At 44.5% G+C, this 144179-nt stretch overlaps 1 long non-coding RNA gene across 2 annotated transcripts; it reads left to right on the top strand.

The window, feature by feature from the left end:
* Window positions 1-47442: 47442 nt before the first annotated feature.
* On the top strand, window positions 47443-49300 carry LOC115080155. Of its 2 annotated transcripts, XR_003853530.1 has the most exons (4): window positions 47443-47576; window positions 47704-47861; window positions 47960-48128; window positions 48789-49300. It is a non-coding gene; the product is annotated as an uncharacterized LOC115080155 (long non-coding RNA). The 2 variants fall into 2 exon arrangements; XR_003853529.1 differs by lacking the exon at window positions 48789-49300 and having other exon boundaries at window positions 47960-48538.
* The last annotated feature ends 94879 nt before the right edge of the window (window positions 49301-144179 follow it).

The raw sequence follows: 144179 nt of genomic DNA, 5'->3' as shown, positions 1-144179 counted from the left end.
GGCTATTTTCTAAGTCAACTTAATTAATAGCAGGTAATGGACTTCTCCTCCAAGAACTTATCTAATCCTTTATTAAACACAGCTATACTGACTGCACTAACCACATCCTCTGGCAATAAATTCCAGAGTTTAATTGTGCATTGATTGAAAAAGAACTTTTTCAGATTAGTTTTAAATGTGCAACATGCTAACTTCATGGAGTGCCCCCTAGTCTTTCTATTATCTGAAAGAGTAAATAACCGATTCACATCTACCTGTTCTAGACCTCTCATGATTTTAAACACCTCTATCATATCCCCCCTCAGCTGTCTCTTCTCCAAGCTGAAAACTCCTAACCTCTTTAGTCTTTCCTCATCGGGGAGCTGTTCCATTCCCCTTATCATTTTGGTCACCCTTCTCTGTACCTTCTCCATCGCAACTATATCTTTTTTGAGATGCGGCGACCAGAATTGTACACAGTTTTCAATGTGTGGTCTTACCATGGAGTGATACAGAGGCATTATGATATTTTCCGTTTTATTCACCATTACCTTTCTAATAATTCCCAACATTTTGTTTGCTTTTTTGACTGCCGCAGCACACTGAACAGACAATTTCAATGTGTTATCCACTATGACGCCTAGATCTCTTTCTTGGGTGGTAGCATCTAATATGGAACCTAACATTGTGTAACTATAGCATGGGTTATTTTTCCCTATATGCATCACCTTACACTTATCTGCTTCCTTTTGGTGCCTTCTAGTACTTTTCCTCTCCCAAGTGGGAGCCTTTAATAGAAAGAAGAATGTCAGCACCAAGTGAGAGTTGCAGGGACAGAAGGGGCACACTAACATCTTCAAAACCCTAAAATGTGCACTACACACTTTTACTTCTTCTTGACCATCTTAATGATTACTTCCAAATCTTGTAGTTCTGAACTTTTAGTTATTCCTACATTTTTGAAGGTTTTGCTATGATAATTGAATAGCATGTTTTTTCAATAATTGAATACATAAAATTCACTTGAATGAACAGTGTTCATTTCTCTTTGTAATTTTGAAGGAACATATTTTGTCTGCCCCTTGAGTGTAATTGTTGCATTAATAGCATCATTATCATGCATATATTTTCTTTTCTTTTCAGCAGCAGCTAATATGCCTCAAATACATATCTCTAGGATTTAGATTCTTTATATTCACACTTTCATACCTGAGAAAGCAATCGCACAATTTCATTGAAGAAAGTTCATTGCCAGATTGCTAATAGTAGCAACTATTCTATACTTTGGTCAACATAGTGTAGTTTCCATATCTATTAATGAATGATTAAGAAGGAAACATGAATACTCCAGACCTTTGGGGATAATTTTATAATAGCTTTCCTAAATTAGGTGGCAAATTTGTACATAATTTACATCAATTATCAAAGTGGACTTTGAAAATTATCCCACCAACTTTACCTGCACACAATTACATCTGCTATTATGTGTGCAGAATAGTTTTGGTAAAATTTAAGCCCATACTTTTGAAAATGCAAAACATTGCATGCATGTAAATCCAATCCTCTCCCACTCATCCACACCCCCTATGAATACCTCCATTTACTCTAAGTAAACTTAAGTGTGAACAGGACATATATGCCTAAGTTTAAATGTACATTGGGCAGACAATTTTGTAAAAGCCCATTTCTGTGGATTAAAATACTGTTTTAGCTACAGCAATGCCTTTGAAAATTGTCATTTTAGAATCTGATTTTATAACTGTACATGTTCAAGTAAAGTATGTATGTAGTTTTTACATGCAGATTTTACCCTCCATTTTCAAACTGAATTTATAAGCATAAGTTTGCTTTAAACATTTGCAGATAAATGGCCTGGTATGCACACAAAATAACTCACACAAATTTGCACCTATTCTATGGAGGTATGCATGCAAGTCCCAGCTCCAGCCCCCATTATGTATTTCCCCAGTTCACACAAACATTGTAATGAAACCAGGTTATACACATACATTTACATTCTCTGATCTCAAGGCTATTTTATAATAGCCATTTATGTGCATAAAACCAGGTCTGATGCACACAAATGGCTTTGAAAAGTAGGCCCTTAAAGTCATCAAATTGTAGCAAACTGGTAACCTATATCATCTAATTCTAAAGCAATAAATGCATACAAGGAAAAAAAGAGTACATTTCTTTAAGTTTTTCTGTTTCCATCAGGGAAATATCTTTGCATCAACAAATAGCAGTACTACATGAACATCAGTTTCACCTATTTTAACAAAACAACAAAAAGGTATGATTTGTATCCTTAACAACTGGGATTTAAATAATGATCAGGATAAGATGTTTTGAACAGACCAACAAAAACAGTGTTTTATCTCAGAAGCAAATGGACTGAGACAGATGGAAGGAGAAAAAAAGAGAACTTTCCTAGAGGCACAATGTCTACATGTCACCAGCTGTTACTGGGAGACAATGTGCAATGACAAGTGATATTTAGGAGAAAATCTACAAGCCTGAAGTCTGTTGCATTTGGAATTTCAAAGCATATATCACTGGATTATTGTAAAGTGCTGAAATAAAGTTCATTACCATGGAGCTCAGGGCAAGGACCATTTGCTGAAGGGGACTGCCACAAAGAGAAGAATGGAGGAAAATGCACCTGACAGCTGAGGTCCCACATTTTGTCTCCTGGCTTCTGACACAAGTTACTCTTGTAGGCTCAGTACAGAAGAGAAGGAAGATCAGTGCAGCATGGGAATCGTCAGGGGGAGATTGGACTAGCGGGGGACTGGGCTTGCCCTTATAGGCTGATCTAGCTGGTCATGTGGTCTCCTTCCAGCTCCTCCTTTGCATTGCTGCACTGTGTCCCTGTGCTGCAGTGATAAGCAGCAGCAGCATTGCTGCAGTTGCATGTTACTAATAACTGACTGCTTCCTGCCTTCCTCAAAAGCTGGTGGCTGGCTTGGATGGTACCAGAACAGGCTTGGCCACTTATTCGCCTGCATATTTATTTATTTATTTAGACATTTTATATACCATTGTTCCATATGAAGATCACAACAGTTTACAAGATGACATTCATAATTATAACTCAACCAACAAACAAACATAGATCGTTACAGAAATTTACTAGTACATATTAAAATTGATCTAGTGCAAGAAGCAAAGAGTAAGAATAATTACAAGCAAAATGGTGGTTTTCATGTCTTAGTCAGTGTGTTGTTTTGAGAGTCTTCCATTCTGTCATTTGATTAATTTATTCTTCATGATTCTATTATCATTTTGTCCTTCTTATTTTTGTTATTCAGTATATTGTGATGTTTTTAAGTTAAATTATATGTATTTTTCAATAGCTATGTTTTTAGTCCACATTTAAATCTTTTTCTTTGTGATAGAATTCATAGCACCTCGGGCAGGGAATTCCAGAGCTTTAGACCCGCTATTGAAAATACTCAATCTTTTATTTGCATCAGATGTGTGTGCCTTATTGTGAGATCTTAGTGTTCATTCAGGGTTGCAAGGCTGCAGTGTCACTCCTAATAAGCCGATATTATTGTAGTGAATGATGTTGAATATTATCATTATTACTTTGCAGTAGATTCTGGATTTACTGGTAACCAATGTAGTGTTATCAGCGAGGGTGCAATGTGATCATATTTCCTAGATCCTAATAATAGTCTTGTTGCTGCATTTTGTAGTAGCTGTAGTGATTAAGTGACTTGCTGGAAGACCTAGTAGTAAGGAGTTACAGTGGTCAAGGTTTGAGAAGATTAGAGTTTTCAAAACAGTATGGAAGTCTGCAAAAGTTAAGAACATAAGAACATAAGAAATTGCCATGCTGGGACAGACCAAGGGTCCATCAAGCCCAGCATCCTGTTTCCAACAGAGGCCAAAAACCAGGCCACAAGAACCTGGCAATTACCCAAACACTAAGAAGAACCCATGCTACTGATGCAATTAATAGCAGTGGCTATTCCCTAAGTATAATTGATTGGTTTCAGCCGATGTAGTATATGTAACTTGGCGTAACCTGTCTTAATTTACTGATGTGCATTTTCATTGAGAGGTTCTCATCAAGCTGTATGCCTAGATCTCGTACTTGATTTGAGGGGGTAATTTGAAAATTATCCAGGTCAAGGGCATATGACATACAAAAATGTTTTGTTGGTCCTGCATCATGGTAAACTGTATTAAAGGCTTTTCCAACTGCCAGTCAATGAAATTGGTGCAGATTCACATCCTCTTAAAATTAAAAGTGTTGCTGCTGTGCTGTGAACTCTACGGTGGCACGGTTGCAGGCTCACCATCTTTCCACCTTCTTTGGTCCCCATATCTCTCTTGGTTAATCATCAGAGAGGAAGGCAACGCCTAAAGAAGGTGGGAAGAAGGTGGACCCTGCACTACAACTGCACCACTGCAAGACTGGGTACCAGCCATGCGCTGAATCATCAGTGTCATGCAATGGATTCTTCTTGTGTGACAAAAGCAGGTCAGCAGCAATATTTGTTTAGCTCGTTGCCTTGGCAATAACTCATTAAAGGTCTCCTTTAAAAAAAGAAAAAGATTGTTGCTGCTGTTCTGCAGACCATGCACTGATGGCACAAGGTTAGGGGAGAACAACTGTTTTTTTTTACCACTCCTGTAGACTCCAGTGTTTGCTACTGTGGCTGGGAGGCCATCCAAGGAGGCATGACAATGTCCTTGCAAACCTGATAGGCACACGAGTGTGCTAAATATGCATGGGGGAGAGAGGCTAGTTATAGTTATGTGTGCTTGTGTATGTGTGAATAAAAAGGGGTTGGGGTTGGTGCAGGGCTGTCTTCTGCTCTCACCCCTACCTCCCGGTGTACAGGAAGTGAAGCATCTTCCCAGGCCCTCTTTTAGGTGTGGTCTCAAACCTTTTTTTTTTTTTTGAAAGAGGCAACTTTGGGCATTTTACTTTTTAAAAAAATTGCCTGTATTTCTTTCTTTTGTGATCACTTAGGTATATTAATTCAAAGGTCAGATCTTGAGTCTTTAGCTCCTCCCTTCTGCACTGCTTCTCTTCCATCTTTAGAAACTACCACCCAAGAAAGAGAACTAGGCGTCATAGTGGATAACACATTGAAATCATCGGTTCAGTGTGCTGCGGCAGTCAAAAAAGCAAACAGAATGTTGGGAATTATTAGGAAGGGAATAGTTAATAAAAATGGAAAATGTCATAATGCCTCTCTGTCTCTCCATGGTGAGACCACACCTTGAATACTGCGTACAATTCTGGTCGCCACATCTCAAAAAAGATATAGTTGCAATGGAGAAGGTACAGAGAAGGGCAACCAAAATGATAAAGGGAATGGAACAGCTCCCCTATGAGGAAAGACTAAAGAGGTTAGGACTTTTCAGCTTGGAGAAGAGACAGCTGAGGGGGGATATGAGAGGTGTTTAAAATCATGAGAGGTCTAGAACAGGTAAATGTGAATTGGTTATTTACTCTTTCAGATAATAGAAAGACTAGGGGGCACTCCATGAAGTTAGCATGTGGCACATTTAAAAGTAATCGGAGAAAATTATTTTTCACTCAATGTACAATTAAACTTTGGAATTTGTTGCCAGAGGATGTGGTTAGTGCAGTTAGTGTAGCTGTGTTTAAAAAAGGACTGGATAAGTTCTTGGAGGAGAACAATAATTAATAGCAGGTAATTATGGTTTATGGTTTTATTGTTTTTTTATATACTGTTGTCTTGGCATAACCTTCACAACGGTTTACAATTAGATAAAAGTAGAGAAATTACAATCATACAATGAACAATATTAACAGCTAAAATAATTAAAAAGAATCAGAAAAGTACAAAAAATTACACCTTAGCTGTTAAAAACAAAATTAAAATACAAGAAATAAAATATTACAAAAATATTTCTATTCATAGACATAAGAAAAAATTAAGAACGCATAAAGTATTAGGATCATATATTAAATAACTTTAATGATCCAAAGACAACGACAAACCTTTTCCGAAGGAAAAAAATCAGCAGAACCAGAGGTCACGAGCTGAGGCTCCGGGGAGGAAGACTAAGAACCAATGTCAGGAAGTATTTCTTCACGGAAAGGGTGGTGGATGCCTGGAATGCCCTTCCGGAGGAAGTGGTGAAGTCTAAAACTGTGAAGGACTTCAGAGGGGTGTGGGATAAACACTGTGGATCCATCAAGTCTAGTGGGCATAAATAGAGAGGAGGCAGCAAACACTGCACAGAGCGGCAGTAGCCTCTGAGGCATTCACGGAGCGGGATGCCAGTGGTCAGTAGTTGGTGTTCCACCTTCAGGCAGCAAAACACTGCACGGAGCGGCAGTAGCCACTGAGGCATTCATGGAGCGGGATGCCAGTGGCCAGTAGTTGGTGTTCCACTTTCATGCAACAAAACACTGCACGGAGCGGCAGTAGCCATAGAAGCATTCACGGAGCGGGATGCCAGTGGCCAGTGGTTGGTGTTCCACCTTCACGGAGTGGAAGGATGGAGGGCTGTCATCTCAAAAAACAAAAAAAAAGAGAACAAAACAGGGGTGGGTAAGGGGCAGGGGTGTGGCCTGCTGGTTGCGGCGGTTGCTACCCCTGATTGAGCTGGATGTTCACTAGGATGGCGCTGCTCTCTGCATTGGTGGAGGGGTGGAAGGGAATTGGGGCCGGAGGGTGCTGGAAGCCAATAGAGATAGGTGGGAGGGAGAAAAAGGGGGGGGGGAGAAAAATGGATAAACTGCGAGGCTTGGTGGGCAGACTGGATGGGCCGTTGGTCTTCTTTTGCCGTCATTTCTGTTTCTATGTTTCTATTACAATGTAATTATCGTATCTCTTTACTTAAACATAATAAAACAAAAAAAAAACATGGAAGCAAATGTTATTGTGCCTGTATGCATGCCTATTTCTCATTTTCAATGTATGCACAGTTGAAAAGCCAAGTTTTAAGTTCTGCCTTAAATTTCTTTTTATCATGTTGAATTATAATTGGGTTGGAAGAGTATTCCAAAGCTTTGGTCCTGCCATTGACAATGCTCTCTCTCTTACTTGACTAAGGGCCTCATTTTCTAAAGTATCGCAGGCCTGCGATACTTTAGAAGATGAGGGGCGGGGGCCGAAACGGGGGGAGGGCCTGCGCTAGCCGGCAGCGATCGCACCATCATGGTGCGATCGCTGCCGGTTTAGCACCCAATAGCGCCACCATAGGAGGTGAAGCTATTGGGAGCGAAAGCTGCCGCGAAAAGGCACTTACCTTTTCGCTGTCTGCGGCGTCAGCACAGAGTCGGCCCCGGTAATGCCCCGACTCCTCCTCTTCCGGGGCTGACTCCACCCCGACTCCACTCTCATCCTGGTATCGCATGCGAGCGGCGTGGAAAATGAGGCCCTAAGTCTCGCAGATTTTATTGTTGGGATTGTTAAAAGACCTTTATTGGCTGATCTCAGGGTTTTTTTGGCGGAAAATGCAGCTATTTTCTAAGTTTACTTAGAAAATAGCCACTGCTATTACTAGCAACAATAACATGGAATAGACGTTTTGGGTACTTGCCAGGTTCTTATGGCCTGGATTGGCCACTGTTGGAAACAGGATGCTGGGCTTGATGGATCTTTGGTCTGACCCAGTATGGCATGTTCTTATATTCTTATGTTTACCTGCCCAATCCATCCCATCCATCCCCTTCCCTCTTTCCATTCATCATGTCCCAGAATAGCAGTGCATACTAGGGATGTGAATCGTTTTTCAACGATTAAAATTATCGTTCGATAATTTTAATATCGTCTTAAATCGTTATAGAACACAATACAATAGAAATTCTAATGATTTATCGTTAAAAATCGTTAAATCGTGTTAGTGCGCACTAACTCCCAGTTAGTGCGCACTAACAGAAAATGATACAAATTGACACTTTCCAGGTCAGTGAAGGTCAGTTAGGAATGAATATGTATTCCTATTGGCTGGCTGCCCTCTTATCTATTGATGTTACCAAGGTTCCCACTGAGGTGATGGTTGGGGGGATGGGTAATGGAACTGGAAACTCACGAACACCAACAGAAAATGATACAAATTGTTGACACTTCCCAGGTCAGTAAAGGTCACTTAGGAATGAATATGTATTCCTATTGGCTGGCTGTGCTCTTATCTATTGATGTTACCAAGGTTCCCACTGAGGTAATGGTTGGGGGGATGTGAAATGGAAACAGTTGGAAGCTTGACAAAAAAAGTAATGTGATGATCATCACTCATGTGACTAGAACTTGTTTGCCACTAGCCTCACCAGTGACACTACTAGCCTAGTGTCACTGGTGAGGCTAGTGGCATTTTAGCAGAATTATAATTTATTTTTATTAGTACTGCAGCATTAATATATTCAAGCCTAGGTAGGCAGGCAGTGCACCACTCCAGCAGTCACATCATTGCTTCCTGTGCATTGCATTATGTGCACACATTGACTCCAGCTTGGGTACAAGGCAGGTCTCCTTTACTGCACACATTGACTCCAGCTTGGGGATAAAGCAGGTCTCCTTTACTGCACACATTGACTCCAGCTTGTGGAAAAGGCAGGTCTCCTTTACAGCACACTGACTCCAGATTGGGGACAAGGCAGGTCTCCTTTACTGCACCCATTGACTCCAGCTTGGGTACAAGGCAGGTCTCCTTTCCTGCACACATTGACTCCAGCTTGGAGAAAAGGCAGGTCTGCTTTACAGCACATTGACTCCAGCTTGGGGACAAGGTAGATCTCCTTTACTGCACACACTGACTCCAGCTTGGGGACAAGGCAGGTCTCCTTTACTGCACACACTGACTCCAGCTGTGGAAAAGGCAGGTCTCCTTTACTCCACAAATTGACTCCAGCTTGTGGAAAAGGCAGGTCTCCTTTACTGCACACATTGATTCCAGCTTGGGGAAAAGGCAGGTCACCTTTTCTGCACACACTGACTCCAGCCTGGGGATAAGACAGGTCTCCTTTACAGCACATTGACTCCAGCTTGGGGAAAAGGCAGGTCTCCTTTACTGCACACATTGATTCCAGCTTGGGGATAAGGCAGGTCTCCTTTACTGCACACATTGACTCCAGCTTGTGGAAAAGGCAGGTCTCCTTTACTGCACACATTGATTCCAGCTTGGGGAAAAGGCAGGTCACCTTTTCTGCACACACTGACTCCAGCCTGGGGATAAGACAGGTCTCCTTTACAGCACATTGACTCCAGCTTGGGGAAAAGGCAGGTCTCCTTTCCTGCACACATTGACTCCAGCTTGTGGACAAGGCAGATCTCCTTTACTGCACACACTGACTCCAGCTGGGGAAAAGGCAGGTCTCCTTTCCTGCACACATTGACTCCAGCTTGTGGACAAGGCAGATCTCCTTTACTGCACACACTGACTCCAGCTGGGGAAAAGGCAGGTCTCCTTTCCTGCACACATTGACTCCAGCTTGGGGAAAAGGCAGGTCTCCTTTCCTGCACACATTGACTCCAGCTTGTGGACAAGGCAGATCTCCTTTACTGCACACACTGACTCCAGCTGGGGAAAAGGCAGGTCTCCTTTCCTGCACACATTGACTCCAGGTTGGTGAGGGGGAACAGCACTGAGCATGTGCGACTGGCTGGGACATGGGGGAGGGGAGGAGTGAGGGTCAGGCAGCTCCCCCCTGTCTGTGAAGCCAGCCTCTCACTAGTAATGCAGGGAAGGAGCTGTTTCAGCCTCACCATCCTCCCCCCCCCCTCACCCACACACCATTCACTGGCTGGGACATGGGGGAGGGGAGGAGTGAGGGTCAGGAAGCTCCGCCTGTCTGTGAAGCCAGCCTCTCACTAGTAATGCAGGCGGGATAGGGCACTGCATGCAGGAAGATCACAACACCCCTGGTGTCAGGGTTAGGGCACTGTGTGCAGGAAGATCACAACACTCCTGGTATTAATAGGATAGGGCACTGTGTGCAGGAAGATCACAACACTCCTGGTATTAATAGGGATAGGGCACTGTGTGCAGGAAGATCACAACACTCCTGGTATTAATAGGGATAGGGCACTATGTGCAGGAAGATCACAACACCTCTGGTGTCAGGGTTAGGGCACTGTGTGCAGGAAGATCACAACACTCCTGGTATTAATAGGGATAGGGCACTGTGTGAAGGAAGATCACAACACTCCTGGTATTAATAGGGATAGGGCACTGTGTACATGAAGATCACAACACCCCTGGTGCCAGGGTTAGGGCACTGTGTGCAGGAAGATCACAACACCCCTGGTGTCAGGGTTAGGGCACTGTGTGCAGGAAGATCACAACACCCCTGGTATCAGGGATAGGGCACTGGGTGCAGGAAGATCACAACACTCCTGGTATTAATAGGGATAGGGCACTGTGTACATGAAGATCACAACACCCCTGGTGCCAGGGTTAGGGCACTGTGTGCAGGAAGATCACAACACCCCTGGTGTCAGGGTTAGGGCACTGTGTGCAGGAAGATCACAACACTCCTGGTATTAATAGGGCATAGGGCACTGTGTGCAGGAACATCACAACACTCCTGGTATTAATAGGGATAGGGCACTGTGTACATGAAGATCACAACCCCCCTGGTGCCAGGGTTAGGGCACTGTGTACATGAAGATCACAACACCCCTGGTGCCAGGGTTAGGGCACTGTGTGCAGGAAGATCACAACACCCCTGGTATCAGGGTTAGGGCACAGGTTCTAGTCACATTGACTGATCACATTACTTTTATTGTCAAGCTACCAACTGTTTCCATTTCCCATCCCCCATATACTGTCAGTGGGAACCTTGGTAACATGAATAAATAAGAGGGCAGCCAATAGGAATACATATTCATTCCTAAACTGACCTTAACTGACCTAACGGGAGTTAGTGCGCACTAACTCCCGTTAGTGCGCACTAATCGGAAAAAACAATTTTTTAACTAAAAAATCGTGCCAAACACGATTTTCTTCTCCTGACAAATGATTTCGATCGTTAAGACGATAGGGCACACGATTCACATCCCTAGTGCATACATGTCTATAACTATGAGGTGTGATCCTGATGTGGTATAATATAAGAGATGTCATCTTGTGCTGGTTGTGCCTAAGGATTGTAAAATTGAGCTCTAAGAAGTGGCCATTGCAACAGCTATTACTATGTGACCAGTCTAGGAAGATATTCGATGTAGCACATGATATCCACGCACAAGCCTGAAGACTGGATCTGATGAATTAGGCTGCTCCTTCCAAGGCAGATTTGTTTATCAGTTATATAACAATTGTGCAATTTCTATCTAAAATGAATTTCATGGATGTGCTGCATAACAACAAACAGACGCAAATGTTGTCCAAGAGCATGTATAGCCTATGCAAAAGAGAATGGTGAAAACTAGGAAGGGTGAAAATAGAGATTTCAATTTTTTCCAGCCCATAAATGCTGCACATCTTACTCACTTCATGTGCCTTTATAGCCCATTCTGCCTCACTCCATCACTCCAAATATTTAAAACAGTGGCATAGTCGAGATTCGTTTTTTGAAAGGGCCCACGATTAACATGGGTGGGAACTCGGCATACAGCAACAGCAGTAATCAGAGAAGAAGCATATCTCACACAGTCTCAGTTCTCAGTCAGTGCTGGTGCCAATACCAGTGCCAGCACGTGATCAAAGATAAACTTGTCACAGTTCAGCCAGGTTCAGATTGATCTATTGGGGCTTCGGGCATGCATCAGTGGGCTGGTCAGGTCAATCACGTGATTGGTGTTGGTCACCTCAGTCCTGTGCCTGCAGGTGACCAACACCAGTCCTGTAGCAACAGCTTTTACAGAGTGGTATCCTCCCGTGAGGCTCTCTGCTTACTGCTGTTTCTGTTTCCCATATGGTGGTGGCCTAAGTCAGAGTTCCATGGACTGCTCCCTGCACCCCCTTCACCTCTTCCACCATTACCATGGCAGCGGGAAACAGTTCTGCCACCTCCCTTCACACCCATCTTGCCTCTGTCTTTAATAGTGGGAAGTAGCCAGAAGACCTTCCACCACTACCTCACTGCTGCCTGAATGCCTCCTGGCTTCCACTACTCTCCTGTGCAGCAGGATCCCCTCATTTTCTGGCTGTGGCAAAATAATAATAAAAAAAACAAAAAAACAGCACTGGGGCCTTCCAGGCCATGGACCTTCCCAAACCAAAGACCCACCTCTCAAAAGCCCACTCAGGCCCTGCTCTCCTGGGGCCCTGCCTTGATTCCCCCTGACCACCAATGTAATTTTGAACTTTTGTTTTATTTATTCACAGGCAAAGGGAGAGAATAGTGAGCATGTGAGTCAGTGAAAGTGGGAATGTGTCAGTGAGCATGTGTATGAGAGTCAGAAAGATGGAATGAATCAGCATTTGTGAGGGCCCGTAAGTCTGAGCATGTGAGTGAGAGTGTATATGTTAGTGTGAGAGAAAGTATATGCGAGAGAACATGAAAGCACCTTAGTGAGTGTGTCATAGAGAAAGAGTGCGTGTATGAGTGAGCATATGAGAGAGTGTGTGTGATAAGGGATGTGCATCCGTTTTCCACGTATTTGAAATCCGCAACTTATTTTTTGCTATCTGTTAAATACGTGGGGAGGCGAAACGCATCGCGACTCCCCACGTATTAAACAGATTTCTGTTTAATTCGGCCTAAATAAAAATTTAAACCCCCCCCCCGCCCTCCTGACCCCCCCAAGACTCACCAAAACTCCCTGGTGGTCCAGCGGTGGGGTCTGGGAACTCACTCAGACCCTCGGTGCTAGTTTCATCATGGCGCCGATAGCCTTTGTCACAGGGGCTACCGGTGCCATTGGTCAGCCCCTGTCACATGGCCATCGGTGCCATTTTGTGCTCCTACCATGTGACAGGGACTGACCAATGGCACCGGTAGCCCCTGTGACATAGTATGGGCAAAGGCTATCGGCGCCATTTTGAGACTCAAAATCGCCGTCCCGCCAATACTCAAAATGGCGCCGATCGCCGTCATAGTGAGGGCAAAGGCGATCGGCGCCATTTTGAGACTCAAAATCGTCATCCCGCCAATACTCAAAATGGCGCCGACGCCGTCATAGTGAGGGCAAAGGCGATCGGCGCCATTTTGAGTATTGGCAGGACAGCGATTTTGAGTATTGGGATCGAGCGGCCGGCGTGAAAGGAGGTCGCTCCCGGAACCCCGCTGGACTTTTGGCAAGTCTTGAGGGGGTCAGGAGGCCCCCCCAAGCTGGCCTAAAGTCCCTGTGGGTCCAACGGGGGTCCCGGAGCGACCTGCCATCCGACGCCAGGCCAGGACTCAAAATGGCGCCGATAGCCTTTGCCCATACTATGTCACAGGGGCTACAGGTGCCATTGGTCAGCCCCTGTCACATGGTAGGAGCACAAGATGGCGCCGATGGCCATGTGACAGGAGCTGACCAATGGCACCGGTAGCCCCTGTGACAAAGGCTATCGGCGCCACGATGAAACTAGCACCGAGGGTGTGAGTGAGTTCCCGGACCCCACCGCTGGACCACCAGGGAGTTTTGGTAAGTCCTGGGGGGGGGGGGGGTCAGGAGGGTGGGGGGTTGTAGTTAATTTAGTAGTAACGTATTTACAGATCGACAACTTATTGAATTCTCCATACTTCCGCATGAAACGGAATTGACCCCCCATGAATACGAATCTCGTACGCAATGAAAACTTTTTGCCTGCACACCTCTAATGAACATGTGTATTAGATAATGTGTGAATATGAGAGAGAGGAGAACATTTATATGCAACCCACACCCCAATATAATTCACTACAATTTCAGGGTGACTGGAATCAAAATTATTTCAGGTATGGAGAGTGGGTTATTTTTTTCCTTATTAATTTGAATTATTGGGCATTATTTGATATTTCTGCTGCTTTGAAATATTTTATTGGCATTTGGGAAATTTTTAAAACTTTGTACATGAGTTTAATTTTTGGGTGTTCTATTCATCAGTTGTTTTGAAACATTTTTTTCTTCTTATTATCACAATTTTCCTATTTAGATTGATGTTCTATAGTTTTTTATTTTATTGTTTGATATTTTATGAGGAATGGTGATGTTTCTGTTGTTCCATTGTTGTCGTGAATACAGAGTTTGGCTTGTTGTGGTTTCCAGTTCAGTTTTTGTATGTTTCTAATAATGCTTTATCCTTCCTCTGTTCTATTTTTAGTGAGGGTTTGTATTCTGCACTTGTGATTGAGAAGAAGTTTTCTGCTAATGAGTACTTACTGTGTAGGGATCTATAGCAGCATGGCTTGTTCTGTTTTCCTAATAGGAGGTGTAATGCATTTTAAGGCTTGGTGTAATAGTCTTGGTGTCTTTTCATAGGGAGGCAGTGCTGTTTTCATATGGGAGGTTTGCTATATTCAGACAGACTGTACATTTGTGTCTGTGTGTATGTGCCAATAAAGTTTATTCAATCTGAAAATTTATCTAAGTGACTAAGTGTGTGTCTGTGTCCAAGCATATGTGTCTGAGAGAGAGTCTGAGACAGAGTGTGTGCATGTGCCTGACACTAGTTGGCAATTGGTTGTCTAATTACTTGGCAATTGGTTCAAGAGCTGATTGATTGGCTACAGACTTTAGCACCAGACCAGGAATCAAGGATATATATATATATATATATATATATATATTAGGGATGTGAATCGTTTTTTGACGATTTAAAATATCGTCCGATATATTTTAAATCGTCAAAAATCGTTAGAGGCGATATACAATAGGAATTCCCCCGATTTATCGTCAAAAATCGTAAATCGGGGGAAGGGGGAGGGGAAGGGGGAGGGCGGGAAAACCGGCACACTAAAACAACCCTAAAACCTACACCGACCCTTTAAAATAAATCCCCCACCCTCCCGAACCCCCCCAAAATGTCTTAAATTACCTGGGGTCCAGTGGGGGGGTCCCGGTGTGATCTTCCACTCTCGGGCCATGTGGTTCCTGTCCCCCGACGTCACGAGCGCAGGAGATCGCTCCCGGACCCCCGCTGGACCCCCAGGGACTTTTGGCCAGCTTGGGGGGGCCTCCTGACCCCCACAAGACTTGCCAAAAGTCCAGCGGGGGTCCAGGAGCGACCTCCTGCACTCAAATCTTATTGCCGTATTGCAAAATGGTGCCGGCCATACGGCCATACGGCCGGTGCCATTTTGCAATACGGCAATATGGCCATACGGCCGGCGCCATTTTGCAATACAAAAGGTAATTTAAGACATTTTGGGGGGGTTCGGGAGGGTGGGGGATTTATTTTAAAGGGTCAGGGTGGGTTTTAGGGTTGTTTTAGTGTGCCGGTTTACGATTTACACGATTTACACGATTTAAAAAAAACCAAAACCGCGACAATCCGATTCCCTCCCCCCCAAAAAATCGATTGTTAAGACGATCGATCACACGATTCACATCTCTAATATATATATATATTAGATGTAACCAAATTTGTGGGGGAACCATCCAATTGTATGGATGAAAAAGGGACTTCAGCTGTATTTGCTCATCACTGCTCTAGGATATGCTCTATTCCTTAGTTAATTAGAAAAATGTGAAATTTTATTTTGGAGATGTTTATGGCTCAGTTCTTCCAGGTTCTAGGTCACATGATTAACTTCTAAAATGTCTATAACGATCATGGACCCTTGGGCCGGTTGGGACAGTGGATGGTATGCTATGGAAGACCACAGCAGGTGTCCCAGCCAGGAGGCGGCTCGGCAGAGACTCAGAAGAGGCTTCACCATTGGACGACCGAGGTCCCCCCAGGAGGAGCCCGTAGGGACCCGGACCTCTTGGACTTAGGTGGTTATAATTGAGAGTGCAAGGTCTACTTCGGTGTTTGTGTGAAGAGGTTAGCCAGTTCTGGCGCAGAAGGTAGCTTGGCGAAAGGCACAAAGTGGGCCATTTTTGAGTAATGGTCGACCGTGACCCAGATCACGGTCTTCCCGTTGGAAATCGGTAGATCCACAATGAAATATGTGGATAAGTGAGTCCAGGGCTCAGTGGGAATAGGTAGTGGTTTCAGGAGGCCCCAGGGGTGTCCATACAGAGGTTTCTGGCAAGCACAGGTAGGACACGACTGGACATACTGTTGTACATCCTTCTTGACTTGTGGCCACCAATAGAACTCGGTCAGGAGTTCTAGAGTCCTGGCCCTTCCTGGGTGCCCGGCCATCAGTGAATCGTGGGCCCACTCTAAGACCCTCCTGCGGGAACGAGAGGGCACCACAGTCTTACCCGCAGGGGCCACCTCGGAGGCTGCTAGCAGAACTTTGGCTGGGTCCAGAATATACTGAGGCGGGTTGCAGGCATCTTCAGACTCCGTTATACGGGAGAGCGCGTCCGCCCTTACATTTTTAGATGCTGGTCGGTGGCGGAGAGAAAAGTTAAACTGAATAAAAAAGAGGGACCAGCGCGCCTTCCGTGGATTCAGGCACTGGGCCCGGCACAGATATTCAAGGTTCTTATGGTGGGTGTAGACAATTATAGGATGTTGGGCCCCCTCCAACCATTGGCGCCATTCCTTGAAAGCGAGCTTGATAACCAGTAGCTCCTTATCCCCGATGCCGTAGTTTCTCTCTGCAGGCGTAAACTTTCGGGAGTAGTAAGAGCATGGCAGAGATTTGCCTCCAGCAGACAGTTGGCTTAGGACCACCCCAACAGCTATGTCCGAGGTGTCTACCTCTACGAGGAACTGGCGTTGGGGGTCTGGGTGGCGCAGGCAGGTGTCCTGGAGGAACGCATCTTTCAACTCGTGGAAGGCCCGCGTGGCCGTAGCTGGCCAATTCTTCACATCGGCCCCCTTCCTGGTGAGGGCTGTCAGTGGAGCCACCATCTGGGAGTAGTGGGGAATAAATTGCCGATAAAAATTGCCAAAGCCAAGGAACCATTGGAGTGCCTTAACTCCCACTGGTTGGGGCCAATCCTTAATGGCAACAACCATGTCCAGATCCATATGGAACCCTATAGAGGATACAAAATACCCCAAGAAGTGAGGTGATTCTCATTCGAATTGGCATTTTCTAGTTTAGCGTAAAGCTGGTTCTCTCGCAATTTCTGCAGTACTTGGCGGACATGTTGACGATCCCACCACCCTCTCATTCACATATACACACACTCCCCATCCCACCACCCTCTTATAAACACACACACACAAACCACCCCCATCACCCTCTCAGACACACACACACATACATACACACACCACCCCACCACCCTCTCATTCATACACACGCACTCCATCCCCACCACTCTCTCATACACACACAGGCACACAATCAACCCCCACACCCTCTCATACACACACACTCAGACTGCCTTCACCCTTTCATACACAAACACACACACACACACCACCCTCCACCCTCTCATACTTACATATACAAATACACACACAACACCACTACCACCCTGTCATATACACATATATCACCCCACCAACCTCTCATACACACACATATACCACCTCTACCACCCTCTCATAAACACACACACACACACTACCCTCACTACCCCCTCATACACACACACACCATCATATACACAGTAACACTCACACCACCCCACCACCCAATCATAAACACACACACATACACCGAGGAAGCGTTGGCCTTTCCAGGAGATGTGACTCTCAGCCCCCCAGTCCCTCGGAGGCCCGAAATTGCTTTTTCCCCCTCTCGTCCGGAGGCCGCTGAGATGCAGACACAGGAAGTGTCTTTGCCGGGCTCGGCGCAGGGAGGTCAGAGGGCGCTGGTTGCCGAAGCGCCGAATCAACCTCCAGAGATCCCCGGAATAGCAGGGGCGGAAGAATCGGAGGAGCCCCCCGTATCCACCCCGATTCGGAGTGAGGACGATGGAAGCATGAGGGGTGCGCTCTCGACAATACAGAGGGGGAACCAACTGGTCGGAATATCGCCGGTGTTAAAAACGGGTGAGTCATTGCTGAAACCCCGTTTTTTAATGCCTCCCAAGCCAGATAATATAACACTAGAAGCAATCTGGGATCTAATGGCAGCGTTGGTGAACTCGATTGGAAACTACCAGGACAATTTGGAAATCATAGAGCATAAGGTGGAGTTATGTGAAAAACAGATTGAGGAAATAAAACCAAGAATACAAGTAATGGAGACTGATATAAAGAAATCACAGGATTGTAATGTGAAGATTATAAAAGATATCACTATGGTTTCAAGGAGGTTAGAATTTATGGAAAATTACTCCAGACACCTAAACCTAAGATTCTTGAACTTCCCGAAAATCATTGGTGAATTGCCGTATACCACACTAAAAAAATATTTCATAGAAAATTTGAAATTTCAAGAGGGAGAAATTCCTCTAGTTAATAAATTGTATTATTTACCAAAGTCGAATAAAAATAAGAATGTATTACAATCGAATCTTAATGTGACTGAAGGGAATCTAACAAGATTCCTGGAGGATTCTGCTTTGGAATATTATGAAATTGCAACTTTAATGGTTTCTTTTATATCAGAAAAAGATATAAATGAAGTAATGAAACGTTATTTCAAAAATATACTGATTCAATTCCGGGGGACTCCAATACGTGTGTTCCCGGATTATGCTCCCATTACTCAAAGCAGGAGACGTGAGTTTCTTGCAATGAGACCGCAAGTAATTGCACTTGGTTTTTCTTACAAGTTAAAATATCCATGTAAGTGTGTTGTTAAGTCTGTAAAAGATATTTTTGCTTTCCAATACCCTGAACAGTTGAAATCCTTTCTCAACGCTAGGAGGGTAATAACTCCTTCCGTAGTAGTGCCATAGATGAGGAACAGAATGTATATGGGTACCTTCGGCTACGCTAGGCTGATTTCTTGCAAAATTATGTTGTTTGTTTGTTTTTTTCACTTCCTATGATTTCTGTCCCCACTGGTATAGATTTCTTTCTTTGTAATGCAATTTGTAATTATGATGGTGTAAGAAAAATATCCTGCATAATATTGATGTAATTATACACATTGTATTCTTTTTCTGTAAGTTAACACTTGCTGTAATTATGAAAATTAGAAAAATAAAATTAAAAAAAAAATAAACACACACACATACAACACATACTACCCCAACACCCTCTCATACACACACACACACACACATACACATACACACTACCCCACCACTCTCTCATATACACACACACACACACACCACCCTCTCAAACACACACACACACCCTACACACACTACCCTCTCATAAACACATACACAACCCCACCACACTCTCATACATACATACACACACACACACACACACAGACCCCACCACCCTCTCATACAAACACACACACACACACAACCTCTCATACATAAATACACACAAACACACGCACCACCCAACACCCTCTCATACATACACACACACACATACACATACACACTACCCCAACACTCTCTCATATATACACACACACACCATCCCACCACCCTCTCAAACATACACACACACACACACACACATACTACACCCACTACCCTCTCATAAACACATACACACACCCCACCACCCTCTCATACATACACACACAAACTACCCCACCACTCTCTCATAACACACACACACCACCCCACCACCCTCTCAAACAAACACACACATACACACACACACAAACTACACCCACTACCCTCTCATAAACACATACACACACCCCACCACCCTCTCATACATACACACACACACACACACACACACCAACCTCTCATACATACATACACACACACACACACACCATCCAACACCCTCTCATACACACACACACAGACCCCAACACCCTCTCATACACACATACACACACACACACCCCAACCTCTCATACATACATAGAAACACACACACGCACCACCCAACACCCTCTCATACATAAACACACACACACATACACACTACCCTCACCACTCTCTCATATATACACACACACAGCACCTCACCACCCTCTCAAACACACACACACACACACACACACACACACTACACCCACTACCCTCTCATAAACACATACAAACACCCCACCACCCTCTCATACATACACACACACACACACACACACAACCTCTCATACATACATACACACACACACACACACCATCCCTCTCATACATACATACACACACAACAACCTCTCATACATACATACACACACACACATGCACCACCCAACACCCTCTCATATACATACACACACACATACATACTACCCCACCACTCTCTCTTATATATACACACACACACCACCCCACCACCCTCTCATACATACACACACACACACACACAAACCCCACCACCCTCTCATACACACACACACACACACACACACACAACCTCTCATACATACATACACACAAACATACGCACCACCCAACACCCTCTCATACATACACACACACACATACACATACACACTACCCCACCACTCTCTCATATATACACACACCACCCCACCACCCTCTCAAACACACACACACACTACACACACTACCCTCTCATAAACACATACACACCCCAACACCCTCTCATACACACACACACACACACACACACCAACCTCTCATACATACATACACACACATACACCATCCAATACCCTCTCATACATACACACACACACAGACCCCACCACCCTCTCATACACACACACACACACACACACAACAACCTCTCATACATACATACACACACGCACCACCCAACACCCTCTCATACATACACACACACATACACACTACCCCACCACTCTCTCATATATACACACACACACCACCCCACCCACCCTCTCAAACACACACACACACACACACACACTACACCCACTACCCTCTCATAAACACATACACACACCCCAACACCCTCTCATACATACACACACAAACACTACACCCACTACCCTCTCATACATACACACACACACACACACACCATCCAACACCCTCTCATACACACACACACCAACACCCTCTCATACACACACACACACACACACACCCACCCACACCCTCTCATACATACACACACACATCCCACTCCCACCACCCTCTCAGACACACACACTACCACTCTCATAAACACATACACACATACCCCCCACCACCCTCTCATACACACACCAACCTCTCATACATACACACACACCACCCCAACACCCTCTCATTCATACACACACACATCCCACTCCCACCACCTCTTATACGCACAAACACACACACACTACCCCCAGCACCCTCTCATACACACATGCAAACACATCCCAGCACCCTCTCATTCACATACACATACACACACACATGGTTATACACTCTACCCCACCACTCTCTCATACACACACACACACACACACACACACACAAAACCCACCACCTTCTCATAAACACACACACACACCATCCCCACCACCCTCTCATACACACACACACACACACACACATACACATAAACACACACACACACACCTCTCCCACCATCCTCTCATATACACACACACACCACCACCACCCTCTCATACACACACACACACACACACACACACCCTCACCACCCCACCACCCTCTCATACACACACACACACACACACACACACACACTCATGCACACACACCATCCTCTCATACACACACATACACACACACACACACACACACACACACCACCACCCTCCACCCTCTCATACATACATACACAAACACACACACACATACCCACCCTCACCACCCTCTCATACAGAAACATACAAACCACCTCCACCACCCTCTCATAAACTCACACCACTCCCACTACCCTCTCATACACACACACATGCACTTATTCACCACTCCCACCACCCTCTAGCCATCTACTCTCTCATACACATACACTGCATCACCCTCTCATATACACACACACACACACCCCACCTCAATCCCCGGGACTCTGGGCTTCAGCCACCGCAATTTACCACTCTCTCTCGGCCATGCTGCACTCTCTGCTGGCACCACCGCAGGTCCTTTTTTGGACATCACAAAGCCGCACCACCGCAGGATGCTGGGACCTATCTTGTGCTGTCAGAGAGACACCCTGTCAGAATGCTTTAAAGCCACACCACTGTGGGACCTATCTTTTGCGGGGAGGAAGAAATCCTGCCAGTACGTTACAATTCTCACTGCTGCAGGATGCCAGGACCTTTTTATTGCTGGCGGGGAGTGGAAAACCTGACAGCAAGTTGCTGCTCCATGCCACCAGAGTTTGCCTGCATGAAGGTGAGATGGCTATGGCAGTAAGGTTTCAGGGGGTAATTTTGTCACCTTGAAATCTTGCTGCCTGAAGTGGCTGTCTCACCCTGTCTCATTATAGATCCGTCCCTACACACAACACAGAACAGAGAATGTAGTTCAGGAGTATATAAGACAGGGTAATTATCAAACTGATATTGACAAGTCAGCTCAGCCAATCAGCATCCACTTCCAGGATTTGCCCCACCACTTGACTCACCTTAGTCCAGCACACTCTGTCATTTAGATGATGTCACAGGAAGTAGCCATAGGCACATCCCCTAAACCAGAGCTTTCCAAAGTGTGTGTCGCGACACTTTAGTGCAGAGCTTTCCAAAGTGTGTGTCGCGACACTGCAGTGTGCTGGTGTGTCGCGCAAGCCCGGTGCACGTGACACACCGGCAAGTGGGAGCCAATGCGGCCGCCGGTGGACCTCATCCCACTGGCGGCTTAGTATTGAAGTATCGCTGGGCTGTGTGCCGGAGACACGCAGCAGGAAGATCGGCAAGGCCGTGGTGGAGCTCACGTCACCACGGCCCGAAGAAAAAGGTGGCGTCTAAACATGCAGGTGCTCTTCATCCTTCCTGCCCATGCGGCCCCGGAAGAAAAATGTTGAAGGAGCCGCACGGGCAGGAAGGGGGAGGAGCGTCGGCCACGTGCAGAAGAGGAGCAGCGTTGTTGCTGCCAGCTGAGAAGAGGAGGAGGCCCGGTAGCAGGGTCCCCACCACGGATCGTCCCGAGAAGATCAGGGCCGCCGCTGCCGTGGATTGTCCCGAGAAGATCAGGGCCGCCGCTGCCGCGGATCGGCCCGAGAAGATAAGGGCGGCCGCTGCAGAGCCCATCCTGCAGCGACCCGTGAAGAGGAGGCCCAGAGGTAAGAGAGAAGCTGAGGGCCCGTAGAGTGCTTGTATGCGATGAGTTGAGAGATTGTGTGCGTGTATGAGATGAGTTGAGAGATTGTGTGGGAGTGAGGACCTGAATGTTTGCAGAGACAGCATGTGAGAGCCTGTGTGTGTGTGAGAGACAGCATGTGATAGTGAGAGCCTGTGCTTGAGCAAGACAGCATGTGGGAGTGAGAGAGAGCCTGGGTGTGTGAGTCTGACAGCATGTGCAAGAGAGAGACTGTGTATGAATAATTGTATGAGAGAGAGCATGTGACAGTGAGAGCCTGTGTGTGTGTGTGAGAGAGATAAAGCATGTGAGAATGAAAACCTGACTGTATGTTTGAGGGAAGAAGATAGATGGAGAGAAAAGAAATAGAAAAAAAGACAATATGAAAGGAATTGGCAAAAAAATAATAAAGGGGAGGTGGAACAAAAAAGCCTGGGACCAACCGATTAGAAAACTAAGATCAGACAGCAAAGGTAAAAAAAAAAAAAAAATTACATTTTACTGATTGGCACATGTAATCTTTGGTAATGTGCAAGAGTAGCACTTTCTCTATGCGGATCTCACAATGTACCAGATCAACATGGAGGAAGTGGAAACCCACCGGGCCTGCACAGAGGAGGCAGCAGAATGGGCTTCAGTGCCAATAGCAGCAATCAGCACCTCCCCAATAGCCATGCGGCATCAGTGACAGTGGCAACAGAGGAATGAGAGAGGCTCCGAGGTTGCTGGCAAAAGAAAGAGAGGGCGTCTGCCTTTAGTGTGCATGTGTATGAATGGGTGTCTGCCTGGGGGTGTATGTGTGTGAATGCATGGGTGCCTGCCTGAGGGTGTGTCTGTGTATGAGAATGTATGGGTGTCTTCCTGGGGTTTGTATGTGTGAGAAGAGGTGCCTGCCTGTGTGTGGTGTATGTGTGTGTGAGAATGAATTGGTGCCTGCCTGGGGGTCTGTGTGTGTGTGAGAATGAATTGGTGCCTGCCTGGGGGTCTGTGTGAGAATGAATGTGTGCATCCCTGGGGGATGGTGAGGGAGTGGTGTGAAAATGAATGGGAGCCTGCCTGGGGGTCAGTTTCAGTGTGTGAGAATGACTGGGAGCTTGCCTGGGTGTGTGTGTTTGTATGAGAATGATTGGGAACTTGCCTGGGTATGTGTGTGTGTGTATGCGAGGGAGCCAGAGAGAGTGAGAACATGAGTGTGTATGAGAAAATCCAGGGGAGTAAGAGTTTGTGTGGGGGGTGTGTGTGGAGGGGAAGAGAGTGTCTTAGAGCCTGAGAGTGTGTCAGTGTCTATGAGAGCGAGAGGTTATGGTGGATATAAGAGCATGAATGTGTAAGTATGTGACAGTGTATGTGTGAGTGAGAATGGACATGTGAGTATGTGTGTGAGAGAGAGAGGATAACCTCCTAATCCTTGACAATATCAGGGTGACTGGAAATCAAGAGTTCCAACGTATGGACAGCAGGGGCTTTTTAAAATCCTTATTAGTTTTAATTATTGGATGTTATTTGATAAATGTGCTGTTTTGAAATATTTTATTGGTGTTTGGGAAATTGTAAAAAAATGTATATGATTTTAATTAATAGAAATTCTATTTATTAGTAGTTTTAAAATATTCTTTTATTAGTATGGTTTTACTGTTATAACTGATGCTTTATGTTTCTTGATTTTATTTGTTTTATGAGGAATGGTGGTTCTGTTTTTCCATTGTTAATACACAGAGTCTGGCTTCTTGGGGTTTCCATTTCAGTTTTTGTCTAATTTGTGCTCCTTTATTTTGTAGTCTGTATTTGGTGAGGGTCTATCTCTGCTCTGTGTGTGTGACCATGATGAGAGATTCTGCTAGCATAGGAATCTATAGCAATCTGGTTTGTTTTGTTTCCTCAGTAGGTGGTATATTGGTATTCTAGGACCCAGTGTAATATTTACCCTTGCTTTTTCACAGGTAGGGTTGTTGTTGTTTGAGTCCTTGGTGTTATTACTGTTACATTATGATGGGATTGCAGTATAGATTTTGAGTGTCTTTTTTGCGGGGTTTTGTGTTAGTTCACAATGTGCCTGGCAGTGGAAGGTGTTTGTGCTGCTGTTACTGTGAGGTGACACCAGAATTTGAAAATATCTTTTAGTATGATGAGCTGTAAGGGAAACATCCAAGCTCCATTGTTTGGGGGAATTTCAGTGGATGCACAGAGTTACAGAACTGGAGGTGCAGGATTTATATTGACATTCTGTCCCTTCCTATAAATTCCAGACTTCACGCTCATAGCCATATAGAATTAGTTGAATGAGGCTATCAAATAATTATATAGTGTGAAACTGGCCAGCTTTTTAAAATTACGCAGAAGACCTTTTGGACTTTTTTATTAACACCAAATATTCAAAAGCTGTGTCCATCAAGCTCATATATCTCATTAAAGAGGTAAATTGAATAACACAATAACTTTGTTTTATTATTGTTACTCATAAATTATAACAATAACATTAATCTTGGAATATTATATAGTTTTAATATAAATGAAAGGTTTTCACAAGATAGGTTGTGTCGTGAAACATTTTATTATGTATATATATTTAAGGAAACATACATAAAGGGGTAGATTTTCAGACCGCGCGAATAGGCGTACTTTTGCTGGCGCATCAGGCGCAAGCAAAAGTACGCGGGATTTTAGTAGATACGCGCGTAGCCGCGCATATCCGCTAAAATCCTGGATCGGCGCGCGCAAGGCTATCGATTCTGTATAGCCGGCGCGCGCCGAGCCGCACAGCCTACCCCCGTTCCCTCCCCTCACCATCCCCTCCCTTCCCCTACCTAACCCACCCGCCCGGCCCTGTCTAAACCCCCCCTTACCTTTGTCGGGGGATTTACGCCTCCCGGAGGGAGACGTAAATCCCCGCACGCCAGCGGGTCGCTAGCGCGCCGGGACGCGACCTGGGGGCGGGTCCGGAGGGCGCGGCCTCGCCCCCGGACCGCCCCAGGCCATAACCACGCCCCCGGGCCCGCCCTCGGAACGCTCCCGACACGCCCCGAAAACGCCGCGCGGTTCGGGCCCGCCCCCGACACGCCCCCTCAGAAAACCCCGGGACTTACGCGAGTCCCGGGGCTCTGCGCGCGCCGGTAGGCCTATGTAAAATAGGCTCACCGGCGCACAGGGCCCTGCTCGCCTAAATCCGCCCGGATTTGGGCGGATTTAGGCGAGCAGGGCTCTTAAAATCCGCCCCAAATTGTCGAAATACATTTCGTTCATTTAACCTTTAACCTCTGGTTTGCTAGTAGATGAATTACTGTGTCCCGAAATTATGTTTGTCTAAAACGTGTGTCACCAACATGAAAAGTTTGGAAAGCTCTGCCCTAAACAGTATAGCCATGCTCCAAAATATACCCTTGTCCAGCCAGTTTTGATGAAATAGGACATAGTTTTGATGTCATAGGACATGCCCCCTTCTGTCCCTTTTTGATGATATAATTCCAGAAATGGAAAATCTGTGGTGTGAATACAGCCATTTTGAATGACCTTACAAGAAATGACCTCACCATGGATAATGTTCTGAAAACAGCATGTGCATATGTAGTAAACATCTAAGGCCTTTTTCATTAAAGTGAAAAACAGCATGTGTAACAGACATTTATAGTCTAAAGAGCAATTTTTAAGGCTTTTTTTTTTAAACCAGCAGTGAGAACCCATTTTTTTTTATAATTCCAATCTAAAAATCCATCTCTGTCTCTCTCTGTCTCACTGTTTGTGAAGCAACTGACAGCTGTAAATGCCTTCCTCCTTTCATTGGCAGCAGCAGCAGCCAGGACTGATTTAGTTTGTGGTTTACAATTTTATTCTACCCCCCTACCCTTACCAGCAGCAACCAAACAGTAAAGCCTGTATGAAGGAGTTCAAAGTGATTTACAGGCTGCAGACTTTTTTTTATGTATTTTGTGAAAAAAGAATTGACCTATTTTAACAAAGGTTTTGTAATCCTTACAAAAAAAAAAAAAAAAACAACAATGAGAAAATATACGATAATGATGTCGGGGACAGACAGGCACACTGGCTACTTTTTCTCCTTTGCTAGGGAACCTCAGAGAGCAGGTCTCCACGTGTTTCCTTTTCGCACACACATTTTTAAATGAGCAGTTAAAAATTGCAATCATTTGTGATTTTGATAGAAAAGTGATCGTGTTTTTTTTTTTTTCTGAAAAAGGGTTTCAACTATCTTGTAAAAATGTTATGAGATGCCACAAAAAAAATAAAAATAAAACCAGAACAAATCTGGATATGTCCATGGGAGGGAGGGGGAGGCAGTAGGTCAGGGGCAAGCTCACCGCATGTGTAGAGAAAAATAAAACACATGCAACCCATTAGAAGTAGCGCCTCCCCCCCCCGCCAAGTTTTCAAAAAAGCTTTATCATAGCTATTGAAAAAATGGATCCCTGTGAAACTCCTCAAAGACAGATGATAAAAAGTTCTCAAGGCAGGGTATAAGATCCTTTGCTTTCATAGGGACCTTAAGGCAGAGTCCAAAGGGCACTTGGCTTTAGGAAGCTTGTTTGAATCTCCTGGTAGCATTACTGCTGCCAGAGGAGGAGGAGGAGATCATGAAGAAGAGCCATCTGATGCAGAGAGAGATGAGCTGCCATTTGCACAAAAATTGTTTGACTTTCAGGAAACTACCTATAATGAGGCAAAATGAGACATAGGCAGCGACTATAGTGCTGTAGATTGAACAGACATGGAATGGTACCACACAGTGGTAGATGCCAAGATGATGGATTACTTTAACAAACTAGAACAAGATTGTTCACCCATAGTAGCAGAGGTAAGAGTGTTTATTAATTTATTTGTGTGTGTTTGTTATGACATAAATCAAAGTAGGATTTTAAAACAGTTTTGTCAGTCTTTGCTAACCGTGAGAGACCTGCCAGCAGTCAAAGTGTTCTGCATATGCTGTTTTTGCACCTATAACCATCAAATGGAAGATGTGAAAGGAAAGATATACAAAGAGATTTCAAATGGGCATTGAGACCAGAGAATATCAGTGACATGAGATTTTTGAACTAACCAGGGCTTTCTAAATAACTGGATGTGCATGGTCTTTACCAGAAAAGCATATTCAACTTGCTCATTTGATCAATGATGTACTGCAAAGGTTACCAACCTGTGGTCCATGGACCTCTAGGAGTCCACCAAACCACAACAGAGGGTCTGCAGGAAGGGAATTGTGAGGGGGAAGTGAAGGCCTGGTTTGCTCTGTGAAAGAAGCCTGACATGCTGCCATGGATTGCAGCTCACATTGGCCATGACAGAAAAGGCTGACAGGTTGCAGCATATCTTAACCCACCAGCTACCAACAAAAAAGAAATCGGAGAGGCTTCTGGTCTCATCTCACTGAGAAAAAAGAGGCTCAACAGACCATTGGCACACCCCATTCTGCTGGCCGAGAAAGAAAAAGCCCAAAATGCCACAGGGCACCCCATCGTGCCAGCAGCTTAAGTAAGGAGGATACCATGCATCCCCTCGTTTTCCTGCAGTCTCCAGGAAAAGAGAGGGAGAGCATGTGTGTATATGTGTGTGTGAGAGTCTGTGTGTGTGAGAAAGAAAGCATGTATATGCTTGAGAGCATATGTGAATGAGAAAGAGCATGTACGTGTGTGAAAGCATGTGTGTATGAGAGAGAGCATGTGTGTGCATGTGAGATCATATGTGTATGAGAGAGACAGAATATATCTGTCTGAGAGCATGTGTGATGAGAGAGAGGGAGCGTGTGTGTGCGAGAGCATATATATATGAGCGAGAAGGAGCATGTGGGAGTGAAAGCCTGTGTGTGAGAAAAGAGAAATGTATGAAACATGTGCATGAGAGAGGAAGAGTGTGTGTGTGTGAGAGTATGTGTGTATAAGAGAAAAAGTATGTATGAGAATGAACATGTGTGTGTGCTAAAGAATGTGTGTATATACGGAGAGATAAGAAAGTTCGTGCACCCTGCCCCACCTCACTAAACCAAGAAATCTCCTGGTGACTAGAAATCAAAAGTTCCCAGGTATGGAGAGCAGAGGAATTTTTTTATTACTATAAGTTTTAATTGTTGCTGTTATGCCTACTGTTTTGAAATGTTTTGTTGGCATTTGATAAATTTTAAAAACATTTTGTGAGTTTTTAATCATTGGATGCTATTCTAATCATCAGCTGCATTGAAATAGTTATTTTGATTAGTATGTTTTTACTGTTTTCTTGATAGTATTTGATGTTTTCTGAAGAAAGGTGATGTTTCTAGTTTTCCATTGTTGCACTGCATACAGAGTCTGGTTTCTTGGGATTTCCAATTCAGTTTTTATCTGCACATTTGTATTTCTACTTTATGGTCTCTTTATTCTTTATTTGGTGAGGTCTGTTTGTGTGACTTAGGTGAGATGTTCTGCTACCATGTAGTTTCCATAAAGGGATCTTGTTCTGTTTTCTTAATAAGAGGTATATTAGTGTTTTAGGGTCTGTTGTAATATTTGCAGTGTTGTCTTTTCATAGGTAGGGTTGTCACTGTTTTAAAAACCCCTTCTTCACCAGTCTCTCCCTCTCTCTCTTTCTCTGTGCTCCACAGTCCATCCTGTCTTGTCACTCCACTTGTCTAGCCCTGCCAATCTGTTTGTCTCTCTCCCTCCACAGTTCAACTCCCTCAGTCACTCATAAACATAGAAACATGGAAACAGAAATGATGGCAGAAAAGGAACGATGGTCCATCGAGTCTACCCAGCAAGCTTCCCATGATAGCTTCTGCTGCGCTGTGCAGGTTATCTCCATGTATCAGTCAGTTTGGCTTAATGTGCTTTGCTTATGGACTTGGCCATAGAAGCAGCCCTGTCTTTTTTTCTTAATGTCTCAGATTCAGTGGCCCAGACTGTAAAAAAGTAATGGCTGGTGTTGGTTGTCCCTGAATCCAAATTTCTCTTTCCTTTCAGTCCCCACCCCTCTCCTTCGAAGCAGAGAACAATGTTGCAGTTCCATCAAAAGCATCAAAGCTTATTGGTTAAGGGTAGCAATCCCAAGTTCTATTAAAGGTAGTAACTGCCGCAATGTGCTGTTTAACCCATGCTCATCAGTTCCACAGACTGTAAAAGTTGGGGTGCCTCAATGGTTGCTGTCTAAATCCAATTCCCCTTTCCCCCTGCCATTGAAGCAGAGAGCAATGTTTGAGTTGCATCAAAAGTATCAAGGTTTATTTGGTTAAGGGTAGTAACCATTGCACCAGCAAGTTACCCCCATGCACACTTTCTTCGTTTCCTTTAGGACTTGACCATAGAAGTAGTCCTGTGCTTTTTCCCTTATGTCCACATAACAGTATCCCAGACCATGGAAGTCGGAGCCCTTGGTTGTTGTGAGTCAAATTTCTCTTATCCCCCTGCTGTTTAAGCAAGGAGCAATGTTGCAGTTGCATTAAAAGCGCCAAAGCATATTGTTTAAGGGTAGTAATCTCCATGCCTTCTGCTAAGGGTTGTTACCACCATACCAGCAAGTTACCCCCTCTGCACATTTATCTCATTTCTGTCTTCTAGCCTTTAGAGATCCACAGTATATGTCCTATGCCTCTTTGAATTATTTGTCTGTTTTCTGTTGCAGATCTTAATATCATCCACAAATAGACATAATTTACCTTCTATCCCTTCCACAATGTCGCTCATAAGGATATTGAACAGAATCGGTCCCAACACCGATCCCTGTGGCACTCCACTTAACATGGCTCTCTCTTCATAGTAGGTTTCATTTACTAGTATACGCTGTCTCCTATTATTCAACCAGTTTGTAATCCACTTCATCACCTTGATGCTCACTCCCAAGCTTCTCATTTTATTCACAAGCCTCTTATGTGGGATCAAAAACTTTGCTGAAATCCGAGTAGGTCACATTGAGTGCTCTTCCTTGATCCAATTCTCTAGTCACCCAATAAAAAAAATCAATCTGATTTGTCTGACAGGACCATTCCCTGGTGAATCCATGCTGCCTCAGGTTCAGCAACCCACCAGATTGTAGATAATTCATTATCTTTCCTTCAGCAGTATTTACATGAATTTTCACACCACCGATGTGAGGCTAACCGGCCTGTAGTTTCCAGCCTCCTCTCTGCTACCACTCTTGTGAAGTGGGACCACCACCGTTCTCCAATCCCATGGCACCACTCCCATTTCCAGGGATCTATTGAAAAGTTCCTTCAGCAGACCCACCTGCACATCTCTGAGCTCCCTCAGTATCCTGGGATGTATGTCATCTGGCCCCATGGCTTTGTTCACTTTCAGCTTGCCTAGTTCTTCCCATACATTCTGTTCCATAAACGGAGTGTCTTCTACCCCATTGCCATCTGTGATCCTGCCTGTGATCAATGGTCCTCCTCCAAGGATGACTTTATTAAACACCAAACTGAATAATTTGTTTAATATTTCTGCCATTTCTCTCCACGCATTGTTCCTTCTCACCTTTCAATTTCACTATTCCACTACAGACCTTCCTTTTTTCTTTGATATATCTGAAAAATATTTTCTCACCTCGCTTTACCTCTTTGGCAATCCTTTGTTCTGCTTCACCTTTTGCTTTCCTGATTTCCTTCTTCATGCCCCTCAGTTTCACCAGGTATTCTTCCCTGTGTTCCTCTTTTTGGGATCCTTTATACTTCTTGAATGCTGTTCTTTTTACCTTTATTTTTTCAGCCATTTTCTTTGAGAACCAGACCAGTTTCTTTTTCCTCTTACTTTTCTTTACTTCTCTAAATTATAGATTTGTTGCCTTTGTAATAGCTCTTTTCAGTTTGTTGCACTGTTATTCCATCTCACCCATTTTCTTCCAGGCTTCCAGTTCTTCCTCTAAGAACATTTCCATTTTGACAAAGCCTGTATTTGTGAAATTCAAACTAGGGCCTTTGTACTTCTTCTTTGTATTCTGTTTGCGATATCAAACCATGCTGACCGATGGTCACTGGGCTCAGGAGGGCACCTACTCAGACATTTGAGGCATTACTCCCATTTGAGCACTAGGTTAATTATCACCCTCCCTCGTGGGTTCCGTTACCAATTGTTTGAACAGAGCCCCTTAAAAAGCATCTCTGATCTTTCTACTTCTTGTAGATTCTGCAGCTGAGATGCTCCAATCCACATCCGGCAGATTAAACTCCCCAACTAGCAACACTTCTCCCTTCTCTCCCACCTTTTGGATGTCTTTAAGCGGATATCTGTCCAGTTCTTCTGCTTGAGTCGGAGGCCTATAGATTGCACTGATGTAAATGGAAGCACCATCTTCTTTTTTTAGGACAGCTCATCTTGCTCCTAACTCTCCCTCCACAGTCCATCCCTGCCAGTCTCTCTTTTCCTCTATCAGTCCATCTCTACCAGTTCTCTCCTTTTCTCCATCAGTCAATCTCTACCAGTTCTCTCCCTCCACCAGTCGATCCCCACCAGTTCTCTCCCTCCACTAGTTCATCCCCTCCAGTCTCTTTCTCCCTCCTCCAGTCCAACCTCACCAGTTTTTCTCTCTCTCCCCCTGCTCCACCAGTCCATTCTTTCCAGTTTCTCCAGATCCAGACAGATCTGTTGCTGCCTGAATTTACACTATGTAAGTTAATGAAGTTGAGTACATTCTTGCACATTTACTGCTCTGCTTTGCAATTATAGATATTTAGCCTATTTCAGTATGCATTATTTAATAAGTTGTATTTATTATGAATGCGTCTGATTTGCATGTAATCATATCTTTGTTATTACATTAATAACTTTTCCATCTTTGGCACATAACTGCAGGTAAAAATTAAAGACAAGCATGATGCAGTCTACAAAAATTTAGAAAGTTGAAAAGAGGCCCATGCTCCCAAAAAGGTTGGGAGCCTCTGGTGAACTGTATTATAAAGAAATATTGGTCCAGTGTCTTACATAATGACTATAAGATGTGCGTGATGAAAACAGAGGGCAGAAATATCATGCTTGTCTGAAATGGCATTGAGAAGTGGAAATATAGAAACTAAGAAATGCTTGTGACAGGCTGTATCTCGAGCGTGTCATAAACATATTGCTGCTTAGTGCTTGCAGGGTATAAGATGGAAATACTGGAGCTTTATAACAAGGATGAAATACAGTTATGGATCTGATCAATTTTGTCAAATCAGCTCTAAATCCACAAGATTCCTTCTAATGCCTAATTAGGCCCAATATGGATAAAGATTATTTTTTTAAAACAGCACAGTGATGTTGTTGTATCTTTTTCAGAAATGAAAAATGTTACCGATGATTGAAGCAACCAAAGATGTATTTGAAATAAAACGCTACCATAATCTGTTTTTTTTGTAATATGTGTGCATGTGTGTTTTGAAACTATCGTAATAAGGAATGGTATAAACCCTTTTTAAAATAAAAAACTATTATATGAACTAAAGTTTGTGTGCAGTCTTTTGAATGACAACTGTCCATATAAAAACTGCAGTGGCAGGGGGGGAGTTCAGCAAAAAGAAACAAAAAAGGTAATAGCGGTCATGTTTTTTGCTCCGATAAGAGACATGGGGTCTGTACCGAGCATAGACGCAGAGGAGAAAAAGAAGGAACTTTCTTGTTCTTCTGGTGAAACAGTAAGACGGTAACTTTCAAACCAGTGCACAGGCGCACACTGGCACAGGTACATCGGCTTGCGCCCAGGAACGCGGCCATTTTCTAACTTGCATGCGTATATGCACGCATGCTGTAAAATAGTCTGGCCACGCACATATGTGCACCAAATTTTAAGTGGGCACGCAAATCCCGCTTCTACCGAGTAAGCTGGGGGATTTTAAAAGGAGTGTGCACTGCGGCCATTACCAGTTTACTAATAAATCTCCCTGTTCCCCCAGTTCCTCCAGACCTTTTAAAGCCTTTGGAAATGGCTCAATCTTTCTCATTTATAACTTACACGTCATCCTTAGCAGAAGTAAAGTTATGTGGCAGGGGACTTCGGCCTGTGCTGGGGCGTATAAGTATTTACACACTCATCTCTTGGCCAGGCCCCGACATGCCCATGACCCACTTAGTCCTCATTCTTACCCTGCCCCTTTATGAAAAGATTTGAGATGTGCACATTGCAGCATTTAAATACGTATATGGGTGCTTTTAAAAAGACGGTCAGAGCACATGAGCCTGACTTATTCACGCATCCCCTAATTAATGCGCACACTGGGCTTTTACAATTTACCTTTAGGTTTGGAAAGTCTTTTTTTTTTTTTTTAGTAAATAGTTATACACATTTAAAAAGCCACCAAATCTGCTTTGTTATTGACTGGAGGATGTAATTTCTATTGAAAAAACAGAATGAAAATGATAGACCAAAAAGCACAGAGAGTGCTAACAAAAAATTCAAAGACAAGAAAAAGAAATATAAAAAGCCTAGCCATACTATGTGTCAGATAAAACAGTAACTACAGTAAAATAAGTGCTATTATAAAAGAAAAAACCATGTGGTGGGGTTTTAATATGATTATATGTATTTTTTATTGAATCTTAGCACAGGAAAAAGGCTGTATTCAAATTCAGACACGGTATGGGTAAAGCACCAAGAAACAATTACAGTGGCAAAAGAACCACCAGGAAACAGAGAACAAACTTGCATTCAGCACACAGAAATGTTTAGCACAAGGTAGCCATGCATTAAAACAGAAAGATGTTCAGGGAGTGAATGCTGAAGCTTTTTGCGAGGCAGGTTCATCAAGCGTCCTGACCGCCATGACTACCTTCTTGACTGGTCAGGAGAGGGAGAGCCCCCCTGACATCATCTCCCCGAGACTTCAAAGGGCAGTGTGCAGTGGCATGCTGCCGCTGGAGCGCCAAAGTCATACACCAAAGGGGTGTGCCCCTTCTCATGTTTTTGCAGGAAGACTTCTAGCGTAAGTTTTGTTTGGTTTCCTCTAAATGAGGAAAGGCTCTGTAAGGACCCCCCTCCTGGTCCTTCTTTGCCTTCCTCTACTTCTCAACCCACTTTGGAGGTCTTCCAATTACAAGCCATGGGATTTTGGGCAATGGACTTGAACTTAACAATTCCGTTTCTTTGGAGGTGTTGACCTCCCTTAGTCCTGGTGGATCTTTCCCACCCAGGGTTAGGAGCCCTACTCAGTTGGATTTGCTGGTCAATGCTTCAGTATTTTATGATACTGCCTCTGTTGTTCAAAGAGGGGCTTCCCTTCAAGGTACAATGGGCTCCTCAACTACATCTAGTCACCTAGTTAAGCCAGCCTCAATAATGCTTGATTCCCTGTTGGTTGCTATCAGCAAACTGGAAGTCACTGTATCATCTAGAATTGACTCTATGCTGAGTTTGGTTGGAAGTATATCTGTTGTACTTAGTGAACAATCTCAGAAGATTAGAGATCATACTGAAAAATTAACCACTTTGGAAAATAAGATCACGTCTGTCACTGAGCAAACTTCTATTATAATGAGAGATAATCTTGTTTTACAAAGAAGGCTAGAAAACTTTGGCAATTATACTAGAAGGTGTAATTTGAGAATTTTGATTTTTTCTGGATGCTCAATTGTCCCTCCTCTGGAGACACTGGGGAGATTTTTCCAAGATCTCCTTGGCCTCCTGAAGGAATCCTCTCCTGCAATTGTTAAAGCTCATTATTTGTTTCCCTCTGTTAAGGATACAGAAGGAACTCGGGTAGAGGAGACTTGATTTAACAGATTTGATTTAACAGGTTTTTTGGAAAATTCTGATTTTGTATGTTATGAGCATAGCCTTCTTGTGCCGATGTCGAGGGCTCAGAAGTGTGTCACTAGCTCATAGGCGAGCAGGCGCCCTGGCCAATGGATGGCTCGAGGTGGGCCACGAGCCACACCTCATGGTTAGGTGTGTGTGCAGGTACGGGTGGAACAGGAACAGAGCTGGACAGAACAGAGGCAAGGAATGATGAGACAGGAACGAGAGTGTAACACCCCTCCACTGGACCTCCATGCACCAGCGAGGCCAGCAACACAATGCTGGTCTCAAGAGTAGCCCTCTGGCCACTCGATAGCCCTACTGTACCCACAGCTTGGGAACAGCCAGTGTGGGAGGCCAGACGGAGGTTGAGGACCGGAACAGGCCAGGACAGGAACACTAGGACAGAGACAGGAACGTATGAGCAGGAACACAAGGACTTAGAGCATGAAGACTCAGATGAGGAACTTGGAACTTTGAGACTCAGACCAGGAACTTGGAACTTGGAGACTCAGACGAGGAACTCAAGACATGGGTCAGGGAAGAAGCAGCCCCAAGACCCTCTGAGATCGGGACAGGATATAAGGCTCAGGATTGGAACTCGGAACTCAGAACTTAGAACTCAGAACTTTAAAAGCAAGGGACCTCCGGAAGAGTTGGCTGCTAACAAGGAGAGCATCAGGATCAATACATCAGGATATGTCGGGACAACAGGCATCTGAACATTAGAACATAAGAACATCTGGACAACCAGGACCTCTGGAGATAACATCAGGAACGTCGGACACAGGCACAAGGACATCAGACATCCAAGTTCGAGGCGAGGACAACACTTACGAACCACATGGGAGCGGGAGCGGCTTAGGAAGGGGTTCCAACTGCCCAGGGCTCCAATGCCCAGAAACAGGAACCGGACAAAATGGCTTTACCCTTGGAATGGACATCTGAAGACTTGAGGAGCCGGGACAAGATGGAGAGGGCATCAGGAACAATGGGGAAGAAAGGACCTCTAGCCATCTTGGACGTCGGAACATCTGGTACCTGGAACATCAAGGACGACAGGGCATCTGGTGTCCAGAACAATAGCCATCAAAACTTCCAGAATGTCGGAACATCAGGACTAAATCACAGGGACATCGGGTCAAGGCCCCTGGGTCAATAGAATGGACAACAGAACATGGAACATCTTGGATATTGGATCCTTGGAAACATCAAGAAGGTTCAGACCTCTGGACCTCTTGGACATAGAACATAAAGACAAGGAACATCAGGATCCAGAAAGACAACGAAGGAGATCCAACGGAGAACAGGAAGACAACATCGAAACATGGAGACCAGGAACATGGAAGAACAAGGAAACATATGAACATGCCATACTGCGTCAGACCAAGGGTCCATCAAGCCCAGCATCCTGTTTCCAACAGTGGCCTGGTGGTCCAATGGGGGGCCCGGGAGCGATCTCCAACTCCCGGGCCTCCGGCTGCCACTAATCAAAATGGCGCTGATGGCCCTTTGCCCTTACCATGTGACAGGGTATCCATGCCATTGGCCGACCCCTGTCACATGGTAGGAGCACTGGATGGCCCACGCCATCTTTAAAGCGGCGCGGGCCTCCCTAAAAAAAAAGGGTCGGGAGGGTGGGGGAGGCTAAGGGGGTCAATTTAAAGGGTCGGGTGGGTTTTTTTTTTATCGGGCCATTGGCGCCATTTTAATTAGTGGCAGCCAAAATGGCGCCGATGGCCCAAGAGCGGGAGATCGCGCCAGGACACCCCCCCCCCCCCACTGGACCACCAGGCAATTTAACATTTTGGGGGGGGGGTTCGGGAGGGTGGGGGAGGGTAAGGAATTGGTTTTAAAGGGTCGGGGTGGGTTTAGGGGTTGTTTTGGTGTGCCGGTTTTCCCGCACTCCCCCAAATAATTCCCGTGCCCTATTTAACGATACAATACAAATGCCCCTGATGATAAATCGGGGGCATTTGTATTGTATCGTGCACTCTAACGATTTAGGACGATTTTAAAATTATCTGACGATAATTTTAATCGTTCAAAAACGATTCACATCCCTAGTGGCTATTCCCTAAGTAAACTTTATTTAATAACCGTTAATGGATTTCTCCTCCAATAATTTATCCAAACCTTTTTTGAACCCAGCTACACTAACTGCACTAATCACATCCTCTGGCAATAAATTCCAGAGCTTTAATATGTGTTGAGTGAAAAAGAATTTTCTCTGATTAGTCTTAAATATGCTACTTGCTAACTTCTATTATTCGAAAGTGTAAATAACCGATTCACATCTATTCGTTCAAGACCTCTCACGATTTTAAAGACCTCTATCATATCCCCCCTCAGCTGTCTCTTCTCCAAGCTGAACAGCCCTAACCTCTTCAGCCTTTCCTCATAGGGGAGCTGTTCCATCCCCTTTATCATTTTGGTTGCCCTTCTCTGTACCTTCTCCATCGCAACTATATCTTTTTTGAGATGCGGTGACCAGAATTGTACACAGTATTCAAGGTGCGGTCTCACCATGGAGCGATATAGAGGCATTATGACATTTTCTGTTTATTAACCATTCCCTTCCATGACCATTACTCTCTCTGTTATTTTCATGATTTCATCTCTGTACAAGACATAGACCTGATGGAAAATATACATGTCCTTTTGGCAATTATAGGCAAATTATTTTTGTAAGTCAATGATCTCACTATACCATTGTGTAAAGGCCTCTTTCTCATCAGGCATCATGCTCTCAACATCATAGTAATTTTCCTCAGGCATTACCCCCATGTAACTTTTATTTTCGTTAGTATTAAAAAAATAAGAAAATAACTCCTGCAACCTTCAAAACCCATGTTTTGTGGGAGATTGCTAAGTTTCATGGGCAGAAATTTAAAGAATCTATAAATCAAATACACAGGGTTTTGACCATGATTTGTAAAATCTTACCATTCTGACTTAGCAATCTTGCCTCCTTCTGTTTTTTTTGTAGAAATTGGTTCACCATAAAATAATCATTGTATCCCTTGGAACTGTATCCTATGAAGGTGTAGTCTCAGAACTTTCTGTCAATCAAACTCCTAATAAAGGCGGGGAAGCTGCCTAAGCTAGCAAATTTCCATTTCTCTTCTTGATAAAAGTCTGTAGCAAAGATATTATTGGCTTGTACACCTGTTTCCTGCATACATTCACAGTCATAAAAAGATGTACCTTTCCAATGTCTGAGGTTTACCTATCCTTGTCATAAAGCACAGGTGTCTCTTGCCTTTCAACAAGGGTTTGCAACACTGTTTGCAATGTCTGCCCTTACTCTGGAGCCCCTTTTATTTGAATGAATCACATTTGTTGCACAGTATTTTAGATGAGCAATTTACCTCTTTTTTTTGCAACCAGGGCCGTGTGCATGTCTAAACATTGTTTAATGCATCAATACAGCTTGCAGTTGGGACATCTCTGCTGTATGCCTACATTATCTATGCAAGTTTCCGTCAAACAAAGATGACACACAGCTTACAACTATGGCATTTCGCAAATATCACAAAAGATTTGTGCCCTGAAGAACTTCTTGATTTCTAATATGCCATAGTAATGATTGTCATGGAATAAAAAAAACATGGTCTTGGGATACACTGGGCGGTTGGTTGCTTTAAAAACATCCCATGTCCCTCTCTTGGTATAATGGATGACCTGTATGTTTAGTTACGATTAAATGTTGCAATCAAGCTAGATAGATCTTTCACCTTTCATCACTCCAAATCACATTAAATCTTCACTGATGGTAACTGTTAGAGATGTGAATCGGAACCGGAATCTCATCGGTTCCGGTTCCGATCCAAATCTTAAAATTTTTATCGCCCAGTCCGATTTGAGTTCTGATTATCGGCTGCGCCCGATCCGATAATCAAAACATCCTCCCGAATCCCCCAAAAAGGTTTTAAAATTACCTGGTGGTCCAGTTGGAGCGCGGGGAGCGATCTCCCGCTCTCAGGCCATCAGCTGCGTTAATAAAAATGGCGCCAATGGCCCTTTGCCCTTACCCTGTGACAGGGCAAAGGTAGCGCCGGCGCCATTTTGAATATTGGCAATACGGCCTGAGTACAGGAGATCGCTCCCGGACCCCTGCTGGACCCCCAGGGACTTTTGGCCAGCTAGGGGGGGCCTCCTGATGCCCACAAGACTTGCCAAAAGTCCAGCGGGGGTCCAGGAGCGACCTCCTGCACTCGGGCCGTATTGCCAGTATTCAAAATGGCGCCGGCGCTACCTTTACCCTCACTATGTCACAGGGGCCGACATAGCGCCGGCACCATTTTAAATATTGGCAATACGGCCTGAGTGCAGGAGATCGCTCCCGGACCCCCGCTGGACCCCCACGGACTTTTGGCCAGCTTGGGGGGGGGGCCTCCTGACCCCCACAAGACTTGCCAAAAGTCCAGCGGGGATCCGGGAGCGACCTCCTGCACTCGAGCCGTATTGCCAGTATTCAAAATGGCGCCGGCGTTACCTTTGCCCTGTCACAGGGTAAGGGCAAAGGGCCATCAGCGCCATTTTTATTAACGCAGCCGATGGCCCGAGAGCGGGAGATCGCGCCCCCGCTGGACCACCAGGTAATTTTAAAAGGTTTTTTTGGGGGGGGGGCAAGGGGGTCATTGTAAAGGGTCGGGTGGGTTTTTTTTTATCGGGCCATCGACGCCATTTATATTAGTGGCAGCCAAAATGGCGCCGATGGCCCGAGAGCGGGAGGTCACGCCGGGACCTCCCCACTGGACCACCAGGTAATTTAAAACATTTGGGGGGGGTTCGGGAGGGTGGGGGATTTGTTTTAAAGGGTCGGGGTGGGTTTAGGGGTTGTTTTGGTGTGCCGGTTTTCCCGCCCTCCCCCTCCCCCGATTTACGATTTTTCACGATAAATCAGGGGAATTTCTATTGTATCGCGACTCTAACGATTTTTGACGATTTAAAAAATATCTGAAGATTTTTTAAATCGTCAAAAAACGATTCACATCCCTAATAGCCACTGCTATTAATTGCATCAGTAGCATGGGATCTTCTTAGTGTTTGGGTAATTGCCAGGTTCTTGTGGCCTGGTTTGGCCTCTTTTGGGAACAGGATGCTGGGCTTGATGGACTCTTGGTCTGACCCAGCATGGCAATTTCTTATGTTCTTTTCTTCTTAAGAAGAAGAAGAAATACCAGCTTGGGTTGGAGGAGGGTTGATGTGAATATTGAGAAAAGGTGTATAACTCCTTCCAATACATAACTCTGGCCTCAATATGTTTGATCTTGTACAGATTTTTGTTTTTAAAACTCAAAACTGTAACTGGATAATTATCACTGGCAGACTAAGAGATATCCAATGCCCCAACATCCAATGGCTGATACCATAGAGAAAACACAAATCAGCAAAGCTGCAGGGTAGCAAATTTCAGGTGGGGCCCTACTTTCTTGATTTGCTGTGCTTGTAATAATGGGGTACACATAGCTTTTGAATTTAATAGATGCTTTTATTACCGCTGTATCGATTGTTATAAGGAACAAGGGCAAAACCCCCAACAGTCACCAACTTTGAATTTCTGAACTACAAAACATAAATCAAGGCAAATTTCCTAAAAAGACAATGGTATAAGGTCAGAAGTATCTAGGAGCAAGACTAGAATAGAATGGTAAAAACTGATGACTGTGCAGCCTTCCTGACCCATGCCACATTACCAGAGCCTCTGGCGCCTTTGAGACACCATTTTGGAGAGTAGAGCAAACACCATATGCCTGTACTATGAAGATAAACCTAGGAAGAAAATACACTACTATGATTTTATCAGCCAATACCTTTTTGTTAATAAAATAACAGGTATTTTTGATACCCTCAAATAATTTACAATCAGTTTGGACCCCTATCAAATTATTCTGTAATTGTTAAATGCCATGAGAGCTTTTTATCCTGATGTTACTGGTCAAGCATGTTCCTTCTGTTCCATATATGTTCTAAGATGGTGTACCATGGAGATGGATGAAGCTGTTGCAAAAAGTTATATAGTTGCTGAAAGTTTTGGAAATCTGGCACTTTGAACAATAATCTGACTGTCTCTTTTCAGGATACATAAACAATAAACATGCACTTGCATCAAAAGCAGGAGGCATTGGATTTTCCACAATAGTTTACCAACTCAGAAAAACAAAACTGGCATATAGTGATGGTCTACAAAAAAAGAGTCATGCTTTTACACATGGACCAGGTTAGCATGAGCCCCTAAAAATGTCAAGGCTGTTTTTACATTTGCTGTGGGGGAAATGAATTCAAAGAACAAACTTGCCCAACACAAGCATCGTGAGAGATCCCAATGAGCCCAATATATATCTGTTTTCCCCCTAGTACAAGGTGCCATTGTGTGATATTATGGACAATGACATTGTGTGTGTGCCTGGAAGCTTTCAAAAGGACAGTATATGTTGTTATGTAACAACAACATCTTCATAGCCTGTTTTACAATGGCTTACGATCATTTAGAGATGAAAAATCTGCTAGACAGCTTGCAAGAGCACTGCCTGTATTACAACACAGACTCTGTGATTTTTGTCACTGGGGAAGACAAATGGAACCCCTCCTTGGGTAATTATTTAGGGGAACTGATGAGTGAAATCCCCAGAGATGAGTACTTCACAGTTTGTGTCAGCAGCACCCAAAACATACAGTTAAAAGCTGTCAAATGGGGAGATCTATATCAAAATAAAGGGGATTATTCAGAGTTTAGAGTAATCCTCTTTACTTTGATACAGATCTCCTCGTTTGACAGCTTGCAACTATGTTTTGGATGTCACTGACACAGATTCCATAATGTAAAGTTCTCTAACTTTAAAAAGATCAATTTTTGCAGTTTGAAAAAACTAGTGTTGGACTATAAACCATGGGTCTCTAAGAACCAAGATAAAATAGCTATACAGCAAATGGGTATCATAAGAAATAAAGTGACTTGGCAGGCAGAGACTAGGATGTAGGGATGTGAAACATTTTTCTGACAGATGAAAATATCGTATGATATTTTCTCATCCATCAGGTATCGGGGGTCCCCGAAAGCGATAGGAAAACCCCCAAAATTTTGGTGTGGTTTGCTTATCGGTTTTTGTTTTTTTTTGGGGGGGGGGGGGGCGAGCAGGAAGAAAGGGCACACAGAAAAACAACCCCCAAACCCTCCACAACCCTTTAAATTTAGAATCCCCCACCCTCCCGATCCCCCCAAAACATTTCAAAAGTACCTGGTGGTCCAGCGGGTGTCCCGGGAGCGATCTCCCACTCTCGGGCCGTCAGCTGCCACTAATCAAAATGGCGCTGAAGGCCCTTTGCCCTTACCATGTGACAGGAGCTATTGGTGCCATTGGCCAGCCCCTGTCAAATGGTAGGAGCAATGGACGGATGGCACCATCTTAAAAAATGGCACGGGCCAATGGCAATGGCACTGATAGCCCCTGTCACAAGGTAAAGGCAAAGGGCCATCGGCGCCATTTTGTTTACTGACAGCTGACAGCCGGAGAGCAGGAGATCACTCCTGGGACCCCTGCTGGACCACCAGGTACTTTAGAAAAGTTTGGGGGGGAGTCGGAAGGGTGGGGGATTCTAAATAATTCTATTTAAAGGGTCGGGGTGGGTTTTTTTTTTTTGGCTCGGGACAGCCGAAAAAAAAGCATTCAGAACCGCGGGTAACAAAGATTTCCTGCAGTTCTATGAACCCAATACCGGAAACGATTCCGGAACCAATTCACATCTCTACTAGGATGCTTAAGAAAATCCAAAGATTTGTCTGTTGCACTCGGGGGTGGACCCTTGTCCTGGAGCAGTGGAGAACGGCTCCCTGGTAGGGACCAGGAAGCACCTGCCCCCAGGGGGTGGAGCACTGGAGGAGACAGAGGCTAGGATGAGCTTCACCACTGGAAGCCCGAGGTCCCCCCAGGAGGATCCTGTAGGGACCCGGGCCGCTTGGACTTAGGTGGACCTCACAAGGTCCCCTGGAGAGATGGTAGACAGGCATGCCCACAGAAATGAGAGGAGCGCAGTCAGGTTCAAGACTGGAGGTCAGATGGAGCGAGGAGGACCAGAAAGGCGTAGGTGATGACAAGGCTAGGAACAGAGCCAGAATCTGGAGACGTGGTCAAGCAGGCAGAGGTCAGAATCCGGGGGTTAGTCCGAGGAATGGTCAACAAAGCAGTGGTCAGGTTCCGGAGGTCAGACGAGGTCACAGGCGGGCCGAGGTCAGAAGGCAGGCAGCAAGCAGGCAGGTCAAGGAGCAGGCTGAAGTCAGAAGGCAGGCAGCAGGCAGGCAGGTCAAGGAGCAGGCTGAAGTCAGAAGGCAGGCAGCAGGCAGGCAGGTCAATGAGCAAGCCAAGCTCAGTACCAGTGAAACAGTCCGTAGGTACTACCTGGGAAACAGACAGACGAACACAGGAACAGAAGGACGCTAGAATACTAGGACGCAGGAACAAGGCAGGAATGATGGGATGCAGGAACAGAAGGATCCTGGAACGAGACTGGAACAAGACGAACAAGGTTCAGAAGCAGTGCAATCTAGCAAAGTACAAACCTGATTGCCAAGGCAAGGAAGTGCAGGCAGGGACTTCCTTATATCAGGGAATCAATCAGGGCACACCGTGGAGCTAGGACCCGCCCCTGGCCCTACAAGAGACCGGGCGGTCCGCGCACGTGCTCGCGTAGGGGCGTGGCCAACGGCACTGAGGATGCTGAGCTCCGGCATGAGGCCTGGTGCGTAGTGGAAGGCCCGGTGATGCTGCCGAGGGACGCCAAGGCCTGGAAGAGCTCGCAGCTACCACTAGGGAGGCCGACCCGGGACCTGCTGTAGAACCAGAGAGGTGAGCAGACCCGTGCGCGGGCCAGGAGTGGATGGGGTGTGTAACATTGTCTATGTAACATTGTTCATTTTCAAGCCAGTCAGCTGGTTAAAAAAAAGTGTGAATATCAAAATATAGAACAGAGGACTCGGCACAAATTGTAATGCCCATAAGTTTTCAAATAATTTTTATTCACAACAATTTTTTATATTCTAAATTAGAACCCACATGTGCTACAAACCACATATATTAAAACCCATCAACGGCGCTTTAACATACTGTCACCATTCACACCATTCATACATATAAAATCACCCCCAAACACATAACCATTATAAATATATCCCTATACCATCCAATCTTAATATGCCCAACCTAACACACATATCCCAAAGTTAATGCACAAGAAGTCATACAAAATTTAAATATTGGCAAAACGCCTACATGAAACATATATCAAATTTACAATCATGTGTTATGTATATGTTGGACATATGTATACGCTGTTATACACACAAACAATGTATCATCTTTATTATACACCTTGGTTGAATTACACCCAACAGGCTACCTGTTTCACCCTAATGAATAGGGCTTCCTCAGGGGACAAGATGTATTGCTTGAAAATACTACCCCGCCAACTTCTCTTCAATCAGCAGATCTCCTCAATGTGTGTACTTCGCATTGATAGCAGCAAGTTATAAAATATATCAATTGCACATGATCCCGGTCTCTATATCCTTAAAAAATATATAAACAAAACCAACTATAAATAATTAAGTTCTTTATCAACGGGTGCGTCCACCCTGTGCACCACCACCATTTATATAGTACCAACCACATGTCGATAGAAAGTTGCTCTTAACCAAAGGCTCATAATAAATTCAGCCTGATTCAACCATCCGGAGGCAATCCTTCAAGTTACTTCCAAGGGACAAACAGTCTCATCTACATCAACCCCGGTAACGTTTTCTTCAAACTTCATATATTGCTCACCTACATAAGATATACCAACAATAAAACATTTATGAAAGAAGCGCTCATTATTCAAACCTCCCTATCGCGAGATATAATGCACACAAATACAATCCCAGCTCGTATATAATTAAATTAACTATCTTACCATGGTCTGTAAATGCAGAAAAGTCGAGGTGTCATAAGAATTCAATATTGCTTACTCCCATACCAGAGATAACCAAAGTTAACCTGTATCATTATTTTCAGTTCCAAAGTCATATGTTTACACAAATTAAGGGCATCCCAATGGACTCTCCCCTTGCGCCGTCTATTGCTTGCTTATATGTAAGCAAATATGAAGAGATTCATCTATATACTTCTGAGTATTTTTGTAAGACTGCACTTTACAGGAGATATATTGATGATTTATTTTTTATTTGGATAGCTGATGAACAGTTATTAGCTCAATTTATCCTATATATGAATGGATGCGATTTGAACTTGCAATTCACTGTGCAGTCAAGCCATTACCAATTACCATATTTGGATACCATGGTTACAATTCATAACAATAGGTTGAGCACTTCCATATACATTAAACCCACTGACAGAAACACCACTCTCCACTTTAACAGTTTTCATCCTAAGAATTTAAGGGAGAGCATCCCGATTAGTCAATTCCTCCGCTATAGGCGTATTTGTTCTTCCAAAAATGATTATAAGATCTGTGCAGAAGGACTTATTGAAAAATTTAAAGAGAGAGGTTATCCGCTTAAGATCATTAAGCGTGCGTACAAACGGGCGTTATACGCCAATCGAGACAATTTGTTCTCCTCTAGCTGTAATGATGACATTACACGGCCGATCTGCACACTTCCTTTTTCAACTAAGTCACATCGCATAAAACAGTGCATTTTGAAACATTGGCAAATTTTGCAGGCTTTGCCAGGTTTTGAGGAACCACCTATTTTTTCAATGCGTAGAGGATCTAACATCAGGGCTTTGTTATCTAAGTCAGGTCACACTGAGAACTTTGAAGAAGTGGGGGGACAGAGTAAATGCGGGGATTGCACTGTGTGCAGTAATGTTTTGGAAATCAGAGAATATCAATTACCTCATATGTTTCATCCATTTATTCTGAAAGGTAAATTTTCATGCGTTTCCAGCATGGTGATTTATGCGATCTTATGTCCTTGCAAATTACTGTATATTGGGCATACTAGAAGACCAATTAAATATAGGATCATTGAACACAAAAGCAGAATACGCACGGGCAAAATAGGGGCCCCATTGGTAGCCCACTGGCAAGCGTTTAAGCATGAGATTGAAGCGTTAAGATTTTTTGTGGTTCAACAATGCTACATACGCCAACAAGGTAACATCAGTAACATTTTGCGAAAAGTGGAACAGCGATATATTTTTAGTTGGAATACTGTACAGCCGTGTGGATTAAATGATGCCATTGAATGGGAAGCCTTCTATGGTATTTGACAGTACGGAATGTTTTTGTTGATATTAGATTAACCCTAAGTGTCTGTTAAGTTTGGCTTAGCATGAATATATGTAATTTATGTTTATAACTTGCATAAGTTCGAATCACAGTAATATAATTTAGGCGAAAGCAGTATGTCAGAAAGATTGTGCAGGTACGGCGATAATCATGACAGGTCAGGTGAATATAACACGAATAGACATTATACGTATGCACGCCAAGGCTCAGTGTGAGTTCCTCATAGTTTAAATATCTTTGGGAAGTTCTTCTAGGCACGTCAGAGAAGCGTAACGCAGTTACGAGTTAAGCACGTTTGTGCAACGTAACGTAGTTAAGTTGAACAGCCCATTGGTTGTGGGACAGTTTAAATGAGTAAGGGCAAGCGTACATGGCAGATATTCTACGTAGGAGCTGGCGTCTGGTTTCAATGATACAGGTTAACTTTGGTTATCTCTGGTATGGGAGTAAGCAATATTGAATTCTTATGACGCCTCGACTTTTCTGCATTTACAGACCATGGTAAGATAGTTAATTTAATTATATACGAGCTGGGATTGTATTTGTGTGCATTATATCTCGCGATAGGGAGGTTTGAATAATGAGCGCTTCTTTCATAAATGTTTTATTGTTGGTATATCTTATGTAGGTGAACAATATATGAAGTTTGAAGAAAACGTTACCGGGGTTGATGTAGATGAGACTGTTTGTCCCTTGGAAGTAACTTGAAGGATTGCCTCCGGATGGTTGAATCAGGCTGAATTTATTATGAGCCTTTGGTTAAGAGCAACTTTCTATCGACATGTGGTTGGTACTATATAAATGGTGGTGGTGCACAGGGTGGACGCACCCGTTGATAAAGAACTTAATTATTTATAGTTGGTTTTGTTTATATATTTTTTAAGGATATAGAGACCGGGATCATGTGCAATTGATATATTTTATAACTTGCTGCTATCAATGCGAAGTACACACATTGAGGAGATCTGCTGATTGAGGAGAAGTTGGCGGGGTAGTATTTTCAAGCAATACATCTTGTCCCCTGAGGAAGCCCTATTCATTAGGGTGAAACAGGTAGCCTGTTGGGTGTAATTCAACCAAGGTGTATAATAAAGATGATACATTGTTTGTGTATATAACAGCGTATACATATGTCCAACATATACATAACACATGATTGTAAATTTGATATATGTTTCATGTAGGCGTTTTGCCAATATTTAAATTTTGTATGACTTCTTGTGCATTAACTTTGGGATATGTGTGTTAGGTTGGGCATATTAACATTGGATGGTATAGGGATATATTTATAATGGTTATGTGTTTGGGGGTGATTTTATATGTATGAATGGTGTGAATGGTGTGAATGGTGACAGTATGTTAAAGCGCCATTGATGGGTTTTAATATATGTGGTTTGTAGCACATGTGGGTTCTAATTTAGAATATAAAAAATTGTTGTGAATAAAAATTATTTGAAAACTTATGGGCATTACAATTTGTGCCGAGTCCTCTGTTCTATATTTTGATATTCATTCTTTGTAACAGAGTAGAGCGTACTGATTACTTTTACCTAAAAAAAAGTGCGGCCATATTGGGAATTTTTAGATTAAGTCCGGCAACAAAAAAGAAAGGGGTACCGACAAAAATGTGAGTATTTCTGACAGCAGCATGAATTAAAAAACACTTTTTGAAGGTAAATAACTAAACGTATTCCATGTGTGGTTAAATTATAGAGTCCGCCCTGATGCAGCGTTGAAGTGAAATGTTGGCCATGTTAGCAGCGTCCAAACAGTACACCATATTGGCGAAAGGCACGGCAATGCTGTCATGATGAAACACGATTTACAAGCATAAAGATAAGTGCCTTGCTGTTAAATCATGTTGGGATCTTGTTGGGAATTAAGTACCCATTACAGGACATACAGAGTCATGTTCTGTTAAATGCAAGGAAGTTTGGAACAGTATGAAGTTTTCCCTTCCAGAATTTAAGAAGGGTTTAAGTAAAATATTGATGATTTGCTGCAGCGAAAGTTTATAATTATAGAAGACATCGCCATATGAAAGATTTACATCAACTGCAGATAACAAAATTTGCGGCTATGTGAAAGTAAAAACCAGTAGAGACATTACAAGAATTTCAATTGGATACACAGCTGCACTATAAGCAGTAATCAATAGATAATGACTTCAAGCATTTTTTACAAAAAAACAAAATTAAGAGAGTAAAAGACCAGTGATTGAAACAATTGGCCCATAAGAGGTTTCTGAGATATTCAGTTCTCTTGCCAATACTGAGGTCTTCTTTCTACTATAAAAAAAAATTCTAAATAATTGTGATAACGAATAAAGTTTAAAATTTTAATAGTTAAACTTCACAATAGAGCTATCTCACTCACAGTGAATTTTCTGCAGCAAAGAATCTAAACCTAATTGGTAGTCAGGAAAGCATGGTATATGTGGATTAATTCTTAATCTTCAGGATCCTGGAAAATGTATTATTTAAGCTAGTCCTTTGGTCATTTAATAAAGTTTTTCTCTCTATATGGAACTTCACCATTTTTTTCACTACGTTCTATCTCTAATTATTTCAACCTGTGTTATTCCTTACAATATATCAGGCCCAGGTATTTTAATGGTTCTACTCTACAAACCCTTTGTCCTGTGAAACTGCCAATTAAATTAACAGGTCTGAAATGGCTTCAGGTGGTAGACATTCTCAGATGACTGGCTGGAATATGTTTGGGGTGAGGGAGTTTAAGGGCTACTAGTTGTGGTGTTGGGTGAGTGGGAGGTTATAGAAACAGCAAGGTAGCTCACAGCTGGTAGCTTTTGTGTAAGAGTACTCAAATAGCAAAAGATCCTTGATGTGAATTAGAACAAAGGGCAATGCAGTCTTTTTGCTGGCTGATCTGACTTTCAGGATAGCTCTGGAAGAGATATACCTGTGGTAAACTCCATGCAGAGTTTGGCAGATGGGACGAGACAGCTTTCTGGAAAGATGCAGGGTCTTACGAGTCAGACTAGTCAGTGTGAGATCGGAGAGGGGTGGGCTTGTTACTGTACATTGCTCAGACACCTGTATTAAGGCTGGTAGACCTTCAATTCCTGTAGTAAATAAAAGACAGCATTTCTGTTCAGTGATATTTGAAGCCTTTGGGATATGGAGGCAACTTAGCTGACCTTTCAGCAGCAGCCTATTTCCAGTGAATGTAGCCTCTACCTAATTATCAGGTCGATACAGTAAAGTGTGCTCCGTCGGAGCGCACTGTCACCCTGCTCTGGACGCGTGTTTTCCCTTACCCCTTATTCAGTAAGGGGAGGAAAACACGCGGCCCACCCGCGGCACCTAATAGCGCCCTCAACATGCAAATGCATGTTGATGGCCCTATTAGGTATGCCCGAGCGATCCAGTAAGTAAAATGTGCAGCCAAGCCGCACATTTTACTCTAAGAAATTAGCGCCGCCCAAAGGTCGGCGCTAATTTCTTCCGGCGCCAGGGAAGTGCACAGAAAAGCAGTAAAACTGCTTTTCTGTGCACCCTCCGACTTAATATCATAGCGATATTAAGTCGGAGGTCCCCAAAAGTAAAAAAAAGTAAAAAAAAAAAAAAAATTTTGAATTCGGCCCGCGGCTGTCGGGCCGAAAACCGGACGCTCAATTTTGCCGGCGTCCGGTTTCCGAGCCCGTGGCTGTCAGCGGGCTCGAGAACCGACGCCGGCAAAATTGAGCGTCGGCTGTCAAACCCGCTGACAGCCGCCGCTCCTGACAAAAAGGAGGCGCTAGGGACGCGCTAGTGTCCCTAGCGCCTCCTTTTCCTCGTTTGCACCGCGTCACCTCATTTAAATACTGTATAGCTCGCACCGGCGAAGGGCCGGTGCATGCGCTGGGAGAGCGGGTGTTCGTCCGCTCTCCCACGGACTTTACTGGATCGACCTGTATGGATTTAGGGTTTTGGTACCTCTAGGCACTGTTGGTGCTGTTGCCCCCTGCTGGCCCCTTTTCCTTCTTTCACCCCTGGGGTTGGACAACAGGAAGCAGAAATTCTAAGGCACAGTTCCCTAGTTTCCTATGGCAGATCAGGGGCAGATCCTGTGGCAAACAATTAAAAATTATGAAGCAAATTGGAAAACCTTTCTATCTTTTATATTACATTGTAAAAATTGTTTTACACTATAATTTAGTATATATAATTCCATTTCATTGGAAGAAGAAACATTATTGCAAGTATCAATACAGGGAAGAGATCTTAGAATGGGGAGAGGAAGTGAGGAGGATCAGGAATAGGGTAAGGAGAAAGGGGAGGAAAGTGAGAAGGAAAGAGAACTAGGGATGGAGAGAATGGGAGAGGTAGGAAGGGAGGTTCCAGGATCTGCTGGAAAAAATCCAAGATGAAGGGAGGGAGGATATGAATTGCAGTGGGTGGGGAGCAGAGGAGGGATGTATTCCTACCATGTTCTGGTCCTGCTCTTCCTTGCATCCTCTCTCTAACATCCTGCCCAATGTGACACACACACACACACACACACACACACACACACACACACACATGGCACTAATTGCACCTCTCTCACACATATAAACTGTCCCCTATTCTTGTTCCCCTTTCTCTCACACACAGACATATGCCCACCCAGCTGATCCTTCTCTCATCCTCCAGCCTCTCTTCCCACCCTCCAATTATCTACTCATGATCTCCTAATCTCCCCAAAGTGATACCCATTTTCTCTGTCTGCTGCAGGCTTTCCTGCTCCCTGCAGGCTGCCTGGAGGGGTGGGGCTGGATCAGGAAGCAAAGGGCTATCCTCTGCTGAGTGAGATTCAGCACAGCTGAAAAGCAGAAAATCTTCAGTCAGCCTGCTGACCCCCAGATTTCGGCTGCCCTAGCCACAGGCCTAATGTGCCTATTGACAAATCCAAGCCTGCCTCTACCAGCATATCTATTAGGTATGTGCAGAGGGATGCCATACATTGCATTCGGGATTCATATTCGTCGGGGGGGGGCAGATACGTTGCATTCGGCAAGGGGGCCCCCGATACGTTCATGCGTTAATTCTTATTCATTTCCCAGCTAAAATTGAATTAACTACAACCCCCCACTCTACTGACCCCCCCCCAGACTTACCAGAACTCCCTGTTGGTCCAGCGGGGGGTCCGGGAACCATCTCCTGCACTCACACCCTCGGCTGCCGGTATTCAAAATGGCGCCGATAGCCTTTGACCTTACAATGTCACAGGGGCTACCGGTGCCATTGGTCGGCCCCTTTCACATGGTAGGAGCACAAGATGGCACCGGCCATCCATTGCTTCTACCATGTGACAGGGGCTGACCAATGGCACCGGTAGCCCCTGTGACATAGTAAGGGCAAAGGCTATCGGTGCCAATTTGATTACTGGCAGCCGACGGCCCAAGTGCAGGAGATTGCTCCTGGAGCCCGCTAGACTACTATGGACTTTTGGCAAGTCTTGTGGGGGTCAGGTGGGTCCCCCAAGACTTGCCAAAAGTCCCTAGTGGTCCAGCGGGGTCGGAAGCAATCTCCTGCACTCGGGCCGTCGGCTGCCAGTAATCAAAATGGCACCGATAGCCTTTGCCCTTACTATGTCACAGGGCCTACCGGTGCCATTGGTCGGCCCCTGTCACATGGTAGGAGCACAAGATGGCGCCTGCCAGCCATTGCTCCTTCCATGTGACAGGGGCCGACCAATGGCACTGGTAGCCCCTGTGACATGTAAGGTCAAAGGCTATCAGTGCCATTTTGAATACCGGCATCGAGGGTGAGAGTGCAGGAGATGGCTCCCGGACCCCCCGCTGGACCACCAGGGAGTTTTGGTAAGTCTTGGGGGGGTCAGGAGGGTGGGGGTTTGTTTATATTCGCTCCTTTAGATGGCCGAATAATTCAGCAAAGATTCGTTGTATTTGTGGGGAATCACGATACGTTTCGCTTCCCCACGAATACAACGAATATGGCCCTATACGTTGTGGATTACCAATACGTAGGAAACGAATGCACACCCCTAATATCTGTATGACACCTCTTCTCTGTTGTAAAGTGTACCAATTGAGAAAGAGCCACCTCATGTGTGTTCCTTTTATCCATATGCTGTGAGTTTTGTTAAGGAGACACATAATTGTTATTTTATACACTAATCCCCTATTTGTGACTTGGCAGAAATCACATCTGGTGCCCTTTGAGGGGGAAAGTGGAACATGTAGCTATTAACCTCAGATTTGATGTTTCCCATACTGGTAGCTGTTTTAGGAATACAAGGTTAGCATGATGTAAGGGTAGATAACAGGAGGTTAACAATGAGTGGACAATCCTGCATGGCAAGCAACATACAGGGTTATATGTGGGTCAGAGAGTTTTGGCTATAGGATATCCTTAAAGGAAATTTACTGTTCTAGAAAAATAAACTACAGTATTTAATAAATACTAGAAATACACACACAAAGTAAAGGATCACAGTGTGAAAATCTAGAGCTCAAGTTATGTATATTAAAAAAGGCAAAGGGAGGCCAGTTCCTGACGGTTTAGAAATCAGGTCCCTGTAATGCTGGCCTCATGCTGAGGAGCGCAAAAGCTGTCATGGGGTGCTTTGCTTTTGAGTTTCAGTCACCCCACCACAGCAGCCAGACTCTTAAATTCAGCTCAGACCCTCTCATCTCCTCTACCATTATCTGCATGCCCTTGTCAAAAGCATGCTGAGAACTATACTGAGGAGTCACTGGAAGGGGGTATATGATGGTGGGAGAGGTAGAGGAGGGAATGGGCTTCTCTCAGCTAGCATAAACTGGCCAGCCTGAATCATTGCATCCCTAGATCCCAGGGCAGAAAGGGGAGAAGGACCTACCAGAATGGGGAGATGGATGGCTGCTGTAGCTGGCTTGGGACCTCATGTGGGAGCAGGGAGGGGATGGAGTGCCACCTATGGGAACCTCCAATGATGGTTGTGGAGGGTTGGCCAATGTCCAGTCTGCTCTGCCCCAGTGGTAGTACCTGCAATGGATTCAGGAGGGGCTGAGTCACTTATTTCAAAGTGCTTGGCCCTCTTAATTTCAAATGTTTTGTAACATGTGATCCTGAAATTCCCTTTTAATACTTTGATTGTGAGGTGCTTAAGGGAGCGATCTTTGTTTGAGAAATGTTCACCTGCTGAGGTTTCACTCTGTTCTTCTTTGTAATGTGTTATGTTATGTCTGTGAAGATTTAATTTTGTGCTTCATTTTTGGCTTGTTTCATTGATGTAGCATCCTTTTTCATATTCACATAATCTATAAATAGATGTCATTTTTGAAGCTGAAGTAGTTATGGCTCAGGATGAGTTAAGCTAGTTCTGCATCAGTTTCTGCTGTGTATTTGTGGCCCAGGTTGGTTGTTTTTAGAAGATTGTAACATGCAGCCAGGCCATGATTGATTCCACGTCTATTGTGACAAGGAGGATGTCAGGCACTAGCTGCTCGATGTTGTTTAGCCTCTTCAGAATGTCTGTAGTATCTTATAGGAAGCTGTTTGTGTTTAACGACAGTAATAAATCTTCACAGACATAAAATAATAAATTGCAGAGAACAGAGGTGAACATTTCTCAAAGAAAGATCACTCCCTTAACAACCTCATAATCAAAATACATAAAGGAAATTTCAAGAGCACACTGGAAGGCAAACTGCTTGGAATTAAGGTGGTCAAACACGTATAACCGAATACATAAGGACATTGGCTTTTCATGAACTACAAATATACAAGCACTTTGACCTGTATAAATTTATTGTCACATAGGTCTATGTATATGTAATAAGGTGCTCAGCAGAGTGTGCAGTTTTACCTGCAGCTGTGCACACATTTTTTTGTGCACGTAAACTTTACTACTGATGCAGCAAGGGGTTTTGAGCACAAAACATTTTGCTTTGCTTAGCTTTCTCATAAGTAAATCCTAAGCTAATAAAGGCAATAACTTATGCTCCCCCCTCCTTCATGCAGAGAATTGCACTGGCTTGAGTGCATGTTTTCATTGCATTGGAAGCTTAACTCCTAGTCTTAGGAGAAACAAAGTTTCCAGAGCTAATGTGATTCTATGGGTGGATGGCGGGAATTCTGGTGCTGGGACATGGAGTCAGAATTTATGCTCAGAAAGCATGCTTTGCACACTCAGAGGTAGATTTTCAAAGCCTTGCACATGTAAAAATAGCCACATTTGTGCGTAATTGGGCCACATGGGAGCTACATGAATTTAAAATAGGCAGGAAAGGTACACGTACATAGATGTACTTGCGCCCAGAAAAAGAAGGTGGAAAAGGGGGAAGGGCATGAGCGTTCCAGAGGCAGGGCCAATCCTGATGCACGTAACACCTAATTTTCCTCAGCTGGCATACATATGTTACACATGCCAGTTTGCTACAGCTCCTCAATAGGCATGAGATTCGGGGGTGGGGATAAGAGAGAGCTAGAGAAGAGAGAGAGCCTGATACTCTTTATATGGACCATTGTAAGGGGGCACTTTGATTTGGGGTGAGTTTTTGGGAGGTAGGTTGGGGTTGAGGGGTGCTTTACAGAAGCATTCAGAGGTATTCTTTGTAAAATTTACATCATTAAAGAATTTTAGACCTTATAAGCGATGAAAATTCTAACAAGAGGAGTTGATTTCTTTGTACACTGCAGTCTCTGCTAGCTGCATTGTACAAATCAACCCCTTTTCATCACTTATATGGTCTAAAATTATTTAATGATGTCAATTTTACAAGAAATACATCTGAATGTTTCTGTAAAAACACCCCTCCCCCCCCACCTCCTGAAAACTCACCCCGAATCAAAGTGCCCACATAATGGTCCATATATAGAGTATCAGGCTGACCCTTATAAGGAATATCTCTCTCTCTCTCTCTCTCTCCCCCTCTCCCTCTCCCTCTCTACATGCTTGAATTGAAGAGTATTTTATAACCAACACATATAGTTTATTAAATAGCGCTTTTATGGACACACACGCGGCCCTTTTAAAATCTACCTGTCAGAGCATGTTTTCTCTGTATAAAACATGAACATGATTTATGCACACAGAAAAATATTTTCTCTGCTGAAAACATCTTTTGAAGCTTTGGGAGTGGTGTTTACAGGCCGCCTGATTGTTCTTCTCCACTGATCTCTGATGTGCTGTATAGTTTAATTCATTTCTTCCAGAGTGGAGCAGCACTGGCTGTGTTCTGGCTCTCTGGGCTCATGCTCCCAGATTTAGGTTTTCTGCCGTGCTCTTCTAAGCAAGTTTAGGGGTGCAGGGACCTGACTGCTACTGGTCTCTTCCAGTTCACCTCCCACTTTACTTCACAATCCTAAGCTCAGCAAAAGACAACATTTTCTCTTCAGAAATAGACTTTTATTTATCAGATTTGGCAGGTTTTAGCATTTAGAAAATAACAACAATTCCTGTCTCTAGTATCCTGGCTTGGGTTCCCCTTTCGCTCTTCTGATTCCTTTTCTTTCACAGGTCCCTTCTCAGGTTCCAGGTTCACTCCCTTCTACTTTTTTGCCCCCCCCCCCTCCCATCTTACACTTTCCAGCTGATAAATATGCATGAGCTCATGCATAATCATGTGGTTGGTGGAGGATCTTTGCCACATTGCAGGTCTTTTCTCCTCTCCCCATTTCTTTTTTTTTTTTTTTTTGGGGGGGGAGAGGGGACCCTGTCATGTCTGTATGCCAAGCTATATGCCAGAGTCAGTGTTTTTCTCTGTCTCAGACTGACCCCCTTCTTCCAAGGGTGTGGGTCCTTCTGACCTCTGCACTCCCTTGGCTGGTCTATGACTCCTGCTTATGAGCTTAGCTGCTACACTGTCTCTCTGACTTTTTCTTTCTATATACACAGGAGCATACAAACTGGCAGATCTTGATAAAGCATCCTTCAGTGTAAAGTTCTCATCTGGGCAAGGTGTTTTCTCTTTCACTGTGACAGTGTCTTAGCCTTTCAGTATTTGTCTGCATTCATATTGGTGCTTTCAGTGGAAAAACATGGGATATCACCCTGCAGTCCTTGCTCTAAGGGAATTTCAGGGTCTCCATGCTCCCAGGATCTTTTTCTGTTGCTGTTTGGGGCTGGGATGGGCAGAGCCTGACATTTATCCAGGAAAGTTTCTTGGGATTCCTTACTGCAGGCAGGTATTGGCAGGGCCTACAGAAGTTAGCATGAGTTAGCCAGGAAGATCTCCTTTTCCTGCTCGCCCCTACCCATCTTGAGTTAAAATGTGTGCTCAGCACATACAAAGGTTTGAGCACACATGCTAACTTGGATTTGCACACTTTTAAAAATTTACTACTACTACTATTTAAACTTTCTGTAGAGCACCTGACACAGAATTGTTCAATTTTGTACAATCTCATGTATCAAGTAGCCAAGTGGTTAAGAAACTTTCTCAATATAAATAAAATATTATTTAAACAATTCCCATGCCAGATGTCTTCATGAGAGAAAATAAGAAATTGTCAAAGACAATTTTCTAGCTCATTTGAAATTTATTATTTACAAAGTGACCAAAAATGAAGAGAAAATTGAAAAGATATTTTCAATGACAATATTCAATTGTTCACATTTAAAGCAAGACAATTTAACTCTTCAAGCAACAATCAGAATTTCTTCTCAGATTAGCAAGGAATATTCACAAATCCTTTCTTATATATATGTATATACTTTCTAAGATTGATTCTATATCCTAAATACATACATGACATACCATGAAATATAATTCAAACAAATATGGATTATCAATATGCTGATAAATAGCCGTATGATCAAATACCTTTATATATATCTCAAATGAAATAGACATACATCTCTTAAAGGACTGGTGTAATAAAACTGAGGCTTAGGGCCTCATTTTCTAAAGTATCACGGGCCTGCGATACTTTAGAAAATCACGCTAATGGGGGGTGAGGGGTCGAAACATGGGGGGGGGGGCGGTCCTGCGCTAGCCGGCAGCGATCGCACCGCTGCTTCCCTTACCTTTTCGCTGTCTGCACCGTCGTCGCAGAGTCGGCCCCGGTGACACCCCAACTCCTCCTCTTCCGGGGCCGACTCCGCCCCGATGTAGGTAGCACAGGCGTGCGCTACCTTCGCTAGCTATCGCAGGCTTAGAAAATAAGGCCCTTAGTTTGGTACCAAACTTAAATTAAGTTTGCATATGTGAAATGTCTCAGGTGACAATACATATGTATAGACTTAGCTTTCGTCTCTTCACTGGAGGATAGAGAGCGAAGATTGAGACCACAGCTGGCTGGTGTGGGTTAACTGTATACCAGGAAGATGAGAAACTTTGGATGCTTGAGACAAGTTGCTAGCTTGCAATGCAGGCTTGAGCAAGCTGGAACCTTACTCCACCCCCACAGGACTTGGAACCTCTATCACTTAGGGCCGGATTTTTAAACATACACGCACGGGGTACATTTGTGCGCTACCTGGAAAAATTTTAAATTTTCAGTGACAACTAAGTAAAGGTAATAATTTAGATACATTAGTTTTACCCTTTCATTGAAATCAGGAAACTGGTTTATCTAAGCTAGTTTTACATTCCAAAAATAAAATGATGAGATAGTGGTTTATCTTCACCCCAATGCTATAATTTAGTATTTAAAATTTTCACTAAATCTTTGTGGAAAATCATAAAAATATTCTATCATTCATCTCTCATTACACCACTATCAAGACTGACAAAAGAATCCCGCAGGTAGGTCAAATAAAAAATTATTTTTAAACTTCCACTCTTCCTTCCTTACCTCAAGAAATCTAATAAGCATAACCACAAGCATTTTTTTTTAAAATTTTTTATTCATAACCACAAGCACTTTTATAATCATTCATTGTTTTCCCTAGCTATCTTTAGCTAATAAGTGTTTTCTACGGGGCCTCTAGAACAAACAACAGCAGCCCAGGCCTTGTCCTCTCCTCAGTCAGCTCAGGAATCCCCTCAGTATTCTAAACTGTTACTACTATATTAGATTCAAGGGATTATTACTCTGTACGAAGTCATTAAACAAAATTCTTCCTTACCTCTTAGTTTGAGGCAAATAAGAGCATATATTATATTTAACAATTAACCATTCTATTAGGGGCGGATTTTAAGAGCCCTGCTCGCGTAAATCCGCCCGGATTTACGCGAGCAGGGCCCTGCGCGCCGGTAAGCCTATTTTCCCCCGACAAAGGTAAGGGGGGGGTTTAGACAGGGCCGGGCGGGTGGGTTAGGTAGGGGAAGGGAGGGGAAGGTGAGGGGAGGGCAAAGGAAAGTTCCCTCCGAGGCCGCTCCGATTTCGGAGCGGCCTCGGAGGGAACTTTCCTTTGCCGCTCCGAACTTTCCTTTGCCGCTCCGATTTCGGAGCGGCCTTGGAGGGAACGGGTTAGGCAGCGCGGCTCGGCGCGCGCCGGCTATACAAAATCAATAGCCTTGCGCGCGCCGATCCAGGGATTTTAGTGGATACGCGCGGCTCCACGCGTATCTACTAAAATCCAGCGTACTTTTGCTTGAGTCTGATGCGCAAGCAAAAGTAGGCTGATCGCGCTTCTTTTAAAATCTACCCCACAGTGAATAAGAAAGCTAAAGAAAATTTAAATTTGCTTTTACTTTTGTTTATCTTCACAAAGAAAAATATTTTAAAAGTGCTTTGCTCTTAAAATGGTAATACTACACTGGCTTTAAACTTCAAGAATTTTAACAAATCTCTGTTGTCAAGGAGACTCTATAGCAATGGCTTCCCCTGTCACAGTTGCTCCGATGGAACTCATCCCTTCCAAGTGGTAGAGACTGGATTTTTAAATAAAATTAAAAACTACAGTTTCCAAATAAAATATTACTTTTCCCAAAATACAAAACAAACACATCAAATCCATTCTCCTATCATTCACAACACTACTACAGCACTCATTTACTTAACATCCCATGAAAACCCCTCAAAACCTCTTCAATTCAATATCTGAATTTAAAAACACCTCAGAACAATTTTAAAAGCAGCCAAAAGCCTTGTTGACACCTCTTAGATGTTTATCAATGCAGAACAAATTTTTCCTATGGATCTGTATTTTTTATCTGGACTCCAGAACTACTTATAAATATAACTTTTTTAAATAAACATTTTCAAAGTCTCATTTTTACATGAATCACACTCTAAATAAGTCTTCTCATGATCACCACTATCAAAACTCTGAATTTTTAAACTTTTATAGGTCCTCTGACCCCCTTTCCCCCAACAGGTATTAAAAAGAATGTGTAGCCCTTTAAAAAAAATTATGGGACCTCCTCAAATATTGCACATTAAAAACGCTAGGTTTTTTAATCTAAAAATGTCCCCAAAACTTTTATTTTTTCTTAAAAAGATACTTTCAGGCACTTTGTTGGTTAGTCCCTGATATCATTAATGATGTCATTTAGGGTCCTTACTCCCCATGCACCGGGAGCCCTTCCCAGCACCCGAGTGTACTATTTTTATCTGATTAATCTTTTACAACTTCTGCAACCTCGTGGCTGACACACATTTTGGATTTTAATTTACATCAGCAGCTCTGGGCTCAAGCAGAGAAGAGACTTGAAACAGCAGCACTGATATTCGCTGCTTGCTCCGTCTCCCCCCAGCAAATGTTTTTCTCTTTTTTTATATTTCTTAACTTTTACATCTTCCATGCTGGTGGGAGTCCCCACTCTCCCGTGGCACCACCAACCAATGCCGGACGTCCCAGCTCTCCAGCGCTCGTTGGTGCATCATGAGGCATCTGGAGCCTGTGAGCAGCCATGGCACTTAAAAACAGCTGCCCGTTCCAAGTGCCAATGCGAGCTGCCTCTTCAGTTGCACATGCGGCAGCCGTCTCACTCGCGGCACTCACGCATTTTTACTTCAGTGCCTGGGCCAGGGCCTAGGCAAGGGTCTGTATCCAGGTCTGATGCTGCAGCCCAGACTGAAGACTGGATTCAGGTGCCAGGGCCCAACCTGAACTCCGGCCCAATGCTGACCCCAGCCCAGAGGCCGTGTCCCAATTCAGGGGCCTTGGCACAGGGTTAAGCCCAGGTCAGGATCGCAGACCTTGGAGGTCCATAGATGCTGTCTTCTTCTTTCTTCTTCAAAATAGACCATATTCGCTTCTAAAGTTCTTTGTAAAAAAAGGTTAAATCTGTTAAATGCTATTGTTACATTCTATGTTACTTGTAATAATGTTCAATGGTTTATTGTTATTGTTCCATGTTCTATGTAAAAAAAACCCAGGTCTAACTTCCCAGACCAGGGCAACCTCTTTCGTTACTTGTAAACCGGACTGATTTGTATTGCATACAGGAATTCCGGTATATAAAAATTTAAAATAAATAAAATAAAATGACACCATTCTCTGGGGTTGAGCCAGAGTTAATTAACTCTTGTACAACCTCCCCAGTGGAAGGTGCCATTTTGATTTACAACAGCTAATTCAATTACCATATATCAAAATGGTGCCATCTGCTGGGGCAGCGACCTTAGCCTAGGACCCACTCAAGGGCCCTGCCTAAGCATAGGCCAAGCCTAGGCCTCATCTGTGGATCTCCCCCGCCCCTAACCGGCTAAGTGGGGTCCAGAGAGGATCCTGGCCCTGGCATTTTACCAGGTGGGAGGGATGGATGGGATGCTCCATTTCTTTTTTTCTACCATTTTTGGTGGGGTATTTTTTCAATATTTATTTAGTTTTTTTAAAACTAAAGACATGAATTTAACATTACAAGAAACAAAATTAATTGGGAAAAAGCCCCCCAAACAAACAAAACAAAAATAAAACAACATTTTCCCACCCCTAATATCTATAGGTTCAAGTGTACCAACACGGTAACCATAATTCTTTGATCAAAAATATGTGTAAAATCTTTTAAAGGCAAAGTTTTAGCTATTGATGCTAGGAGCATATGCCTGGCAATTTGTCACCAGGCTCAGAGGGCTGAGATTGGAAAATCAAGTGTCAGTATTCTTTTGTTACACTGTGAACCAAAACGCTAACATTATTGGGCAAGGAAAGTAATTATTAAAAACCAGGGAATGATTTTAAATATGTCAAAAATGTACCTGTATACATTAATGGGATTGTACTTCAGTGAACTGGATTTATTTCTGCCTGAAGCAAAAAGTAAATTTATCTAGTTCTGATGGATCTGATAGATGATTACATGTTGTATATGTAATTGTATGAATCAGTCCTGAGTTGCAGGTCTCTGGGCAGAGTTGAGGGAATTAGCAAAGAATCTTTGGGATAGATTTTAAAAGCTCTATGCGCCAAATCATGGAGATAGGCGCATCTCTTGGGCTGGTGTGCAGCCTGTGTATTTTAAGAAGTGTCCATGGAAGTGTGAATCCCCCAGTACGTGCAGAAAAGAAAAAGTCCAAAAAGGGACGGGGTGTGCCTGGGCAGGGCATGGGAGTTCCGGGAATTTAAATGGAAACTAGCACGCAAGTATTTACGTGCAGAAGTATGCACTGAGGTCTCCTACCGCTTAACTTTACTTCCGCTGTAGATGGCGTGTAAGTTATAAAACAAAAAAAACCTAGGCTAGTCAGTGGGATTTTAAGGGTAGGGGCAGGTAGGGTAAAAGAGTTAGCAAGGGGGGTGGGGCTAGAAAGTCATATTCTGTAACTAGGCAAAGTGGGAACAAATTGGTTTAACTGGTAATTGTGTCAGCGCGAGAGTATATTAAAATCCCCCCACTTACGCGGTAGAAGTGGCACATGAGTGCATCCATATAAAATGGTGCACACATTTACGTGCAGTCAGCTAATTTTATAAGATGCGCACATTTTAAATGGCCGTGTCCATGAGAGTGAGCCAGCATATGCGCGTTGATTTATGCCTCACTGCTGTTTTAAAGTTACTGTCCCTGGTTGTCCAATGTGGCATTTATTTTTTTTTAATGCTATGGTGATACGTCCCAAAAGAAGAGAAAAGAATATATTTGCTGCTATTTGCCCTCTGTACATAAAAATAATTTGGATGACTAAAGTCTGAAATGTTTATTTAAGCTGGATTTTTAAAAATATAAAATATTAATTGAAAAAACTAATACAAATTCCCTTTTGGAATAATTCTATGAAATGATAAGTTTCAACTGATTAGCTTTCACGTATTTTTGCACAAATATATTCACACAATACTTCCATTCTAGAGCACTCTACAACCTACCATTCTGGAGTCTATTTGTAAGTGAGTTGTGAAAGACCATTTCATCCTCTGCAAACCCAATATAGACTTTTACAAAAGGCAAATCCAGCGACTTATCCATCTAAGGGGGTCATTTTCCAAAGGTATCACACGCGAAAAGGGACTTTTCGCGTGCGATACTTAGATTGGGGCGGGTTCTGGGCGGCATCCGCACCGGAAGGGGAGGAGTCGGGGTGGCACCGGGGCGGACGCCATGAAGACATCGCTGATGGCGAAAAGGTAAGGAGCCTTATCGCCGTCAGTAACATGGCCAATAGCACCACCTTTCACGGTTTGCACTATTGGTTTGCGAAAGCCGGCAGCGATAGCACCGCAGTGGTTTGGAGGCCTTGGCCACACCCCCGGAATGCCCCGAGGCTGGCACCATGCCCATGGCCCCGACCCCGAATGCGCGCCACCCCCGACACGCACCCAGAGCAAAGCCCAGGACTTACGCGCATCCTGGGCTTTGTGCGCACCGGCGGCCTATGCAACATAGGTGTGCTGGCGCGCAAGTCCCCTGGATTTACACGCACAGGGCTTTTAAAATCTGCCCCTTTGTGAATATGGTTTTATCATTATGATTGATGTTTTATATTTCTTGATTTTGTTTATTTTTTATGAAAAATGGTACTGTTTCTGTTTTCCCATTGCTGCTCTGGTCTCTTTATTCTGTTTTGATCAGGGTCTGTCTGTGTTTTACATGTGTGTTTGAGATGAGGTATTTTGCTGGCATGTAGTGTTGTGTTCGGGCATGTTAGTGGACCCTTGGGCCGGCCTGCGGGAGACTTGGGAGAAGGTGTACAATGGTCTCAGAACTACAGGCCAGGAGGCATACCGGACAGGCTGGGACAGGCTGGCTTCACTCAGGAAGCTGGTGCTTCCCCGGGAGGAGCCCTTGGGAGCCCAGCCGCTTGAGGCTTAGGCGATTCACCCTGGAAACCGGTGACCGCAACAGTACCTCCCCTCTTATGCCCCCTCTTCACAGGTCCTGGTTTACCTGGATGTTGCAGATGAAACTGTTTTAACAGGTCCTTATCCAAGATGTTCCGCACTGGCTCCCATGTATTATCTTCAGGTCCACAGCCCTCCCAGGATAAGAGGTATTCCCAGTGACGCTGATGGACCTCTCGAACCTGGTAGGTAACATCTCCCAGCACTGAGGGGTCCGGTGCATCTGGGGCTTTAGGATGGTACCTGGAGAGAATGAGCGGCTTTAGGAGAGAAACATGGAAGTCATTATGGATGCGCATCGAGGCAGGCAGGCGTAGGCGATAAGAGACGGCCCCGATGTGCTCGGCCACTCGAAATGGGCCGCAAAAGCGTGGGGCCAATCTGCGGGATGGAATCCGGAGCTGTAAGTTCCTGTTGCTCAACCAGATACGGTCCCCTGGAAGGAAAACTGGGGCTGGTTGGCGGTGCTTGTCGACCCATTTCTTGGTAGCTTGGGCAGCCTTCTGGAGCTTCCTTTGGATGGAATCCCACAATGAGCGCAGCTGACGGGCGGAAAGTTGTACAGCAGGCAAGGTACTTGGGTCCGGCGAAGGCAACGGAGGTCGCAGCTGCTTCCCGTAGACGACAAGGAAAGGTGACTCTCCAGTTGCGGAGTGAATGTGGTTATTATAATAAAATTCAGCCCACGGAAGTAGTTGAGCCCAGTCATCTTGCCTCTCATTGACAGATGAACGGAGATATGTCTTGAGGGTTCGATTTGTATGTTCTTTTGTCCATTGGACTGCGGGTGAAAGGTGGAAGATTGGCTTAGCTGGACGTGGAAGCGTTGGCAGAGTGCCCTCCAGTAGCAGGCAGTAAATTGTGGGCCTCAATCAGACACAATATCTTGGTGGAGCCTGTGAAGCCGGAATATGTTCTGGGTGAATAGTTTAGCAAGTTCCGGAGCCGATGGCAGAGCTGGCAGAGGAACGAAATGGGCCATCTTAGAAAAACGGTCGATGCTGACCCATATGACTGAGTTTCCCATTGATGTGGGAAGGTCTACGATGAAGTCAGTGGAAATGTGTGTCCACAGCTCCACCGGGATGGGCAACGGCTGGAGCAGCCCTCGGGGTTTGCCCGCCGGTGGTTTTTGTAGCACACAAACAGGGCAGGAGTCCACAAAAAGGCGGACATCCTGTTTAACTGTAGGCCACCAATAGAATCGGTTGACAAGGTCCAGAGTGGCCACTCGACAAGAGTGGCCTCCGGTGAGGGACTCATGAGCCCAGGACAAGACAGCCCGGCGGGAGCACCGAGGGACCACCGTCTTCTGTTCAGAACGCACCGTCGTGGAAGCTAGACCGACCCTCCGAGGATCCAAGATAGGCTGGGGAACTTCAGAAGATTCCTCGGGCTCCGAGGCTCAGGATAGGACATCGGCATGGATGTTCTTGGCTAGGTTCTTGGCTATGTATTCTGACATAGCCTTGGTTTCCGGCAAGGACAAGGGGTACCCTCGACCCCGGGGAGGGGTTGTACCCGGCAGAAGATCGATGGCGCAGTCGTACGGGCGGTGCTGCGGCAGGATTTCTGTTCTGGTCTGGGAAGAAACATCCGTCAATTCCTCACAGGGAGCAGGTGGATCAAGTGCAGCATGCGAGAGCAGGCGGGAGGGTGGTTTAGGCACCTTCATACAGTGTTCAATACAGAAGGGACTCCAGTTAGTTATCTGCATAGTAGACCACTGGATAGAGGGAGAGTGTTGTTGGAGCTAGGGTAGTCCAAGCACCAGGGGGTGGATAGCCTTTTCCAGCACTAAGAAGGCTATCTCCTCCGTATGGATCGCCCCTGTGCGGACCGTCAGCGGAACAGTGGAGGTCAGGATTCGCCCAGGTAAACGCGTACCTTGAATGGAGGTGATCTGCAAGGGCACCTCTCGCTTCAAGGTAGGAATCCCCAGTTGTATAACTAGTTGCTCTTGGATAAGGTTACCTTCTGCGCCAGAGTCCAGAAAGGCAGAGATCTCCAGGGAGCCCCCTGGGTATTCTAGGATAACTGGCAAGGTGCCAAGAGGAGCACTTGCACAGCCTAGGAGGAGCTCCTCTTGTCCCCCTAGGCTTTGGCGTTTTCTGCCCGTTCTTGGCAACGTGCCAAAAAGTGACCCTTCTGGCTACAGTATAGGCATAAGCCTAGCAAGCATCGTCTCTGTCTCTCCTCCCTGGAGAGCGGAACACAGCCCAATTGCATGGGTTCAGAAGCGGGAACCTCAGGACGAGGGGCCTTCTGTGGTGGAAGTGGTCGTGGTGAAGCACGTGGGGGACTGGGTCTCCTCTGGCGGGATTCCTGTGCCCTTTGCTGCAGGTGACGGTCGATCCGGGTGGCCATCTCTACCAAGGCACTGAGGTCCTCCTGGATCTCTCGGGCTGCGATCTCATCCTTAATTCGCCCAGAGAGGCCTTCTAAGAAGATTGCCCTGAGGCTAACGTCTTGCCACCCCACCTCCTGGGCGAGGGTCCTAAATTCCATAGCATAGTCAGCTAGGGAACGGGACCATTGATGCAGCTGCAAGAGGTCTGAGGTGGCAGTAGCCCGGCGGGCAGGTTCATCGAATGTCTGCTTAAAGATGAGGATGAATCGCTGCAGGTCATTCAGGGCAGGATCGTTGTTTTCCCAAAGGGGAGAGGCCCAAACCAGGGCCCTCCCGTCGAGCAGGGACAGGATGTATGCAACCTTGACTGAATCAGTGGGAAACTGGTGAGGCAATAGGGAAAAGCGGATGAAGCACTGATTTAAAAATCCTCGGCAAGTCCTGGTGGTGCCGGCAGTTGGGTCATCGAGGCTGCAGGCAAGGAAGGACCTGAGTCCACCACAGGCTGAGATTGGGCATCCAATGCGTCCATTCTGGCAACCAGTTGCCCCAGGGAGCCGGCAAGTACGTCCAAGTACTGTTGTTGTTGTTGTTGCAGTTGTTGGCGTAGCCCAGGACGGTCCTGGGACTCTGGGGCATCTGCCGCGTCCATGGCCTTGCAATCTATTGTGTTCGGGCATGTTGGACCCTTGGGCTGGCCTGCGGGAGACTTGGGAGAAGGTGTACAACGGTCTCAGAACTACAGGCCGGGAGGCAGACCGGACAGGTTGGGACAGGCTGGCTTCACTCAGGAAGCAGGTGCTCCCCTGGGAGGAGCCCTTGGGAGCCCAGCCACTTGAGGCTTAGGCGATTCACCCTGGAAACCGGTGCCCCCCCGGGAGGAGCCCGTAGGGGCCCAGCCGCTGGGACAGGAGATCACAAGTCCGGATCCAGACGAGCTGGGGCTGCGGCAGGCAGGTACCAGGCAGGAGCTGAGGCAGGACGAAGTCAGGAAGGGCCGGGACGAAGCAGGAACTGTGGCAGGCTGAAGCAGGCGGTGCAGGAACCAGACAGGAATTGCGGCAGACAGAAGTCAGGCAGAGCAGGAACCAAGCAGGAACTGTGGCAGGTTGAAGCAGGCGGTGCAGGAACCTGACAGGAACTGCGGCAGGCAGAACTCAAGAGCGGTTAGCAAAAGCGCTACAATAGTCAACACACAAGCTAGGCAGGCGAGCTAGCAAGCTGGAATTGGAGTGCGAGGGAATCACACTCTGGGGCTCGGGACAACAGGGCACCGCAAGGGACCCGGTCGCTGGAGCGGGCAAACCGGCTGGAGCTGGCAGGCTAGTAGTAGGCAGACAGGCAGGCTCTTGGTAGGCAGGCAAGCAGGCTCTTGGTAGGCAGGCAAGCAGGCAGGCTCGAGAACACCTCAGGGCCAAGCACAACTGGGGTCAATGGAGGAACCCGGTTGCAAGGCGCCGCAGTGAGATCCGCGGCAAGCCTAAATAGGACTAGGCGTCTGACATCAGGGCTATGGGCGGAGCACGCTCTGGCGGGAAGAGGGCTAGATAAGCGCCGCGTCGGCGGGCGTGTGCGCTTAGGGGGCTCGGGGAAATGGCGTCTCCCCTGCGGGGACACCCAGGAAACACCCAGAGTCAGGAGCAAACCGGCTGGAAACCCGAGGTAAGGGCCGGGACGCGAGGGTCGCGATGCGGACCGCAACATGTAGTTTCTGTGAAGGGATCTATAGGAATCAGATTTTTTCTGGTTTCCTAATAGATGTATTGGTGTTCTAGGGCCTGGTGTAATGCGTGCAGTTTTGCTTTTTCATACATAAGGTTATTACTGTTTGAGTGCTGGCAGTTAGGGTTGTTTTGGTATGGAAGGTTTACTATATTGTAATGGTAATTTTGTTTATTCATGACTTTCTGGAGGTCAAGCCCACACCCAACATGCATTAGAAAAGGTCTAATTCCATATGAGATCCAAGTGTCTTTTTTGTAGAGTTTTCTGGTTGGCACTACAACAGTACATGAAAATATAATATTACATTATAAATATTTTTGCCTCAGAAGACTATACTTTTGAATGTTCTTTTTCATGTAAAACCAGTTATAAATACATAATTTGTGTGTGTGTTTATGTGCCTGTAGAGTGTGTATGTGTGTTGGTGTGTGTGTGCAAGGCTGTAACGTTTGCCAAGGGCTCCTAACATCCTTCCACTGACCATGAGTTCCTTGGGGGGGTGTCAATTATTAAAAATATAGATTGCTGGAGGGAGCTCAGCTTTTTTTGATGGACCCAGGACAAAGACTGAATGAATCCGGCTGGAGGAGGGGGCAGCATAATAATTGTTCACACTGGGCAGTAAAAGAGCTAGCACCAGCCCTGTTTATAGTCAAAATGCAAAATATCTATTGACTGACTTCTTTTTATTATATTAGTTTATTTCTCCTTAAGCTCTCAAATAGGAATAAGAATGCTGTTGGTTTTACAGTCCTTGATTGAGTATTATCGGTAATTCGCAAAAAGATAAAACCCCCTTGGGCCATTCTTTTAGAATGAATAGCAGCTTCAAGATCAGTTAAAAACAGAAATACACTAGAATATTCTAAATGCAAAAAACACTAGAACCTCTGGCTGTACCTTCCCTGTAGTTGAAACTCCCTTCAAGAATTTCCATTTAAACAATGAATGCAGTCAGCTTATTAAATCTATTTTGAAATTGTAAGTGCTAATCTTTGTCCGAAAAAGGGAAAAAAATGTAATTAACCTTGCATTATGACAGGCCTGCCATGCACAAGGAGAACTCAAAGTCTTTCTTAAGCTGGAGAGAAGAAGATAAGGCTTGGGATGACTTGGTTACATCCTTGTGTTTTGCATTTAAATCATTCTAATCCTCTGAAGCAGAACTTTTATCAGAGTTTTAAGAGAATCGCTGATGGAACAAGAATTGAAACCAAACATGTAACAGCTTTTTTTATTTTTTTGCCAGTATACATACTTGTGCCAAATGAAAAAGCAAAGAAGGAAACAAAATAATTTGTTTAAATTGTTTTTCATTGTCCTCTGCATCAGAGATCAGGATACTAATTCAATCAAATGAAGGCTATAGTCAAACTATAGCCTTCATTCCTTGCTGTTTTCTCTTCAGCAATGCAGATTTAGGACCTTATTAAGAAATGAATTTTTCCTCATTCAGTGCCTATTAGGAGTGTGCAGGAGAAAATCAATGTTTCAGTTTAGGCCATTTGTTTTCAGCCTGTTTCTGGATGAATGTCATTACAGAAAGGTTTGCGCCTTTTGGGATTTTTTCAGATCATTCATTTTAGCAAATAGCATGTGTTATTTGCCAAATCTAAAAATGTTCTGGCATTTTTGGATGAGAATATTTTGGTTTGGTTGCAAGAAACCAAAATAAAAACTGACTCCGTTATTGTATTTGTCAAATTCAGTTCATCCAAATGCACATCCCCAGTGACTATGAATAAGTCCCATATATTTCCTTAATGCAATAATGTAAAAATGATGTACATTACAGTTAAATATTCCCCCAGCAGTGAGAATCATAAATGAAAACTTATGAAATAAAATGTTTTTTTGAGGAACTACTTTAAATATTTATTTTTAATATATGTTTATTATATTTGGGAGTTTACTAAAAATATATTTATACTATGAGGTCAATATTCAGAGAGCTAGTGAGCAGCTTTGTTTTCTGGGCAAAGATACATATGTAACTTTTCTGGGATATTTGTGGGAACTTACCCAGATAAGGCCTGGGTTTGTGTGTTTTATGGTAATAGGCAGTTTATCACAATTTGTGTTAATACCTATGTGAAGAGCTAAGTTACTGCAAATTGTGATAACTTTTTTGCACTTTGAGATAAGTGTGAGAATGTGGTATTCCCTACATACAACCACTAGAGAGAAAGAGAGAGCAAATGTGCTCCCCCTAGATAGGTATTTATATCTCTATGGGAGGCCCACCTAGTAACTTGAGGTGAGGTTTAGGTATTAGTGTAGGGGTTAGGGGCCACTTTGACATTCAAAGTGAGATGTATGAACAGAACAGTGCTCTCTTGTGAAGATTTGATGACCCTCGGAGTGAGGAAACTCACCCAAAGATGAGATTTGTGCAATGTTCTCTCAACCTAGCTTGATGTTATCCAGGTAGAGAGTCCATCAAGCTAGGTTGAGAGAACATTGCACAAATCTCATCTTTGAGTGAGTTTCCTCATTCCGAGGGTCATCAAATCTTCATGAGAGCAGTGTTCTGTTCATACATCTCACTTTGAATATCAAAGTGGCCCCTAACCCCTACACTAATACCTAAACCTCACCTTGAGTTATTAGGTGGGCATCCCATAGAGATATAAATACCTATCTAGGGTGATAGCATTACAGTTACTCTCTCTCTCTCTCTCTCTCAGGAGGAGTAATTCAAATCATGTTTTTTTGCATGGGTAACTTAAAAGTTACTTGCACAAAGCCTTTTAATATTAATCTATTTAAGAGCACATATTAGTTTGGAATGTTTGAAAGATATCTATTACTGTAATATTTGTCTTTAGCATTTTCTTAAAGGTCTTTGAGCACATATCAAGATGTGAACCTTCCATTAGTGCAGTGGTTCTCAAAACTGTCCTGGGGTTTTCAGGATATCCGCAATGAATATGTATGAGAGAAAATTTGCATACACTGCCTCCAAAACATGCAAATTTTCTCTCATGCATATTCATTGCGGATATCCTGAAAACCCAACTGGCTGGGGGGGTCCCCAGGACAGGGTTGAGAACCACTGCATTAGTGAGTTCCATAGAATAGGTCCAGCTATCAAGCGTACCGATCTTTGAGCCTCAGCCAGACATGTATTGTGATTGGAAGGGACATCCCACAGTCCTTTCTAAGACAATCTTAATGTATGCATAGAACTACAGATGCGTAGCATCAAATTCATCCAAGGAAAGGCATTTTTCTCTAAGCATCTTATGGATAGTTTATAGTTTATTATTTTTTTATATACCGACATTTCAGGGTTCCATCATATCGGTTAACAATAAATAAACTTAAAAAATAAAGTCACAATCAGAAAATATAGCTAAACAAATAATACTAAAATACTAAAATCAAAAACATCATCAGCTTCAACAATATGAATAAACTTTAGAATTCAATAAAATGCATAACTATACTAAGATAAAACTATCTTAAAATATACTAACAACATCGTAAAATAAACCTTTGCATTCTAGCTAAAAATGAAGCATTAAAATTCTAGCTGCTATCCAAGTAAGTACATTTAAAAAGCCAGGTTTCTAACTCTGCTTTAAATTTTTTAATATTGTTCTGGAGTCTCAATTCTACTGGCAAGGAGTTCCACAATTTTGGGCCTGTGACTGATACCGCTCATTCTATAGGAGTAGTGGTCTTATATTTAACATACCACTCTATAGGCAGCCAATGTAGATCCTTCAGATCAGGAGTGATATGTGAACTTATATCTTGTACTGAAATTAAACATGCTGTATATTTCTGGATAATCTGCAGAATGCATAAGGTAGTTGCTGGCAAGCCAATAAGAGACAAATCACAATAGTCTAGGGTGGATAATATTAACACTTGCACCAGCAACCGAAATTCAGTATGACCCAACAAGCATTTCAAAGGCTGCAAAAAGCTCAGTTTAAAAAAAAAAACAAAACAGACCTCACAGTTGTGTTAATGTGGTCAGGCATGTGCCAGTTCTTATCAAGAAATATACCTACTAGGGATGTGAATCATTTTTTGATGATTTAAAATATCGTCCGATATATTTTAAATCGTCAAAAATCGTTAGGGCCACGATACAATACCAATTCCCCCGATTTATCGTCAAAAAATCGTAAATCGGGGGAAGGGGGAGGGCAGGAAAACCGGCACACTAAAACCCACCCCCAACCCTTTAAATTAAATCCCCCACCCTCCCGAACCCCCCCCCAAATGCCTTAAATTACCTGGGGGTCCAGCGGCACACTAAAACCCCCTAAAACCCACCCCCGGCACACTAAAACCCCCTAAAACCCACCCCGACCCTTTAAATTAAATCCCCCACCCCAAATGCCTTAAATTACCTGGGGGTCCGTAGCGGCGGTCCGTAGCTTAAATTACCCCCGGGTCCGTAGCTAAATCGGGGGAAGGGGGAGAGCAGGAAATCCGGCACAGTAAATCGTGGTGTCTTCAGCCGGCGCCATTTTGCAAAATGGCGGCGGCCATAGACCAATACGATTCGATGCAGGAGGTCGTTCCGGACCCCCGCTGGACTTTTGGCAAGTCTTGTGGGGGTCAGGAGGCCCCCCCAAGCTGGCCAAAAGTTCCTGGGGGTCCAGCGGGGGCCCCTGGAGCGATCTCCTGCCGCGAATCATTTCCGTACGGAAAATGGCGCCGGCAGGAGATCGACTGCAGGAGGTCGTTCAGCGAGGGTTCCAGAAATGTGGCAGAAATGTCATGCAGCAACAACATGTAGCTTTGGCCACTGTCAAACCCTCTTCGAAAGACATCCAAACTCAACAATTCCAACATTTCAATGAAAAATGTTTTCAATCCAAATTGGAACTTAACCAGGAACTGTTGATATTGCATAAAACCTTCAATTGTCTCAAAATTGTGGTCTCTATGAAGTTGGTGAGAAACAATAAAGAGGAAATCAAGCTGTAATTTTGCATGAGCCAAAGGGTTGAGTCCAAATTTCTTGAGCCCGGGTCTCACAGAGACCTGTTTTATTGTGCTGGACATCTTCCCTTATACTAAAGATAGACTCACAATGAGATTGTAACAAATGGAGAAATAATTTATTTATTTATTTATTTTTGATTTTTATATACCGATCTTCCTGCATTAAATACAAATCAAACCGGTTTACAAAGAACAAAAAATTGCCTGAACGGCGATACATAGAACTAAGAACATACATAGTAAACAGGGCAAACACAGTTAAAATTTAAAATTTAACTGAACAGAGAAAAAATATTTACAATGCATAGTCATAAATGTCCTAAAGCATAAATAATATCTTTGATGCCTTTCAAAAGTGAGATGTGACAGGGCTTTAAGCAGCAAGATGGTAAATTCATTGAGATCATAATCTGGGTGATTTCAAACTAAAAGACTGTCTGATACTAATCCAATTTTACAACTAAAAATTTTGGCAAAATCCATAAATCAACTACCATTTGTAGAAAATGAAGAACTAATATGAAGAAATTTTGTTTCAGAAAATAATTAATACAATTATCACATTGAGATGAATAAAAAGGTATTGGAAGAAGACCCTGGTGTCAAAATTAAGGATTTAACAATTTAAAATAATTCTAAAGGGTTATATCCTGTGTGCTGTAGTTGTGCTCCAAAGAAAGACTTTATTTTTTTCAAAATAGTTAAGAATAAAAAAAACAAAATATTGGCAGAAAATAAAACTTTTTAGTTGCATCAGCTAGCTTTCTGTATTTCTCAAGCTGATCCCTACAAGTTTGGAATGCCTCAGAGTACAATAACGGCTCATATCATTAGAGCATCTGCCGTGAAATCTATAATTCTAAACTATATCATTTAGCATTTCTTTCATGCCGTACCTGATAGGTCATTATGGGGGTGATCTCATCAATTACTTCATTGATGGTCCTATCCCAATCATCAGATGTGGACACAACATCCTGCAAATCAAAATCAACTAGAATATGTGCCATAGAGTCTTTTAACTGCTCTACATCTATATGACATTTCTTTTTGATACAACCTTTTTTTTTTTTTACCTTGGCAGTCATTAAATCAGGATAAATACAAATAAGCAATAGAGATCAGACTATAGGATTTTCTCAACGTGAAGATCAAGAGACTTCATTAATAATATTGACACATTATTATTGACACATTCAACAAAATCAGGTCAAGAGTATCCCCAAATGTATGAGCAGCCTCATGTCCAATTTGCTCCCATATGAGAAATACCATACCATGCCATTAAGGAAATGTTCACTCTGAGCTGGCAAGGGAGACAAAGGGTTAATTTTAAAAGCTCTGCGCGCCGGCGTGCCTGTGTTGCATAGGCCGCCGGCACGCCCAAAGCCTTGGGACACGCGTAAGTCCCGGGGCTTTGCAAGGGGGACGTGTTGGGGGCATGCCGAGGGCATGTTGGGGGCGTGTCAGGGGTGTGTAGGGGGGGCGCCACATTCGGAGGCATTCTGGGGGCGGGGCCGTGGGTGTGGTGCTGGCCCGGGGGCATTCCGGGGGCAGGGCTGAGTCCTCCGAAGGATCCCCCGGGCCGGGGAATGGCGCGCTGGGCAGGCATACCTTTTTCGACAAAGGTAATGGGGGGATTTAGTTGGGGATGGGGGGTGGGTTAGATAGGGGAAGGGAGGGGAAGCCAGGAGGTAGCCAGAAAAAAAGTTCCCTTGAAGGCCGCTCCGATTTTGGAGTGGCCTTGAAGGGAATGGGGAAAGCCATCGGGGTTCCCCTTGGGCTTGGCGCGCGCAAGGTGCATATGTGTGCATCCCCTCGCGCGTGCCGACCCTGGATTTTATAACATGCGCGCAGCAGCACGCACATGTTATAAAATCAGGCGTAGATTTGTTCACGCTGGATTGCGCGAACAAATCTACGCCCACGTGTATGTTTTAAGATCTGCCCCATAGCGTGTATTTTAAAGTCTCTCAAGACAAGCATATTATTCAAATCAACCTTTAAACCTACAAGCATTTCAAGCAAAGGTGAGCAATTCATCATTAACATACCAGGTGGACAATATACCACGCAGATATTGATCACTTTGGAAGAAAGAATCAACATTTCATATGGTGGCTCCACTCTGGGTTTGACCACCGAAATTAACAATGAGCTCTTATGCATAATCAACAACCCGCCACCTTGCTTCTTGTCCCACTGTTGAAAGACTACAGAATAATCTGTGAGACAAATTTGATTTATCTGCACAGGTTCTTCAGATATTAAAAGATCAGAAAAACTGAAATTTTGTTCTTAGCAGACTGAGTGTTAACTGTCTCAGTTTTTAACAATGGTTTTGTATTATATCATTCTACTGGCTGGCAGGAAATCGGTTGCAGATGGGAATGAGAACTTCCACATTTCTGCTATGCAAGCAAGTACATTCACCATACCTGTCTTGTCCACAAATCACAGATTATGGGATCCATGGTATCCTTTCCGGCCTGTTTTCCTGCCGCCACAGGATAGGGTCCACAGCAGCCTATCAGACCTTTTCTTTCACTGGTGACTGCTCTTTCATCTTAGCAGTATAACCCGTGGATCTCCTATTATGGTCTTTTGGACCCCTAGGAGTCCACAGACCTGGCTGTATACCAAATACCGCATTTTCCGGCGTATAAGACGACTGGGCGTATAAGACGACCCCCAATTTTTCCAGTTAAAATATAGAGTTTGGGATATACTCGCTGTATAAGACTACCCCTTTTGCCCAGCACTGGCCAATCGGGGAGCGAAGGAACGGAGAATGAACATTTTTTTTTTGTACATTTTTACAGCATTTTTTTTTGTACATTTCTACAGCATTTTTTTTGAACATTTTTTACAATTTTTTTTGAACATTTTTTACATTTTTTGAACATTTTTTGATCATTTTTTACATTTATTTTTGAACATTTTTTTTGAACATTTTTACAGCATCCGGTGAGAGGAGGGAGTGACTTAAGGATGCTGTAAAAAAGTTCATTCTCTGCCCCCCCCCCTTTTTTATACAACTTTTTAAGGAAAATACCGTAATTTTCTATATTTTTTGATGAAATCACATTTACAGCAGGAGGGAGTGACTCGAGGAGTGAGGGCGCACTGCCCGATTGGCCGGTGGTTCATTCTCCGCTCCCTTGCTCCCCGGCCAATCGGGAGCGAGGGAGCAGAGAATGAACTTTTTTACAGCATCCGGTGGGGGGGGAGGGAGTGACTCGAGCGAAGGCACGCTGCCCGATTGGTCAGAGCTGGAAAAAAGGGGCTTGCCGAAGCAAGCCCCTTTTGCCCAGCACCGGCCAATCGGAGAGTGGAGAATTAACATTTTACAGTATCCGGGGGGAGTGACTCGAGGAACGAGGGCATGAAGAATCAATTTCTATGGTGTCCGGAGGTGAGGGTGAGTGACTCGGAGAGCAAGAGCGCATCGGCCAATCGGGGAGCGAGGGCGCGGGGAATCTACCAGACGCTGTAAATTTGGATTACCGGCGCATAGGACGCACTCCTTATTTTTCACCTATTTTCAGGGGAAAAAAAGTGTGTCCTATACGCCGGCAAATATACGCCCTATAAGACGACACCTGGCATATAAGATGACCCCCGACTTTTGAGAACATTTTCAGGGGTTAAAAACTCGTCTTATATGCTCAAAAATACGGTTCATATTCTCTTCCTCTTAAACTGGAAAAAGGAAACATATACTGTTGTGTGTTTCTTTAATGTTTATTTCTGAAGTTTTAGTGAAAAAAGTTTCAAACTTAGGCCAGGATTCATCATTCTTCGCAGAATGATGAATCCTGCAAAAACGGGGGGCAGGGGAGCGAAAGGAGGGGGGCCTGCGAAAGCCCGCAGCCTTTGCACCACTACGGTACGCTGGCTGCCGGCTTTCACACTGAATAGCGCCATCTGAAATATTTATCGGCCAATGGCTTTGGTTTTTTCCAGTGTTGCTAGAACTATACAGGAGAGAAGGAAATCCTTCTTGTCTATACAGTTTGGGGCTCATCTTTCTTTTTGCAGTATGTATACTTTCTTAAGCACATATGGATTATGTTTTCTTTGCACCAAAACAGTTACATGTTTCCCTGATTTGAAGATATTTTCTAGCCCATTTGCTACTGAGGAGTGAGGAGGCAGAGTTATATGTATTCAGCAGAGATGATAATATAAGTATGTATGTATATATATATATATATATATATATACAGATTATCCATTAATCTTTTTTTGTTTCTTCTTTCTTCTCTATGCTTGGGGACTGTATGCTGAGTCTTTTGCTTTTTTTTATAATTTTTTTTTTTAATTTTTTTATTGTATTGTTTAGTCTAGATATTTCAGTAGCAAAATTATTTTGTGGAAATGCATAAAATTATATAAATAAAGAGAAAGAAAAAAAGTATATGTCCTTTCATAAGCAAAACAAATCCCCCAGGGCAGGCCCATGTTTTAGACTTTAGTGCTGTACATTCCAGCACAGGAGACTTAGGTTTCTGTCTGTTGTTTGACAGGACTGGGAGAGCTTTAGCCCGCCACAGAGGTGACATTTCATCCCAGGAAGGTAGGAAAGAGGGATGCTGTTACTGCCGCAGCCCTAGCCAGTCAACGAAGTGGGACTGAACATTTTACTAATGGTTCCATTGCAGCAATAAACATGCCACAGTACTTTAACATCATGCATTATATGTTGGCACTTTTTAAATTAAACATTAAATAAGATTGTATATCAAAATAGTATGTCAATTACCATTACATTAATGCAGTACATTGTCAAGACTCTGGTAATTTTTGAATCTTTGTCCCATTTTTTATATGTTATCTTCCTTTCCTGTGTTTATTGTAATGAACAAGTCATTTGGGGCTTTCTATTGGAAATTACTTTTTAGTTATCTCTCATAGGACAGTTGTCTTACTCTGGTTCTATTTTGTTTTTCTTTTCGGCATCTATTTCAATGGCAATCATCAACTATTCATTATGGAACAAAGCCTAGGGATGTGCAGAGCAAAATTTTATGTTCATATTTCTTATGTCCGAAAGGGGGTCCCACTTGCGGCCAATATGGACATAAAAAAAATCCAATGAGTTGGGTATATGTACATATGTCGCCCATTAAAGTCAATGGGGGAAGGATTTCCAGCCTATTTTTGGCTGCAGAATTGTGGTTTTCTTATCAATTGGCCCAGGAGAGAGTTCCCTTTCCTTTGTGCAGGGAAGTACTCCCTGGAAAGGGTCCACCCCTAGAGTTGTGTGTACCCGGTGTTTACATTGGCGTCCAGTGAATATCGTTGGCGTCTAGTGAATTCCGTTGGCGTCTAGTGAATTCAGACGGTACTTACGCACTTCAGCAGATGACAAAGGAATTGGAGGATCTCTCAGAAATAAGAATACGTGTGGGAACACAAGGTCTGGATGAACAGGCAGGCACAGCAATGGAGTTAAAACAGCAGTAGGAACACAAGGCCTGGATGAACAGGCACTTCCTTCGAGGACAGAGGTCAATCCCAGCTAGGGACACAAGGCCTGCATGAACAGGCACAGGAACTAGGTTAAAACACTGGTAGCTCGCCAGCATCTTTCTGATGCATGCTAGAATATTGGCAGCGGTATGGGCATGGTCCGTCAGGTGGGTGTGCAGTAAAGCCCACCTCCACCCTCATGCTTGTTCAGGGAAGGACTCCCTGGAACGGGTCCACCCCTAGAGTTGTGTGTACCCGGTGTTTACATTGGCGTCCAGTGAATATCGTTGGCGTCTAGTGAATTCTGTTGGCGTCTAGTGAATTCAGACTGTACTTACGCACTTCAGCTGATGACAAACGAATTGGAGCCTAGGATCTCTCACAAATAAGAATACGTGTGGGAACACAAGGCCTGGATGAACAGGTACATCATTCGAGGACAGAGGTCAATTCCAGCTAGGGACACAAGGCCTGCATGAACAGGCACAGCAACCAGGTTAAAACACTTGTGGGAACACAAGGCCTGGATGAACAGGCACAGCCACTGAGTTAAAACACCTGTGGGAACACAAGGCCTGGATGAACAGGCACCGCCACTGAGTTAAAACACCTGTGGGAACACAAGGCCCGGAAGAATGGGCACAGCAACTGAGTTAAAACACCTGTGGGAACACAAGGCCTGGATGAACACTGATACTCGGATAGTAATTATGTGTTTTTTTAATGTATTTATATTCTTATTCGAAAACGTTTCTAGCACGTCATACTTGATTACACTCAGGTACTGTAGGTATTTCCCTATCCCCAGAGGAACACAAGGCCTGGATGAACAGGCACCGCCACTGAGTTAAAACACCTGTGGGAACACAAGGCCTGGATGAACACGGATACTCGGATAGTAATTATTTGTTTTTTTAATGTATTTATATTCTTATTCGAAAACGTTTCTAGCACGTCAGACTTGATTACACTCAGGTACTGTAGGTATTTCCCTATCCCCAGAGGAACACAAGGCCTGGATGAACAGGCACCGCCACTGAGTTAAAACACCTGTGGGAACACAAGGCCTGGATGAACAGGCAGGCACAGCAATGGAGTTAAAACACCAGTAGGAACATGGATGAACACTGATACTCGGATAGTACAATTTTTTTTTTATGGATTTATATTCTTTTTTTAAAAAGTTTGTAGCACTTCATTTATTTTTATATTTATTTGTCATTTTTATATACTGACATTCTTGTATTCAATGCAAATCATACTTGCTTACACTCAGTTACTGTATGTATTTCCCTATCCCCAGAGGAACACAAGGCCTGCAGGAACGGGCACAGCAACGGAGTTAAAACACTTGTGGGAACACAAGGCCGGGATGAAGAGGCGCAGCAGTCGAGCACAGAGGTCGATCCCAGCTAGGGACACAAGGCCTGGATGAAGAGGCACATCATTCGAGGACAGAGTTCAATCACAGCTAGGGACACAAGCCGCGGAGGAAAAGACACTAACCAGGATCCTCCAAGCCCTCATTTTCTCCAAATTAGACTACTGCAACTCTACATTTCTTGGACTCCCTTCCTCATACACAAAACCACTCCAAATGGTTCAAAACGCAGCAGCCCGTCTACTAACAAACACTAGGAAAAGAGACCACATTTCCCCAGTCCTAAAAGACCTCCACTGGTTACCAATTCAGCTCAGAGTCATTTACAAATCCATCACCTTGATATACAAAATCTTTCACCAACACACCATAATCGACCTACAAATTCCTCTCCGTTTATACAAATGCACAAGACCGACCAGGGAAGCCTACAGAGGATGCCTCCTTGTTCCACCCTCCAAAACCACTTATCACAGCACCTTTAGAGATTGAGCCCTTTCCACAGCAGGTCCACCGTTATGGAACTCCATCCCCCCAGATCTCAGAAATGAACCTTGCCTCCTAACCTTTCGGAAAAGACTCAAGACATGGCTTTTCAGGCAAGCCTTCCCGAACTGCACCTAACACACACCATCAATAAATTCTCAGCTCAGAAGCTGTATATATTGGACGCCATATTTGTAATGTACTCTTGTATATTTTTATATTCTACACATGTATATAATTAACCTCCTCTATCCCTCTTTATTTCTTACACTCCCAGTTCATAGCCCCAGTTAATTGTAACTGCATCTCTTCACCACGTGTATTTATGTTATAGGTTGTTTTCTTTGCACCCCTGTTTTCTGTAAAGCGACATCATGTGAACGATTTCATGAATGCCGGTATAAAAAAACCTTAAATAAATAAAATAAATAAGTAAGTACCGCAAGGGAAAGTTGAAAACAACTTTGAAGAGGGAGTTCAAGAGGGCGTGAAATTGTAAAGAGGTAAATGGGTGGGGTCCGTGCAGTCCGCCCGCAGGATTCAACCCGGCGGGTTCGGTCGGACCGGGGTTTCGGCGGATCCCCCACCCCCACCCCTTTCGCGGGGGGTGGGGGAGGGGCGGGGAACGCCTCCCGGACGGCCCCGGCCCCCGCAGGGCGCATTTCCTCCGCGGCGGTGCGCCGCGACCGGCAACGGGTCGGCTGGGAAGGCCCAGGGGGGGCAGGTGGCCCGCTGCTCCGGCGGCGCGTGTTATAGCCCCCCCTCCCGGCGTTTCCTCCTTCCCCTTTGGCAACTGTTAACTTGTCTTAACCTCATTCACTACATCTATGCAGACGATGTTCAGATTCTTATTCCCATAACAGAATCTATTAACAAACTTGGCTATTCTTACAAGCCTTCCCTGATCCTTCAAACTTTCACTAGATAAGTACAGCTACTCAGCTTTGAATATGGAACTTCGCCCCTCCAATATTCTCCTCATTTAGCTACCCTACTTATGCACTTCAGAAAATGACAAAGGAATTGGAAGATCTCTCAGAAATAATAATACGTGTGGGAACACAAGGTCTGGATGAACAGGCAGGCACAGCAATGGACTTAAAACACCAGTAGGAACACTAGGCCTGGATGAAGAGGCACATCATTCTAGGACAGAGGTCAATCCCACCTATGGACACAAGCCGCGGAGGAAAAGAAACTAACCAGGATTCCCTCCGTAACGGCGAGTGAAGAGGGAAGAGCCCAGCGCCGAATCCCCGCTCGTCCGGCGGGCGCGGGAAATGTGGCGTACGGAAGATCGCCTCTCTGGCGCCGCTCGGGGGCCCAAGTCCTTCTCATCAAGCCTCAGCCCGCGGACGGTGTTAGGCCGGTAGCGGCCCCCGGCGCGCCGGGACCGGGTTTTCTCGTAGTCTGTTTGTTTGGGAATGCAGGCCAAAGTGGGTGGTAAACTCCATCTAAGGGTAAATACCGGCTCCGGCGCGTGTTATTGCCCCCCCCCCCCCGGCAGCAGCTTCGCCGTTTCCCCCGGACAAGGGTCCACCTCCAAGTTCAACAATTTCTTACTCTTTACTTTGTCTGTCGAGGCTTGACGTCTCTAAAAGGGTTTGACCTGGAATGCTGTGCATGTCCATCCAATATCGCATACAATATAAAGTGGCATGTTTAATTCAAAATGTTGTACACGGGGAGATCTCAGAAATGAACCTCGCCTCCTAACCTTTCTGGAAAGACTCAAGACATGGCTTTTCAGGCAAGCCTTCCCGAACTCCACCTAACACGCACCATCAATAAATTCTCTGCTCAGAAGCTGTATATATTGTATATACAGGTGGCCCGCCGCTCCGGCGGCGCGTGTTATAGCCCCCCCTGGCAGCAGCTTCGCCGTTTCCCCCGCCGTTTCCTCCTTCCCCTTTGCCAACTGTTAACTAGTCTTAACCTCATTCACTACATCTATGCAGACGATGTTCAGATTCTTATTCCCATAACAGAATCTATTAACAAAGCCATCACACTTTGGAACAACAGCTTACAAGCCATCACTAATCTCCTCAACAGTCAAAGCATGAGATCTTATTAAGAAACTGACATTATCCTCAACAAATTCTTACTCCTAGCAAAACCTCTACCAAGTAAGTACACAGGGGTCTGTATTTTCATACCCCAGTGCTTGCTGTTTGAATACCGCTCTTGCCGTACCGACCCGCAGGGACCACCTAGGGACACAAGCTGTGGAGGAAAAGAAACTAACCAGGATTCCCCCAGTAACGGCGAGTGAAGAGGGAAGAGCCCAGCGCCGAATCCCCGCCTGTCCGGCGGGCGCGGGAAATGTGGCATACGGAAGACCGCCTCCCCAGCACCGCTCGGGGGCCCAAGTCCTTCTGATGGAGGATCAGCCCGCGGACGGTGTTAGGCCGGTAGTGGCCCCCGGCGCGCCGGGACCGGGTCTTCTCTGAGTCGGGTTCTTTGGGAAATCAGCCCAAAGCGGGTGGTAAACTCCGTGTAAGGCTGAATACTGGCACGAGACCGATGAAACAGCTAGTAGCAATCGGAATCTCTGGATTGGCGCTCGCCTGGTTCAAATTGTTGCTAACCAACAGAGGTTATAAGGTAAAAATCCAGAAAAAAGAATCACCACGCCACGACTCGGCCATCGGAGTCCCACAAGGTTCCTCTTTATCCCCTAAACTCTTTAATATTTACCTCCTACCACTCTGCCGACTCCTTACCAACCTCAATTTAATACACTTTCTCTATGCAGACGACATCCAGATCCTGATCCCCATCAAAGAATCATACACAAAAACCCTCGAATACTGGGATTCCTGTCACCTAGAAATCAAAAGCCTCCTCAAAAGCCTAAATCTGGTACTAAACTCCTCTAAAACTGAAGTATTACTCATAACTCCTGACAACAATCTCACAGCTTGTCTCCCAACCAACCTACAAACTACTCATGTGAGGGATCTAGGTGTGCTAATCGACAATTAACTGAACTTGAAATCCCATATCAATAAAACCACCAAAGACTGCTTCTATAAACTGCAAGTTTAAAAAAGGATAAGACCACTCTTCCACGCCAAAGACTTCAGAACCATCCTCCAAGCCCTCATTTTCTACTACTGCAACTCTACATTACTTGGACTCCCTTCCTCATACACAAAACCACTCCAAATGGTTGAAAACGCAGCAGCCCGTCTACTAACAAACACTAGGAAAGGAGGCCACATTTCCCCAGTCCTAAAAGACCTCCACTGGTTACCAATTCAGTTCAGAGTCATTTACAAATCCATCACCTTGATATAAGAAATCATTCACCAACACACCATAATCGACCTACAAATTCCTCTTCGTTTATTCAAATGCACAAGACCCACCAGGGAAGCCTACAGAGGATGCAATGCCGGTATAAATAAATAAAATCAATAAGTACGTAAGGGAAAGTTGAAAACAACTTTCAAGAGCGAGTTCAAAAGGGCGGGAAACCGTTAAGAGTTAAACGGGTGAGGTGTGTGCCGTCCACCTGGAGGATTGAACCCGGCGGGTTCGGTGGGACCAGGGTTTCGGCGGATCCCCCACCCCTTTCGCGGGGGGGCGGGGAACGCCTCCCGGACGGCCCCGGCCCTGTCCAGGAATAAAAAAAATAAAGTAAAGCAATAAAATCAATAAGTACGTAAGGGAAAGTTGAAAACAACTTTCAAGACCGAGTTCAAAAGGGCGGGAAACCGTTAAGAGTTAAACGGGTGGGGTGCGTGCAGTCCGCGGCCCCGGCCCCGTCCAGGAATAAAAAAATAAAGTAAATCAATAAAATCAATAAGTACGTAAGGGAAAGTTGAAAACAACTTTCAAGAGCGAGTTCAAAAGGGCGGGAAACCGTTAAGAGTTAAACGGGTGAGGTGCGTGCAGTCCACCTGGAGGATTGAACCCGGCGGGTTCGGTGGGACCGGGATTTTGGCGGATCCCCCACCCCTTTCGCGGGGGGGCGGGGAACGCCTCCCGGACGGCCCCGGCCCAGTCCAGGAATAAAAAAAATAAAGTAAAGCAATAAAATCAATAAGTACGTAAGGGAAAGTTGAAAACAACTTTCAAGAGCGAGTTCAAAAGGGCGGGAAACCGTTAAGAGTTAAACGGGTGGGGTGCGTGCAGTCCGCGGCCCCGGCCCCGTCCAGGAATAAAAAAAATAAAGTAAATCAATAAAATCAATAAGTACGTAAGGGAAAGTTGAAAACAACTTTCAAGAGCGAGTTCAAAAGGGCGGGAAACCGTTAAGAGTTAAACGGGTGAGGTGCGTGCCGTCCACCTGGAGGATTGAACCCGGCGGGTTCGGTGGGACCGGGGTTTCGGCGGATCCCCCACCCCTTTCGCGGGGGGGCGGAGAACGCCTCCCGGACGGCCCCGGCCCCGTCCAGGAATAAAAAAAATAAAGTAAAGCAATAAAATCAATAAGTACGTAAGGGAAAGTTGAAAACAACTTTCAAGAGCGAGTTCAAAAGGGCGGGAAACCATTAAGAGTTAAACGGGTGAGGTGCGTGCAGTCCGCGGCCCCGGCCCCGTCCAGGAATAAAAAAAATAAAGTAAAGCAATAAAATCAATAAGTACGTAAGGGAAAGTTGAAAACAACTTTCAAGAGCGAGTTCAAAAGGGCGGGAAACCGTTAAGAGTTAAACGGGTGGGGTGCGTGCAGTCCGCGGCCCCGGCCCCGTCCAGGAATAAAAAAAATAAAGTAAATGAATAAAATCAATAAGTACGTAAGGGAAAGTTGAAAACAACTTTCAAGAGCGAGTTAGTTCAAAAGGGCGGGAAACCGTTAAGAGTTAAACGGGTGAGGTGCGTGCAGTCCGCCTGGAGGATTCAACACGGCGGGTTCGGTGGGACCGGGGTTTCGGCGGATCCCCCACCCCTTTCGCGGGGGGGCGGGGAACGCCTCCCGGACGGCCCCGGCCCCGTCCAGGAATAAAAAAATAAAGTAAATGAATAAAATCAATAAGTACGTAAGGGAAAGTTGAAAACAACTTTCAAGAGCGAGTTCAAAAGGGCGGGAAACCGTTAAGAGTTAAACGGGTGAGGTGCGTGCAGTCCACCTGGAGGATTCAACCCGGCGGGTTTGGTGGGACCGGGGTTTCGGCGGTCCCCCACCCCTTTCGCTGGGGGGCGGGGAACGCCTCCCGGACGGCCGCAGGGCGCATTTCCTCCGCGGCGGAGCGCCGCAACCGGCTCCGTGTCGGCTGGGAAGGCCCAGGGGGGGCAGGTGGCCCGCCGCTCCGGTGGCGCGTGTTATAGCCCCCCCTGGCAGCAGCTTTGCTGTTTCCCCCGCCGTTTCCTCCTTCCCCTTTGCCAACTGTTAAGTAGTCTTAATCTCATTCACTACATCTATGCAGACGATGTTCAGATTCTTATTCCCATAACAGAATCTATTAACAAAGCCATCGCACTTTGGAACAACAGCTTACAAGCCACCACTAATCTCCTCAACAGTCTAAACCTGGTCCTCAATGCCTCTAAAACTAAACTCCTCTTCATTTCCTACAAGCAAGAAAACCTCCCATCTCAGATCCATCACAAACACCTTCTCACCCACAACCATGTGAGAGACCTGGGAGTAATTATAGACAACCGTCTTCACCTAAAGAATATGATCCAAACCACAACTATAAGATATAATATTATATCTTAATGGGCCTCGACAAAGGAAACTCTTTCCTATTGATCTTGTTAGACCTTTCCGCAGCGTTCGACACGGTCAACCACGCCATCCTCCTAAACCAGCTTTCGTCCATAGGAATCAGCGGCACCGTCCTATCCTGGTTCAAAACGTTTCTCAATTACAGAGGTTACAAAGTTAAACTCCAAAACAAGGAATCCTCAAGATTTGACTCTGTCATAGGAGTCCCTCAAGGTTCTTCATTGTCTCCGACCCTATTTAATATCTATCTTCTTCCTCTCTGCCAACTTCTTACCGACCTCAATCTAAAGTACTTCCTTTACGCAGATGATATTGAAATCATCATCCCTATCAAAGACACATACTGTAAAACTCTTGAGTACTGGGAAACATGCCACCAGAAAATCAAACAAGTAGTAAACAACCTACACCTCATCTTAAACTCATCCAAGACAGAAATCCTACTCATCTCTCCTGAAAACAATATCTCCAACACTACTCTTCCCACCAACCTACCTACCACACAAGTTAGAGAGTTAGGAGTGATAATAGACAACCGGCTAAACTTCAAGGCACATATCAACAAAACAACCAAAGACTGCTTCTATAAACTCCAGGTTCGGAAGAGGATAAGACCTCTTTTCCATGCTCAAGACTTCAGAACGATCATCGAAGCAGTCATTTTTGCGAAATTAGACTACTGCAGTTCCCTATTGCTAGGTCTGCCCTCATCCTATTCCAAACCACTACAGATGGTTCAAAATTCAGCAGCCCGATTACTAACAGGCGCAAGAAAGAGAGACCACATATCTCCCATTCTGAAAGAGTTACATTGGCTACCCGTCCACTTCCGTATCATCTATAAAGCCAGATGTGTCATCTTCAAAACTATTCATCAACGCATCTTATGCACTTTAGCTGATGACAAAGGAATCGGAAAATCTCTCAGAAATAAGAATACGCGTGGGAACACAAGGTCTGGATGAACAGGCACATCATTGGAGGACAGAGGTCAATCCCAGCTAGGGACACAAGCCGCGTAGGAAAAGAAACTAACCAGGATTCCCTCAGTAACGGCGAGTGAAGAGGGAAGAGCCCAGCGCCGAATCTCCGCCACTCCGGGTTCGGGGATCTGAACCAGACTCCCTTTCGATCAGCCGAGGACGACGGAGGCCATCGCCAGTCCCTTCTGAACGGCGCTCGCCTATCTCTTAGGACCGGCTGACCCATGTTGAACTGCTGTTCACATGTAACCCTTCTCCACTTCGGCCTTCAAAGTTCTCGTTTGAATATTTGCTACTACCACCAAGATCCGCACCCGCGGCAGCTCCACCCGGGCCTTTGGCCCGGGCTTCCGTGCCCACCGCGGCAGCCCTCCTACTCGTCGCGGCTTAGTCATTATTATTAGTTATATTCCGGGGTGGGTATGTTGATACATAAAGATTTCCATTTTGAACTTAAACAGTGTGTGCCAGACCCGGAGGGGCGTTATCTTATGCTGCTCATCTCGGTGGGAGGGGAATTGCTCACCCTTGTATCAGTTTATGGACCCAAGTTGCATAAAGAGTAGTTTTATTCCTCGTTAAACACACGTTTAACTAATGTGCAGGAAGGCTTATGCATTATAGGGGGAGATTCCAATATTACTCTTCAGCCCAACCTGGACAACTCAGCTGGGTGAAGAACTGATTCTAAACAGGCCAGGAAATCCCTGAGGACCCTTATGAATAGCCTGGGCCTCGTGGATGTACGGCGCTCTAGATATCCATGTTCAAGAAACTATATGTTCTACTCTCACCCGCACGACAGCTACTCACGCATTGACATGTTTATGTATATATTTGTTCTTAATAAAAAGGGTTAATAAAAAAAAAAAACACTTGTGGGAACACAAGGCCTGGAGGAACAGGCACATCATTCAAAGACAGAGGTCAATCCCAGATAGGGACACAAGGCCTGGAGGTACAGGCACATCATTGGAGGACAGAGGTCAATCCCAGCTAGGGACACAAGTCGCGTAGGAAAAGAAACTAACCAGGATTCCCTCAGTAACGGCGAGTGAAGAGGGAAGAGCCCAGCGCAGAATCTCCGCCACTCCAGGTTCGGGGATCTGAACCCGACTCCCTTTCGATTGGCCCAGGGCGACGGAGGCCTTCGCCCGTCCCTTCGGAACGGCTCTCGCCTATCTCTTAGGACCGACTGACCCATGTTGAACTGCTGTTCACATGGATCCCTTCTCCACTTCGGCCTTGAAGAAGAATGCTCAGTCTGTTTAAAATAAGAAAATGAACGGACCCACTCAAGGACTATGCTCAGTCTGTTTAAAAGAACAAAATTAACGGACCCACTATGAAGGTCAATGCTCAGTCTGTTTAAAATAGCAATATCAACAGACCCACTCTGAAGGACAATGCTCAGTCTGTTTAAAATAACAAAACGGAACTGCCCAGCTAGGGACACAAGGCCTGGAGGAACAGGCACATCATTGGAGGACAGAGGTCAATCCCGGCTAGGGACACAAGGCCTGGAGGGACAGGCAAGCACAGCAATGGAGTTAAAACACCAGTAGGAACACAATGCCTGGAGGTACAGGCAGGAACAGCAACGGAGTTAAAACACTTGTGGGAACACAAGGGCTGCACAGTAGATGCCGGTCAGGCACAGCGATTCATGTCAAGAACATGTGCTGCAGTGCTTACATTATCTTGAGCATTGGAGGCAATTGGAACTGCTGCAAGGCTCCTTTCAATAGCTTTTATTCATCTTGCCATTCACAAGGAAAATCGGGAAAGCCAAGCAATGGCAGGTTTACTTTCAAAAACACTAGCATTTCCATCAAGACCGGTGACAGCCTTGAGCGGTGAGGGCTCATGATATCCCCTGTCATTGAAAAAACACGTTCACTGGGCACACTGGTTGGTGGACATGACAGATATCCTTCAGCCACTTTGGCTAGGTGTGGCCAGACAGTGGACTTGTGTGCCCAATATGCCAGCGGATCTGTCTGCGTGTTCTCTATCGGCTCTGAGAGATACCGTGTCACTGACAGCTCTGCTGCTGTCTCCTCCTGTGCTTGGGAGGGCTGAGAGTCACTCAATCCAGTTACTTTCTCTCTCGCCCGTTGCACAACTGATGTATCTTTATGGCCAACATGCCTTGGGTGTTCTGACGTTGAGGTGGACGCACTAATAATAGTATCTGTCACTGACACAGTCCTTCTCCTGCCAGGGCTAGCAGCAGCACAACTCTGTGACATGCCTGCTGTTTCCACCTATGCTTCAAGCCTAATCTGTCTCCGCCTATGGTGCTCCTGTTCACGGACCTGTGCTAACAACAGCTCCTTCACAAATGACAGACAATTGGTCTGTAAGGCGAGTTTACCTTTCACACGGGGATCACAGACAGAGGCGAGCATGTATGTGCTGTCCTCTGTTAAAGGCCTTAATCTGTCTTTCACCTGCTGCTGCAAAACGTCCACACACTGCAGCACCTCAGCAGTCATTCCCTCTTGCCGTTTAATGCCTTCCAAATGGTCATCCAGGAATTTCACTATAGGGATGATGTCAGCCAAGGTGGAACTTCTGGAACTCAGCTCCTCCGTGACGTCCTTGAAGGGCTGCAGGATTTTTACCAGCTGACTCATGACTAACCAATCGTGATGCCCTAGGGGATTCTGCACACCTATGTCTATTGTACCAGCAAGTTCATGAAGGGGTGTCTGCAGCTCCAATAACCTCTCCAGCATCATAAAGGTGGAATTCCACCGGGTGGGAACGTCTTGAATGAGACGCTTCTCTGCCATATCCAAATCAGTCTGCTTTTCTCGGAGAACCTGCCCCGCCCTGACACTTCTGTGGAAGTGTGCTGCTATGTTCCTGCACTTGTGTATTAACCGACGCAGGTATTCAGTCTCCTTGTCCTTGGACTCCAAGCCCAAACCTGACTTCACTACCAGATGCAGAGTGTGTGCAAAACATCGGATGTTCTTAAACCGCCCATCGCTTATTGCCTTAACCATGTTTGCACCGTTGTCTGTGACAAAAAAGCCTGCCCGCGTTTTACTGTCTCGCTGGTGTACTTTCCAGCTCGCCAGCATCTTTCTGATGCATGCTAGAATATTGGCAGCGGTATGGGAATGGTCCGTCAGGTGGGTGTTCAGTAAAGCCCACCTCCACCCTGATGCTTGTTCAGTAATAGAGCTGCTGGCTGCCCCTGCCTCTGCCATGTCCCACCAGTGTGCTGTCAGAGAGAGGTAAGAGTGTGCAGCATTCATGGCGGTCCAGATATCGCAGGTGAAATGCACTCTTCCGTCTGCCTTACCTAGCAGTGCTTGCACGCGACTGACACAGTGCTTGTACAGGCTGGGGATGACCTTTCTACTAAATGTGGTTCTGGAGGGGACTTTGTAATTTGGAAGTACGACCTTCAAGAAACGTTTGAAACCCACATTCTCAACTAACTGCAGGGGCTGGTCATCAAGGGCAATCATTTCCCCAATGCTCCTGGTTACTACTTTTGCGGCTGCCTGCCTCCTACCCCGGGATAGCGTTACCGCACTCCACCCCATTTCCTCCATGGTGCATTGTCGCTTCTCCCACATGTCAGTGGGTTTCTGGCCTGCCGCCTGACTGCTAGAAGGGTATGAGGGCGTGGGCTGACTCTGCTGCTTTCCTACCACTGCACCCTGGTTGGAAGGGGAAGGGGTCCCCTGACGGAAAATGCTACCATCCCCAGATGGCAGTACTCTTGTTGGGTGTTGCCTTTTAATATGATACTCCATGCCAAAATTTGACAGATGTCCCAGTTGCTTGCCTCTGCTAATATCCCTGGCACAGTAATTACACCGAGCATAACGCGGGTCTTCTGTCACTTTAAAATGTGCCCAGATCGCAGATTTCTTTTGTGATCCTCCTCTCTTTCCCGCCCTGGGGGTGGATGGTGGCACTGGAGTTGAGGTACTACTGGGTGTGGGTGGTGCACCCACTGCACCCGGCGAAGCAATGCCAGCGGGGGCAACAGTCACCCTCTGTCTCCCTTCTGACAGCTCTTCCTCCTCCTCGATATCAGTGGAATGTCTCCCCTGCCGCAGATTTCTGGAGGTGGAGGCTAAAACAGGACTAACTGACAATTCTACCGAAGATTGCTCAGGTATTACATCTTCCGTTTCTGATGAGAATCCCATCCAAGAAGATTCTTCTTCTGAATCAGAAGCTAACAGTGCCAGCGCTACCTTGTCACCGCAAAGTTTTGCAGGACACTTCTGTCCCCTGGCTGCTCTTGGGTGTGTAACTTTTGTCTGGCTAGACTCTGCCTCCTCTTCACTCTCCTCCAAAACTACAGTGCCAGAAACACGTGCTGGCGATTGCAAAGTTTCATGGTCTGATTTCTTTTTTTTTGCCATGGAACTGCCATCCCCTACAAAGACGTTTGATTGCGACAGTTGCCTTTTTACCTGTACTGGTGGTGTTGCGCTGGTGTCTTTTGCGGTGCCTCCGCTGCCATTCCCACTAAGTCGCTTGCATCTCCCTTTCCCTGACATTATGGATTTAATGTCAATGAGTACTAGTGGTAACACTGCCCACTGTCCCACAATAATAATGTTCGGTCAGTTTAAAATAACTAAATTAACAGACCCACTCAAGAAGAATGCTCAGTCTGTTTAAAATAACAAAATGAACGGACCAAGTCAAGGACAATGCGGTTAAGTCTGTTTAAAAATAGCAGATTGAACAGACTCGCTGAAGGCCAATCTTCACTCTGTTTACAATGCCCACTGCCTCACTGCCTGCCTGGCAATGCACGGAATGTGTCTGTCTGTGTGTGTGCAGTGAGTGCACAGAGAACAAGCTTCCTTTTCAGTAGATATGAGGCAGGGTACTCCCAGCCCTGGAACTGCTGCCCACCCAGCACTGAACCACTCAAGGACAATGCGGTTAAGTCTGTTTAAAAATAACAAATTGAACAGACTCGCTTAAGGCCAATCTTCACTCTGTTTATGCCCACTGCCTGCCTGGCAATGCACGGAATGTGTCTGTCTGTGTGTGTGCAGTGAGTGCACAGAGAACAAGCTTCCTTTTCAGTAGATATGAGGCAGAGTACTGCCAGTGCCAGCCCTGGCACTGCCCACCCAGCACTGAACCACTCAAGGAGAATGCTTTTAAGTCTGTTTAAAAATAGCAAATGTAACAGACTCGCTGAAGGGCAATGTTCACTCTGTTTACAATGCCCACTGCCTCACTGCCTGCCTGGCAATGCACGGAATGTGTCTGTCTGTGTGTGTGCAGTGAGTGCACAGAGAACAAGCTTCCTTTTCAGTAGATATGAGGCAGGGTACTCCCAGCCCTGGAACTGCTGCCCACCCAGCACTGAACCACTCAAGGACAATGCGGTTAAGTCTGTTTAAAAATAACAAATTGAACAGACTCGCTTAAGGCCAATCTTCACTCTGTTTATGCCCACTGCCTGCCTGGCAATGCACGGAATGTGTCTGTCTGTGTGTGTGCAGTGAGTGCACAGAGAACAAGCTTCCTTTTCAGTAGATATGAGGCAGAGTACTGCCAGTGCCAGCCCTGGCACTGCCCACCCAGCACTGAACCACTCAAGGAGAATGCTTTTAAGTCTGTTTAAAAATAGCAAATGTAACAGACTCGCTGAAGGGCAATGTTCACTCTGTTTACAATGCCCACTGCCTCACTGCCTGCCTGGCAATGCACGGAATGTGTCTGTCTGTGTGTGTGCAGTGAGTGCACAGAGAACAAGCTTCCTTTTCAGTAGATATGAGGCAGGGTAGGGATGTGAATCGTGTCCTCGATCGTCTTAACGATCGATTTCGGCTGGGAGGGGGAGGGAATCGTATTGTTGCCGTTTGGGGGGGTAAAATATCGTGAAAAATCGTTAAAAATCGAAAAATCGAAAAACCGGCACATTAAAACCCCCTAAAACCCACCCCCGACCCTTTAAATTAAATCCCCCACCCTCCCGAACCCCCCCCAAATAACTTAAATAACCTGCGGGTCCAGCGGCGGTCCGGAACGGGCTCCTGCTCCTGAATCTTGTCGTCTTCAGCCGGCGCCATTTTCCAAAATGGCGCCGAAAAATGGCGGCGGCCATAGACGAAAAAGATTGGACGGCAGGAGGTCCTTCCGGACCCCCGCTGGACTTTTGGCAAGTCTCGTGGGGGTCAGGAGGCCCCCCACAAGCTGGCCAAAAGTTCCTGGAGGTCCAGCGGGGGTCAGGGAGCGATTTCCCGCCGCGAATCGTTTTCGTACGGAAAATGGCGCCGGCAGGAGATCGACTGCAGGAGGTCGTTCAGCGAGGCGCCGGAACCCTCGCTGAATGACCTCCTGCAGTCGATCTCCTGCCGGCGCCATTTTCCGTACGAAAACGATTCGCGGCGGGAAATCGCTCCCTGACCCCCGCTGGACCTCCAGGAACTTTTGGCCAGCTTGTGGGGGGCCTCCTGACCCCCACGAGACTTGCCAAAAGTCCAGCGGGGGTCCGGAAGGACCTCCTGCCGTCCAATCTTTTTCGTCTATGGCCGCCGCCATTTTTCGGTGCCATTTTGGAAAATGGCGCCGGCTGAAGACGACAAGATTCAGGAGCAGGAGCCCGTTCCGGACCGCTGCCATTCCGGACCGCCGCTGGACCCGCAGGTTATTTAAGTTATTTGGGGGGGGGTTCGGGAGGGTGGGGGATTTAATTTAAAGGGTCAGGGGTGGGTTTTAGGGGGTTTTAGTGTTCCGGCTCACGATTCTAACGATTTATAACGATAAATCGTTAGAATCTGTATTGTATTGTGTTCCATAACGGTTTAAGACGATATTAAAATTATCGGACGATAATTTTAATCGTCCTAAAACGATTCACATCCCTAAGGCAGGGTACTCCCAGCCCTGGAACTGCTGCCCACCCAGCACTGAACCACTCAAGGACAATGCGGTTAAGTCTGTTTAAAAATAACAAATTGAACAGACTCGCTTAAGGCCAATCTTCACTCTGTTTATGCCCACTGCCTGCCTGGCAATGCACGGAATGTGTCTGTCTGTGTGTGTGCAGTGAGTGCACAGAGAACAAGCTTCCTTTTCAGTAGATATGAGGCAGAGAACTGCCAGTGCCAGCCCTGGCACTGCCCACCCAGCACTGAACCACTCAAGGAAAATGCTTTTAAGTCTGTTTAAAAATAGCAAATGTAACAGACTCGCTGAAGGGCAATGTTCACTCTGTTTACAATGCCCACTGCCTCACTGCCTGCCTGGCAATGCACGGAATGTGTCTGTCTGTGTGTGTGCAGTGAGTGCACAGAGAACAAGCTTCCTTTTCAGTAGATATGAGGCAGGGTACTCCCAGCCCTGGAACTGCTGCCCACCCAGCACTGAACCACTCAAGGACAATGCGGTTAAGTCTGTTTAAAAATAGCAAATGTAACAGACTCGCTGAAGGGCAATGTTCACTCTGTTTACAATGCCCACTGCCTCACTGCCTGCCTGGCAATGCACGGAATGTGTCTGTCTGTGTGCACTGCAGTGCACATAGAACTAAAGTAGATATGAGGCAGGGTACTCCCAGCGTGTGTGCAGTGAGTGCACAGAGAACAAGCTTCCTTTTCAGTAGATATGAGGCAGAGTACTGCCAGTGCCAGCCCTGGCACTGCCCACCCAGCACTGAACCACTCAAGGAGAATGCTTTTAAGTCTGTTTAAAAATAGCAAATGTAACAGACTCGCTGAAGGGCAATGTTCACTCTGTTTACAATGCCCACTGCCTCACTGTCTGCCTGGCAATGCACGGAATGTGTCTGTCTGTGTGCACTGCAGTGCACATAGAACTAAAGTATATATGAGGCAGGGTATTCCCAGCCTTGGAACTGCTGCCCAGTGCCCACCCAGCACTGAACCACTCAAGGAGAATGCTTTTAAGTCTGTTTAAAAATAGCAAATGTAACAGACTCGCTGACGGGCAATGTTCACTCTGTTTACAATGCCCACTGCCTCACTGTCTGCCTGGCAATGCACGGAATGTGTCTGTCTGTGTGCACTGCAGTGCACATAGAACTAAAGTAGATATGAGGCAGAGTACTCCCAGCCCTGGAACTGCTGCCCAGCCAGCACTGAACCACTCAAGGAGAATGCTTTTAAGTCTGTTTAAAAATAGCAAATATGAGGCAGAGTACTGCCAGCCCTGCCTGGCACTGCCCAGGATAAAATGTACAGACTCACTCAATAAGAATGTTCTTTTTTTTTTTTCCCTAACAAAGAATCTGTTCTGTGTTGTCTATCAAATCTGGTTCTGTTCTGTGTTGTCTATCAAATCGGGTTCTGCTATCTTCTCTGCCTCAGCCTGCCTAAGCCCACCCTGCACGATCCCGATCCCACCTCCCCACTGAATCGCTGACAATGTCCGTCAGTCCTCGTGCTGCTGCTGCTTTTATAGTGCTGCTGGCTCGTCAGGAAATCCTCAGAGAAGCACGGAATGACAGCGCGATTCGCTGCATTCAGTGCTTCTCTGAAAAGGTGAACGCAGATTCGCTGCGTTCCGGTATCCATGCCGACCTGTCCCACCCTTTCCTGTGAGTCACTGAGACTCACAGGACAGGGTCAGACAGGTTGGCATGGTTACCGCAGGGGCGCCGCCATTTTCAGGTAATCCGGGGCTCCGAGCTCGAGTCGCAGGTAATGGCGGCGAGAAAGCGCGCGCATGGCGATTCGCCGTATCCGACATATCTATGTTCATTTATGTCGGAAATCTGCTCGTATACGCCCCATCTTTTTTTTAAGTTAAAAAAAAATATTGAGTTGCGTTTTCCATATGCGGTCAATCCGAATGCACATCCCTAACAAAGCCTTAGGTACATTTTACCGGCATATTTGCCCTCATTTTTAAAGAAAAATGTGCATGTTCTTTCACTTTGAAACTTTTTGTGGGTGCAAAGTCAGTTGTGCCTACTTTTTGTGTAGAAACTTTATTCATGGAAAATAATGCACAGAGTTGAAAATACAACCTATATATGTGGGTCATTTTCCTTCCCTTCTTAAAACGTGTCCCTGAGAATGCCTCCTCTTAAGATGGCAGGGACAATAACTTTCAAACTGATGTGTGGGCGCATATTGGCACATGTGAGTTGGCCCACGCCCAGGGATGTGGCTTATTTTATAACATGCACACATATATGTGTGCATGTTATAAAATAGCCTGGCTGCGCGCACACATGGCTCTAATTTTAAATCCCGCTTCTGCTACAGAAGTTGAAGGATTTTAAAAAGGGCACGTGCCCACGCCATTGCCAGTTTACCAGTTCGTCCACCACTTTGCAGAGTTAACTGCTAGTTCCTCCAAACTCTCCTGGTTTGATAACCTATATTTCCACCGTTACCCCAGACCCTTTAAACTCCTCAGAAATGGCTCAGTCCTTTTATATTATAACTTACACATCATCAATAGCAGAAGTAGAGTTATGCGGCAGGGGACCTCAGCACGCTCGCCAGGGCACATAAGTATTTGCACGCACATCTCTTGGCCAGGCCTTGAAACGCCCATGCCCTGCCCAGACTATGCACATGCACATGCCCACGCACATACCCATACCTTACCCCTTTTTGGAAAATTTTCAGATGTGCGCCCAGCAGGTTTTACACACGTATCTGGGCGCTGTTTAATATACAGTTGATGTGTGCAAGCCGGACTTCTTCGTGCATCCCTCAATTGATGTGGTTGCTGGGCTTTTAAAATTTACCTTTAAATGCACATAAACATTTTAAATTTACCTTTAAATGCACATAAGCTGCATTTTCAGAATCCTAATTTACACAATTTCCTAAATTACTTTCAAAACTATCCTTTTCATGTCTTTGGACTACATATTTTCTGGCTGCAGATTCCTTCTTCTGACAGCATAATGGAGCAGGTTGAAAATAGCTAGAACCCTTGCTAGTTTGCCTGAAGCTCCTGAGATCCAAGCAAGTGTAACATCTACTTGTTACACTTGTGCGAGATGATTGAGCACAATGGGGAGAACTTCCAGCAGAGAGGAGATACACATCACCCCAATCCATAGATTCTGATGCAGATTGAGACCCAGAAAGAAGTCATAAAGGGGATTGCTTCACGGGGATATAGGGAGTCAACCTACTGCATAAATACCCCTAATGCTAACTTTAGTAGTGGTTAAAGAATGGGAATGAGCAACATCTCCAAGCTCTCCAATTTCTGGTATGAGGGAAAAGAACTTCTAAAGATGAAAATTGCAGTTCATTGGGGAATGCAGCCTGTTTGAATATTTTTCCTGTTAATAAAATCAGTACAGTTTGGAACTATACCCTGCTGAGTGTGTCTTTGTTTATTGAAAGTCTGGTAATAGGAATTTCAGCTGTAGCCATAGAGAGGAAAGTGTCTTTTTCACTGTATTTGTTCCATCACAGGTTCACGACAGCATCTGTTGGACCTATTTCTTAGAGAACTCTAAAACTGATCAGGCATTACCCTTGGCATTCTGGTTACGAATGTAAATGAATCAATAAAAGTAGGAGGTAATACATTTTTTTGATACAGTAGAAACATTAATATTAAACTTCAATAACGCCTCTAATAAATAAGAAATGTCAACAAAGGTAAAAATGATGGATTGGTCCTCTACTTATAATCTATGTCTCATTTCTGGCTCCATCAGTATGTTCCCTCCCCATCTGTTAATTTCTCAATTGTTCTGGCTTCCCTGAAGTCAATATTCAAAAGCCATTTAGATGGATAACTTACAAGTTACCCAAGAAAAACTCTCACATGTAAACAATCAAGTGAATACATTTAGCACTACAGTCAAAAAGGCATATCATAAATTTAATTGAGGGAACTTCGTAACACTGGAGCAGATACCTAGTTTTACAAGTTGTGTCTGTATCTATACGGACTTTTTTGCCACTGTGTGAAATGATATGGTCATCAGAAATTTTAAGAGCATACCAGGAACACTTGTTATTGTGTGTGACAAATTCCGTGAATAGTTTGGGCTGAAAAGTGGATGCACAGACCACCTGATCATGCAAATTACAGCCTCTTCAAAAAGCAATCTGATCGATTCCTGGAATTGTGAATGTATCCGCTGAACGATGGACCAGTGTCTATGGATGGATCTGTAAATTATGGGCGAAAGAGTAGAATGTCACAGAACTAAGGTCTGTCTTTTGGAGGTTTCAGGAGTATGTGGTTGTACTAAAAGATCTCAATTGCTGTAGAGAGCATGTCATTACGCAATTTTGACCAATAAGAAGGGGTAGCATATATCAAGAAAGTGGTTTGCCATTACCTTGGCTTGTAATTTGAAGTCAGGAACATATGAACATAATCTCCTCAAAGAAAGGAAATATCCTAATGGGAGGTTCCTTTTGAACTGAACTGGATGAAAATAAAATAAAAAGTAAATTGTTCTGTTCATTGGGCTTGCAATGGATGGAGGTCATTAATTGTGTGTGATATTTATAGATCTTAATATCTAGAAAGGCAATCTCTTGTTCATGAAAATTTAAAGTAAATTTCAAAACTGATCCGCGTGCATTAAGCTATGAATGAAATTCCAAAAGAGACGAAGGTGGGCCTTGCCAGACCATAAAAATGCCATCAATATAATGCTTCCAACATTTGATTTGACTTTCCCATGGGTTGCTGGGTAGAAATTGGGATTCAAATGAGTACACATGGATAATATTAGCAATGTCAGGAGCCATGGCCACTCACATGGCTATGCCCTGTATATGCATATAGAATTTACCCCCAAAGGCAAAGTAGTTCTTACTCAAGGCCAAGGAAACGAATTCAATGACATATGAAGTGGATATGTTAATCATACTCATTGTATTTTTGAAGTAAGAGTCAGCTAGCGGAATCAGGGGTTGCAAGATTTTGTCTAAGAATACAGAGATTGGTTCAAGGACCAAACCTCTAGCAGACACGATGGACCACCCAGGAGGATTATGGAGTGATTTGTGTATTTTAGGAAGTATGTATAGGACTGGAACCTGAGGATGTGGATGAATCAAAAAGTATTTTTCCTTGGTGGTGAGATAGCCCTCCTCAACACCATGTTCAATTAAGGTTTTAATCTCACTAAGGTTCTGCGAAGTGGGATCATGTGATAAGTCCGTGTAAAATTGGTATTGTTGAGTTGTCTGTAAACATCAGATTTGTACTGGTGCTGGCTCACGGCTACAAAGTCCCCTTCCCTTATTTGCTGCTTTATTAACAATGTCCTGTCATTGGTGCAAATTTTTTATAGCTGCAATATCTTGACTAGAGGAGTTATAGAATGTCCAATTTTTCTTTCCTTCCATTTCCTCCAGATCATGTAACACCAGTTATTCAAATGTTTAAATTACTGGATCTGGGTGAATGGTGGAATCCAATTGGATTTTTTCTTAACCAGAGAAATTTCAAAAGAAGCTTGTGGAAATTTTTCAAAGTACAATTTACATTGTAGTTGTCTAATAAAGCTATAAAAGTCACAACAAAATTGTAGAAGGCCATGGTTAGTGGTGGGGGCAAAACTTAGACCTTTATCAGAGTGTTTGTCCTCTGCAGGAGATAATGCACAGTTAGAAAACTTAATAACACCAGACTGAAGGGGGGAAATCACCTATTGATGACTTATGTTGGGTTCTGCGAATGTGTCTGCAGATGTGTCCAATCATCGGTACTGATGCTCCTCAAGCCTCGATAGCATGTGTGTCATCTGCCTCCTCTGCGGCCTCGACATGGGGCACTGTATAAAAATTCAACCGAGGATTGTTCCCCATCGCCACCAGAAGAACTGTCTGATGAGAAGTTGAAGGAGATTTTCTTTTCCTAGTGTTCACAATGCATCTAAGTGTAAATAATTCCTTCTTGTAATCATTTTCATCGCACTTAAACTTCGTGATCTTAGTAAGTTTTAATTCATTCTTAAATGTTTCCATGCTACGTAAGAAGTTCTGGTGAATGAAGCAAAAAGTTCCAAGACGGTATCCTTCATTAGATCATCCAGCATGGTAGTTATTTTTGTCTGTATCACATTGGAGATGGTTGAGGACTGTGCAATGATGAGTAGCATAAGGTCCATGGAGCATTTGTTGAGGATACAGTTCTACTTCTCCAAGAAATTGGGATGTTCGGTATAAACCTTGAGTTCCTTGTAAATCCTTAGTCCTATGGGAATACGTTGGCTATTAAGATATAAAGAGGCCTGATGTCGATCCATATGGATGAGCCTTTTTTGAAGGACAGTCAATGCTGACCAAGTAGGAGATGTCAGGGCTGAGTCATTGTCACTAAACAAGGAGGTGCCTTTGACCACCTCATTAAGGTGGTCTTCTGAAAAGCTAAGAATGTTATCCTTCTTAATAGTAAACATCTTTGATGGATAAAATGGATAAACAATCAGTCAAGAATCCAAAGTCAATGAGAGTAAGAGAATAAGTACCCAAGAAAAACTCTCATGTGTAAACAATCAAGTGAATAAATTCAGCACTACAGTCAAAAAGGCATATCATAAATGTAATTGAGGGAATTTTACAACATTGGAGTGGATACTTGGGGTAGATTTTCAAAAGGTTACACACGTAGGTTACGTAACCTCGGAAAACCTACCCCAAAACCCCCCTGCACGTGCCGAGCCTATCTTGCATAGGCTCAGCGGCGCGCGCAAGCCATGGGACGCACGTAAATCCCGGGGCTTTCCTGGGGGGGCGTGTCAGGGGCATGTCGGGGCAGCGTGTTGCAGCAGCATGTCATTCGGGGCGGGGCCGCGGGCATGGTTCTGGCCCGGGTGCGTTTCGGGGGTGTGGCCGAGGCCTCCGAAACAGCACCCGGGTGTAACTTTTAAAACAAAGTTGGAGGGGTTTAGATAGGTCTGGGGGTGAGTTAGGTAGGGGAAGGTGTGTGGGGGTGGGGGTGGAAGGAAAGTTCCCTCCGAGGCCGCTCCGGCTCGGCATGCGCAGGCTGCCGATTTTGGGCAGCCTTGCGCACGCCGGCCCCGGATTTTAAAGGATACGTGTGGCTACGCACGTATCTATTAAAATCCAGCGCACTTTTGTTTGCGCCTGGTGCGCGAACAAAAATACACGTGGGGGTACTTTTATAAAATCTACCCCTTAGATTTTATAAAAATTCCCGCAAGAATGGTCCCAGTGTCCCTTTTTTAAAAAATATTATTGTTTGTTTAATTAAATCATTGTATGCAAATATTAGATGAAGGTTCCAGGGACTTGAAAGAGTCCAATGTGCTTGCCAGTCCTTGCTCAATCAAGGGCAACTATGCCAAAATGCTCAAGTCCACAAGAAAATTTCAATCATTCCCAAGAGTCCAAAAGCAGCTGTTGCAGAATTCCTCAACTATGGAAAAGATTTAAATCATGCCCGTCATGGCACCATGTTTTGAGATGATCTGCTTCAGGGGCAAATAAAGTGCTTTTTGTAAAAAAAATAAATATTAAGAAAGTAATGTGCAAGTGGAATTTAAGTTTGAAAGTCATAGGCATTGCTGACATAAAAGCTGTTAAAACCTCGCATAGAGATAAGTAGACAATTCAAAAGTGTCCAAAGTTACTCACAGTCTTAAGTCCATCTGGGAGACCATTTAAACCTTCAGAGATTTGGGCAGTCTTCTTGCACTGTTGTCTTAAAAATGCTATCGGGTGAACCGGTATTTAAAGATGGCCACCGGGGGACTTTCCTATATATGTCACCAGGATTGCCCTCGTCATTGTAAAAAAGGAAAATGGCTTCCAGGGCACACCCCCCCCCCCCCCCCCCCACACACACACACTTTGATGTAGCAAAGACCTTCTTTCTTTAAAAGGATATGTCGCATGAGTATTGGTCTTTAAAAATGGCTACCAGGGAACACCCCTTTTGACATCACCAGGCTAACTCAGCCACTTCAAGCTGTCATTCACACCAGATGGTGCAGGCCATCCAGTGCTCCTACCATGTGACAGGGGCCGGCCAATGGCATGGATACCCTGTCACATGCTAAGGGCAAAGGGCCATTTTGTTTACTGGCAGCCGATGGCCTGAGAGTGGGAGAACGCTTCCGGGACCCCCACTGGACCACCAGATACTTAAAAATTGGGGGGGGGGGGGGGGGTTGGAGAGGTCCGGAGGGTGGGGGGATACTAAAGAACTAATTTTAATGGGTTGGGCTGTGTTTTTGTGCTACTTTTAAGTGCCCTTTCTTCCAACCCCCCCCCCCCTAATGATAAGAGAACCCACAAAATTAATCGTGGAGTTTCCTATTGCTATCGAGGACCCCTTGATATTTTCAATCGTCAGATAAACGATTCACATCCCTAGTGACTGGCCTCTCTTCAAGCAAATTAAAGCCTCTCTTCTCCGAGTGTCACAACCAGCGTTTCCTGTAAGCTATGCACATGTGCATAGTGCCCAGGTCATGAAACAAGTGAACTCAGGAAAGCATAGTAAGTGTTGCATCTGTCGGTCGCAGACGGCTGTGACTGCTCTGCCTCACCTCTCTTTTACCCTGTTCCTCCTACCTTCGAAAGATGGCTGCCTCCGCTGCTGTTTGCTGAAACCCTCGGCGTCTCTGAGCCAGCACGGGCGTCCCCGTCCACCATGCTTCTTCCTGAGGCCTCCTAGGGCACACGCGCGCACTCTGCCTACATTTTTGAATACATCATGACGGGAACCTCGGGAGTGGCCCCTCCACATGACGTCAGTACCTCCGGGTATTTAAACCTCCGCTCTGCTCCAATTCAACGAGTTAACAAGGACTTTGGTTTTGTCACTCTGACCACTTCTAAGCTACTCGCTTGGATTCCTCACTACCCTTCAGGGTATCTCGCTCCTACGGAAACTCTGGGTACCCGCTCCTTGGGGGCCTCTCACTTCTACTCACCCTCTGGGGTTAATTTGCCTAACCTTAAGGACACCCGCCCTTCGGGAGTCCTGTCTGCTTTCTTTCAGGAACCCTCAGCGCTCCTAGGTACTCGCTCCTCGAGGGCCTATTCTGCTCAGGGTATCCTGCTCCTCGGACCACGGGTCCCTCTCTTCATTCAACTACCGAAGGAAGTTATCAGCACTGCTACTCTGTGAGTATCACTACGTTCCAGCTCTCCTCATTCCACCCTTCAGGTTCACGGCCTATCCCACACTGCGGAACCCTACCGGACCTTTGCTATATGTGGGTGAGACCATCAACTACAGAGACTCTCTGAGCTTACTGTGATATTGCTGGACTGCTGCACTGTCCGTTCCTTGGGCAAGATTCAACTCATCAACAGCAGTATAATAAAGCTTTCTTTCCTCAGTGTCTGCTTACTAGAGTCTAGCCAATCGTTTTGGTTCCCCACGGGGCCCCTCCCTGTGGGAGGAGTCATCGCCACTTCGACCAAGAGTTCACAATATGCCAGAAACCCAACAGTAAGTCCTATATTGAAAGTGTATTTAGCTGGTTAAGTAGGACTTATCAGGCTAACTAGCAGCTGCTGAATATCCTGTTATGTTCAGGGGACAGTACATAGCTGGATAAGTCATTTATCCAGCTAACTAAATAGTTGGATAAGTTGTGGGTGGTTAGTCAGATAAGTTATCTGGTTAAGTAGCAATATTCAGTATATGTATCTGGGAAAGTCAGACCTGCACAATATCCTGTCTAAGGGCTAGATTCATCAAGCTATCACATGCAATAGGAAGAAGGGCATGTTTTATGGTAATAGCCTATTTATCACAATGGGGCCGATGCAAAAAAAAGTGTGGAAAGGGGGTGCTATACTAGTGCCTCCTTGTTATCGCGACCCACAGATGCCGGTGGTCTGCCAGTTATGAACACCGTCGATAAACTCGGCATCGGTTTTCATAAAGCAGCCGGCTGGTTATGAAAACCGATGCCAAGTATATCAGCGTCAGTCTTCTTAATGCAGCCAGCTGTGTTTTTTTTTTTTTAACTTTTAAAAGAAGTACAGAAAAGCAGCTTTTTCTGCTTTTCAATGCACTCAGATATTAACGCCTGCTCGAGGCAGGCGTTAATAGCTGAGCCACAAATGTGTGTCTGAGACATACATTTATTTTTTTGCATTTGGAGTGAGTGAGTAATAGCCTCATTCACATGCAATGAGTTCTATCCCATTCACTCTGGGGCAGATTTTAAAAAAGCACGCCCGTGCAAACTTTTGTTCGTGCGACCGATGCAAACAAGAGTACACCGGATTTTAACAGATACGCACGTAGCCGTGCGTATCCTTTAAAATCTGGGGTCGGCGCACGAAAGGCTGCGCAAAATCGGCAGCCTGCGCGCGCTGAGCCGAGCAGCCTGCCTCCGTTCCCTCCCCCCCCGCACCTTCCCCTCCCTTCCCCTACCTAACCCACTCCCCCGAGCCCTATCTAAACCCCCCCTACCTTTGAAAAGTTACACCTGCCCGAGGCAGGCATAACTCGCGCGCACCGGCCAGCTGCCACCGCACGATTCCCCGGCCCGGGAGCAGTTTCAGAGGCTTCAGCCATGCCCCCAAAACACCCCCGGGCTGGAACCACACCTGCAGCCCCCCCCCCCCCCCCAGGAAAGCCCCTGGACTTACGCGTGTACCAGGGCTTGTGTGCGCCGCCCAGCCTATTCAACATAGGCTCAGTGCGCACAGGGGAGCTTGGGGCAGGTTTTTGGGGGGTACGCACGTATCTTGTGCACATACTCCTTTGAAAATCTGCCCCTCTGTGTGTTAAATAGGTACTAATCCCCTATTGCATTAGTGGGTGGATTAGTGCCTATTTAACCCACATCTGACTGTGGGTTATACAATGTTCTTGGCTGAGTGCACTGTATTGCATTGGCCCCAAGGTGCATTATCTTAGCACAGGTACCGGTAGTACTGTAAAGTGCATTAATACCACAATTATTAGAGAGAAAGAGAGAGAGAGAATATCTATAAGGGCTTGTAGTAGTTTGCTATTTATGCTACTATAGGAGGCCCGCCTAGTAACGTGAGGTGAGGTTTAGGTAGTAGTGTAGGGGTTAGGGGCCACTTTTATAAGCAGAGTGAGACTTATGAACAGAACAGTACATTCTTGTGAAGATTTGATGTCCTTCGGTGTGAGGAAACTCACACAACGATAAGATTTGTACTATGTTCTCTCAACCTAACTTGATGTTACACAAGTAGAGAGTCCATCAAGCTAGGTTGAGAGAACATTGTACAAATCTCATCGTTGTGTGAGTTTCCTCACTCTGAAGGACATAAAATCTTCACAAGAGTGTACTGTTCTGTTCATACGACTCACTTTCCATGTAAAAGTGGCCCCTAACCCCTACACTACTACCTAAACCTCACCTCGAGCTTCTAAGGGGGCCTCCTATAGTAGCATAAATAGCTGCTTACTATTGTGCCATCCACAGAGGTGCTTTCTCTCTCTCTTTCTTTCTCTCTCTCTCTTGCCAGCATAAAAATGCACTGAAAAAGGGTGTAGCTATTTTTGGTGATATCATGCATTATGGCTTTGCACTTTGTGAAGCCAGCCTACTTTTACAAAAATCCCACCCCCAACTCCTCCCCTTTTAAAAATTAGCATCACATCATGTGTTATGATGCTTTTCGTATGTGTTAAGGTATTTTTCGCTTATGAAAATGCCATAACACATGTTGGAAAATAACTCCCTAAGGGGGTTATTTTCTAAGCCTTTATCATGTGCGCTAGGGCCTTATCACATGCGATAAGGCCCTAATGCATGCGATAAACCCCTATCGCACATGAAAAGGGCCTTTTCGCCTATGATAGGATACAAATAAGCTGGAGGGGAGGAGTCGGGGCAGGGAGGGGTGGAGTCGGGGAGGGAGAGGAGTCGGCCGCGGCACTGCTGCCACAATAATGTGAGGGACATTATTGCCGGCAGTAGCATGGAGAATAGCACCACTTTTTACTGTGGTCCTATTTGTGCGAAAGGCTGCAGTCGGCTGCACCGCAGCCTGCGAAATCGCACCACCATGGTGCGAATGACTGCAGCCTTTCGTGGGCCCACCCCCCCTTTTTCGCTGGATTCATCATTCTGCGAAGAATGATGAATCCAGCCCTAAGTTAGCCAGATATGTCTATCCGGCTAACTTAGAAATCCATCTAAATTTTGAATATCTACCTGAAGCATACCAAGGAAAGAAAAGAAGAATGGTGTTTCACACTGTCCACAATTTATACGATAAATATGTTGCACATAAGAATATTTTTGTGCACTGAAGGGCCAATGTAATAAGCCACTTTGGGCCTAATGCTGGATTTAACTCATGTTTTAGTGCAGTTTTTCTGACACTAACCTTACCTGTGCTAAAAACCTGCAGTATGATAACCAAGTTTATTCAATGGTGTGGACATGCTATTGAATATTAGCCAGATACATTTATTCAAATAACCTTGCCAGCTAGACAGCGGCTGAAAATGGATCCCTAGATTTTTCAAAACGACCTTAAAGCATTTTTCTCATTGACACAGAAAAGAAGAAAAACCTTAGTAAATCAGGCCCTTATATATAGTTTCCTGCAGCAGCAATAATTTTTAAATTTCCAGCACAGTTCTTAAAATTTATAATAGTATATATATGTGGTTTTCTTTCTCTTTTGTGGCATTATTTGATAAGTAGCTTAGACCATATTTCTCATTACCATGAATGTCATTCATCAGAATGGAAGTATAAAGTTGTGCTATTTTTTGTTTCATCCTTTGACACAAGACTAAAGGGTCTGCATTTGAAGTATTCCCATACAGGCCGATACAGAAAAGTCACGGGAGAGCAGGCGAGCGCCCGCTCTCCCGGCGCGCGCACAGGCCAATCTCCTAGGCGCGCGATTCAGGAGGGTGGCCTATGCAAATTAGGGCCTGCAGTAAAAAGAGGCGCAAGGGATACTAGTGCGACCCTAGCGCCTCTTTTTGGACAGGAGCAGCGGCTGTCAGCGAGTTTGACAGCCGATGCTCAATTTTGCCGGCGTCGGTTCTCAAACACGCTGACAGCCACGGGTTCGGAAACCGGACGCCGGCAAAATTGAGCATCCGGTTTTCAACCCGTGAGCCGCGGGCCGATTTTAAATTTTTTATTTTTTTATTTTTTTGACTATTTTTAACTTTTGGGACCTCCAACTTAATTTCACCATGATATTAAGTCGGAGGGTGCACAGAAAAGCAGTTTTTACTGCTTTTCTGTGCACTTTCCTGGTGCTGGCAGAAATTGGGTAGGCGCTAATTTCTGAAAGTAAAATGTGTGACTTGGCTGCACATTTTACTTTCTGTATCGTGCGGGAATGACTAATAGGGCCATCAACATGCATTTGCATGTTGCGGGCGCTATTAGTCTCGGGGGGGTTGGACGCGCATTTTCGATGCGCTATTACCCCTTACTGAATAAGGGGTAAAGCTAGCACGTCGAAAATGCACGTCCAAATGCAGGTTAACAGTGCACTCCACCAGAGTGCATTGTACTGTATCGGCCTGATAGTGAGTAGTAGTAGGAAATAGTTTTTTCAGTGGATCATAATTGAATTATAATTTGTATATATATATATACTGTTTTATTTATTTATTTATTTATTTATTTTATAACTTTTATATACCGGCATTCGTAAAAAACATCATGTCGGTTTACATGTAACTGAGAAAGGAAATTACAATGATAGTTGGAAGAAAGATAAATAGTTAAAAGGTAGGTTAACTTTACTGTGGTGCCAACATGCATCACAGTTAAAACGCGATTATATATGATAAACCATATTAGAGAAGAATTATATGATAAACCATATTAGAAATATGATAAACCATATTAGAGAAGAATTAGATAATATTATACAAAGTTAGACAAAATTAATTAATTACAGGGGGAGGTGGTGCGGGGGGCGGGGGGTGGAAGGTGAGGCGTGGGGGGGAGGGGGAGGAGGAGGGGCTGGGGAGGCGGAGGGTGACAGGGGAAGCAGGGGCAATAAAAGGGAGGGGGGAAGAGGGTAGGGTGGTGGAGGGAGGGAGGGGTGCTGTACACGAGATATGGCGAGCATTATGAGTAATTGTACAAGAGGCGGGGGGAAGGGTGTAATAAGTGGGGGGGGGAGGGGGGTGAAACTGTTAATCACCTGTGAGAAAATACTGACTAAGAAATAAAATATCCTGTTTATTTTCTTAACTTCCAGTGTAAAGGAGATGAGATGCATTTTATTGACATATACAGCTATCTGCTCTTTCCCTCTAATATTTCTGTTCACTGTGATATATCTTTATAGCAGCCCTCAAAAAGAGAATTCAAGGATCTGATATTAAACATAGAAAGGAATTGTATGTATACTACTAAACCCTCAGGATTTCATGACCATTTTCCACTTAGAAATGTCCAAATAATGTCAGATGAAAGTGAAGGTGATAATTAGGGGCCATTGAAACAGTTACAAGAAGTTACCTTGTACTAAAATTGGATAAACTATCTCCAAGTGTTACTCTTTCATGCAAATGAGCTCTGTTTAGATGTTAATAACACTTTCTCAACTTATTTAGCTGTATTTCAAGATTAGTGATATATTTCTATATATATATCTTATTGGGATATAGTGAAATATGCGATGGGAGCTTCAACAATTGCTGCTACCAACTTCAGTGCTTGGTCCCTAACACTCTTAAATCTTTCTAAAGTCTGTCCCTTTCTTATGTTGACTCTGTATGCAGTTTAGTTCAGAAGCTTCATAGGAGAATGAAGACTACCAATATCTGATCTGCTTCCAAAGTAACCTCTTCAATCTCTCCTCTGGATTCAGATCTGATACTGGAGGCGTTCAAGCAACAACAGTACCCATGGGGTTGATATCTATGGCTTAGTTAATATATTCTGTCCTATAGTCCTAATCCTTATCTTCCAATGCATCTCACATATAATTGATCAATTTATTTCCTTCCATGCATCCTTTTCCATTTCAGTGCCCTCTCTAATGTTTCACATTACAGCACAAATCTCAACATACCTTTTTCTGTTTTGTTTTCTCATGTGTTAATGGAGATGCAAGAGTTTGTTCAATTTCAATCAGGTGGTTTCCGCATAGTATGAATTGAGGAAAAATCTATTGATTTTGCTTTGATCTGCTACAGAAATACAGTATATTAAATGTTTTATAGTTGAATTTACAGTTATTTGTGCAAATCCTGTGGAAATCTACTGAGGTATTTAAGGTCTCAACATTTGGAAAAAATTGCAAATTTCCTAGCAAAGATCACCTACTGGTCATACACTACACCTTCAGTTCCTGCTTCCTGTGCTGCCACTTTTGCAAATTGTGAGGCAATGAACATCACCAGTAACTGCATTTCCATCACTCTTCATAGTCACCTCAGTAACTGACGTTGATCTGTGAGAAAAAATTCACTCTCCTTATCCTCAGCACTATCATTTGCTTTGCTAGAAGTCTTCATGTGCATTTGCCATCTATTCATTTTTGGTGGGTTAGATGTATCCCAAAGGGCCATAAACAATATTGATAGGTGCAGACTGTCTCCATGGGCTTATTTTCCCCTCTTGGCTTGTCCCAAGGTATGGTTCTTTCTACTGGGGGAAAGCATGACCTTCAAGGTCCCAGCAGAGTAGTGAAATCCTTCTTATGTTGTGCCTATAGAAACAGGAAGGACAGAGGTTTGTGTGTTCTAAAATAAATGTCCAATCAATTGAATGGAATGTCTTCCTTACATCTGTACTCACACTGTTGTATTTACAAGGTGAACTCTTCTTCCTTTGGTCTGTGTATATGTCATCAGTACAGAGTCCTAGGGCTAGAACTTATCCCTAAGGGCGTGATAGAATAAGATAGTCCAGTTGGGCAGGGAAATCCCTATGCATGAGGAGGATCCCTTAGTATCAAAATAGTACCTGACGTCCACGAGAGTCCAGTTCTGTCCAACTCTAGCCAGTGTCCTGTATTTAAAAAGTGTAGATCTAATTAGGGGTCTCCAAAAATGTTTCCTCTGTTACTCTGCTCTCCACACTTCTCCTGATGTTTCCACTTTTGGGGAAAGATCTGTTGCTGGAAATTCAGGCTAATATAGCCCAGCTTCAAACGTGAGGAAGGGTAGCACTAAACTCATGAACCAAAAAGGGGAAAACACTTTCCAAGTCCCAAATCTTCCTCTGGGGTGAAAAGTCACTGCAGTCCCTTTATTGGCAGGAAGATGCATCCATAGATCTTCTTACATCTGGCCTCTGTATACAGGACATGTCCCTCACCAGACTGGATCAGGATCTCACCATCTGAAAATTCCCAAAATATCCAAATGCTAACAAAAGACCAAGACTGGAGACAGATCCTGACAGGCAAAGGATGCACTGCAGGAAATTTTTCTCCCAAAACAGTAAGTTAGGAAAGAAGGGCATAATTCAAAACTAAGAGCACTGAAAACAACTCCTAACACTCCAAAAGTTACACCCAAATGACCACACTCACTTGACCACTAGCCCACCCTTGTGCACTAAGATGGTAACTTTAAAACAGCTATCTGGGCGTGCATGCATGCACATATGCCGGCTCATGCCAAAGGACATGGGCATTTTATAACATATGCACATATATGCGTGCTTGCTATAAAATAGGCTGAACACACGTACATGTGTGCACAATTTTCAATGGAGGCATGCATGTGCGCGCAAATCCCGCATTTACCACGTAAGTCAAAGAAATTTTACAAGGGTTGTGTGCCTATGTCATAGGTAGTTTTCCCAGTTCATTCCCAGTTCACCCAGTTTAGGGATAGGACATGCAAACCCTCCTAATTTTATAGCCACCCTTCCCCCCTGTTAGCCCCAATCTTTAAAACCTTGTTGCCTGGCCTAAATTTGTTAATTTTACTACTTATATGTCCTCCATAGAAGAAATAAATGTATGCAGCAGGGGACCCCAGTGCGTGCCTGTGCACATCTTTTGGCCAGTCCCTGACATGCCCGTACCCCTTCCAGAACTCGCCTACGCTCTACCCCTGTTTAGAATCTTTTCATTTATACGCGCAGCGGGAGAAACGTGTGTCCATGGGAGGCTTACAAAATCCGCTCGGCACACGCTGTTCCAAAATGTATGTGTATCTCCTTTAAGGAGTTAACATTTACAGCAGGACTGTAGGGGAGGGACTGTTAAGGAATGGCATTTCCCACTAAACTGGAATACCTAGGGCAGGGATCTAGGGCTATCGAGTGGAAACCAGGGGTCTCCACATATTCTTATTTATGTATTTATTTTTATTTCCGATTTTTATATTCCGCTTTTCGACACTTTAAAGCAGATTACATTCAGGTACTGTAGGCATTTCCCTATCTCCAGAAGGGACTGGGGTAATACCAAATTCCTTAACAAATGAACTACACAAGTTGATGACAGATAGGTAACATAACTACAAAAGTCTTATGATTGGAAGAATTTTGTTGTTGAAAGAAGAGAGAAATCCAAGAGAATACATTAAAGTAAGGTTTAAGGGGATCCTAAGTTCCAGGATTTTTACAAATGTGTTAGAGGTGTCACTTACACTCTGTGTGCCTGTTTACTAATGGGGATCATGTGATTTGTACTTTGGATGCACCGATGTATGTCTCAGTTAAGTGAATATGCTTTTGTAGAGGAAGTATTCTGAGTCTCATATAAGTTTGGTGGGTGGGGGTGGGGTGGGATGGAGGAACCCACCTGCAGCTTGTGATGATCATACCACTTCTCTTGATGCCTCACCCCTCACGCTGTGCCTTGCCGTGTTGATGCTGCTCTTCCCCCTCTGCATTGCTCAACACTTATGGTTTTGGGGTTTAACACTTGTGCTCCCGCTGCTTGTGAAACTCTTTCTGGATGTTTTTGCCTATGCTTGTGCAAGCTCCCAATCTCTCTCTCACAAGCCTACAAAAGCAGGCTCCCAGTCTCTCTCATTCAGGCACACACACAAGCAAGCTCTCGATCATGCTCTCTTTTTCATTCTCACAGACTCCCAATTTCTCTCGCACTATTCTGCCTTTAATCATTCTTCGGCCCCGTCGGCCTGCAACTGGGTCTCTCTTGATTTACTTTGTCCCCCAGAGTCTTTTCTTTCCTTTTTGTTTTTTATACTTTGACGCACAGTCAGGTCTCTCTTCTTTTGCTCTGCTGGCGGCCCAGGTCTCTCCTCCTCCTTTGGTTGCCAGCAGGATGGCTCTGCTGGCAGCTTCTTTAGGCCCTTTGCATTATGATCACCAGTGTGGGGACACAGCACAGCAAGTATCCAATGCAGGCGTCATGCTGCTGCCTATCATCATGTGACCAATGTGACCGGCCCACTGGGGCTTGCCCGAAGCCCTGATAGGCCAATCCGCCTCTGTTAAGCAGAGTCGTCTAGCTGCTCAGTAGGATTTCACAGAAGTGAACCTCTCCTTATTTGAAGAGCATAAATGTGGGAAATTAATTTAGAGGCTGTGTATTGTTTATTAAGAAACTAAACCAGCTAGTATATATATATATAGATTTTACAGCTTGTGGAAGATTTGTAATTCACTCCCTCCAAATTAATACTATTAGCATAGATTAAATATGAAGGTTTTGCATTGAGATGCCATAGGGCAGAAGATGTTGGAGATTGTTAGCTGTGTTTTATTCCCAATATGTATTGAAGTGTGCTAATTGATTAAAGACCATGCTCCTGCCTACCAGGTAGTTAGAAGTGGGAAAATATACAAGGGATCCTCAGAGGAGTAGAGCTTGTATTGTCAATTAAAAATCAGCTAGTTTTTTTCTTTTTCTCTGCCAAGGAACTGGGAATTTTACGTGTGCCTTTTAAAATAGCAAATTATGTACATAAATGTTTGGAACACCCCTAGGCAGTCCCTTTTTATCCGGATATGTGTGCATGTGAAAGTGAAAATATGGATGTATTGTTTACTTTTATAAAATACAGAGTACATGAGTAGATATTACAGGGTGGCCTATGGAAAAGTAGCCCGCCTCCAATACCAGTTAGATTTGTATATGTTAATTTTTATGCATATAATGTTTTGAAAATTCACCCTATAGGCAGATGCTCCCATTTTGCATGGTCACTGGAACCATCGGTTTACACCACTTAGATGGTTCAATTACATTTTTAAATAATGCCACCCATTTTCATGTGCTTCAACTCCACCTTGACCTTCAGTAATAATGGTATCCAGTAGAGATGTGAATCGTGTCATCGATCGTCTTAACGATCGATTTCGGCTGGGAGGGGGAGGGAATCGTATCGTCACCGTTTGGGTTTTTAAAATATCGTTAAAATTGTGAAAATCGTGATCCGGCACACTAAAACACCCTAAAACCCACCCCGACCCTTTAAAATAAATCCCCCACCCTCCCGAACCCCCCCCCCCCCCAATGCCTTAAATTACCTGGGGTCCAGCGGAGGTCCGGAACGACCTCCTGCAGTCAAATCGTGTTGTCTTCAGCCGGCGCCATTTTCAAAATGGCGGCGCAAAATGGCGCCGGCCGTAGACAACACGATTCGACTGCAGGAGGTCGTTCCGGACCCCCGCTGGACTTTTGGCCTTGTGGGGGTCAGGAGGCCCCCCCAAGCTGGCCAAAAGTCCCTGGGGATCCAGCAGGGGTCCGGGAGCGATCTCCTGCTGCAAATCGTTTTTCCATATGGAAAATGGCGCCGGCAGGAGATCGACTGCAGGAGGGTCGTTCCGGACCCCCGCTGGACTTTTGGCCAGCTTGGGGGGGCCTCCTGACCCCCACAAGACTTGCCAAAAGTCCAGTGGGGGTCCGGAACGACCTCCTGCAGTCGAATCGTGTTGTCTACGGCCGGCGCCATTTTGCGCTGCCATTTTGTGCTGCCATTTTGAAAATGGCGCCGGCTGAAGACAACACGATTCGACTGCAGGAGGTCGTTCCGGACCCCCGCTGGACCCCAGGTAATTTAAGGCATTTGGGGGGGGTTCGGGAGGGTGGGGGATTATTTTTAAAGGGTCGGGGTGGGATTTAGGGTGTTTTAGTGTGCCGGTTTTCCCGCCCTCCCCCTTCCCCTCCCCCTTCCCCCGATTTACGATTTTTGACGATAAATCGGGGGAATTGTTATTGTATCGCGGCTCTAACGATTTTTGACGATTTAAAATATATCGGACGATATTTTAAATCGTCAAAAAACAATTCACATCCCTAGTATCCAGATATGATGACAAGAGAGGGAGGTGGGATTTGCTATGCTGTAGGATGCTTCTCCTTGTTGCAAGGTAAGTTTGGATATGACTGATGTGATCATTTCATGATTGGTTAGAGTTCCTGACTGGGTGACAGGGACATCCTGCTTATGAAGTCAGTTCATTATCAAGCTTTATTTGGCTAGTGTTCACTTCAAGGGACATCCTGCTTATATAAGAAGTTCATTGTTGGGCCTTATTTGGCCAGCATTCATCATGACCCATCTGCAGTTAGTTCTCCAGACATTTTCCTGTGATGTGATAGGTCCTGGGTTTATAACTGTCTGGTATAGGTCTGGCTTTTCAAGATCACTTCATGATGGTGACTCATGTTCTTTGTGCCTGACCCAGACATTCTTAAGCAACTGAACTCAAGCGTATGCCCCCTACCAACAGGTTTTGCAGCTTTTTGTTAAACTTGTGTGTGTGTGTGTGTGAGTGAGAGAGAGAGAGACTTAAACTGTTATCTACAGAAAGTGCCTATATGTGGGTGAAAGACGAAAGCAATCTACCTCTGTGAGATTGATTCAGTCTTTATGCTTCAGATCGAAAGGGAAATATAGACATGGAACAAAATAAAATGACTCTCAGGTGTGCCTTGACCACCAGGTGTTCCTTACAACACTATCCAGAGAGAATAATGCACTTAAATTTTTATTGCCAATAGCATGCTCTATGGATTATGAATGCTATTGAAGAGATGAAGTAGGATAGTGATGCTAACGTTTTCCCACTTTGAATTGCTACAGAAAATTATATCAATAAGCAATATATTGCTTAAAGGTTTCTGAGGTAGAGGTAGAGAACTAACCAGCAATTATAAAAAATATGTTTTTCCTCCAACACTGCTTGGAGAAGATTACATTCTTCTGCTTTCTCTCGTCTGTCTCATTGCAGGAACTGGTATCACATTTTCTACTTGATGGAATGGCTTTGTCATTATCATTAAGAGCAGCATGATGGATGATACATTGCATATTCTGGTCTGAACAGATGATGGTACACTATGTCACTGTGCTACTGATTGACTGCTGTGGCTGAGACTACTGCTATAAATACAAACATAATTGATAGACAGTAGTACTCTACTAGCATACAAGTGGAAAAAAAAAACCTAATACTGAAACAGTCTCACAGAAGGGTACAGTCAGGAACACTTTATTTGAATGGGGCTGGTTTTCCATGGCCTTTTCCCACTCCTTCTCCTCTTCCTCCTTTCTCTTTCATTATTTGTGTAAACCAAAATTATAAATGATCCAAATCCATGCACTTGATTTGTGAACTGAATGACTAGCAATCTACCGCTTCTAAATTGTTTTTACATTCTAAACTCCATGGTGTCATCACATTCCATTTCTAGGGGCCAAGATGAATTAAAATATCTTGATTTGCGCGTTCAGCGCTGAGCATTCCATTTTTCTAAAACAGATTTGGTAAGCTGCCCAGATAGTATATCTGTCCTCTATCTTGCACATTAAGTTGAATGCAGAGACAGTAAGCAGAATTAGTAAACTATTGCAGCCTGTATCACCCAGCATAACAATTCAGCTATTTTCCTGACAGATCTGGTTCCTGACTCGCATGCTGCCAATTACAAAATTAAATATGTATTTGCAAAGAATTACATATCTATATGACTAATAGATATGTACAATTATATGGACAGTCTGTAGTATTATATACAAGATAATATAGTAGTGCAGCTCCTGATTAATATAAATTACATGTTATAAAGAATAACCAATTATTTACATATTTATTCAGTAATAGACATACTGTTGGTTGTTGCGGTTCTGGCTGCGAGCACCGTGGCCAGGCCCTTACCTCCGGGCTCCCGGACCTGCTCCTGCTTCCGAAGGCCTAGCTTGCGGCCTGTTTGGCGGCGTCCCCGCTGGGGCTGCACTGCTGCGAGGTCTCCCATGTACGCCCTGCTTCTAGGCACGCGCGCGCACCACTTGGGCGCTTTTCTAGGCCGTTTCCCGCCAGTGGTGACTCCGCCCAATTCCTGACGTCAGACGCCGCGGCCTTGATAAGCCGGCCGCGGCCATCCAGTCTTCGCCTTGCAATGGGTTTGCCTCCTGGTTCCCACTTGCGCTATGCCCCGGAGTGACTCGCCTTGCTTCGTCGCTCTGTTCCTGCTATAGTACCTGCTTGGTTCCTGCCTGCCTGCTACAGTACCTGCTTGGTTCCTGCTTGCCTGCTACAGTGCCTGCTTGGTTCCTGCTAGCCTGCCACAGTACCTGCTTGGTTCCTGCTTGCCTGCCACAGTACCTGCTTGGTTCCTGCTTGCCTGCTACAGTGCCTGCTTGGTTCCTGCTAGCCTGCCACAGTACCTGCTTGGTTCCTGCTTGCCTGCTATAGTACCTGCCTGCTACCTGCCTGCCTGCTACAGTGCCTGCTTGGTTCCTGCTAGCCTGCCACAGTACCTGCTTGGTTCCTGCTTGCCTGCCACAGTACCTGCTTGGTTCCTGCTTGCCTGCTACAGTGCCTGCTTGGTTCCTGCTAGCCTGCCACAGTACCTGCTTGGTTCCTGCTTGCCTGCTATAGTACCTGCCTGCTACCTGCCTGCCTGCTACAGTACCTGCTTGGTTCCTGCTTGCCTGCCACAGAGCCTGCTTGGTTAGTGTTTACCTGCTACAGTTCCTGCCTGGTTCCAGTACCCGAGTCTTGCTATAGTTCCTGTCTGGTTCCAGTACCTGAGTCCTGCTACAGTTCCTGCCAGGTTCTTGTACCCGAGTCTTGCTACAGTTCCTGCCTGGTTCCAGTACCCGAGTCCAGTTACAGTGTCTCTACTGTTCTAGTCTGGTTCCAGTTATCTGTCCTGATCCACAACCCACCTAAGTCCCAGCGGCCGGGCCCCTACGGGCTCCTCCCGGGGGGGCTTCGGCTTCCAAGGGTGAAGCCACCTAAGTCCCAGCGGTTGGGCTCCTACGGGCTCCTCCCAGGGGAGCACCAGCTTCCAGGGTGAAGAGCATCTACGTCCTGCCTGAACATCTGCATCCAGGCATGCTATACTCTAGAGACATTGTCCATCTTTCCCAGTCTCCAGCAGGTCGACCCAAGGGTCCACTAAAACTGAGACTCCCATAACATTGGTGACATAATTTTATGTTCAAATCCTATTGGACCTTATTTCTAAAAGGTTTTCTCATTAAGCAAACATGGGAAAGAACCATTTCATAAAACAAATGAAATTTTGGCGAGAGTATCCACAATGAAAAAATAGATTATTTAAAAGGAAATTAAACACTCTCAAAAAAATAAAACAACAACAAAAAAGTCAATTTCATTATTTTAACAGCAATCTACCATAACAGTTTACAAGAGTGTTGGGACAGTGAGTATGGAGGACTGGGCACCTCATCCATTAGGCAGACATAAATGATGTCTTAGAGAACAGCAGTTATGGGGGACATACCTGAGGCTTCACTATGCATGAGCACAAAGAGCTGAGTAAGTCAGGGATGTTCCTGGTGTGGGAGATAGGCGTTCCAGGGAGGAGCAGAGTTAGCCAGTTAACTTAACCGGCTAACTCTAGACGTGCCATAGGGCAGGTCTAAAGTTAGCTGGATACCACATAACTTACTCCCTTTTCTTTAGTTTATAAAGAGATCAGCCTGATATAGTGCCATATTTCACTCGGCGCTGCTTCAAAGGCATCTGGGCAAAGTTACTACTTCAGTTTGTTGGCGCTTTTAGCTACAAAACTAAACATATACATACAATTGTTACCATGTTCATTAATAAAGCCTACTTTGCATCCGACTATGTAGACACCACCTTACTGTTTGTTTGAATAAAATAATTTAGAGAAATTTTGGCAGCTGCATTGGATGACCTTTCATTGTTCTTTTAGAGCTGGGAGTAGTTCCAGAGGACTGCAAACAGGTGAATGTGGTTCCTCTTCACAAAAGTGGAAACAATGAGGCGCCCGGTAACTGCAGCACCGTTAATCTGGCCTTTGAAGTGAGTAAATTAATGGAATCACTGCTGAAAGAGAGAAATAGTACAGTTTTTGGACTCCAAAGGATTACAAGGTCCAAAGCTGCATGATGCTACCAGAGGTAGCTCATGTCAGACAAATCTGATCAATTTCTTTGACTGGGTGACCTCAAAATTGGATCAGGTCAGTGATTAGATGTAGTGTACCTGGATTTCAGTGAGGTCTTTGACACGGTTCCACATAGGTGACATAAATAAAATGAGTGCCCCTGGAATGAGCCCTAAAGTGACTGGGTCAGAAACTGAGTGGGAGCTGGGCAGTGACAAAAAGTAATGAATGGAGCTCACTGCTCTAGTGGCATACAGCAGGAATCAATCACTGGGGAGATTCTTTTCAGCATTTTTGTAAGTGACATTGTAGAAGGGCTATTGGGACAGGTTTGCATTTAGGCAGATGATACCCAAAATCTGCAACAGGGTAGAATCCCAGGAATATGTGGAAAACACGAGGAACATAGCAAAGTTTGAGGAATGGTCTAGGTCTTAATTGATTGTTGCCTCTTAAAAAATAGTTTAAACCTAATAAAAAAGCTAAAACATCTATGTCCTAAATGGCAATCATGAGTCACAATTTTCAATCTAAATAAAAATCATAGGAACAGATCAAATAACTGAAAAGACAAGATGAAACAGAAATTTGACAGCAGAAAAAAAGACCATTACAGTGTATACAGGACTTAATTTGTAGACAAAAAGGAAGTGGAACTGTGGAACAGAGTAGGGGGAGGGGCAAAGAGTGGGGCCATTGTCAGATATGAACTGTCAGAGTGGGTGGAGCCAGGACCTCTCTCCCAAATATTTACTCCACCTTACCCCAGTGATCCTCCAGCTCCAGCTCCCACCAATGTTCAATCTCCAGCCACTCTTCACCCACCAGAACTGATTTTCACCATTGGCTCTGCTCCACTTCCTCAGATCCCAGAAAAATGATAGCAGAACATTGTTTTAGGTCCTTCTACCATAAATTAAGCTTCAAGTAATAGACACCAAATAGAACTGAAGTAGCATAAATTTGAAACTTGTGAACAGTAATGCCAATCATCAGTGCTGCAACCTGGATGCTATGCTACTGCTACTTCAACCTCTTTTTAATTTCTGTTCTACTTGCTGCAGTGACTACATCATGATCACACTCTCACCTCTGTTCCCTGAAATACAGGAGGAGAGGGGGGGCCAAATAACAGGAGTAGTGTGATTATTCTGTTTTCTCTGCTTTAGGCTCATCCCCCTCTTCCCTGAAGGCTGCCTAGAGGGGAGGGGCTGGAGCAGAATATTCTTTCTGCTTTCCCTCTTAAGTTTGCAAAAAAAAAAAAAAAAAAATGGTGGAACTGTGTTCCAGGCCATTGCTCCACAAATTAAGCCCTGAACCTATCTAGTCTGCCCATCCATATCAATTATTCAACTTTACGAATCATGAGGCTCTCATTAAGAGGTAGATTTTAAAAGTGTTGCTCATGTAATAACAGCCACATACATATGTATGTGTGCCACACATGAGCTTTAATAAGCCAGGAAGAACGCATGGAGGAGGTAGAAAAGGGTCAGGGCATGGGCATTCTAAGACTGGCACGTGTAACCACAAATTTTGCAAAGGCAATGAACATATGTTGCCTGCATACCTTTTCTACTGGTCTGGAGAGAGAAAGAGAGAGAGAGAAGTTCTGTATAGGGTCACTCTGACAATCTCTATATAGATACCACTGTAGAAGGGCATTTTGAATCAGGGTGGGTTTTTGGGAAGTGGGTTGGGGTTAAGCGAGGTGGTGCTAAAGACACACTCAGAGGTATTCATTGTAAAATTGACATCACTAAAGAATTTTAGTCCTTATAAGCGATGAAAAGGAATTTATTTGTACAATGCAGTTATCAGAGACTGCAGTGTACAAATCAACTCCTCTTGGAGAAGAGACGGCTGAGGGGGTATATGATAGAGGTGTTTAAAATCATGAGAGGTCTAGAATGGGTAAATGTGAATCTGTTGTTTACTCTTTCGGATAATAGATGGACTAGGGGGCACTCCATGAAGTTAACATTTAGCACATTTAAAACTAATTGGAGAAAGTTCTTTTTCACTCAACGCACAATTAAACTCTGGAATTTGTTGCCAGGGGATGTGGTTAGTGCAGTTAGTGTAGCTGGGTTTAAAAAAGGATTGGATAAGTTCTTGGAGGAGAAGTCCATTACCTGCTATTACCTAAGTTGACTTAGAAAATAGCCACTGCTATTATTAGCAACACTAGCATGGGATAGACTTAGTTTTTGGGAACTTGCCAGGTTCTTATGGGCTGGATTGGCCACTGTTAGAAACAGGATGCTGGGCTTGATGGACCCTTGGTCTGACCCAGTATGGCATGTTCTTATGTTCTTATATTCTTATAGCTTTTAAAGACTAAAATTCTTTAGTGATGTCAATTTTACAATGAATACCTTTGTATTTGTCTGTAACACCACCCCCTCTAACAGGGGCGGATTGGCCTATCGGGGCTTCGCACATGCACAGTCAGGTCAGTCACGTGACTAGCATAGATCACAGCAGCCCCATGCTTACAGAGTTGCTGTGATTGATGCTAGGCCTTGCAGTAGCTTTCCTGGCAGAGCGCAGAGCCATAGAGTGCCTATAGCCAATATGGCCTTGGCCATAGGCACTGCTACCTGAAGGGTGCAATAGTGCTGCCAGAGATGTCGTCCTAAGGAGGAGCAATGCCACGGCTCTACCAGAATCACAGGTGGGGCTTGAGGAGGAGCAGCAACGCCACTAAGTGACCTTATGTTGAGACCGCGAAAAAATTTATTATCCTTTCCACCCCAGTCCACCCTGCATCGGGGCCTTCCTGAATTCCTTTTTCCACACCAGCACCATCAGCAGACATCAGAGGAGGCAGAAGAAAAGAGTAGGTGAGAGTGGGAGTATGTCAATGAGCTTGTATATGTGCATGTATGAGCATGAGATCTATGTGTGAAAGGGTGTATGTGTTGCAGTGTGTGCAGTGGAACATGTGTGTATATGTCAGCATGTATGAGGTAGCACGTGTGTGTGAGCATGTGAAAAAGTGCATGGGAGCAGGCATGTGTCAGCAATTGTGCATGAGAGAACTTACGTATATGTATGTCAGGGAGTGAGTGTGTATCAGAGACCATGAGGAGCATGTGAGTGTCATAGAGCATGGGAAAGTGGTTGTGACAGTGTATGTAAGGCAGGAGAAAGTTTGTGAACCCCATCCCCAATAATCCACAACAATCTCAGGATGGCTGGAAATTAAGTTGCCAAGTAGATAAACCAGGGGATTTATTAATTCTAATTGATTTAATTATTGGATGTTATTTGATTTGTCTGCTGCTTTAAAATATTTTATTGGTGTTTGGGAAATTTTAAAAAATGTTTAATTATTAGATGTTCTGTTTGCCATCTGTTTTAAAAATATGTATTCTTTTTATTAGTATGGTTTTACTGTTATGATTGTTTTATATTTCTTGATTTTGTTTACTGTTTTGTGAGGAATGGTAATGTTTCAGTTTTTCCATTTTGCACTATATACAGTGTCTGTCTTATTGCAGTTTCCTTTTCAGTTTTTGTCTGCAGGTTTCTATTTATGCTTCATGGTATCTTTTTTTTTATTCTGTATTTGGTGAAGATCTTTCTGTATTCTGCATATGTCTGAGGCAAAGTATTCTGCTAGTGTATAAGGATCTATAGCAGCTTGGCTTGTTCCATTTCCTAATAGCAGGTGTATTGGTGTTTTAGGGCCTGGTTTAATATTTGTGATCTTGCCTTTTTCATAGGAAGGCAACACTGTTACTATTTGAAGGCTGACCATTAGTGCTATTTTGGTATAGGTGGTTTACTATAATGTTATTCAATTTATTTATGGCTATCTAAGGGTCAAGCCCACACCCAAAATATTTTACAATAGGCATAATACCATATGAATTTCAAGTGTCTTTTGAAGCATTTTTTGGCTGGTACCTAAGTGGTGCATGTAAATATATACACATTTTGTAAGTGATGTTTTTCCTCAGAAGACTGTATTTTGATGTCCTTTTTCATATAAGCTCTGCTATTAATTCATAATTTTTAGTTGTGTGTGGGAAGCGCTGAGAGAGAGAGAAAAAGGCTTCACCTAGGGCACCACAAATATATATGCCAACATTCACCCATCTCCCACTTCCCCGGTGTACAGATGCTGGGGAAACATGAGAGACAGGTGGTAGAGTTCCTGAGAGTGTGGCTGAGTTGCCAGATTCCTAGCAGTATTATCACTGACACTATCTCCAACTCCTCTGTTTGAGGGTTGAGGGAACTGGCCAAATGGGGACATTTTGCTGGTGCTGCCTTACAATTTTGTTCCATGACTGGCCTCAGGCCCTGCCTAATTGTAGAATTGCGCAGTTTGCAGGTATGGAGAATGGGTCTGGGACATTTCTTAATGCTTATTAATTTTAAGGTATGTGTGCATATATATGTAAATTATATATTGTAAATTATATTGTGTGTGTAATTGGGTACAAATGGGCCAGTATGGAGAAGACTCCCCCCGGGGCCAATATTTTCCCACAATCCGCTCCTGCCCTCTAACCCCAACCCACTTCCCTCTAACCTACCCCAATTCAAAGTGCCCCCTTACAGTGGTACGTATATATAGTGTCAGACTGACCCTATTCTCTCTCTCTCTCTCTCTCTCTCTCTCTCTCTCTCTCTCTCTCTCTCTCTCTCTCTCTCTCTCTCTCCTGTTAGCATATGGATGCACATGCATTTCTTTTAACATTTACCAGTTAGTGAATATTAAGTTTGGTTTGGCCAATCTATAATACTAATTTTAGGGGGTTTAATATCATTTTTTTGATGCCTTGAAATTCTGTATGCTATTACTCTTTTCTTTTAGAATTTAGATTTGGTTTGTTTTTTTTTTACATTCGAGCCCCCATGTATAAACTGCCATTGTTTATTACTATAAGAGACATTTATCCTAAGAATTTCTTAGGCACATAAACTGTTTCAGTTTCACAGACTTTTTTTCCTCATTGAAAATTCTGTCATATTTTCAGTGGTAAATCTGGAATAATGTGTGTACATGGCAAAACTGGAGATGCCACCACTCCTCCCCTTCCCAAAGTATAGCTCAACAAGGGTGAACTAAACATTTTTGCTTGAAGTTGCATACCATATTTTCCGGTATGCAAGTTGGATTTTTTTCAGCAATTTCAGTGACTGTGACTTATACACCAGTGCGACATAATATACTGTCACAATCTCTCTCTCTCAGCCTGTGCTGTTAATCTCACTGTACAAACAGGTGTGATTTATACAAAGGTGTGAATAATCTACCAACTTATTCGTCAAAATGGCAATTTATAGGGTGTGCAACATATACACTGGTATTTCACTACTATACAACATAGGGCCTCATTTTCCACCCGGATCGCACGCGATAAGGGACATTTCGCACGCGAAATGTCCCTTATCGCGTGCAATACCAAAATGGGGGTGGAGTTGGCCCCGGAAGCGGAGGAGTTGGGGCGTCACTGGGGCCGACTCCGTGAAGACACCGCGGACAACGAAAAGGTAAGGCCCTTTTCGCGTCCGAGTTCGCGCCCAATAGCTACACCTTCTATGGTGGCGCTATTGGGTGCAAAACCGGCAGCGTTCGCACTGCGACGGTGCGATCACTGCCGGCTAGCGCAGGGCTGCCCCCCCGTTTTGGCCCCCCACCCCTCATTCCCTAAAGTATCGCAGGCCTGCGATACTTTAGAAAATGAGGCCCATAGAGACAAAATTAAACAAAAATAACTTGCAAATATAATATAATCATCATAAAACTTTCAATTATGCTTTTGAAATTATGTTAAGTTTTTGGATTTCTCTGTTGTATGACAACCTTATACACTTGACTGTCCATCATTGGTTACCATCACAGCCCTTGTTGGTATAAGAGAGCTCAAGACTGCAGCACTCACTCTTTAAATAATTTATCCTGTTGTCAATTCAAAATTCAATAAGAGTGATGTAAGTTGGACTTCTTCAGGCTATGCTAAGAAAAATTCATCCTTGAAAATGAAAGTATGACCTCAAAACAAAGATAGGCAATCTAACCTTTGTGATTCAAAGTCTGGCAAGCAATAAGACTGTATATCAGGTCAAAATTATTTAAGAATTATGAGACAGATAAGAGGGGGAGAGAAGCAAAATGCCTCAGATGTATTTTTCGGAGAAACAGGTCTGGTAGTTTTAGAAAATATAAAACATGTGAAAGACTTGCTTATGCACATCTCAAATTTTTTACAGATTTTTTTTTTTGCCCTTCTCTTGCTTAAAAATGATTGGAGATTTACATCCACATTTCACACTTTATTGGGGTAAATTTAAAGGAGATGCCCAACAATCTAGAGTATGTAAATTAATATAAGAACTTAAGAACATAAGGTATGCCATACTAGGTCAGACCAAGGGTTCATCAAGCCCAGTATCCTATTTCTAACAGAGGCCAATCCAAGTCACAAATACTTGGCAAGTACCCAGACATTAAATAGATCTCATGCTAATGCTGTCAGCAACAAGCAGTGGCTATTTAGGCTAATGCTATTACCTATTGGTTAATAGCAGTTTATGGACTTCTCCTCCAGGAACTTATCCAAGCATTTTTTAAACCCAGCTACACTAGGTACCTTAATCACATTCTCTGGCAATAAATTCCAGAGCTTAATTGTGCATTTGAGTGAAAAGAATATTCACTGATTCATTTTAAATATGCTATTTGCTAACTTCATGGAGTGCCCCCTAGTCATTGTCTTAATCGAAAGAGTAAATAATCATTTCACATTTATCCATTCAAGTCCTTTCATGATTTTCTATCATATCCCTGCTCAGCCATCTCTTCTCCAAGCTGAACAGCCCTAACCTCTTTAGCCTTTCCACATAGGGGAGCCAACCATGCCCTTTATCATTTCGGTCTGCCCGTCTCTGTACTTTCTCCAGGGCAACTATATTTTCTTAAGATCCAGCAACCAGAACTGTATACAATATTCAAGGTGTGATCTAACCATGGAGCGATACAAAGGCATTATGATATCCTCTGTTTTATTTGCCATTCCCTTTCTAATAATTCCTAACATTCTGCTTGCTTTTTTGATTGCCATAGCACACTGAGCCAATGATTTCAATGTGTTATCAGCTATGACAACGAGATCTTTCTCCTTGGTAGTAACTTCTAATATGGAACCTAAAGTGAACATATTGAATGTGTAACAATAATCAGATAATATCAATAATTAAACATTTTTTTTAGGGTTTTTGTTTGGTTTAGTTATCTTGAAATAGCTATAATTTTGATTTATAAAATAAGATATTTGGTATATTACCTGTTATTTAGATTTATTTATATTCCACTTTTTCAGCATTTCAAAATGGATTACATTCAGGTACTGTAGGTATTTCCCTATTCTCAGAGGGTTTATAATCTAAGTTTGTACTTGAGGCAATGGAGAATAAAGTGACTTGCCCAAGGTCAAAAGGAGCAACAGCAGGACTCGAACGCTGGTCTTGTGGGTCATAGCCTAGCACGTTAACCACTAGGCTACTCTTCCACTCCTGCTTTTAAGTAATATTAAGAAAATGAGAGGTAATTTTGCTGATTTTTATCTAAAATTTGCTTAGATTTAAGCCTTTCTCTTTGTTAAGGAATAAATGAGAAAAAACTGAAGTTAAACTTGATGTTACTATAGCTGAGAGATACTTTAAAATGTTTGATCTGTGATGTACTATCTTTTTTTTATTGTGGATGTTAGGAACTTTTCAATCTTGAAAGCTTAAATCTAAGTTTTATTGTGAGAAGTGAAACTTTTCTAATTAGAATTTTTAATTAAATTGTATTGAACTGGATAAAATGTATCCAAGCCATCAATAATAGGGATATGCATTTACTTGATACAAATGGGTAATCTGAACTGAAAAAGATATTTTTTGGTTTATGTTGTTCCAAGCAAATAGGGGCTCCAAAACCATTCGTACATTCATTTTTTGATCCATTAACATTTGCGGGGCAAGCAAAACTGTGTTTTTATTTATTTATTTTTATTGAAGGCAAAGCAGATAGAAAAGTATTGGGATGAGAAGGGAAAGGAAGAAGGAGGACCAATAAAGATAAATCATTTTTTAACCAGACTATCCCAGCTGGCAGTTGCATGGATTGACCTTGACTTCCTCATTTTATTAAACCTGGATCTGAAAGCAAATGTGTGCACAGTTACAATTTTGAATCATTTCTCTCTTAGAGTTCATTGAGAGAGGAGCTAATTTCTGTAGCTCTTATGTTTTGCAAACTGAAAGAAAAAGTGAAGTAAGAACATTGACAGCTAATTTTAAAAGGAATGTGCATGGGCACATAAATGCACATATCAGCGTGCGGGCGGAGATACGCTGAAATTTTATATTGTGCGTGCAAGTATGCGCATATCATTTAAAAACCCTCTGCCATGCATAAGTGTGCGGATAATGTTAAGAGGTTGTTCGAGTAAATGTCCTGCACATATTTCCACCAGGACTTTAATGCCTTTTGTGCATGTATGCAGGCGGATTTTAAAACATGCTCACGGGAGGGGAAAAACAGTTTTTCAAATTAGTCCACCAGTTTGTCCAGTTGATATCGAGGTCTCCACTGGTTCTTCATTCTGTAAGCCCCCCATTTCCTCCCCAAACCTTCACACTGTCCTGAAAGCCCTAAAACTGAAGATCTCCAGACTTGCTTCTCAAAAGGACCAGCAGTAAAGTTACGCGGATAACACGCGGACGCGCGCATGGTCAACTTTTTTAAAATTTGGAGTTATGCGCCCAGGAATAGTCGTGCCCTGCCCATGCCCCATACCTTTTCTGCCCCCTTGTTCTTGATGCACGCATGGGTATGTACGCCCGTAGTTCATGGCATCTTAAAATTTGAGTTGCTCACGCGTGGTCCGCACATGCGCATATGTGGTCGTTTTTGCGCCACCTTTGCTTTTAAAATCTACCTCTTAGAGAGCAGAGAGAAAGATAGGTTTGGGCTTCTGTTGCATCTTGTCAATTTGTGATAGAAGAAATATAGGGTTACAGTATCAAAAGGAGTTAGAGGTCCGAGGAGAGGCACCGTGTTTTACTGTCTCCAGCAGATAAGGAGAAATCTATGTGTTTTCCTTTATTCTTCAGGCTGTTCTCTTTTTCTTAGCATTTGTGTGTGTTACTTAATGAAAGCACAGTGCACACAGTAAATCAGCCTGTGTTTTGTTTCAAAATAAAAGTGTCTGTCTATTTCATGGATATGTGCAAGTGTGTGAGTTTGTCTATACTTTTGAGTGCATTGCAAGACCACAGACCACAGTCAGTGCCTCTAGTCATCCCTATATAATTGTATTATGCCATTGCTTGCCAGCACAAACAGCATGGATGATACTAGGTAGCTATCAGTTCAGAAGTTTCCCAATGAAAATAAATAAGGGTTAAAAGGGGGAAAAGCAGTTAAAAAGGCAGGGTCAAGTAAAAAACCTGGAAGAGCAATTGTCTCCTCCCATCTCCTCCTTCACTGTTGTGCAGCAGGGGCAGATTCACTTAAGAGCAGAGTCAGCAGTGGGGGGCTCAGTGTCAGCAGTACAGCACTACTGTTCTCCTTCGTTTCCTCCTAGGACTGTCTGTAGAAGGTCTTTATAGAAAGTAGTGATTTAGATGAATCATGCCTGGGAATTCCAGACTCAGAGGATATTCAACATAGACAGAATCTGCTGTTCAGCATTTTATTTATTTGTTTACTTTAAAATTCTCATATAGCATCTATAGTGGAACAACCATTCTATGCAGTTAACAGTAAAACGTATATAAAATTAGAACAAACTCCATAATAAATAATACATCATAAAAGAATAGTCATGACTAGGTTGGCCGATTTGAGGATGCCCTCAAGCAGGAGGGAGCAGGAGTCAGGACCAGGGAGGTCAGCCATGCAGTCTTATGCAGGAGTCAGGAACAGGCAGGGCTGTCATAGATCTTCTGCCTTACCAGCCACCTTTCCTTTGGGTTGAGCTTTCCGATGCTGGTGGCTGCAGGTCTTCGGGAGGGTGGTACACAGGGTCAGGAACAGGGTATTCACAGGAATAGGGAGTGCACTATCAAGATACAAGGCAGGCTATGGTCAAGGCTGGCAGAAACTAGGGCTGACAGGAACAGGATAGAATGTACAGGCAGGCACAAGGTAAAACACAAAGACGGGGGTTTAGGCAAACAAGATAGGCCACTGGGAGGTCTGGACAAGACACAGGAGGACCACTGGGAGGCCAACAGGGAGTAGGAGGGCCACTGGGTTATTTATAGGGAGCAGAAGCGCCACTAGGAGGCCCACAGAGAACAGAAGGGTTACTGGGAGGGCCCACCGGGAAAAGAATCACAACTGGGAAACACACAAACAAAGGTCACTGGAGGGCCTAGACAGGACAAGATAGGGCACAGAATACAGCCAGAGAGGATAGGCTCAGACAAGGCAAGGAGCGTAGGCAAGAGACAAGACAAGCAGGGCAGACAGGCAAGGGGGCCTAAACAGGCAGGAGCTATACACAGAACAAGGGCAAGGTTAAACAGGCAAAGGTCCAAGAACAAAGAACAAGGGCAAGTTTATAGAGTCAGGAGCTCAACAACAAGTGGCCAGAGGCAGAGAGAAGACTCCATGCTGAGGTGGGAAGTATAAAGTGAGGGAGATTCTTATAGGGTTGGCTTTGCTGCGTCATGCAGCCTTCAAGGCGGCGGCTAGAGTGGGTCTGAGCATGGCCCAGTGAGGGACCCTGCTTGCAGGGGCGCTCTCTAATAGCCAGATTTGTGACAAAAATAAAATAAAAAAATAAGATAAAAGTCAGAAAACCAAACAAAAAAGATGGGCTTCAAGTTGCTTATGAAAGACTTTAAAATCAGAAATGCTACAGAGCTCCCGTGGCAAGGCATTCCAGGCTATAGGCCCTGCTACTAAAAATGCTTTAAGACGGGTAGTCTGTAGCCATGTCTCCTTAATAGATGGGATTCTATATTTTTTTGTTGTTTATTTATGAACCAACCTCCCTCCTACCTGTGTTTTTTTTTTTTTTTTTGTTGGTTCATGATTACTAGTGATAATATTCTGTATACAAGGCCGTGGTGGCATGTTACAGCCAAATAGGAGGGGCCCTCATAAAAGGCTCAGTGGACCAACGTTAAAATCTTTAAATAGCTCAATATGTCACAGGAAGCTAATGCAAATTTTTTGACACAGGTGTAATATGATTTTGAGGGGAATAAGATACAATAAGATGTACCACTGCGTTTTGAAGCAACTGCAGGGCCCTGGTGTAACAGATAGGCAATATCACATAATAAGAATTACAATAGTTTATAGCAATGAGTATAAACACTTGTACAGCCATAAGGAAGTCAATAACAGGAAGAATATATCTTAGAGAACTAACCCTAAGTTTATAAAGGACAATTTTAATAACAGCATTGAGTTGAGGCTTCAATGAGAAAGAAGAATCATTGTAACCACCCAAGACCTTGGTGGCATTATGAAAGGTGAGAGTCACACCCTTAAAGGTCAATTTAGACAACTTCTCAGAAATAGGTGCCTTACCTATCCACAGGGCTACTATTTTAGATAAATTTAAATGAAGATTGTTACCAAACAACAAACCTTTAGACAAATCAGCCTACAAAAGTAAGCTCAAGGCCCCTCCCAACAAATCATCAGTCCACAACTCCATTAACAAGCGAGCACTTTCAACAGCAGGTCCGCTACATTGGAATTCGCTTCCTCAAGACTTACGCCAGGAACAATGCCATTTAACCTTCAGAAAACAACTTAAAACCTGGCTGTTCACACAAGCCTACCGTTGAAGGAATCCATTTAACCAACTCTCTCACCCTTCAACCCACCCTTTATCCCTCCCCTCACTCCCAACCTTTTTCCCTTTCCCCTCTCTACCTCAACCCACCTTTTTTCCCACCCCCCCCCCGCCACCCCCCATCTGACATACCAAGTATATATCCGCTGATTATAATCCATGTTTCTGTATTACTAATTTATTGTTTTATGTTAATTTATAGTTTGTAATTTTGTTAACTTATTGGTTGATTCTTGATCTCCCATTTCTGTTATTGTTTAATTCTGTCCTATCTTCCGACATCCATGTTATTACTCTCCCTGTTTTAATGTAACTTCTCATTTCTACTTATACGTTAATTGGTTTCCCCATGTTTTAATGTAAACCGGTACGATAAGACCTGGTCTTGAGTGTCGGTATAGTAAAAGAAGTTAAATAAATAAATAAATAAATAAATAAATATCGATGATAGATGAGAGGCAATCATTGACTGGGGGAAAAAAGCTGTACATCCGCTCTTGTAATCCATGTTCAATTCTATTCTTGTTCATTTTTTGTTCAATTTTGTTCATATTGGGGCGGATTTTCAGAGCCCTGCTCGCCTAAATCCGCCTAAATCCGGGCAGATTTAGGTGAGCAGGGCCCTGTGCGCCGGTGCGCCTATGTTCAATAGGCCTACCAGCGCGCGCAGACCCCGGGACTCGCGTAAGTCCCGGGGTTTTCCGAGGGGGCGTGTCGGGGGCGTGTCGAGGGGGCGTGTCGAGGGGGCGGGCCCGATCCGCGCGTCGTTTTCGGGGCGGGCCATAGCGTTTCGGGGCGGGCCCGGGGGCATGGCCGCGCCCTCTGGACCCGCCCCCAGGTTGCGTCCCGGCGCGCTAGCGGCCCGCTGGCGCACGGGGATTTACGTCTCCCTCCGGGAGGCGTATATCCCCGACAAAGGTAAGGGGGGGTTTAGACAGGGCCGGGCGGGTGGGTTAGGTAGGGGAAGGGAGAGGAAGGTGAGGGGAGGGCAAAAGAAAGTTCCCTCCGAGGCCGCTCCGATTTCGGAGCGGCCTCGGAGGGAACGGAGGTAGGCTGCGCGGCTCGGCGCGCGCCGGCTATACGGAATCGATAGCCTTGCGCGCGGCGATCCCGGATTTTAGCGGATACGCGCGGCTACGCACGCATCTACTAAAATCCAGCGTACTTTTGTTGGCGCCTGATGCGCCAACAAAGTATGCCAAATCGCGGTATTTGAAAATCTACCCCATTGTTTGCTGTAATTTCCAACTGTTGGTTCTCTGTAAACCGAAGCGATATGTACTTGTACATGATCTTCGGTATAAAAAAAGTCTTTAAATAAATAAATAAATAAATGTATTTTGTATACTACATCAAATGAAGACATAGTGCACAAACATAATGGTTCCAGCCTCGAGTTGTACCCACCGCCATTTAAAAAACCCAGAGCTGCATGATAGGAGCAACTGGGGTTCATTTCTTCCTTTGAATGATCCAGGGATGGTATAAGAAGGAGTTGAAGGGTTGGGGAAATGTTGGATGGGCCTAGGAGCTGGGGGAGAACTTTTATTTCAGCAGGTTTGGTGGGCAGGAGGAGGGTCCTGAACCAATGGATTTTTATTAAGATGGATTCAAAACAAAACAAAATGAAAATCACATATATTTGTTGCCTCTGCTACTATTTCTATCCCTTTTTTTTTTTTTTTTTTTGCCAAAACCCACCATTGATTCATGACTCTACTGACTTCCCCTGCTTGCTTCATCCCAAACAGTTGTTGAGGCAAAGCAGACAGGGGAAGTCAATGGAGTCATATCTCAGTTGGTGGTGTTTGGGGAAAAGGAGGCACTCATGCTTTGGTGGTGGCATTTGGGGAAAATTGAGGCACAAGAATTCAGTGGAGTTATGCTTCGGTGGTGGTGTTTGGGGATAAGGAGGCAGAGGAACTCAGTGGAGTCATGCCACAATCGTGGTAATTGGGGAAAAGCAAGCAGAGGAACTCAGTGGAATCATGCCACAATGGTGGTAATTGGGGAAAAGCAGGCAGAGGAGCTCAGTGGAGTCTTGCCTCAGTGGTGGTGTTTGGGGAAAAGGAGGCAGTGGAACTCAGAGGAGCCATGCCTCAGTGGTGGTAATTGGGGAACAGCAGGTAGAGGAACTCAATGGATTTATTTATAAAATTCTTATAACCAACATATTCCATGAATCAGTTCACAGTGGCTTACAGAATACTCACATAATAAATAATCAATGAAATAAACTAAAAAACATTACCTCAGTCGAGGTAATTGGGGCTAAGCAGGCAGAGGAACTCAGTGGAGTCATGACCCTATGGTGGCGCTTAGAACATGACAGGCAGAATAAATATGTATTAGATTCTTCTGGTTGTGTGAGTATGGCAATGTAATGCTGCTGCTGGTTTTGGAGTATGTCAGTGTAAGGCTACTTCTGGATGGGCTTTCAGAACTCTGTGCTATTGATGTTCGGGTATGGAAGTATAAGGCTGCTGCTGGAAATGCTGTCAGACCTCTGTAGTGTTAGGCTCCAGTGTTGTAGGAACATAAGGCCTGGAAAGACAGGCACCACATTAGAGGTTAAGCCCTTGTAGGGACGTAAGGCCTGGATAGACAGGCACAGCATTAGAAGTCAAGCCTTTGTAGGGATGTACAGCCTGGATGGACAGGTTCAGCATGAGAGGATAGAAGTCAAGCCCTTGTAGGGACATAAGGCCTGGACGGAAAGGTACAGCATTAGAGGATAGACGTCAGACCCTTGTAGGGACATAAGGCCTGGATGGACAGGCACAGCATTAGAGGTCAAGCTCTTGTAAACACCCAGAAGCTATTAACTGTACTTATGCACTTCAGCTGATGACAAATGAACTTGAAGAGCTCTCAGAAATAAGAAAACTGCTATTCAAGTCCAAATCTACAATATCAATCTATGTAGACTTTGTAGTTTACACAGTGCCTCTGTAAACTATGGGAACACAGAGGATGAACTAGAGTGCAACTACCAACAGTTTTCTATAGTACTAGAAACATTAATGTTGGCACCTAAGAAAGATTTAGGGAAAATGGCCCATATTATGAAGGTCATGAAAACTATTGAGCATATGAAATATGCAAGCTCCAAACATCTGAAGTCAGCTTTTTATGTTCTTACATTCCAAATGTTGCAAAACTGGAAAAAGAATATTCTGGAAAGAAGTGATGCACAAGTACATGAAACTGAAATTAGAAATATTAGAACTAAACTCAGACAGGCACAGCATTTGAGGTCAGGCCCTTGTTGGGGTATATGGCCTGGACAGTGGACGGACAGTCACAGCGTTTCAGGTCAGGCCCTTGTAGGGACGTATGGCCTGGACAGTGGCTGGACAGACTGGCACAGCGTTTCAGGTCAGGTTCATGTGCTGATATTATCTGGAGCATAGGATTCAGTTGGAGCTGCTGCAAGGCTTTCAATTGCTTTTATTCATCTTGCCATTCATAGGGAAAATTTGGAAACCCAAGCAAAGGCATGTTTATTTTCAAAAACACTAGCATTTCCATCAACTCTGGTGCCAGCCTTGAGCGGTGAGGGCTCATGATATCCCCTGTCATTGAAAATACACATTCACTGGGCATACTGGTTGGTGGACATGACAGACATCTCTGAGCCACTTTGGCTAGGTGTGGCCAGACAGTGGACTTCTGTGCCCAATATGCCAGTGGATCTGTCTGCATGTCCTCTGTTTGCTCTGAGAGATACTGTGTCACTGACATTTGTGCTGTGTCTCCTTTGCTTGGGTGAGCTGAGAGTCACTCATGTCAGCTGCTTTCTCTCTCGCCCGTTGCAGAACAGATGATTCTTTATGGGCAACATGGCTTTGGCATACTGAAGTGGAGGAGGAGGAAGTACTAGCTGTTGCTGACAGAGTCCTGCTCCTGCTTGGGCTAGCACATTTCTCTGAAGTGCCTGCTGTTTCCTCCTCTGCTTCATGCCTAATCTGTCTCTGCCTATGGTGCTCCTGTTCATGGATGTTTACTAAAAGCAGGTCCTTCACAAATGTTAGACAATCGTACTGTAGGGCGAGTTTCCCTTTCACATGAGGATCACAGACTGTGGCAAGCATGTATGTCTGGTCTTCTGTTAAAGGCCTTAATCTCTCTTGCACCTGCTTCTGCAAAAGGTCCAGACAATGCAGCAACTCTGCTGTCATTCCCTCTTCCTGTTTAAAGCCCTCCAAATTTTCCTCCAGGAAATTAACTATAGGGATGGTGTCAGCCAAGCTGGCACTTCTGGATCTCAGCTCCTCTGTGGCATCCTTGAAGGGCTGCAGGATTTTTACCAGCTGACTCATAACTAACCGATCTTGATGCCCTAGGGGACTATGTACACCTATGTCCATTGCCACAGAAAGTTCATGAAGGGGTGTCTGCTGCTCCACTAACGTCTGCAGCATCATATAGGTGGAATTCCACTGGGTGGAAATGTCTTGAATGAGACGCTTGTGAGGCATCTCCAAATCAGTCTGCTTTTGTCTGAGAACCTGCCCCGCCTTCACACTTCTGTGGAAGTGTGCTGCTATGTTCCTGCACTTGTGTATTAACGTATGCAGGTATTCATTATCTTGGTGTTTGGACTCCAACCCCAGAGCTAACTTCTCTACCAAGTGCAGAGTGTGTGCAAAACAACGGATGTTCTGAAAGTGCCCGTCGGATATTGCCTTTCCCATGTTTGCACCATTGTCTGTGACAAAGAACCCTGCCTGAAGATTCCTGTCTCGCTGGTGTAGCTGCCAGCATGCCAGCATCTTTCTGATGCATGCTAGAATATTGGCTGAGGTATGGGCCTCATCAATCATGGTGGGTGCACAGTAATGTCCACCTCCACCCTTATACTTGTTCACTAATAGAGCTGCTGCCTGCCTCTGCTTCATCCAGATCCCTCCAGTGTGCTGTCAGGGAGAGGTAAGAGTGTGCAGCATTCATAGCAGTCCAGATATCACAGGTGAAATGCACACTCCCCTCTGCCTTAGCTAGCAGCACTTGGATGTGACTGAGACACTAGTTGTACAGGCTGGGGATGACCTTTCTCTACAGCCATCCCACCGTTATGGAACTCCATACCCTCAAATCTCAGAATAGAACCATGCATCTCAACCTTCAAAAAAAGACTAAAGACCTGGATATTCACACAAGCCTTCCCAGACGTCAATTGATCTAATACTTCCAAACCACCCCTAATCTCCATCTACACCATGGTCGACCTTATCTCCTATCGTTTACTTGTGTAAATTAATAACCTGTCCTTTCTCTTCCTCTAAGCCAAGTTCTTATCACCGTGTTATATGTAACTGCTTTTTCAGCACCATTGTTATTGTTATGTTTACTTTGCACCCCTGTTTTATGTGAACCAGCATGATGTGACTGCTGTCTCGAATGCCGGTATATAAAAATCTAAAATAAATAAATAAATAAATAAATAAATAAATAAATAAATAAATGTGGTTCTGGAAGGGACTTAGTAATTTGAACTTAGACCTTCAGCAAATACTTGAAACCCACATTAACCACTATCTGGAAGGGCTGGTCATCAAGGGCAATCATTTCCCCAATGCTCCTGGTTACAACTTTTGAGGCTGCCTGCCTCCTAACCTGGGATAGCGTTACCAAATTCCACCCCATTTCCTCCATTGTGGGTTGTCGCTTCTGTCACATGGCAGGGGGCTGCTGGCCTGCCACCTGACTGCTAGAAGGGGCTGAGAGTATGGGGTGACTCTGCTCCTTTTCAACCACTTTACTCTGCCTGAAAAAAGGGGTCCCTTGACTGTTACTGCCACCATCCCCAGATGGCAGTACTGTTGGGTGTTGCTTCTGCATATGATGCATCATGCCAAAATTAGTTAGATGTTCCATTTGATTGCCTCTGCTAACAACCCTGGCACAGTAATTACACTGAGCAAAACACGGGTCCTCCATCACTTTAAAGTGGCTCCAGATCGCAGATTTCTTTCATGATCCCTTCTCTATAGTCTTTGGGGTAGATGCTGGCACTGGAGCTGAAGTAGTGAGTGCACCCTGAGAAGCAATGCCAGGGGCATCAGTCACACTCTGTGCCTGCGCTGACTGCTCTTCCTCCTCATCATCATCAGTTCCACCTCTCCCCTGCAGCACTGAAGTGGAAGCTAAGACAGAACTAACTAATCTTCCTAAACCTTATTCAGCTATTACTTCTTCCATTTCTGATGATGAGAATCCCACACAAGATGATTCTTCATCAGAATCAGAAGCAAACAGTGCCTGTGCTACATTTTCAATGCTAAGTCAAGTCTGCTCTCACATTGCTGCTTTTGGGTGTCGCCATTTTGTCTTGCATGACTCATCCCCCCTTCCCTCACCTTCAAAACTACAGGGTCAGAAACAGGTGGTAGTGATGCATCATCTTTAAATTTCATTTTTTTAAGGATGGAACTGCCTGCCCCTCCAGACATTTTAGATTGGATCAGGTCCCTTTTTAACTTTAATGGGGGACTGGCACTGCCTTTTGAAGTGCCTCCTCTGCGAGTCCCAATCACTCAACCACGTCTAGCTTACCCTGACATTATGGAGTTAATGTCACTGACTACTAGACATTTCAGTTAAAATAATTATTTTCAAAAGAGGCCTACTGCGGATTTGGCTTCAGAGAGCTTCGCTGTCCCAATATATGTGAGTCTGCAAAACTGCCCACAGACCGCTGTATGTGCATGCACCAAACTTATAACTAAAAAAGAGGCCTACCGGGGATTTGGCTTCAGAGAGCACTGCTGTCCCAATATATGTGAGACTGCAAAACTGCACAGTGCCCACTGATGCCCAGTGCCCTGCCTTCCTGGCTTAAAAGAGCACAGAGAGACAGTCTGAGTTCAATAAAAAAAAAAACCAGTTAACAAAAAAGCTTGGCTTGGCACAGCAGCAAAAATGAAGAAATATATTTTTCAATGGACAATTCTATGAAACTAGCTAGAAAATGAGTATATCTCCCACCCACAACACCCAAATCCTGCTTGTAACCTACCCCAGAGTGTAAAATATAAAAATAGCAGCAAAATGCCACTGCTAGCAACTTGTCTCGGTGGGACAGACAGAGAGACTGTCTGAGATCAATAAAAAAAATGCAGTCAAAAACAGCATGGCTAGCTGGGGCAATGCAGCAAAATCGAACAAATATCTTTTTCAATGGAAAATTCTATCAAACTAGCTAGCAATTGAATACAGATTTGAGACACTCAGACTAGCTCTGAGTACAGCCACCTCCCCAGACCACCCCTGCAAAGAAAGAGTATGGTACGCTGTGTGCTTAAGGTATAAATAGTATAGCATCATCAGGAACAGCATCACAGAGCACTGAGTGAGAGCAGTGATTGGCCGAATTAGAAAAATGCTTAGCACTGATAGGTTGCATTCTCGTCTCCTTGCCAACCTATCTGACCCACTCTATGACAGGGCTGTGAGGTCACTTATGACTCATGGGAAAGGACTGTTTTTTGCTATGGATACTTCCACATATTTCAAATGGCTGCTAAGAAATCACTGCGAGCCAAAAGAATGAAACTAATATGATATGTTTTATTCGTGGGGGATCGCAATGCATTTCACGAACCCATGAACACAACAATTAGGGACTTATGCATTGAGGATTGCCCATGCATTGAAAACAAATGCATATCCCTAGTATTTAACCAAACCCTGTCCCCAGTCTTGAACTGTGGGGCAGGTCGTCGGTGGGTGTCCGACATCGCCTTTGCTTTCAAGGAAGCCCTCTGGATCATCATCTCCATTCGGAGCCACAACTCCTGAAGTTCCTGTGCTGTTAATTGGGCCACTGGGGACATAACAGACATGGAATCAGGAATGGAGGGGCCAGCTGCTGCCCATACACTATCAAAAAGGAGATGATCCGGTAGCAGTCTTGACGTGGGAATTGTGAGAAAATTCTGCCCATGAGAGAAAAGTAGCCCAGTTGTCCTGGCATTCAATGATGTATTACCTGAGGAAGGTTTTTCGAGTGTGGTTGGTCTGTTCTACCTGACCGTTGGCTTAAGGGTGGTATGCCATAGTAAAATACAACGTAATATTGAACTTCTGGCATAAGGAAACTGAGCACCTCAATCAGAGGCAATTTGCAGAGGTAATCCATACAAGTAGAAGACATGGGTGATAAACAACCTTAGCAATTTGGTAGCAGATGGAAGGCCAGGAAGGGCATTTTAGAGAAATGGTTGATTACGACCGAGATAATACAGCAGCTGTCAAAGAGGGGGAGGTACACCACAAAGTTGGTGGACAAATGGGTCCAAGGTTCCATGGGGGCTGGCAATGGCTGTAATAGCCCCCAATGTCAATCTACCAAAGGTATTTGCTAGGCGCAGGTCAGACAAGAATTCACATAGGCCTTGACATCCTTTTGCATCTGGGGCCACCAGTAATACTGCTGGAGGAGTGCGAGAATACGGGCCTGACGAGGATGGACTGCGACATGGGAATCGTGGGACCATTCAAAAACCTTTTGATGGAGTTGGTGTAGAATAACCATCTTTCCTGGAGGGATAGTCATGGTGGTAGCCAGAAAGATTCGTGCTGGGTCAATAATTATACCTGGGAGGGTCAGGTGTTTCTTCTACCTCGAAGGACCAAGGTAGAGCATTAGCCCACATATTCTTGTTTGCCGGCCTATATCTCACCTCAGAATCGAAGCGGGCAAAAAACAAGGATCACTGGGCTTGGTGGGTGTTCAAACGTTGAGCATGATGGAGATGTTCTAAGTTTTTATGGTCAGTGTAAACTGTGATGCGATGTTGTGCTCCTTCCAACCATTGTCACCATTCTTTGAGGCCATCAATATGGCCAATAATTCCTTGTCCCCAATGCCATAGTTCCATGCAACAGGTGTAAATTTCTAAGAGAAGAAGGAGCAAGGATGAAGGACCCCTGCGTCTGAGTGTTGACTCAATACGGTCCCTACTTCCACGGAGAAGCGTCCACCTCAAGAATAAAAGGACGTGTTTGATCAGGATGGCAGAGGCAGGGTTCTCAAAGAAAGGCTTGTTTCAGTTTGAGGATGGCATTGTCTGCCTCTGGGGGCCAGTCCTTGTTATTTGCCTCTTTTTTGGTGAGTGCCATGAGAGGTGCAGCAATCTGGGAGTAATTGGGAATAAAGTGTTGATAGAAATTTGCAAATCCCAAAAACCTTTGCAGGGATGAAGGCGGAGGGCTGTGGCTAGTTCTGAATACAGTCTACCTTTTCAGGGTGCATGCAAAAGCCACAGCTGAAGATTATGTATCCCAAGAAGAGTAGACTCTCCTTTTCAAAGATGCACTTCTCGAGTTTGGCAAACAGTTTATTAGAGCATAGGCACTGAAGAACTTTCCTGACGTCCCGGCGATGAAAAGAAAGATCTTTGGAAAAAATGAGAATGTTGTCAAGGTAGTTTACACACAGACATACAAGAGATCTCTGAAAATCTCATTTATCATGTTTTGAAATATTGCAGGAGCGTTGCATAGACCAAAGAACATTACCAGGTATTCGTAATAGCCATCCTTTGTGTTGAATGCTGTTTTCCATTTGTCACCTGACTTAATGCGGATCAAGTTGTACGCCCCTCGGAGGTCAAGTTTTGTAAATATAATGGCTCCTTCAAGATAATTGAGAAGTTTGGAAATAAAGGGTAAGGGGTAACAATTCTTTTTCATAATTGCATTTAGACCCCTGTAATGGTCGTAACATACCATCCTTCTTTGAAAAGAAGAAGAATCCTGCCCTGGCTGGGGACATGGATGGTCGAATGAATCCTCTCTCAAGGTTTTCCTGATATACTGAAACATAGCCTTAATTTCTTGTAGAGACAGGGGGTATATCTGTCCCTGAGGCGGGGTAGCACCTGGAATAAGATTGATGGTGCAGTCGAAGGATTTATGCTCCGGTAAGGTCTCCGCTTTCTTCTTAGAAAATACGTCCTCAAAATCAGGTTGCTGCGGTGACAATCCCACAGAGATCATGGCTAGTGGAACAGGAGATAAAGGCAGAATTTGACAGAGACAATTAAACTCTGGAATTTGTTGCCAGAAGATGTGGTTAGTGCAGTTAGTATAGCTGTGTATAAAAAAGGATTGGATAAGTTCTTGGAGGAGAAGTCCATTACCTGCTATTAATTAAGTTGACTTAGATAATAACCACCGCTATTACTAGCAACAGTTACATGGAATAGACTTAGTTTGGGGTACTTGCCAGGTTCTTATGGCCTGGATTGGCCACTGTTGGAAACAGGATGCTGGGCTTGATGGACCCTTGGTCTGACCCAGTATGGCATGTTCTTATGTTCTTATGGCAGCGAGGACCCCATTTTGCTAATTGCATGATTCCTCAGTCGAAACTGAGAGAATGACGCTGCATCCAGGGCAATCCCAGCACGATTGGGTGTATAGCCTTCTCAATGATGAACAATGTTATCTCCTCTACATGTAGGGCACTGGTGCGGAGACGTAGTGGGGCAGTCATTGAAGTGATCTGACCCAGAAAGGGTTCCCCGTAGATGGAAGAGATGATTAACGGTGGGTCACTGGGAACTGTCAGTAGTTTCAGATGATCCACCAGAGCCTTCATGATAAAGTTCCCCCCTGCATCGGAGTCCACTAGAGTGGCTCCATGGGAAGAATAAATTGGGGAGCGGGAGCAGTATAGCCTAGGGACATCTTCCCACTGGTTCCTAGGCTCAGAAGTTTTCCTGTTTTAAGGGGCATTGTGCCAGAAGATGCCCCTTCCCTGCACAGTAAAAACAAAAACCCAGGGTACAGCGAAGCTGCTTCTCCTTCAAAGTGATATTGCTCCACCAAAGCTGCATGGGTTTCTCCAGACTGACCAAAGCAGGAGTTGATACTGGACTGGAGTATGAGGAAGCAAGAATGATGGGGCCAATAACACCTGCCTGCGCAGTACTCGCAACTCTCAAACCCACTGTTGAAGCCGCTGGTAATCCTCCCGGTCAGGTCAATGAAGGCGTCTAGGGAGTCAGGCAGTTCTCAGGTGGCTAGCTTAATTTTAATTCTGGAGAACAGTCCTTCTAAAAAAATACTCTGGAGACTGTTCTCCTACCAATGTAGTTCCTTGGTCATTGTGTGGAACTCGATCGTCTGGAGCCCTGCCACAGGTGCAGCAGAGCCAGTCCGATAGTGGCCAGATGACCTAGCTCATCAAATACCTGATTAAAAGCCTTGATGAACTGTTGTAGGTCTTGAAATAATGTGTGTTCATGCTCCCAGAGAGGGGAGGCCCAAGCTAAGGCCTTCCCATCAAGAAGAGAGAGAATGAACATGGTTTTAATAGTGTCACTGGAAAACTATACAGTCTAAAGAGAGAAGTATGTAAAGCACTGATTTAAAAATCCATGGCATTGTTTATAATCCCCCATGTACCTGGGAGGTACTGGGAGATGTATCTCTGGGAGAACCATCATGGTTATAGATGCCGCCGAAACCCCGGTGCTTGTCAAGGTGATGATGGTGTCAAGACAGGTGCTTAGCTATTCCATTGAACTTACCAATGCTTCCAGGAATTGTTGCTGCTGCTGGATCTTCTGAGCCAAGCCTGGAATGGCTAGAGGCCTGAGAGCTCCGCTAGATCCAGGGCCTCAGCAAACTATTACGGGTATGGACCCTTGGACCAAGGCGAGGTTGATGCCACCTGCAGGTCCTCGTCGTCGGCAGGTAGAAATGACCGGTACAGAGACCCAACAGAACCTTCACTAATATCAGCCCTCATTTCCCTCAGGTTGAGCCCTTGGGTGTCAGGGCTGGCTGGACTTAGGCGCAGGTCTCAGACGCTGAGGAATCCTATGGTGAACAGCAAGCAGAGTCAAAGTGTTCCAGGGGTCAGGCAGGTGGAAATCAAGCAAAGTCCAGAAGACATACCAGGAGTACAGGCAGGCGGCGATCAAGCAAAGTCCAGAAGGTGTATCAGGGGTCAAGGCAGACGGTGATCAAGCAAAGTCTAGAAGACATACCGGGGTACATGCCAAAGAAGCAGCCCAGGAGGAAGATAAGACAAATGTCAGGAGACAGAAACATGGAGTCAGGAACAAGCAACCAGCTACTTCTAGGAGTTTGACCTGTTGCTGAGGCATCTACTGCAGATCTGGCCAGGCCTTAAATAGGAGGGCTTGGGCGACATCATCAGAGGGCACCGTGAGAATCTTCCTGCCGCAGGCCCTTTAAATTGGTGAGAGATGTGCGCACCTAGGAAAGTTTACACAGCTGAGCAGCCTGACGGCCTGCTGCATCTGATGCCAAGAGGGTGTTGCAGTGTTGACGGTATTTCCACTGCCTGGGATCCCAGGTAAGTGCAGCTGGCTGTGGGGTAGACCTGAGACTGGTTGAACACATCACATATGTTCCTGGCCATGACAATGTATGATGTCTGCCCTCCATACCAGAATAATCTGATTATAAAAGGCCACAAGGTCCCTGCCAATCTCCCAGCACCTCCTGCATATGTTAAATAAGAGTCCCCTTTGTCCATGCCCCCATTAAAAAGACCACCACCTTGATTACCTAAGCTTCTGATTTCCCCATCCTTTCCCTCACCCCGTGGAAAATGGTGCTAGCAGTGCAGGAGTGAGTGGGGATCACTTTTGCCCCTACTAGACCCCATGGATTTCAAGAAAGATTAGGGGGAAGTTCTATGGGTGAAGGGTGTAGAAGGGGTCAGGGAGCTTAGGTAATCAAGCAGGCAGGATAAAAGAAGGCTTTTGAAAATGTCATTCAACACACATTGGCAGTTCAGAAGGGGGAGCTGGGAAAGGAGGGTCCCACTGGACCCCCAGGGAATTTTACAACACAGCAATGAAGTGATTTATAGGGACCTTGCGGTTCTTTTAAGGCTTGATCTTGAGAGCATTGCCAGGTGCGTTACCTTGATGATACTTATGGGGAAAAGATAACTACTTCTTAAGGTGCAGAAAAATATTCCCGGAATACCACAACTTTTGAACATTTTTTGCACGCTGCAGTATTCTTTGGCATGAGGATGATCTGCTTTGCATGCATTTGCGCAAAATATAGCTCATTATCATGCCCACATTGCTCTTGATATTTTGACCTGAAAATAATGAGCAAAGTTTGTGATAACTGCACATTTTGCACTTTATTTAAAAATGCCATTCATTAATGTGTTTTACCATGCATTAAATGGGTTTACCACATGTAAATGCATTAATGCAACTTAGTATATTGGCCCCTTAAATTCTTGGGAAGGTACTTAACAACTGTAGCTTAATTTGTAACTCCCCTTGAGCTCAGATTTGGAAAGGGAAATAATTATATTCAAAACCTACCCTATATTTTGAGTGAACACAAATCAGGTTGTTGTGAATTTCAACAGGCTAATGCAAGGACCATATTTGACCATCACACAAAGTTACATTTTGATTGGTCCATTTTAATGAAAATTGTCCTACCTCCAGAAAGACAAAAGGATAGACAGAAGGACAAACTGAATCGTCACAGGAACGCTTGTAAGATACTTTGAAAAGCATTAAAAATTAGATACCTTTAACAGATGTAAGAATTTGTAGCTCTAATTGAACTGCATAAAATAAATATAACTGAATTATTTTCTGTAATGCAAGATCATAGAATACGACAGCAGATAATAGCCATAAGGCCCATCTGCTCTGCCCAATTTATTTTCTGGAACATTCTATAAACCACAGTTGTTCTGTGGCTTTTCCATCATTTCTTCGCAAGTAGGGATTGTACGCTTATCCAATTTTTTCTGAAATTTTATTTTTGACTGTACTAGTTCTCAATAAAGGATGTTCAATGCATGTCCCATCCTTTCCATGAAAAACTGTTTTCTGATGTAAGAACAGAGTCTGCCCTGTTGGAGTCTTAAAAAGGTTTGCCTTTGCGCATTCTCTATAAATTAGTCCTGGG

The sequence above is a fragment of the Rhinatrema bivittatum genome, chromosome 1 (assembly GCF_901001135.1).
Source record: "Rhinatrema bivittatum chromosome 1, aRhiBiv1.1, whole genome shotgun sequence".
NCBI classification, from domain to species: domain Eukaryota; kingdom Metazoa; phylum Chordata; class Amphibia; order Gymnophiona; family Rhinatrematidae; genus Rhinatrema; species Rhinatrema bivittatum.
Note: the sequence above shows the minus strand (reverse complement) of the source record. Positions and strands in the feature narration are given on the sequence as shown.